Source organism: Erpetoichthys calabaricus, chromosome 15, assembly GCF_900747795.2.
Source record: "Erpetoichthys calabaricus chromosome 15, fErpCal1.3, whole genome shotgun sequence".
NCBI lineage: Eukaryota > Metazoa > Chordata > Cladistia > Polypteriformes > Polypteridae > Erpetoichthys > Erpetoichthys calabaricus.
In genome coordinates, this window is record NC_041408.2 from 72,681,513 (window position 1) to 72,820,521 (window position 139,009).

General features: G+C 38.8%; 1 protein-coding gene and 1 long non-coding RNA gene across 4 annotated transcripts in view; both read right to left on the reverse strand.

Moving 5' to 3' along the window:
• Positions 1-2,688: 2,688 nt before the first annotated feature.
• LOC114665782 (uncharacterized) lies at positions 2,689-82,522 on the reverse strand. 2 transcript variants are annotated; one of them, XR_007933600.1, is made up of 5 exons: positions 82,036-82,522; positions 32,808-32,865; positions 28,223-28,391; positions 9,825-9,886; positions 2,689-3,381 (listed from the first exon to the last, which is right to left on the reverse strand). It is a non-coding gene; the product is annotated as an uncharacterized LOC114665782 (long non-coding RNA). The 2 variants fall into 2 exon arrangements; XR_003718460.2 differs by lacking the exon at positions 2,689-3,381 and adding an exon at positions 4,738-4,911.
• A 33,197-nt stretch (positions 82,523-115,719) lies between these two features.
• Positions 115,720-139,009, reverse strand: part of asrgl1 (asparaginase and isoaspartyl peptidase 1) — a 142,095-nt gene continuing 118,805 nt past the window's right edge. For both annotated transcript variants that reach the window (XM_028820431.2, XM_028820432.2), the window contains exon 9: positions 115,720-117,893. The gene's annotated coding sequence lies outside the window, so the exon portion shown is untranslated. The remainder of the gene's footprint in view (positions 117,894-139,009) is intronic.

Genomic DNA, 139,009 nt, shown 5'->3' on the forward strand with positions numbered 1-139,009 from the left:
GTCCAGAAAGGTGTGGCAGTGGGTTTTGAGCCTGCAAGTACCACCAAACAAAGCCCGTTTTTTCACTATGTTTCTGAGTTTTCCATACAGACGTATCTGCATTGTTGTACAGATCTGAATAAATGAATTACCCAGGATCCTAAAATGGGAACAATTCATTGAATGTCATCTGTCTGCCACAAAGCAAGAAAAAAAATGCATGCCTAAAGATCTTTTCAGAACGCTTGCAAATATAATGATGCATGACCCTGCTGGGAAAGTAATTTATAACAAATATGTCTGCATGGTAAAGGAGGCAAACTAAGCTTACAGGGAGGAGAGTGTCCGATTAAGACTTCCCGTTTGAATCAGCTCAAAGTGCAAATAATTTTGGTCAAACAAACAGGGAGGCTTCACTTTGTCTTAATTAAAGGGGTTCTTCTTAAAGTATTCAAAACATAATCTTCTTGAGGACAGAGTTCACGGAGAGTCTGCAGTGCAAGGAATTTTACTTCCTCCAGCCTGCAACACTAGAACTGGAGTTTTTGATTTTAATTTTTCTTTTACATCAGTTAAAACAAAAATTAGCAAATGATTTCCTTAAAACCAAAACCAGAAATAATACTGTATTGCTTAAGGGTTTAAGTACATGAGGAAGATATTACAATACACAACATTTACAGGGATCACGAAAAAGTCAAAATAAGGTTAATGAGGACAAGCCAAGTTGTAAAAAATATCTGAACATTAGGAGAGACCAGGGGCGGCACGGTGGCGCAGTGGGTAGCGCTGCTGCCTCACAGTTAGGAGACCCAGGTTCTTTTCACGTGGAGTTTGCATGTTCTCCCTGTGTCTGTGTGGGTTTCCTCCCACAGTCCAAAGACATGCAGGTTAGGTGCATTGGCGATCCTAAATTGTCCTTAGTGTGTGCTTGGTGTGTGGGTGTGTGTGCCCTGTGGTGGGCTGGCACCCTGCCTGGGGTTTGTTTCCTGCCTTGTGCCCTGTGTTAGCTGGGACTGGCTCCAGCAGACCCCCGTGACCCTGTGGTTAGGATATAGCAGGTTGGATAATGGATAGATGGAGAGACCACAGCTTACGAAAATGGCAGGCCTCTTTGTTGTTTGAAATAAATAAATAAAAGACACTCCTATCAGTGAAAAAAGAAATCATGAACCATAAGAGCCAGTGTGAAGATGGATTTGGACCAAAAGGAAAGACTTTTGAGTTTCAATTCTAGATGGAAGAAGACACAAAACACTGTGGCCCAAAATTGTCCAAATACACAAGAACACTAATTAACTATCGGACACAATTTTGTTGTATTTCTCTTAAACATGAACTCTGAAAAATCTAACCCAAATTAGTTTCTGAGCTTAATTTTCAAACTGCAATCTTATGCAAAGCATTGTGAGAGATGTCTGTGAACTGTGCTGAACATTAGAAAGCACCCGTGTGAGGCCGCCTCACAATCTGTTAAGGCCCACACCAGACTTTATCTTCCTGTGTGCTCCTCAGGTCAAGCAGAGATTTCCACTCCAAATTATATCCAGAGGACCAAAGCAATCGTTATACACAGGTTAAAAATTTAATAAATTAATTCTTAGAAAACGTCACATTCACAGTTGACAAAATTAAACTTTGAACCAAAAATTATAAATAGCAAAAATATTCCAATGTTTACCTGATGTAAGAGCCAATCTTAGAAAGTTAAACCTTGACGTTAAACTCATACAAGTGTTTGCTTAAGTAGAATAGAATACAGTTTTCTTTCATAGTTACAGAATATGGTATAGTCTTCAGCCCTTCTAATATGAGAGAGAATGTTCTTAGCTACATCTGTAACACAGTGTGTTAATGAAGTCCGTGTGTGTTTGTCCCACTGCTAGCATGGACTGAAAGACCCTTTACAGTTTCTAAATAGACAGTTTTCTGACCGTTTAGAAATGGTTCTACTGTATGAGCAAACATAAAGAAACAAACAAGATATATAAGCTTTAAACAAAACTTTTCTTTGCTATATCGATTTTTTCTCTATTTTTGTGTGAACTATTTTACCTTGAATTTTTACTAAAGCTTTTAAAAACGAAGATATTTGGTCAGTGGAATCATTTCAATGCGTCAAGCTATTGCCAGACTCCCATGAAGCAAACTAAAGCTTGGTGATTTTGGGTACAACTAAAAAGCAGAAATACTTATTTTATTGTTTCAGTATGGTCCTTACTTTTTCTTTTTTTATATGCATATTGCTGCACCCCCGCTCACCTCGCAGGTCAACTGTTTATTGAACCCAACTGCATTTCGTATTGCATGCTGGGTGAAGAAGGACTGTGACTTCAAATTTTGTTATCTTACAATCCATCCAACACACAAATGTCTGTATTTACCTCACTCAGGACGATAAAGTTTTCGTATCAACCATCTACAAAAATAAAGATTTCCAGTTTCGAAATGATGAACATAATATGCCTTTATGCTAAATGCACTGCCAGCTTGACCATGCACAGAAGGAATACAGTCAGCAGCCATTTTATTTTTCTAAAACATTTCAGGCTTTATAATCTTTTATTTTGACATATTTAGGATTTAAAGACAGTTATAAAAGAACAATGTGAAATTGAACCCACAACTTCCTTATTTCCCTGACCGCTACCTAAGAAATTCTATTCCGGCTTAAAATCCACCTTTTCTTTACAGCAATAAAAAAATGTCTGCTAAGTAACAGAGCACTTTTTCCTTCCATTAAACACAGAGTACCATGTTATGAATTGCTTTGTAACGGTGATAAAAGAAATTAAAGCTGCAAAGAATAGAGGAAGATAACTGGATAAGGATGATACTATGTTTCTTCATTTACTACAATAATAAATGAAACTGTTAGCACTGGGCTTGAAGGCAGCAACATTCACTTAGTTTATTGCATAGTTTTATTTTTTGGCCACTATGAAGATCCTATTTTTAGTTTAGTTTAGTTAGTTAGTTAGTTAGTTAGTTAGTTAGTTAGTTAGTTAGTTAGTTAGTTAGTTAGTTAGTTAGTTAGTTAGTTAGTTAGTTAGTTAGTTAGTTAGTTAGTTAGTTAGATAGATAGATAGATAGATAGATAGATAGATAGATAGATAGATAGATAGATAGATAGATACTTTATTAATCCCAATGGGAAATAAAGTAATATTAAAAACTTGGGGGGGGGGGGACCCAAAGGGAGCTGCTTATCCAAGGGAGACAGCGCAAACACCCTGCTCCCAGCCTCTCCACTTTCCAAAGCTGAGAGTGTAGGATGTTTACACCACCTGCCGCTCAGAGTTTCAAACTCTTCGTTTCACTTCACCAGAACACATTTCCATTTAAATAAGTGGTCACCCAAAGAGGTTATCTGTAGCATGACATGCTGTCATGTGAATCCAGCTGCAAAGAGAGCACAATATTTTCATTAGGTTCTTAATGCACAGTCATTATTCAAACTCATACTGAATTTTAACTCATTAAAATATAACGCAGAAACCTCCTTTTGAAATATGAACATTAATAACTGTTACTGAACTCAAGTGAGAGTAGATTAACAAAACCTCTGGATATAAAATATTTTAGGAACTCCTATTAGACAAGCCCTATGGTGGCAGAGCTTTGCCGTGGCCTGCATGGTCTTCGTGCGTTCAGGTGACTTCCCTCAGGATCCCAGTGGTACACTGACTGACGTGTCAGTTAGCCACTCTAAAGTGACACTTGTGAATATGTGGCTGTGCCTTGTGATGAGATGGGCTCAATTGCAAGGCCAAGTGCTGCCTTGTGCAGGTTGTTGCCCAACTAGGCTCTACAGTAGGTCTTCCTGGCTATGTAGAGGGAAAGGGTGGGTTTGAAAAATCGAACATGGCAAAAAACAAAATGCAGAGTTTTATTAGTTATGACCATTTCTAGTCTATCACAGAAAATTAAAAAAAAAAAATACTACACCAGTATTAACAAGAAATGCTCACCGGCTTAAAAACGCAACTTTGTGCATTGCTTAGGTGTACCGGTTGTACACTGAAAATATGAAGGAATCAGTCAAAGCTGAATGAGAGCCTGCAAGGCCAGCATCCATACACCCTAAGTTAGCTGTAGTTCGCTGTACTCCGTAGAAGGGTATACAGGGTTTCTTTAGGTATTTCAAAAAATGTTTGTTAAGCTTATTATTTAAAACAATGTTTGTTAATAAAACTGTTTATATGACAGCTAAAATATAAAATATGCTTTCTGTCATTAAATAAAGATATATAATCTTCCTATAGGAAAGCAAAGAACAAAAAATACATTTATTAATTACATTAAGCCACCAAACCTGCTGATTAGAAATTTTACATGACCATTTTTAAATGAATGCTTATGATTATGATTTGTCCATTCAAGATAAGCTTTATTACAAATGTACCTTAAATTATGTGAACTAAGACAAAAGGGATTATGAATTCTAGTGCCAAAAGACATCAAGAGTTGAATTCCTAAAAATAAAAATACCATTTTCAGACCTGTACTTAAACCCCCTCAAGGTCAAAGGGGGCAGAAGAAATCTATTCTAGCAGCACTGGGTGCAAGTCTACAGCAGGACCCATATAAACAAACCCACTGAATCTAATGTCAGTGTACCCAAAGGACAGGACTGTGCCACTGTGCTGCCTAATAACAATTAACACAAAACTAAATTTAATGTTCATTAACTACTTTTATTATACATTGATTATATGCCAGGTAACTGAATAGTTGGAAGAAACCTCTTAGTGTTCGGATCATTGCTTTATTAAATTCTAAAATACTTAAAACTCAAATATTTTACTTACTGTATATGTTTAAGCGGTAACATGACAGGAGTCAAAGAAATGGAAACAAAGCTAAAAACCAACGTTTTGTCCTCCATCAGCATCATCCCTTAATGCCAAGCCAGAGGGGTACAAGATGGAACTAGAAAGAAAGTGGGCCATTTGTTAAAACAGCAATCATATCTTTACAATGTACAGTTTTTAAGTTAACATGATGTAATTTGAAGCAACTAACTGTGTTATCAGTATAAGATGGGTTGAAATCCAAAAAAAAAAAATCTAAGTAATCAATATAGACCTCAATGTTAATGTTTTTTTTTTGTTCTTTATTTCGCCTTATACAATTTCTTGTATAAGGAATTTGTTAGTTTTCGCATACCCCTTGGGGTCAGAGCGCAGGGTCAAGCATTGTACAGCGCCCCTGGAGCAATTACAGGTTAAGTGTCTTGCTCAAGGGCCCAGCAGAGTAGGATCTCTTTTGGCAGTGACGGGGATTCGAACCGGCAACCTTAGGAATACCAGCGCAGATCCTTAGCCTCAGAGCCACCACTCCGTTTGCAGTTCATCATGCAATGCTTGTGTCTCTGTTATATGCCATTTGGTAAGGGATTCACAAAAACAGTGTTAATGTTTGTGATGTGCCATCTGTTGGAATGGCGGAGACAAAGCAGCTGGACACACACACAGACAGACACTTATCCTCTTATTAAGGTGAATAAACAAAGTAAAGAAGAACTAGCATTAATACTTACATCTGTCAATTACAGAATTAAGAATTTAAATCTACCAGTTACTACACTCATGGATGCATTATATCTAAACAATACAAAAACATAACCAGGTAGGTTTGAACTGTGGCAGCAGTAGCACACCAGCTTGTAAAGACAAATAGGAATTGCATTCCTACCTACTGACATCCAAATGCCTCTGCATCTGTAATACGTGTTTGTGTAACAATTGTGAAGAATTTGCGGGTTAAATTCTTTACTTTGTTACATCTGACAAAGCAGACTTCCTTCTCAGCTTGTTTTACTACACAGCCAAGCCTGTAAGAAAAATGTTGACTGTGCTATGCAATGCATTAATGTTGACCCCTATAGATATATTAAATGTTGCATTAATAGATATACTGATTCCTTAGCAATTATGAATACTTATTTTTTTCATCATTAATAATATAAATCAGAGTACTTTAAAACTGTTAAAATAATTATGTTTCAACACTAGGGCCATCTTCAAAGTAATAAAATGTGACAGTAAGATTAACTGCTCTGTCTAACAGCCTGGTTTCTTTTCTGATTAATTAAACAGACCACCCACAAGTCAAAAATGTCACTTCTGACCTTATATTTCTTTCACAGAGTGCATTCCCCAATTGTTTTTGTTGGGCCACATTTTTCCTAATTCTCTTGATCTTAAAGCTACAGTATATTAAAATTTCCAAAGACATATTTACTTTACATCATAATCATTATCACACTCATGCTGACAAGTACAAAAATAAAAGGGGAAAATTACAGATGGCAAAAATTCTTGGATGTGGCATCAGAAGCAACATAAACCTGGAGGACCGAGATGCTTGCAGGATGAATTTTATTGATTGAAAGGAATCTGTTTTTGTGAAAAGCAAGGGAACAGTTAAATATAATAACTCTTTACTGTTACTTAAAAAAAAAACAATTAGGGAATCTTATTAAAACTTTTCTGCACAATAAATGACTTTACTGATTTCATAAATTAACTGGATTAAGGGTGAAACAGACATAGCCCCTGTAAGAGAGTCACTACTTGTAAACTTAGTTTGACACTCCATGCTTTGTATGCGTCAGTAATGTAAGCTAACAAAAACAATAACTTTCTGTACGTTTCATGCAGTATACCCACATTATTTAAAGATTTACATTTTAAATAAGGAATTAACTAACTGACAACATTATTAGTTCTTGACATTCTGAGCTCAAAACATTAATTTGTTAACGCAGTGTATGAATGTTCAAAGGACTACATCCGTCGTTCCATCTTCTCAACCCACTTATCTAGAGTAGGATGATGGGCAGCTGGAGGATATCCCAGCAGCAAACCATTCATTAACCTAAATTACAACAAACTGAAGAAGAAAAATAAATGATGAGAAATTTCAAATTCCCTGGTAATTTTAAATATTGTACTGTACATGCTATGCAGCACATAGCCTTTCATAATAAGTCTCAGGACAGTGAACTCAAACTTCCATTTGGCAATAGACACATGCATGTAATTTGTATTTCAGTAGGGCACAAAAATGTAGAAAGTCTTCTTGTATCTACTTTGGTCTGGAGTTCTCACAATGCTTCTATGTTTGAACTGCGCACGCAGTGTAAAAATGCAGCAACTGATGGCAGAAGTGTAAACATCATCAGTTGTGTGCCCAAGTCGTCTCTCGCTCTTGCCGTGAAAGCATCTCTTACGTTACGCTCATGTGTTTTCAATGCATTTTTTCTGCTTATTTTTAGTGTGTTTGGTTTTATATATATATATATATATATATATATATATATATATATATATATATATACACACACACACACATACACACATACACATACTGTGGCGAGCAGCCGGGACACCCAGAAGGACCGGAGGAGGGATTATGCCTCCTCCAGACCACAAGGGGGTGACCACCCTGGTGGCTATGGGGACCACGGGAAAGTAGCATGGATGCTCAACCCTATAGGGGCCTGTGGTCACCACCAGGGGGTGCCCTGATGCCTGAAGAGCCCTGGCCCTCAGCACTTCCACCACACCCGGAAGTGCTGGGGGGCCGAAGACCAGGGACACCCGGAGTGCTTCCGGGTGCACAGCCGGCACTTCTGCCACAGCAGGGAGTGCCGGCAGGCGAGGCACCTGGAGCATGTCCGGATGGATATCAAAGGGACTGCCTCCCTCCATTCAATGGCTGGAGTTGGGAGGAAGAGGATGAGGAGTTGGGAGGAGAGGAGAGGAGAGGAGGTGGGCCTGAGGAAAGGCATTGTTGTGAGAGGCCTGGACTTTGGGGGTGAAAGTGGGTTGTGTGCTGTGTCACTTTGATTATGTATAATAAACGTGTGTTGGGTTTTGTACCTACGGTGTCCGCCTGTCTGTGTCAGGGCTGTATCCCACAATATATACAGTATATATATATATAAACCTTATCTATTAACCATGGCATCAAAGAGAAGTGTTGAAGCAATGAAGCCGTAGAGGAAGGTTGTAGTATCGACGTTTGAGGTGAAAATGGAACTTACCACAAAGTATGGTTATTTGGCGTGTTTATGGAAGGTGACCCCCCCCCCCCCCCCCCCTTTCCAAACAGCAACCTTTCTCTTCCACTCCACCAGCCACGATTGGACATCACCACTCCTCACTAAGGAACAGCAAATAAAATTTTCATTTAATTATACAGTATTATATGTATTGTTTTCATGTTTTAATGTATTATTTATGACATTTATCTGTTATTTTACCTTTAATTATGTGTATTTGCTGTTTAAGTTTATCGAATTGGGTTTTGTTTAGAGTCTGGGAACTGATTAACTCGCGTTCCATTATTTCTAATGGGGAAAACAGATTTGGACTTCAAACAATTCAGAGTTCAAATGGCAGCTCCTGAAACAAATTAATTTCAAAGTATGAGGCACCACTGCATATTCATATCAGGTTTGATTTGCCCACTCTCAAGACAATTTTGTACTCCTTCAGAAATTATCTGCTGCCTAAACAGTATTTTTGGAGATACTGTACTGTATTGTTGCATGATATAGTACATAACCGGCTAATGAGTCTATGGAGATTTCTTTTAACACAGGCAGCCTAGATGTTTCTGTTCACTTCTGATGTCATTCTGCAATTTCAGTCAGTAGCTGAATTGAAGAAAAAAAATTAAATAAAATAAATAAGGACACAGAGCAGCTGTCCAAGTGGCCTAACGCCTAACCCTTCACAATTCCACTTTGTCTTTACTATGGTAGAGCTATGGCTTTGTTTCATTTGTTGCTAACATTTGATACCAGAAATAAATTTGCTCATCTCTGCATTTTTCAGTCAACTTCAATTTTTCCTTCCTAATTATATTTATATTGCATCATGTATGTTGTCAATGACTTTGTTGGCGGCTATTCTACAGTTCAGTTCTCTTTATCGTACAAGGTCACCGCCAATTGAGAAGCCTTTCTGTGTCCAGTTTCTGTGCTGTCTTTCCAGTCAAGTTTTTACTTTCTTTCAGTATTTATGCTGTGCTCCCTTTCATGAATAGATCTTTACACAATGGTTTGGGTCAAGATGGCTCGAGGCAAACGGCTCTAAAGACAAAGCAAAGGGAATTGCTGCATAACTAGCATACATATGAGGATGCTTAGAATTTCAGTACAACTAAAGTATCAATCTCTCAACAGAAACTCTTTTTGTTTATTTCTTGCAAAGACCATAAAGAAATTATTCAAGTTTGTAGAGTCTCATTTAGCTTTCAATTAATTCATCACAAATCTGTATTATTACCACAGTATATAGTAGCAATAGAAGATGCTTAGAGGTAAACATGGCCTGGCATGTTTTAAAGGCAGTTTAGATGTAAGGGTGATATGGTGGTGCAGTGGTAGTGCTCGTGCTGTGCAGTAAGGAGACCACAGTTCGTGTCCTGGGTCCTCCCTGTGTGGAGTTTGTTGTCCCAATGTCTGTGTGGGTTTCCTCCCACTGTCCAAAGACTTGCAAGTTAGGTGAACTGGCAACGCTAAATTGGACACCTGCAATGGACTTGCACCCTTGTCCAGGGTGTGTCCCTGCTTTGCACCCTCTGTTATCTGGGATATGCCCCCCGCCTCCCGCCCACGACCCTAGTCTGGATTAAGTAGGTTAGAAAATGTCATGACTTTTTAAATGCATAATGTGTATATGTGCATGCTCGGTCCACTTCACTCATTCCTTCTCTGTTATACTGTATATACTAAGAACATCCATCCATTTACAGATTCCACTTAACATGTTGAGGTTTAATTGCATATAAACACAAATAAAAGCATTTTACAACAAAATATTTCATACCATTGTTCAGCATAGCAGGGTATTCTTCAAGGAACTTTAATATTTCACTGGAAATGATTTGTCTGGAAAAGCAAAGTAAAAGAAGATATTTATAAAAATCTAATCTTTAGTACTTAGTTGCTAAATGTATATTATTAGAACAACATTTCTATTCATTTTAAGGATGGGCAGGGATAACTGTGTAACCAGACACCCATTTGTACAACAATATCCATATAAAAATAGAAAAGTATTCAAAGACCTACAACAATGTGTCAGTGGGAGAGCACTAGAACCGTAGTGAAACAAGGAATACTGAAAGTAACCGATACCATTTTTAGATAACATTGCAGAGATATAAAAAAATGGCAACCGACAGACATTCCAGTGCTATCTGTTTTTTCCATCAAAATTCAAACGGCACTCCCTACATTTCATCAGGCAGAAGGCTCTACCATCACCTTCTCCAACAGAAGCACAAGCTTTGCCAATTCATCTGCAAGATTCTTTTTGACAGTTTTGTGAAAGACAGTATAATACTCTGGCTAACAGCAACTTGATGGCTTTTGTGTCAGCAATAAAAAAAACAAACTTCTACAAGAACATTTATTATTTATTTAAATCATAGTGAAAACTATGGGACTGTTGGTAAGAGCAGAGTCAATCCTCTGTGGTACCACTGGAGCACAGATGGAATGTTTAAAGCCATCTTGCCACTGTACTAAGTGTAAGATGCAGACACACAATATTTTACATTTTACTGCCAATGTGCCTTAAGCAGCGTCTTCTCTTTTTGATAAACTTTTTCTTCAATCCCCAATATACGCAGCTGAAAGCGTATGACTGCAGCTAGCACCATGCTGCACACTAAAACAGTGTGACCCAAAGTCCCTGTGCTTTCCTAGCAAATTCCATGAGCATGTCATGTATAAAACCTGATGGGCAGAACACAAGCTGAGTGGAACAAGCATACTGGGATAGTCGTTACTCGGCTGCTTCTAAATTACAGCTGTTCTCTCTAATATATCTCCTTTACCAGCTTATTGAAATGCTAAATGATTTACATTTTTGCACATAAAGTGAACCTTTTCCTTTCACATTTGACAATGGTTTATTAATTGTGATAGTAAACATGAAAAGTCAAAAAATACATTGTGTGAATGGTTAAGTATGCAGAAGAGATTCTATATAAAAAAGCTTTCTTCTATCATGCTTTGAGGTGGTGCACAAAGAAACGCACAAAAAAAGTCACATGGGGCTGCCTTTCTGTTCTGCTATGTTGTATCACACAGGAAAGTCGCAGAATTAACTGTGTTATTATTTTGTTCTCATATAAGGGTAAACTAGACAAAAAAAATGATGGATAGATTAAAATATATTTTTCCTATTAGAGTGGCATGCAAAAATTTCAGCACCCTTGCTTAAAATGTCTGTTACCGTGAATAAGTTAAGTAAGCAGAAGATGAACTGATCACCAAAAGGCACAAAGTCAAAGGTGACACATTTCTTTTCAGCATTTTATGCAAGATTAATATGCCGTTTTTGGTTTGTACCACTGTAAAGTGAAAAAAGGAATGGAGCACCATGCAAACATTGGGTAACCCAAGATATCCGAGGTCTTAAATAACTTTTCCCAACGTCCCAGACCTCCATTAGCTCATCAGGACTATGGCTTGTCCACAGACATCATTTGGAAACCTCATGTGATGCAAGTGTTAAAGCTGTAGAAATTCTTGGACTCAAGCCTTGTCCCAACAAACAGCAGCCATGGGCTCCTCTAAGCAGCTGCCAGCATTCTGAAAAATAAAAGAATTGATGCTCACAAAGCAGGAGAAGGCTACAAGAAGATAGCAAAGCGTTTTCAGGTAGCTGTTTGCTCAGTTAGTAATCTATATTACTAAACGACAGTTTAATTTATGAACGGCGGACGCACCGAAGCACACGCGCACTGTGCCACGGCGCCCCAGAGTCAAACGCAGCGGCTTCCCAGAGTCAGTAGGTGGCGCCCAAACAACACAACCTGTAAACTAAACTTGCTATAATCCACTGTGCCAGCAGTCTGTGTGGCATGTTCAATTATGATTCCTAACAGTAAACGACGTCTACCTAACGACAGCCACAGAACAACAAAGATGAGACCGCATAGATAAAAACAATAAATGGAGGCTCCTACAACGCGCTTCAAAAACACCACACGCAAAGAAGTCACGGCTCCAGACAACAAAGACGAGACTGCATGGATAAAAACAATACACGGAGGCTCCTACAATGCGCTTCAGACACACCAGAAGCAAAGATGTCACGGCTCTACAATCAAAGAGCTCAACTAACGGAAATACAAAACAAGCCCGTATGGATAAACACAATGAACGAGCGCGCCCACAACGCGCTTCTGACACAGCAGAGGCAAAGGAGGCACGGCTCCTAATGGAAGGAGCTCAACGATTAGTAATACAAACACGAGCCCGTATGGCTACGACCTGTAAACGAGCCCGTATGGATAAAAACAATGAACGAAGGCTCCCACACAAAGAAACCGCTTTAGTACAAATAGGTTTATTTAATTAAATGAAAACTTACCATGGCTATGACCTGTGAACTAAACCTGAGGTAATGCGTGCACGCCAGGTTGTACAGCCGCCCGAATGCGACCGCCCACACCACCGCATATACCACGTTCGTTTACTAATGTGGCCCTCCATGCCCGGATCCGCCGCCATGGTCACTTCAATACGCGAATCCGCCGCCGTCAGCAAACGATTTCTCGCTGACGACACAGCCATAGAAAAACAAAAAAGAGACTGCATGAATAAAAACAATAAATGAAGGCGCCTACAACGCGCTTCTGAAACACCAAAACCATATGAGTCACAGCTCCAAAAAGAAACAGCTTTAGTACAAATATGTTTATTTAATTAAATGAACTTTCCCAGGACGCACCCACCCTCCATGATATTTCATCCCTCCAAATATCGGAGGGAACAGAAAGTGATTGCCATTCTTGGATTTGCGATTCTTTCGAGAATCGCGGGCTTGCTAGTGTTATTAAGAAATGGCAGTTAACAGGAATGGTGGAGGTCAAGCACTTTCTGAAAGAACTGCTCATTGGATTGCTAGAAAGGAAAATAAATCCCCCTGTTTGACTGCAAAAGACCTTCAGGAAGATTCAGCAGACTCTGGAGTGGTGGTGCACTGTTCTACTGTCACTGCAGCAAGACCTGAACCTTCATGGTAGAGTCAGCATCCTAGCCACAAAATTCAGCAGCTGAAGTTTGCAAATGAACATCTAAACAAGCCTGATGCATTTTGGAAAGAAGCCTTGTGGACTGATGAAGTCAAAATAGAACTTTTTGGCCACAACGTTCAAAGGTATGTTTAGAGAAAAATGACACTCAATTCCGGGAAAAGAACACGTTTCTAGCTACGAAGCACAGCGATGGATCGATTGAGCTTTGGAACATGTCATTGGTAGAGGGAAGAATGGATTCAAATAAATACGAGCAAATTCTGGAAGTAAACCACACAATCTGTAAAAAAGTTGAAGTTAACAAGAGGATGGGTCCTACAACAAGATACTGATCTCAAACACACCTCAAAATCTGCAAAAGAATACCTCAAGAGGCACAAACTGACGGTTTAGCCCTGGCCCTCACTGTCACCTGACCTAAACATCACTGAAAATCTGTGGATAGATCTCAAAAGAGCATTGCATGTAAGACGGCCCAAGAATCTTACAGAATTAGTCTTTTGCAAGGATGAAAGGTGAAAATACCCAAAGTAAGAAGTGAAAGACTAAGCTGGCTTGAAAAAATGTTTACAAGCTGTGATACTTGCCAAAGGGGGTCTAAGTACTGACCATGCTGGGTGCACAAACTTTTGTTGTGAATGATGGAAATGAAAATGTAATCTTGTTTAAAATATTACAGAAATGTGTCATCTTTAACCTTATGCCTCTTGGTGATCAGTTCATCTTCTGCTCACTTAACTATTCACGATAACTGACATTTTAAGCAAGGTGGCCCCAACTTTTGCATGTCACTACACTAAGAATAGTCTACAAAGAGGTACAGTATACTCGCCACCACCGTTTGCTGTGGCTGCAGTTAACAATTCTCACTAACATAAAGGTGGAAGAGAAACAGCAGTGAGGTGGACAAGATAGCCAGAGATACTCTCCTCCCTTAATAAATATCCGAAACCATTTTGCAACATAAAAGTGCCAACACTTAACCTTCTAGTTAAACATAACTGCATTATCCTCATTACCTCTTCTTGCTTGCATTTAATTTTACGCGCATAGGAAAAGCCAAACACCACCCGTTAACAATGGATTTGCCTCTTTATTTCACCTCAATCAGAGGCCATTAAAAATGTACACAATGTCAAATGCACATCCTTTAACAATATGTCCACTCATAAGGAAGATTGTGCAAATCATGAAAATGCAAGTCCATTAATATTTTAATTGAGGTATGGCCAGTTGATGTGAGAAGAAAACAAAAACATTCAGTTGTCAGCATTTCTTAAGAAAACAAACCTCTGGAGTATCCAGTCAGTCAGTCAGAACAGGCCAAATCACAGTGTGATGACCTAAGCCAACTGGCCGCCCACTCCTTCCCAGGCATTCCACAATATTACATATTTTTTCTAGGAAGTCTAATAAGAAAATTACAGTTTGTTCTTTCATCCTTGGATTGTATCACTCTCAAGATCTCTAATGTTACTTACTATGGGTAGGAGCAGGAGCTTGGAAATGTAGAAGTAGCAGCATCTGCCACAACAGGCTAACAAGAAGCAAAACAGAACAAACTCCACTTGATGTTGACGTGCTACAGACTCTGGACACATTTAAGAGCATTTTAAGATTTCTAAATAAAATTAATCTAAAGCACATTCTCCTGCAAATACACAGCAAATGCTTTTTGCTCAGATTTCAACAGTTTTCTTGTCATGTGTTACATTCTCATATTTAGAGTCACAACTGAACAAAGCTAGAACTGTCTTTTCTTGCAAAATTTAGTTCTCTTATTATATATCATCAAGCAGGAACTTTATAAATGGTACAACATATATATCTCACTTTTTGAATAATAAATGCAGTTAAAAAAGTGTGTATATTTTTTCATTGTATTCCTATTTAAGCCCCACTTATACTTTTTTTTTTTTTGTTCTTTATTTTGCCTTATACAATTTCTTGTATTAGGAATTTGGTAGTTTTCGCATACCCCTTGTGGTCAGAGCGCATTGTACAGCGCCCCTGGAGCAATTGAAGGTTAAGGGTCTTGCTCAAGGGCCCAGCAGAGTAGGATCTCTTTTGGAAGTGACGAGGATTTGAACTGGCAACCTTCGTGATACCAGTGCAGATCCTTAGCCTCAGAGCCACCACTATGCCCTTGAACTTTGTGCGTCTGCATAACTGCGAAGGTCTGTGTGAGGTGAATTTCTTCAGCAGTCACGTCATGCAGGCCAGTGCACCTGCAACCGCGTGCCTCCAGAATTTTGGTTCAGCGCAGTCCAGTGTGCATTGATTACACATGCATTGGACAACAAACTGTGGGCAAGTTTGTAGAGAAGCTGTCCGCAGGCGATCCTCAAACACAGTTGTACTCTAAACAGGACATGGTGTACATCCTCTGTCTGCAGCTTTCAGTATTTGCTTATAAACTTGCCTATATTAAAAGTATTTTTCCAGGTCTGGTGATACACTAGATTCTGGCCATATTATTAGAGAACAAGTAGAAGAAACAAATGGAATACCCCATGCAGAAGTAAAAACAAGCTCAGAGGTTATAGATTTTAAAAATTTGACAAAAGAGAAGTACCCGAGGCCTGGAAAGTTGCAAATGTAATTTTAATCCCCAAGAAGGGAGGCAAAATGCATCCTGGTAATTACATTCTAATAAATCTTACTTCTGTGCCATGCAAAACTATGGAAACTATAATAAAAAATAAATTAGCATTTAAAACATGCAGATACAACATGGTAGGGTAATACGTGAGATACTCCGCCACTGCAACTTGTTTTTTTTTTTTCTTTTGTTTTAAACTTAAGCTTGCCGCCTACTAGTTGAGAAACACTAACATATAACAGCACAAATATGATAAAAACCCTACTGGTACAGGTGATCCTGGTAGCAGTATAGATGGCATTTTAATTTGGTGTTATTATGGTCAATTGCACCTTTAAGGCCCATCATAAATTTCCAAATTCACTGAAATATCTAGAATTCTGTTTTAGGCACGGGCATGTGAAAAAGATGCAAAGTAAAATACACACAGAGGATATTTACATATGCGTTTCCGTGTGCTTTAATAACCTGGTTAGTCACAGACTTTCTAAAATGCCATGTACACCCTTATTCTGGATAGAGAAGCTGGGTTATTGGTCTCTGAGAAACTAGATAAACCAACATAGATTTCTCTGTGAATAACACAGTTATTAGGCCATGTAAACCCTTAACTGGGTTACAGTTAAGGATTTTGAAGTCTGTGCACGTCTGCTGCACTCTTTTTGCCTGCTTAGCTTTGGGCACTCTTTCAGAAGCCACAGGCTGAAGCATTCACAAGATAAATTTCCTGAGGAACACACACAGGCTGATCACATTATTCTTTCTGCTGTTTGAAATAATTTGTCTCAATATTTCAGAAACCGCTAAATTTATGTTGATGAGCTGAACATACAGTGGGAGCAGTGTAGTGGGGTTAACATGCTAAAAGTAATTTATGTTACTGTAGTCCAATTACTTTTTAAAGTAACAAGTAACCTAACGCAATGCTAGTTTTATTAAAGGAAAAATATTTCCATTATTATTATCCAAGCAGGGTATAAGGCAAGAAGCACACATACCAGAAAGTTGTTGCTCCTTTGCAGGGCTCAAACACACAGCCAAGCAGAAAAGAATGCGCTGCATGCAACCTGATGACAGAATCCATTAATAATGAGGCAGTTTAGTTTTAATTCATTTGTAATGACTCTTGACACTTGAATTCTCACCAACTGTCCTTGTGCACGGCGGCACGGTGGCGCAGTGGGTAGCGCTGCTGCCTCGCAGTTGGGAGATCTGGGGACCTGGGTTCGATTCCCGGGTCCTCCCTGCGTGGAGTTTGCATGTTCTCCCCGTGTCTGCGTGGGTTTCCTCCGGGCGCTCCAGTTTCCTCCCACAGTCCAAAGACATGCAGGTTAGGTGGATTGGCGATTCTAAATTGGCCCTAGTGTGTGCTTGGTGTGTGGGTGTGTTTGTGTGTGTCCTGCGGTGGGTTGGCACCCTGCCCGGGATTGGTTCCTGCCTTGTGCCCTGTGTTGGCTGGGATTGGCTCCGGCAGACCCCCGTGACCCTGTGTTCGGATTCAGCGGGTTGGAAAATGGATGGATGGATGGATGTCCTTGTGCACATTTTAGTGCACAAAGAGCAGCGCATTCACACTGAAAGCCAATGGCCAAACTGGTGTGGGTTTGTATTGCCTATTTGTAATCATTTTGTCTGATAGTACATTTTTGTACCATAGATCAAGCCAAAATTGATTACTGAAGTTTAATTAAATTGTAGGAGATGAAATTCACAAATGCATTATGTGTCAGTAGCTGACCTACTTTACTCAGTGAAACACTCAACCAAGCCAAATAACCAGTCAATAGTTCAACTGATAACTATGAGGAAATATTGGCAACTTTGATTTCACCAAAGAGTTTGCTTCCTGATAAGTTACAGTGGTGTGAAAAACTATTTGCCCCCTTCCTGATTTCTTATTCTTTTGCATGTTTGTCACACAAAATGTTTCTGATCATCAAACACATTTAACCATTAGTCAAATATAACACATGTAAACACAAAATGCAGTTTTTAAATGATGGTGTTTATTATTTAGGGAGAAAAAAAATCCAAACCTACATGGCCCTGTGTGAAAAAGTAATTGCCCCCTTGTTAAAAAATAACCTAACTGTGGTGTATCACACCTGAGTTCAATTTCCGTAGCCACCCCCAGGCCTGATTACTGCCACACCTGTTTCAATCAAGAAATCACTTAAATAGGAGCTGCCTGACACAGAGAAGTAGACCAAAAGCACCTCAAAAGCTAGACATCATGCCAAGATCCAAAGAAATTCAGGAACAAATGAGAACAGAAGTAATTGAGATCTATCAGTCTGGTAAAGGTTATAAAGCCATTTCTAAAGCTTTGGGACTCCAGCGAACCACAGTGAGAGCCATTATCCACAAATGGCAAAAACATGGAACAGTGGTGAACCTTCCCAGGAGTGGCCGGCCGACCAAAATTACCCCAAGAGCGCAGAGACGACTCATCCGAGAGGTCACAAAAGACCCCAGGACAACGTCTAAAAGAACTGCAGGCCTCACTTGCCTCAATTAAGGTCAGTGTTCACGACTCCACCATAAGAAAGAGACTGGGCAAAAACGGCCTGCATGGCAGATGTCCAAGACGCAAACCACTGTTAAGCAAAAAGAACATTAGGGCTTGTCTCAATTTTGCTAAGAAACATCTCAATGATTGCCAAGACTTTTGGGAAAATACCTTGTGGACTGATGAGTCAAAAGTTGAACTTTTTGGAAGGCAAATGTCCCGTTACATCTGGCGTAAAAGGAACACAGCATTTCAGAAAAAGAACATCATACCAACAGTAAAATATGGTGGTGGTAGTGTGATGGTCTGGGGTTGTTTTGCTGCTTCAGGACCTGGAAGGCTTGCTGTGATAGATGGAACCATGAATTCTACTGTCTACCAAAAAATCCTGAAGGAGAATGTCCGGCCATCTGTTCGTCAACTCAAGCTGAAGCGATCTTGGGTGCTGCAACAGGACAATGACCCAAAACACAGCAGCAAATCCACCTCTGAATGGCTGAAGAAAAACAAAATGAAGACTTTGGAGTGGCCTAGTCAAAGTCCTGACCTGAATCCAATTGAGATGCTATGGCATGACCTTAAAAAGGCGGTTCATGCTAGAAAACCCTCAAATAAAGCTGAATTACAACAATTTTGCAAAGATGAGTGGGCCAAAATTCCTCCAGAGCGCTGTAAAAGACTCATTGCAAGTTATCGCAAACGCTTGATTGCAGTTATTGCTGCTAAGGGTGGCCCAACCAGTTATTAGGTTCAGGGGGCAATTACTTTTTCACACAGGGCCATGTAGGTTTGGATTTTTTTTCTCCCTAAATAATAAAAACCACCATTTACAAACTGCATTTTGTGTTTACTTGTGTTATATTTGACTAATGGTTAAATGTGTTTGATGATCAGAAACATTTTGTGTGACAAACATGCAAAAGAATAAGAAATCAGGAAGGGGGCAAATAGTTTTTCACACCACTGTATGTGCGTTATAATCTTGATTTTGGGCTTCTGATCACAAAAAATATCTTTACAGCTTTCTATTACATACCATTTTATTGTGATTGTCTATTTTTGCAATTTCCTCTCAAATCATAATCACACATATACAGTACACCAACTATAACTGGAACATATGTGGTGACATAAAAGTAGTGGTACTGCTGCTATTAATGCAACTCAGATATCCCAAATCCTGTTGTTTCATTTGCGAATGGGACAGCCGTGCTAAAGAGTCCCATTGTGTTACAAAGAACTTGATGCATTTGGTTTCAGAGCAGAAAATTGTGGCACATAAACAACTTGTCAACACAACTCTTCACATAAAACTTGGAGTGATGGAAAATTTGGTGACGGCAATGAAGAAGTTAGGTGAAGGATTTTGATATTTGAGACAGATATTTATACAAATAACCAATGCCAAGATTAAGGAAGGCATTTTTGTTGGGCCACAAATCAGACACATCATGGATGACAAGCGGTTTAAAGATCTACTAGTAGGGCTGCAGGAAATTCCATGGAAGTCATTTAAGGATGATTTTGAAAATTTTCTTGACAACTACAGATCAGAGCACCAGTCTACAGTATATCCAGCTGGCTGACAACATCGAAAAACCATGAAGAGCAATATGTCACTAAAAATTCATTCTCTGCTTTCATACTTGGACTTCTTCCCTGCTAATCTTGGAGTAGTCAGTAACTAACATGGTGAAAGAGATCACCAGGATAGCACAATGATCAAAAATCAATATCGGGGCAAAAAAATCCATACCAGACTATTGTTGGACACTACAATTAGAAGCATCAGATGCTGAGTACAAATGAAAATCATCACCAAAACATTTTTAGCTCAGATAAACTACTGCAATGTGTCGGCATCATTAAGTGATTAAACACACTAAATTTAATACAAATGTATTTTATGTTTCTCCAAATTCCTATGTGATACCATTAATCTGAAATTAAATTTGTGCTCAGATTGAAGCTGTCTATCAGAATTAGCTAAACCTTTTAAGGAAGCAAACTGTTTTAAAATGTCTGTCCAGTGTTTTCAGTTTCCAACTGATAGTGTTCTACTTTTGTTGTGCTTCCATATACTATGAGATCTCTTCAATGTCATGATTAACAATATTTTTATTAATGAACTTTTGTGGCAAACGTCTTTCCATTTTGTGCAGTCATAACTGCCTTTTTTGTTGCAAGCTACTGTAGTGCTTTACTCTTGAGACCCGCATCATTGTTGTTGTCCCCCAGGAACAACTTAATTCTTTGCAGTGCTGGATGTAATTTTGAACATTCATAATCATGAATAAGATTCTTTACTAGGCTGATTAAGTATTTGAAAATGTTCCCTTTTATCCACTGCAGCATAAATCTGAATCTACACAGCAGTTAATCAAGACTCCGACAACAAAAGATGTTCCTGCCACACCCAAAGCTATAGCTAGATTAGTGTAAAACGGTGAGTTGAAGGAGGCAGAAGAAATGTGTGTCACAAAATGATAGGAAGGTTCTTAGAAAGTGCAACAATAACACAACAGAAAGAAAAATCAGTGTATGAAAGTTATTATCAGTTGTTCATGAATGGAAACAAGCTACTATTTGCTTGCTGCAATGGACAGTCAAAGTTTTAGAACAGAACATCCATAAGTTTGGTACCTCAAGTCTACGGCATTATTCATGGTGAATCTTTGGTCCAAGAACAAATCAAGCGGACATTCACAATAAACACAAAAGTGAGGAGGAATTTGAAAAATCAATCAGCCTAAAAAACAAGAATTTTATTCGGATATTTGACCATATTACACCGCGTCTGGTAAACTTGTATAAAGAATTTATGCAACACACTTCCACAGGAAAAGGCTTCAAATATGTTGTGGCACAGTACGGGACAGAACAAAAGAGTACGCAAAGCTGTTTTTGGGCTGCCTATAGTGATTCATATGTGTAATGCATTGAACTCTAGTTGACAAATTTATGAAATGACAGTAGAACTATTTTACAAAAAAAGAGATTATGAATATTGACCAATAGTACACTTTAAGAATTATGTTTATGGTATGCAGTAAAAATGCAAATTGCATTATTTTTAAAAGATACCCTGCAGACAAAAAAGAAGGATTCCAGTGGACCACTATTTAGGCAGTCCTTATTTAAAGCATAATATAATTTAGTAAAATAAGATGCAACTCAGATAAGGATTAAATGCATTATTAACATCATAGTGAACAACAATAAAAAAATTAAAAAAAAGATTTAAGATTCAAAAGTATCTAAGTATACTCTAAAAATTTTAATGAATTATTTCTCTTATAAAATAATTACTGAACATCAAATAGAACTTAATGTAGCACTCTTTAAAAAAAATTGCTAATCAAAAGCAGCAAAACTTAAGCAGAAAAGTGTCACACATGTAAGCGTGCTGCTGTACAGATTAATGGAGTTCAGCTACCATCACTTTACTGTCACACTCAGCAACCACCACACACACACACACACACACACACACACACACACACACACACACACACACACACACACACACACACCCCCTGGGACTTTCTGGTGCAGTATGTTAAAATTCAATGGCCTTTCCCATTCATCTGACACCTCCTTCCTCTCTAGGCAAGTGACATTTTTACTTGGGAATAATACGAGTAAACTTGAATGAGAGTATTCACCGCCCCGTTTCCTCTAGTGGAAGGGAGTCTCCTGCATAATCCCATGAACAAACAGAGACATGGAGTCAAGCCATACTCTGTTTACAGAGCAGCCACAAAGTTAATGGGATAGTCTGGGATAAGTGTCTCCTGATATTTGATATGAAAGAGATGACGCCAGAAGGAAAAAAAGCAAAAAAAAAAAAGCATGGCACTGGCAGAAAACTTCCTGCCAACACCCTAAACAAAAACTAAGAAAACAAACCAACTACCGAGTTTTACAGTAAGAGCATTTTGCATACCTTAAAAGATTTCTTCTTCTGCATATAACAATGGTGAATAATGCGAAGAAGTCCCAAAAGATGTTATATAAAAATACAAAAAGTACACTACTCAACACTGGTAAGCACTTATATTGATTTCAGGTCTAGTGTGCAGTGTAATGAAATATAACCATCTTAACTTTGTAACAGTACAAAAAGAAGAGTTTTAATTATCATTCTAAAGTAATAACAGATTAAATCAAGATAATACTGCCATTATTACAAGTTTAACAGTGTAGTTCTTCTGGTAAAGGTTCTTCTCTGCTTTTCTGACATCTACTCTGCATGTCTTACTGTCAATAAGCAACTGACTATGATGTACTGTGTTGTTTTCTGAAAGAATTTCAGGAAAGTGAAAGCTTGTTCTACAGCCTCTCTGGTTTTTCTTTAAAATTACAATCTGTGCCATTTCCTCCCCTGTACTGATACATTACTTCAACTCCCAACTACCACAACCTCAGTTAAAATCATGGAATTGGTTTTCAGGTACATATAATGCAAAAGCACCTACTGTTGTTTATATGTCCGTATGAAACAACTTTTTAATTTTGTCTCACTTCTTCTTCAACGAAATAAATCATTCCTTTCTGCAAAACTCTCCAAGCTCTATCAGAATGCAGGGGGATTGTGAGTGATCAGTCTTTTTCCAGCCACAAATCCTCAGATTCCTGAATTCTTAAATTGAGATCTGGACCCTGACTCAGTCACTTCAGCACATTAACATTGTTGTTTTTAAGCCATTCCTGTCTGGCTTTGACTTTATGCTTGAAGTTGTTGTCTTTCCGGAAAAGAAAGTTGGGGCAATGGGGTTGTGATCAATGTTCCCTCTAAGCTGAGCGCGTGAGCAATCGCTCAATACGAATTCAGAGCGTCGCTCATACTTCTCGCACAATCGCTCATTCCGACGGCGTCGCTCGTACTTATCGCACGATCATTCACTCCGACCGTCGGAGTTGGTGCTCATAAATTTTTGGCTTAAACAAAATGTCGCTCATAAACAATGTTTTTTGCTCACTATATGCTACTCCTTAGAGGGAACATTGGTTGTGATGCTGATCAGCTTTTGGCTTACGTCAAACATGGTATTTAGGCTAGTGGACATAATTGGTCACGAAACCATGGAACATTGTTCTGAAGGTTTCAGATTCTGAGTTTTAAACAGTGTCTTTGTCACACTCCCATAAAGCTGTGAATGGGGAAGCACCTGCACAAAAGTTGTAGCCAGTAAGTCCTTCAGAGTTCTCGTAGGTCTCTCAGTCTCACTAGTCTTCGTCTTACACAATCAACAGAGTTTTTGTGGAGAGCCTCCTCCAGGCAGATTTTCAGTTGTGCCATACTCTTTCTATTTCTTAACAGTTGATTTAACTGGATATTCATTGTCTTGGATATTTTCTTATCTCTATCCTCTGACTTGGTCTTTTCAATCACCTTTACATAGAGTTAACACGAGTGTCCTTTTGCCTTCATCGTGTAGTTTAGGCCACCATACTAATTCACAACAAGTTGGCCGTTGCAGACAAAGAGAATTTATACTACCATGAATTGAAACCCATTCACTGCAGACAGCTGATCTCCTTTTAACTAATTATATGACACCTAAAACCAAGTGGCTGCACCAGTGATGATTTAGGTGTGTCATTTGAAAACTTTTGCAATTACTTTGTTTTTATAATTATTATATAAATAATTTAGACTACTTTTCAGAAATCTGTTTTCACTTTGATAGTAAAGATTATTTTTCTGTTGATTAGTGTCAAAAACGGCAAATTAAATTCACCATGATTCAGCGTTGTATAAAATAAAATATGAGAACTTCCAAGTGTGAGATATGGCCGGCCATTCATCCCGGCCAATACCGCCAGGCCGCTAGATGGAGTCCTCCTTGCAGCATGGAGGTGCCCTGAATGCCAGCAGGGAATTATGGACAACAGAGTTTTTATGCACAGCCCTGCTGGCTACCATGGGGGCCACCAGAAGTTGCTGCAGGGAGTTACAAGGACATGTATTTCACCTATAACCCGGAAGTACGTCCCAGTCACATGGACAGAAGAAATGACGTACTTCCTACTTCCGGGATGAAGAAGGAGAGTTTTTATTTGACCCGGAAGTGCTGAATAATCACATGGACTGAGGGATCAGAAGCACTTCCGGGTCACAGACTAGATAGATAGATAGATACTTTATTAATCCCAAGGGGAAATTCACATTCTCCAGCAGCAGCATACTGATACAAAAAGCAATATTAAATTAAAGACTGATAATAATGCAGGTAAAAACAGACAATAACTTTGTATAATGTTAACGTTTACCCCCCCCCCCCAAGGGGGTGACTATAAAGGAATCTGGGAAATCCCAGACAAGCGATCTGAGTTGGTAGGCAGGGTGACTAAGCGTCTGGGAGTGGAGGATTGTGGTTTTTATTGGAGTACTGTGGAGTGGAGAGTGCTTGGTGCACATTATTATAATTACAAGTTAACATATTGGACTTTTATCTGGTGTTTGATCTGAGGGGTCAAGGGAGCGATAGCACCCCCCTATATGTCACACAAGGAAGTGAATACTTTTTATAGGCATATGGTATCTAAAAAGAAAACACTGAAATTCTTATTCATGCTTGTTACATCAGTAAGTAAATAAAAATAAAAAGTCAATACATAGTGCAATCACACAATGTACAGTATATACAAAAAAAAATAATAGTATGCAACCAATAGCAGTGTGCCCTGAAACTTCATTGCTATATAAAACTACATTTTTTAATAAAACTGAATACAGAGACATATTAGGTCCACAGCTTACCAGAAGAACATTAGTGTATGGCAGGATGCAGCCCTGGATGCTGGTGAAATGGTTCAAGATTTGAATCTACTTATTTTAAATATTTAAATATTCCATCTAGGTTAACAGATGCAACATGGAAGTCTAGCTAGCCAATTTCCTATTAAATATATTTTATCTGCATTTTTATCTGCAGTCACAGTTCTGTGATTACCCAGATTAGATTGAAGAGGACCCATTATGAACTTGTGTAGGAAAATCTTCCTTGGTTTTTATTCAAAAACAACATAGATTATAGTGGGCATGACACATCTATAATTAGCCACAGGATAACGTCAGTATGCGTCTCGGTTGTTGAAACACAAAAATATCCAGTGTGGATTTATGGTGTCTTCAGGGCTCACCAACTCATTAGTTCTTGCTAGCAAAAAAAAATGAATAGAATGAATGTTCTGTTCAGAATTTGCAAACATAAGGAAGAATAACCCAGGATTTGGTGAAATAAGGTAAAACAGTACTTCTGTTTTTTTATCAATGAAAGTGGTTACCTAATAGTGATAAAAGCAATGCCAATGACTTTACAAATACAGGTATGGTCTTTGGTATGTGTTATATTTGCCCTGGAAAACTATTAGGCAGGAGCATAAGCATAAACACCACCATTAGAGAGACAGAAAACTGCAGTGCATGCCCTGGCACACAACTCAGTAGTGGGAAGGGGTTAAGAGGGATTTGAGGATAACAAGAAAACTCCAGAGGTGGCAGGACTTCCTGGGCACTAGATGCCACACACTCCCAGATAGAAATGGAAGTGGACAAACTGAGGCCCCATGGTTGGAGTGTCACATAAAACTTAAATAAATTGTTTTTATTATGCAAACTAAAGTATAACATAACATTCTCTAACCTGGTTAGTTTCTGTCAGTTTCACAGGTTTCTGGAGCTTATCCGGACAACACTTAGCACAAAGCAGGAAGCAGCCCTGAACAATGCCCATATTTATCAAGCATCTCAGAATTACTCCTAGGAATTACACTAAAAGTCTGACTAAGATAGGAATTAGTTCTACCCCAGAGAAGGACATGAGAAGTAGTTATAAAGCATCCTATACCCACTCTCAGTAAGTAGTAGGAGTTGACATTTCAGAATAAATGATGTCACAACTTATTAGCACCCAAAGACTCAAAATGACATTTATGGCAGCATTTTGTAGTTTTCTGATATTAATGCTAAGGCTTCACCACAAAGATTATGATGATGATAATAATAATATTCAAAGTAGTAAGAAGAAGAAAAAGACAAAGACGAAGATAAAAAACATAAGGTCAGATATTGCTCTAAGCTGCATGTAATTGTTAACACTTTGCAACATCAATAATAATATTATAATGTGCACCGAGATAGAGAGACTGAAACACAAACACATGGAATGAAAGTAAATTCTGATATTTGGCAAGTTTATTTAAAGATGAATGATCCACAGCTGTATTTTCAGAGGACTCACCTTCTCGCTGTTATGGCAATGGGAAATGCCTTGTAAAGTAGCAGTTATTAAAAGTAGCCACGGCTGTTCGCTACTCCAGTGCTCCCAATCATCTTTCAGAGTCGTGTGCTGTGCCTCTCTCCATGCCCCAGTTTCTTCTATGAGGCCCTATTTATTCAATGCCCTTGTAAAGTATAAAGTGAATGTTTCAAGGGTATACAGAATGCAGAATTCTGTGTACCTGTGTGACATTTCGCTTCCAATCACCCATCCAGCCCTGACTATCTTCAGGGTGAAATGCTGGCTACTACAATACAGTTTGCATCCATGACCACCTGTGTGCAGATACTGTGATATCGCTTATAATTCACATATGCACACGCTCATCCACAATTGGAGCAATGATCTTTATGTGCATGCTGTCATTCTCAATAAGCAGTGATTTGCAGAATGCACCTTGCTTTAATATTAACTCACATGGAGTGCTGGGGAAATGTATTAATCTGTTTATTACCTCATTCTTTGAAAGGGAGTTCAAAGGCTGGTACAAAAGTCGAGAAATGACTGGAGTTAGGACAGCCCATGAGCTTTCCAAAATCCTGGCCAAGTTAAGAGTTGTTTTATTTATTAAGAAAATTGATAGAATACAATTACTACTACACCTAAGAGATTTTTCAGCCAGTTAGGATTGCTTTCTTACTCTGAGATGCTTGACTAAAAAACCTGGACATAGGTCAATGTTTAACTACCAACGCCAGTTTTGTCACTGCCATAGACCTGAAAATGGAAGGCAGGAAGAGTTCCATGGCAAGTGGCGATACCTGACTATACAGCTGCTATGTAAACAGCTGGAGCCTATCTGATTGTTCACCCCCACCCAAACACTTCATTCATTCTTTTCTCACATCAACTTATGCCAACAGAGGCCAGAAATGGCAATAGCCCCTGCCCTGGAAGCAGTGAGTGTAAAGTGGAAACTAATCCTAAATGGGGTCCCTAATCATCACAAGAAACATTTACTCACAAGGCAGAAACTCATTCTCACCTTTTTAGTTTAACCCTTTGCGGTCGTTAGGCCAGAAAACTGGCCTTAGTAAAAAGTGCGCTATAGGTCGTCAGGCCACCGCTGGTGGCCCTGCAAGTTTCTGACCGATTTGCACAGTTGCCTGGTCAAGAAAAGTGGCTTGTGTTATTCCTACGTGCTTGAAAAAAATAACTGCTGTAATTATTGCCGTTTTTTCAATAATTAATTACGACTAATGTAGCGTGACGTTGAAAATTAAATACGACTGCAAAGGGTTAAGGTAACCATTACTGCTATCCACACGCTTATAAACCTTCTGCATAGACGTCAGGTACCAGTAACAACACATCTCTTTTGTAACCTGTGTTGAGAAAGGTGCTATAGCCTTACAGTATAAGGAGTTTCATAGCATTGATACAAAGAACAATCGGTAATAGAGTTCCAGCAAATCATCGTTTTGACCTGTAATTAATGCAAAGAAAGAAGACACGATTGTGCAGAAGCAAGCAGCAGCAGACAGATGCAAACATCTGACTGAAAGCCCAATTTTTTGCAAGACAGCTTCCAGTCGAGGATGTTTACAATTGCCCAGGCCGCCAGGTTTTCTTCTTCTTTTTTATCCACCGGACACTTGTGCATTTTTCCATGTAGGTGATGCTTCAAATAAACAAGATTATTGTAAAAATTCAATTGCATAAATACACTGAAAAACTTTTTTTTCCTGAAATGGAGAGCATATTTATATTCATTATCTTCCGTTTCAACTGAAATAAAAAGATTCCTATGTCAAATATGAAAGGAACGGTCACCTGAATAATGCTGGAATTTCTGCTGCTTAGTGCTTGACGCACATCTGCAATTTTATCCTTCTGGTAACTGAGCAGCCCAGTGGTGCTCTCCAGTGGGGTTTAAATTCTACAATGGACTCCATTTAGCAGGCAAATAACTGTGCAGCCTCACCACATACAAACAAAGATTCTATAGGGAAAGAAAAAAAAAAAACCATGTAACTAGAAACAAAAAGCAAGTTGGTTGTTGGAAATATGAGCACAAGCAAATCTAATACTACTCTAATGGCGGAGGGCTACAAAAAGTCTTGAGATTTTACAAAGGGAGGCTTGTGGCATTGATAGCAGGCATTCACTGTCGGCAAAAATGTTCACCAAATAAAGTATTTACTTAATGAAAAAAGACAAAAATGCAAAGAATGTGCATTCAGTAGACGTTTATTACTCAACTGTTATAAACGCAGGACTTTATGATGCGTTTTTTTTGGTTGCTTATTTTTCCGCCACATGTCACAGAACTAAATGCAGGAAACTGGCTGCGTTAGACTTCAGGTATGTATGCTATTCTCTATAAAGATGTGAGGGGAGTCCATCCCATCCTGTCGCCTGAGAGGAAAACAAAATGTGCACATGCAAAGCCCAGTGGGATGGCATTCAACATTAAAGGCAAAATATAAAATAAGTGATTAACAGATAAAACATGGCATATAAAAATTGAGTCAGAATGAAAGCCATTATTTAAATAGACTCTGAAAAGAAATTATGAGTGTCTCTATTTTATGCATAGGAATCTCTCCACACAAGCATGTAACATATAACTTTTTTCATTTTCCAAACAGAACTGTATGTCAGAGTTCATAAAAATGATGTTGCTGTAAAGTTCAACATAGGAGTATTGATGGAGCATGAAACCAGCATAACCAGTTTTCCATTTTTACCAAACACAAGGAACAGGTAGTATCAGGCCATATCCATGTCGTTTATAGTGCTTCTCTGCAGTGTTCAAAAAGGAAGGATTACTCTTGTTGTTTCTCTACTAAAATCTTTAAAACGTAGAATTTTTTGTCTTTACAGACTGCTTAAGGTAAACATTGAAAAACAATATGGAGCTAATCCAGGCCCCATAATTCTAATGCAAATTTCTGGAAAAATTAACAGGTCAGAAAACAGTACAGCAAATGTACGGTGAGTACCCTTAGATATTATGTTTCAACGTTCTGATGTTGTTTATTTACTACAGCCCTGTCTTTAAAGCAGCTGTTCACTTCACGCTTTTACACAGTGTCAGATATGTGAGCTTAGGCAGTTCAATCAGTAACCTTACACTGGATTTCTTTACAGCTAAACCACAGGTGATAAACACAGACAACAAAATGTTATTCATGTACACTGAGCCCCATAATATACTGCTCCCTTAGCCCCAGACAGAACTCATTTATCACATGTGACTGCACACCAGTATACTGTATCAATGGCCTCATGAAATTTACTGGTGACATCACAAGAACTGTTCTGATTAACAACTGCCAAGACTGTATGCGTGAATGACATGGCTAAGATAACAAAGCGGTGTCATGACAGCTGCCTGGTTATGAACTTCAGCAAAACAAACTGACCTCACAGTGGTCTGTATGACACAGAGCAAAAGTCACACCCTTGGTCAGCATTGAGGAATGGTCAGCACTGAGCCTATTTATGTTTCTTCAAGGATTACACATCTAAAAGATCTAGAATGGAATCACAATACTAAAAGGGCACAAAATGATAACAAAACATTTACAGAGCATGATTTCCATTATCAACAGGGGGCACTTACCCTGTGGTCTGATCCTAATGCCCCAGTGCAGAGGCGAGGACGCTGTGCTGTAAAAATGGCACCGTCCTTCGGATGGGATGTAAAAACGAGGTCCTGACTCTCTGTAGTAATAAAAGATCCTTGGGCATCCTTCGTAAACAGTAGGGTGTATCCCGATGTCCTGGTTAAACCGCCCACCTCGGCCTAATCATCCCCTCTCTCTAAAGGGCTAACTATCTCTTACCACCTAATGTGTGGTGAGTGTACGCCGCAAAAAATGGCTGCCATCACGTTATCCAGGTGGTTGAAGTGACTTTCCACTTACTATGTAAAAGGTGCTTTTAGTAGTGAGAAAAATACAATGTAAATACAAAGAATTATTATTATCAAAAAAATCAAATGTGGAAATCCATACTATGAACATCAAGTCTGATAATAAAGGCAACTTCTGCATAAAAAAAAAAAAAGTTTGTTTCAGGTTATTTCAAATTGCAGGTCGAATTCCATTTTTTAAATTACAATAGGCATCTATCGGAGAGATAATCAAATAGTACATACTGTATTTCTACCAAATACCTTAGAACACAAGGCTAAAACCATATATTTTTGTGGGGTAAACAACAATTTATACATGCATCGGTTTTGACTTATGTTTGGGTGAAGACGAGAGGTTAGGCTTAATCTCACTATATACTGATCACTTTATCAATATGCACACTTTTAAACTGGACTTCCCTGTGCACTTCTTTCATGGTTCATCTTCCATTATCACAAACAATTTAGACTGGTTTAAATTAACATATTAAATGTTTAATGTAACAGCTTCAAACCTCCATTTCATTACAGCAAAATCTGCACTCAAAAGAAAGCCTCTCTAAAAATAGTTCACTTCTAACACAAGATAAAAACTGCCCTCATTGTCTAGCCGTTTAGACACTGGAATGTGAACCTCAAGAATACCAGCTTTAAGGTTTTTTGCGATGCCATTCACCATTGAAAAATGCTATGTATTAAACTTTGTTTTGTTAAATGTACAAGTCCTGAACTGAGACTTTCAAAGCTGCATGCTTTCTGTCAGAAACAAATTAGCAGTTACAACACTTCTAATGTAATCTGGTGAAATACAGGTAGGCATCCTTTTTCGTCCCACATAAAGAAAATGCACAATTTAATAAGAGTGTTTACATGTACAAGCATGTCATTATGCTATTAAATATAGCATGAATTAATGGGCAAGTACCCTAGAGAGCAAAAAATTTTCCTTAAGAGGAGATTTTTAATCTGCTAGAGGAATGTGAAAAAGTCAGTAAGATTTAAGATGAAATATAACTAAACTTTGAACTTTTTTAGAATTTGAAGTCTATTAAGGCCTAAAGCTATGAAACTCAAAATGATTTTCTGTTCCTTGGAGCTACTCATTTTTGGAAAAGTAAAGCTGACGCCTTCAAAACTGTATCAGTTCAAGCATTCCAGTGAATATAATTATAGTTGTGCTACGCACCTATTTAACAACCTTTTTTCTTTTTTTGAGACCACTTTACTGAGTTACTGATTTATTATGACATTATTATTAGTTAAAGACAAGCTATGAAAATAAAAAAAAAACCTTTAACACTAGTCTATACATTCAAACCTTCAACAAGAAGGAGACAAATATTTGAATTGTTCCCTAAGTATCCCACTATAAAAGATTCTGTTGCTACTCAGCTAAACAAAAGTGAAATAAATCCTTGAAAACAGCAGTGCAGAGTGCACTCGTTCACAAAAGTAATCAGCTAATTTACCACTGCTTGCTGTTCTTGTCCAAGTAGGTGGAATAATAAAAGGTCGGACAATATCTTGCAGTTTCCACGGTCACTCAACTGCACAAACAAGCCAAAGTATTAACCGTCTGGGCAACAGACTGACAAGCAGCTAAATGTCGCACTGAGCTTTTCCTTCATTGCATTCCTTTTTTTTTTTTCTTTTGAGAGAGACAAACACATTATGTTTTAAGCATCGTACTAAACAGAATCATCAAGGAACTAATGACCTGTGGACTTTTCCTTTTTACCTTTCGGAAATGCTTGGGGTCTGCTATGGAATTAACTTCCTGCACTTGAGTTTGACACAGTCTTGAACCCAAGTTAAGACAACAAGAAAAGTACCCTGCAGAGGGGACAGGAAATAAACCCTTTGCATAATTACTTTAATCACTTAGTAGCCTATAGATAATCAAGTACAAAGCAAGATTCATATACTGCCTTCAGAGCAAACTTTCAAAGGCTAGTGGAAAAAAAAAAACATCTTCAAGAATTTCACAATTCAAAATCATCAGGACAGTCTGTTTCCTCCTTTTTAATGATACTTACATGAATTTCCCCATACCAGGACTATGTTCACTGCCAGATTCGCACAAATGTAATTTGTGTTTTCATCTTGCTAGAGCATGCTTGATTGTTCTGTTAATAAAGCTGCCTTAATTGCATATAAGACAATACTTGAACAGGAACTAGCTGTATTTTTTAAAATCAATATCCTCCAGCCCCTGAACTGGATTAAGAAGGTTTAAGAATGTACAGTGTGTGTGTAAATATTTCCTCTTGTCCTCAAACACCATTGGTAACGAGTAGGTTCAAACCCACTGTCTGCCTCACAGCCCTTTGAACTGCTTAACCATACTAAGCAATCTAAACACTTGTTATATTAGTGCAATATTTAGAAGTATATACCTTTGACATCAGATATGGTTTATAGCATTTTATCCTGCAAATGCTATTAATAATTAGGCTATGACTCTGAAAAACAATCATATGAAAAATGTCAACCTACCTGAAGATAATCACTGTTAAAAGTAGAAGATCACTTCTTTATTCCACTGAGGCAAATCCTGAAATGGCAAAAAAAAAAAAAAAGTGTTTTTGCTCTGTATTTTTCCATTACATCTTTGTCAAATATACACTTTTATAAAGTGCTAGAAAGACTCTGAGTTCAAACTCTCTACAAAGTGTTATAATACTAATCCCTAAATGTATACATTATGCTATAAACACAATCCTGAATTTTGCTAACAACATTTCTTTGTCAAGATGATTCGCTTCTCTGAAGCTATTTTAATATCCAGCCATGCTAAGCAGCAGGTGAAAGGCAAATGGCACTATATTTTCATAAAAGTCTTGACTCTGCTATTATAATTACCCGAGACCCATATTTTCTCAGTGGGTTAAGTCACTGAGGGAACAAAGCAAACTTTATCAGAACAGTGCAATTCTGCATTCCAGGAATTCTTAACACTTGGCAACGGCACACTGCTTCTGTATAGCAGAAGGGGGAGGGATGCTTTTCTTAAAACAGAGGTGTAACACTAAAGACCTTATTAGAAATAAATGCTTTTGGAACTTTTTAAAGATTCTTCTCTTTTAAGATTAAAAGTGAACTTTTTTTCCCCCCCAAACTGTCAAAAGACTATTTACACTAATAATCATGAAACAATTTGGCATGCCCCAGCTTCCTATAATGTACTGGGACCCCATCTAAGGCTGGTTCCCGCCTTGCATACAGAGCTGAAGGAAACACTTCAGCCTCCATGACTCTCGACTAGATTTAGGGAATAATGGAAGGATGAATGTTTCAGTTACCCACTGGAAGTACTGGAAGTTTTACTTTGACACAAAAATTGCTGCTGATATAGAGTAAATGAGAATGAAAAGAACAGATTCTGTAGAGCAGGAAGTATGACACAATTTGGGATGCTTTAAGAACTGCACAATTATTCCACCACCCAATTATTATGTTGGAAAAACAGGGAAGCAATTCAGTAGAGCACTGACATTATCATCTGAGAAGGATCAGAGGCTTCATACCAAATTACCTCAATTGCTGGTTTATGTGTATTCACACTACTATCTTTAATGGATTAAATACTACTAATTAGTAACATGTGATCAACATACCCTTTGGAGTGTGAATTAATCATATTCATCAACCTCATAAATATTTAATTCAACTGTTCTTGCTAGGTCTGGGCACCTGTCTCTTGCCAATATTTTGCAATATTCTTACATATAGCTATGGCTAATTTCACTATTCCTTACGCTGCCTTGCACTTTGTATGCATATACTGTATTAACATTTGTTGTCTCATTCTTTATCTCAGTTGTGTACGTCTGTCATGTAACTATACTTGAAGAGTCATAATAGAAAACTGGAGGTAAATTCCTTGTCTGCAAGCATACTTGACCAATAAATGTGATTAGATTCTGATACATTAAAAGTAAGCAGAGCAGACAGAGTATTTTGGGATTTGGTTGAAGAGTTGTGAAACTTAATTCCTTGTATTAAACTTATTTAGCTGTCACTTTTAATCCAAAGTGACTTTCAAATCATTTATGATCTAAACAGTGAGAGGTTAAGCTGATGTCACATTACAAGACTTCTAGTTTTGGAGCATGTCAGATTTGCCGACTAAGGTTGCTGATCTGGTCTTGGACCATGCCAGTTTAAAAAACTGAAAATCACTGCCTATATCACACTTTCAAACTGAGTGCTGACCTTCTAGCACAATTGTGTTTGCCCTTTTATTTTTTCATAGCCATAAACATGCTACCTGATGGAGCTGGTGCTGTACGACGAGTTAAACGCTATAGCAAGTTCAGCTCTTTTTCCCCCCCAATTCTGTCACGGTATGTAAAACACAAGACATCAGACAAGCTAGCTTCTCTTCTGTTTGTGAGGTCCAGAACACCCATGTTCGCTACATTATATGCAGTGCACTTCCAGAAGAGCGCTTTTGTCGAATAAGTCATGGATTAGTTGGAGTGAGTCACTGGGGACGTCACATTAGGTGACTGGCGTCATGGGAGCACACCACCAACTGCTTCAGACTCACTAAGGTTATGCAAATGAAGGTCACGACTGAAAATCACTAGGAAAGTCCTATTCTTCTTCACAGTAGAAGCTGAGACTTGCTTTTTTTGACCATCGTTAAACTGTGCTTGAAGCACCAATCACACAAGCTGGTGACCCTGAGAAACTTGTCTTCTGATTGGGTTGTGACTTTGGATCTGCCAGATCTCTTACTATCAGAGTTTCTTCCAGTTTCTAGTTGCCTTTAGACTGTGTAGGACACCACTGGACCCTAAATGAAAGGCCTACACTTCTAAGGGTAATAATGGTCTATCTCATTTAATTTGTTAATTGCTTATTTCTTGTCATTATCACTGGAATGCATAACTTTCTACAGTCTAATATTGTCCAAGTAGTACTTCAGAGGGTGTAGTAACACAGTCTGTTCCAACTCTGCTTTAAGACAAACAGAGGGCTTTGAAGTAATCAACAGAAATTGGGACACTTGTGCAAATTGTTTGCTTCAGGTTACAAGGCTGAATTTACCTGAACTGATGCAGAACATTTGAAGGTTGCAACCTATTAGTTGCTCCCTGAAGAAGGTCCATTTGTAAAATTCTGATATTTCCTTTTTAAAATTTTTTTCTAACCTAAACTTTAAATGTAAAACTCTGGTAGGTTACTGTTTACATTTTCACCATTTTAGGTCATTCATTGCATTTAAATTGATTACATTTTGAAGAAAAACTGGAAACACTGGTGTGTTCTAAAACTTTTAACCAGTAGTGTGTGTGTCTCACACACACACACACACACACACACACACACACGCACACACACGCACACACACGCACACACACGCACACACACGCACACGCACACACAGATTATAAAAGCAATAGTATATATGTGTGTGTGTGTGTCACATATATACTATTGCTTTTAGTGTATGCCATTATATTTGTTGTCTGTTGTTAGGCTTTTCCTAATGTCACTAGTATGTGGGAGACACTCAAGGAAAAATCTTAATGAACTGTTTACAAATTGTAAAAATGTAGTGAAAATTAAATTTCACTAGCAGGAGAAAAACTCTATAAAGTCATTTATGAAAGAATACATTGTGCTACCCAATTCTGATAGGTCCTTTTGGTACTACTAGTGTTGTCAGCTGTTATCTGACCAACTTGAATAAGTAGTGTCAACTTTCTTCAGACCTTTGTACCAACCACAGGACTACTGTATAAATGTAATGAATTATTATTATTATTACTGTTGGCAAGAGGGTCTTTGGGTGGCGATACAATGTCATCTTTGAAAACCTACTGGTATGAATCCACTTACTGTATGTCACCTGTCTGGGGCTCACAACTAGGCTGAAATGCACAAAGTCCAATGATATCTGCCACGTGCTTGAAAGGGCATTTTCTGCACATATAATGCAATCACAGGCAGATTTTGTCTTGGCAACCAACCTCACACACACCTGACTTGCTTGTGCAGTGATAATTCTATAAAGTGCTCCTTGCATGTATTTGCATTTTTTAGTGCAATCAGCTTAGAATATATAGTAATCATGAGCCCAAAACGTATTTCTAGATTTTTGCATCCGTGGGGGTCCTAAGCCCCTTATCCCCACAAATCACAAGAGATAACTGTATGTAGAAATGGCTTATGGACTTATTAAAGGTATATTTTCCACTACATTGGTTTTGTTCCTCACACAAATGTTTCAGGAAGTAACAAATAAAATCAGATTCTAATTCATGCTGTGAAAACATTTATTTCTATACCATATTTTCATACACAGGAGGTAGCTCGAAGTGCTTTACAAGATGTCAAAGAAATAGTTAAATGAAAACAACAATAAATTAAAATTGGATAAGAATAATAATGAAAAGTAGAGGATTGATTTTGAAGTCTTTAAAGATGTGTCCAATGATAAGGTCAGATGGCCAGGAAAACAGAAGAAAACTAAAAATTCCAGCTAAGCTGGAGGAGAGAAAAAACTTTCCAGGGGTTCCAAGGCCAAAAGACACCACAGCCCCCACTTGGCATTCTTCCTACCATAAATGTCACTAGTATTTCTACATCAAATAAAATGCAGAAATTATTAGAAATACTAATATTCATGACCATCAATTTTTACTCCTTTTGGAACTGCTAAAAATCTTGTGTTCTTCATTATGCTTAGGGTGGCTGACGTTCCCGCCAAGGTCAAAATAAGACCATAAATTCTCTTCTTTAGGGTCACACTGGTAAGCAATATGAAAACTGAAATTATCTAGAATTAAGAACATGTAATAATTAGTTATTATTGTAGGTAGGAAGTCTGAGAATTCCTCAAAAAAAGATTCATTGCAAATGAGTTTGAAAGTATGTGTGGACCCTTTTATAGCTTCTGTAAAAACCAATTTGCAGAGCAGGCAGAGAGAAGCCAATAACTAATATGAGACATGGATGTGCAAAGAAGACCCAAGTGAGATACATACAGCAGATGTGTAGAAATGTGGCTTGTTTCTGTCCTTGGCGAGGCTGTTTCTAGGAACTGAAAATGTGTAAACTTAAAATGGACACACCCTTGAAAGGCATGCTAAACAGTACAAGTGAACGTTAATACAACAGCAAGACAGACTTTTTGTAAATGTTATCATTGTGTAATACTGTTTCTACTTGCTGTTCTACCCTCTTCAAAGGTGCTACCAGATTGCCAATTTGCAATTCTGTGCTAAATCTCCCCTTTCTCAGAAAGTCAATTATTTATAGCAGCTTTAATGCAATTCTTCTGCAGTCTCTGACAAGTCAAAACTGTTAAGAGCTGCAACTAAGATGCAACAAAATAAATGCTATACAATAAAATGTGTGAGAAGTAGTCAATACAGTACCTTCTAACAAGAAGGGACAGGATGGGACTGTGATAATAAAGGCAGTACACAAGCTGTACACCAAGGGCATATTCCTCTGCTTACAGCACAAGACAGGAATGAAACTAACCCCAAAACAAGAGTGAAAAATGCTCAGATAAAACTAAAACATAATAAAGACAACACCACAGCGATATTAGCCAGCAAGCACTTTAGTGACTTGGCTTTAGTTCTTCAAGGAATATGGAGGGCCTGGGTACAGCTAAAGAAGCATGGTGAAAGTAAACAACTTCAAACAAATAGAGTACTGTGATCTCATCAAAAGCAAGTTCTTCAGCTTCAAACTTGTTACATGACAGTATATCAGAGCCAAAAGAGTGCTTACAGCTGTTAGATGGCAACCCCTCACTATTTTAATATTAGATGGAGAAGGCCAGATAAAAGCACCATAAATCTAGTAAACACAATCCTTCTTTTCTTTGAACAAGACTCACCTAAATACAAGTAGTGTGGTTACAGCTGTCGGTGTCTGTTTAAACAGAAAAGGGGTCAGGCTGAAAAAGAGGGTAGAGGAGCAAAAGTGTACTTATAACCTTCACCTTCCTTCCTTTAGATTATTACTACTTTAATGTCATTGTAGTTTGACAATTCGTTACTTACAACAGCAAGATCACTCACTCAACATGTCCATTTCTACAGTGTGGATAAATGTGTACTGCAAATACCCTAAGAAAGAAGTTTCACAAAGATGAGGACTTTTATCTAAACTAAATTCCACCTAACTTTCTATAATCACTAGTGACTCAATTACCTTAGCATATAGAACAAGACTGTTTGGACTGATGGAGGGTAAAGAGGAACATGCATGGTGGAGTAGCCACTTTATAAGATACAGAACATGAAATTAATATTTTTCAAGCACCACTAGATTCAAAGCCTCAGTTTCACTGTGTCTCTCCACTTTGTTAGGTGTACCTAACAGTGGTATGATCCACCAGTGTCCTCTAAACATCCTGAATTTGTAGGAACATGTCCTCAACAAGGTATGGAGTAGCCAACAAACCTAACATACATCCTCTGGATGTGGAAGAAAATCAGAATATTCAGATAAAGCATGGAGTAAGAGAAGATTGCTAATCAGTATTCAAACGTCCCGAAAGTGCTTCCTTTTACGGCAACGCTTGGTACCTTTTTCTGTTTTTGTACTGTGTGTATCATTGTGCCACAAGTCCTTCTAGCTGAAGAAGTCATTTTAAAATAACAGTTGAAAAAAGCATATTAGTCCTCTTTAGAATTATAACCATTTCAATCATGTCACCTTTTAATCTTCAGTTTCTTAAACTGAAAACAGTCGACTCCAATCTTTCTTCTTAGCTCATTGTGTATCACAGTAATGTAATCTAGTGTAGTATCTTGTCTCCGGATTTCCTCTAGTTATTTGAACTTTTCTGTAACAGAGTCCAAAACTGCACACAATATTCCTGATGAGCCCTCACAAGTGGTTAGTACATCTTTACCGTAGCTTCACCTGATTTACACTCAACAAAGCATGTTATGCAACCCAACATTCTTTTAGTCCTCCTAATTACCTCTGTGTATTGTGTGGCTACGGTAAGTCTTGCATTGACAATGAACCTCAAGTCCTTTTTATAATGTATATTTTCAAGTGTCAACCCCGCCCCCCCCATTAATTTTGTTATTGACTATACTGTTATGTTATTGTTAGAATTTACATTTACTAACATTTAACTTTAAGTGCTATCTGCCTTGTACTGTAAAAGGTTTTACAGGTTTTATTTTATCCAAAAATAACTTTTTAAATGTCATCAGTAAATTTAACCAGCTTGTATAAGGGACTCCACTTTAAATATCAACTAATTTGGCAAATGTTTCCCTCACCTAAATGTCCTGTGTTTAATGCAATGTTTCATATACATAAATTTGATCACTAGCCTATGAATCAGAATCACATTTATTGGCCAAGTATGCATGCATACAAGGGATTGGACTCCGGTTCTGATGACTGTCTAAGTATAAGTTACACAGTCGACATGCACACTAGGGATGCACCGATACCGAAACGGGTATCTGGTATCGGCCTCGATACCACATTTTCTAAAGTACTCGTACTCGTTAAAAGTCCCCCGATACCGGGGACCGATACCACGGTCTGAGAAATGTCTATGTTTGAGCGGCGTGTAAGGGGTTAATCACAGGCGCCGAGTGCCCGCCCCCAGGCCCCGGCTGCAGCTCAGAGCGGGGAGAAGGCAAGGTGAGGCGAGACATGTCAGCCGTGTGGAACTATTTCAAAGTGAATGAAGACGACAAAACAAAGGCGGACTGCAAATTGTGCTCAGCGAAATTATCCAGAGGAGGCTCAAAAGGTAGCGCATTTAACACAAGTAATTTAATCAAGCACCTAAAATCCCAACACGACAACGAGTACAAAGAGTTTACCCACGCTTCGAAACCAACACAACCCACGCTGCAGCAAACTCTTGCAAGACGAGAGAAAATGTCCAGAGACAATCCACGTGCTGTGAAAATAACACAGGCAATTATCGAGTACATTGCATTGAGTGACCAGCCACTCTCAGAGGTAGAAAATGTGGGATTCCTGCGTCTCCTCCATGTTCTGGAGCCCAGATATGATATCCCAAGCCGCCGCTACATGACTGACACGGAGCTGCCTAAACTACACGACTCCGTGAAAAAACATATCCACAGCCTACTGCAAGCCTCCTCTGCATTTAGTTTCACCACGGATATTTGGACAAGCAGTGTTAGCCCCGTGTCGCTAATTAGCCTAACCTCCCAGTGGATAGACGAGAGTTTCTTGTTTTTTTTGTTAAATTATATGACTAAAGCTGTTACCTGTAAATTTAAATCATGTTTTTATTAAGTACTCGGTATCGGCAAGTACTCGGTATCGGCGAGTACTGAAATGCAAGTACTCATACTCGTACTCGTTTTCCAAAAAAGTGGTATCGGTGCATCCCTAATGCACACAACTGTTAATCACACACCTGAAATAAAATTTAAAAAAAAGAAGAGAGAGGGAGAGAATGCAAATATTTTATATATACAGTATGCATGCATACAAAGTGCAGAGTGCAAATCGGTGCAAGAAATGCTGAAACAAACACTCAAAAACAAGTATTAACAATATGTAAACAGTACTGCAGGACCCTGGGAGGCCAGGGTGCCCAGCCTGATTAAGCTAAATTAATCATTTGTGAGTCTGATAGCCTGTGGGAAAAAACTGTTCTTGTATCTGCGTGTTTTGGTGTATATTTATCTATAAAGTCTGGCTGATGGAAGAAGTTCAAAAAGGCTGCAGCCTGGATGCGAGGGGTCTGTGATGATTTTCCTTTCCTATTTCATGACTCTGGATAGTACAGGTTCTGTAAGGCGGGCAGACAGGTGCCAATGATATTTTTGGCAGACCTGACTATTCGTTGTAGCCTGTTTTTCTATGTTTAGTCACTGATCCAAACCACACTGTTATAGATGATTTGAGAACAGACTCAATGACTGCTGTGCCTTTTTTGTGATGGACCCTACATTGATCTTCCATTTCAAGTCCCACAGACTTTGGATCCCAGCAACGTGAAGGTTTCCACAACTGTCACAGCACTATTAAGTATGTAGAGGAGAGAGAATATAATATCGTGGGACATCTCCTAAAGTCCACTGTCATCTGCACAGTTTTGAGAGTGTTCAGCTCCAAATTGTTCTGACCATACCAAAGGGCCAGCTGCTCAACCTCCCTTCTGTATGCAGACTCTTTACCACTTCTTATAAGCCCAATGATTACTATGTCATCCAAATATTTGATAAGTTTAACAGAGGGGTCCTTAGTGGTGCAGTCATTAGTGTACCTTATGAAAAGCTTTATGTACACGTCTGATCAAATGTTTTTGTTGCTTCTACATATACAGGTGCTGGTCATAAAATTAGAATATCATGACAAAGTTGATTTATTTCAGTAATTCCATTCAAAAAGTGAAACTTGTATATTAGATTCATTCATTACACACAGACTGATGTATTTCAAATGTTTATTTCTTTTAATTTTGATGATTATAACTGACAACTAATGAAAGTCCCAAATTCAGTATCTCGGAAAATTAGAATATTGTGAAAAGGTTCAATATTGAAGACACCTGGTGCCACACTCTAATCAGCTAATTAACTCAAAACACCTGCAAAAGCCTTTAAATGGTCTCTCGGTCTAGTTCTGTAGGCTACACAATCATGGAGAAGACTGCTGACTTGACAGTTGTCCAAAAGACGACCATTGACACCTTGCACAAGGAGGGCAAGACACAAAAGGTCATTGCTAAAGAGGCTGGCTGTTCACAGAGCTCTGTGTCCAAGCACATTAATAGAGAGGCGAAGGGAAGGACAAGATGTGGTAGAAAAAAGTGTACAAGCAATAGGGATAACCGCACCCTGGAGAGGATTGTGAAACAAAACCCATTTAAAAATGTGGGGGAGATTCACAAAGAGTGGACTGCAGCTGGAGTCAGTGCTTCAAGAACCACCACGCACAGACGTATGCAAGACATGGGTTTCAGCTGTCGCATTCCTTGTGTCAAGCCACTCTTGAACAAGAGACAGCGTCAGAAGCGTCTCACCTTTGGACTGCTGCGGAGTGGTCCAAAGTTATGTTCTCTGATGAAAGTAAATTTTGCATTTTCTTTGGAAATCAAGGTCCCAGAGTCTGGAGGAAGAGAGGAGAGGCACAGAATCCACGTTGCTTGAGGTCCAGTGTAAAGTTTCCACAGTCAGTGATGGTTTAGGGTGCCATGTCATCTGCTGGTGTTGGTCCATTGTGTTTTCTGAGGTCCAAGGTCAATGCAGCCGTCTACCAGGAAGTTTTAGAGCACTTCATGCTTCCTGCTGCTGACGAACTTTATGGAGATGCAGATTTCATTTTCCAACAGGACCTGGCACTTGCACACAGTGCCAAAGCTACCAGTACCTGGTTTAAGGACCATGGTATCCCTGTTCTTGATTGGCCAGCAAACTCGCCTGACCTTTTCCCCATAGAAAATCTATGGGGTATTATGAAGAGGAAGATGCAATACGGCAGACCCAACAATTCAGAAGAGCTGAAGGCCACTATCAGAGCAACTTGGGCTCTCATAATACCTGAGCAGTGCCACAGACTGATCGACTCCATGCCATGCCACATTGCTGCAGTAATCCAGGCCAAAGGAGCCCCAACTAAATATTGAGTGCTGTACATGCTCATACTTTTCATGTTCATACCTTTCAGTTGGCCAACATTTCTAAAAATCCTTTTTTTGCATTGGTCTTAATTGATATTCTAATTTTTCGAGATACTGAATTTGGGACTTTCATTAGTTGTCAGTTATAATCATCAAAATTAAAAGAAATAAACATTTGAAATACATCAGTCTGTGTGTAATGAATGAATCTAATATACAAGTTTCACTTTTTGAATGGAATTACTGAAACAAATCAACTTTGTCATGATATTCTAATTTTATGACCAGCACCTGTAATTCTAAAAAATTTGCAAAATGCAGTCTTCCCCCCTCTTAACCAAGTTGTCTGTTTATGAATATGCTCAATTGTACCTGTAATAATTGTTCATGGTTACTCACATAAATGTGTTTGTATATATAAAGAGGTTAAAAATGTGTGTACTATATATACTCTTTAAGAGTATAATGCATTCCTGAAAAACCCTTCATAAGGTCAACTCAAACAAGCAGCCATCATTAAATTCCATGGAAAAAAGTATGCATGAGTCTAAAAATTGACACCTGGTTCTTCTAAAATAAGATCACATTCATTAAAATGAACATAATAACATGAGTAGTTGGTAATTATAATATTGCACTCAGTCACATTTTCTCTTTATTAACAACTTAATAATAGGAATACATTTTATTTATATAGCACCTTTCCTATGCTCAAAGTGCTTAAATATTAAAGCTGTTTATTGTCTTCCATGAAGCTTATTCACATGCACTGTGGTAGACAGTGAACATTTGTTTATGTGCACAGTATTGGTAGTTTAATTTAAACAAAGCAGAAACAAAGAAGTAACTGTTCAGTACAGGAGAAGAAATAAATAACAAAAAAAAAAGGCATCAATATCACACTCACCAAACAACTTGGGAGCAGACGATGGGGGGGTTGTGTAGGGGGGCTGCAGCAGCATTGCTGTGGCCTGGCTTGTGATTGCACTGTTGAATGGGTGATGGAGAATGCAAAGATAAAAAGAAAGATCCACTAAGTTCTTCAAATTCCTGCACGGAGTCGTCCACATCTTCTCTCTCTGAGTGCATATGCATAGCACCCTCCATTATATGTCATATAGTGCCTTTCATTATCTATCTATGTTCATGTAGTTATATTTTATTACACACTTTACTATGAATTTCATTATGAATTGCTTTTATATAAGTTAACATACTTTTATACTTTCGACACACCAGTCAGTTTTTTGTTATGGAGTGGGATGATAACCAAGCAACAAACTGTTGTCGTCATATAAGGAACTTGCCAGTATAAAAGGAGTAACAATGAAAGCATAACTCGTGTGCATACCTAATTCTTCTCTGCAGCACTGCAAAGGTTAAGGTTTTTTGTTTAAATACAAGGAAAAAATGTGAAAGAATAAAGGTCTCATTAACAAATCCATTGTGAAAACCTCAAGTCAGAATTTTTCCGTGACAACACACTGTAAATACTCAAACGGCAATGGTGTCGTGTTGCACCCTACATAAAATCCCATACAAAAAATGCCACGCTAATTCTTGCAAATGCAAATACATTCAAGACAGTTGTTGAGTATTGATCCACATCTTGCAATTGTAAACACATTATAAAACAGTTTATACATGTAATTTTTGTACAAAAAATATCAATATTATAAAATTCAGCCATTTTAAAGGAAGACAAGCTATGCGCGACACCTCAGTTCTTAGTCTTCCTGTGCAATAACCTTTCATCGCCCTGGATTTCCTCTCAAAAGACTAAATCACAGTAAACATTTACTTCCCTAATTATGTGAGAATTCATACAGTCAAATAAAAAAATGTATACTTACCATGAAGAATAATAGTACCAGGAACATGACATAAAATTATTATTTTAAGATTCCTTTTGTTGTCACAAATATGCATCGGAAACATGGAAGTCTTACTTTCAAATATCGAAACTGTTGCCTCTTCATCACTAAGTTTTTAAGCTTTTGTTTTCCAGCAGTGTTCCATGCCCCATTAGCCTCCATTTTAAAGGACAAGTGCGGGCAAATTTAAATTTATAGAAAAACGCTTAACTTTACTACACAATTTCATGTGGCAAATGCATATGTACCATGTTTGTGAAGAAGTAACTGACTTGAAAAATACCAATCATTTCTTTTAAGAAGACAACTGATTCTAATGAATTCTGGGGACTGGCCACCACTAAATGATCCATCACCTCTTCACAAGATAAAATGTCAGTTCACCAGCCTGATAGATGGGTTGAACTTTTTACCAGTGAGTAGGAAACAATTAGTGTTTGTGCCACAGTTGTAGAAAGACTTTTTGGACCTTTAACATAATTGGGTTTTTATCTCAAAGTTCTGTTCTGGAAAAATTGAACTATTTGTGGCTTATGTTTTAGAGTTTTCAAAGTTTAATACCAAATAAAATTACATAAGAAGCCATCTTTTTAATCTGACATCAACAGGAAAGCCGTGATTCCCAAGGGTGCTTTTATGAAAGTAGAGCACCAACTCTAAAGAACAGATGATGTTAGATGAAAAATGCATTAAAAAATAAGGATGCATAGTATGTAAACATTCTGATGGATGTTAACTATGTCCTTGAATAATTTCAAGTAGTTTTGTGGATTTTAAGTGCTTTACCGTAACTGAAGTGAGAGCTTTACATAAGTTATCAACCCATTTGACACTACATTTACAATATTTTATATTATTATATATATATATATAAACTATTTTCATTAGCAGCAACACCCAAATCTGCAATGTAAAATGAAAAAGGAACCCTCCTTTTATAAGCAGTTCAGGAAATGGCATGTTAAAGGAAAAATGATAAGAAAATAAACCATAACAGCTCCCACCAGTGCCAGCAAAATTAATGCCTTTTCTCCTAATGATTTCCCCCTTCATGTATGAACGTAAACTGCTGCCCAATGAAGTACTGCATTTCCCACTGGTACTGCAAGAAGGATAACCCATTAGTGTATACCGTGGTCCGTCCTTTCCTAATGATCTGACATGGAATGGAGTCACTTTATTTGCCTTGGTTCTTGCTTACATAAACACAGTAAATACATACACATAACACAGTCACTGTGTTCTTAAGAAATGTTAGTTTCTTACAATCTAGAAACTATAATAGATATTATTTTATATGTTGCATAATAGATACACACACATTACTTTTATTAATATGGTTTAAACTTCATGGCTCTGGTCAGCTTGATAGAAAGTTTTTTGAAACCATCCTGTGATCTCACAGATGCTGCATTCACATGCGATGGCGATTTTTGAAGTTGCCATTTGTGATATTTCGTCTTCCCACTTTGTTCTGTTCATGCATAACTCTGGCCTGAGCTTTAGGACAAACACGAGTTTACTGCTGATTTGCTGCTCAATCTTAACCTTGATTTTTTCATGAAAATAAAAAGAAACATAATCAAACAAAATAAAATTTTTTGTATCACCAAACACGGTTGCAGCTCAGAGTAATATCGGCGATTCGAGTCAACAACGTTTTCTCCAGATTGACACACTGAGAGCTTACACCTATCAAGAAAACAAGACACCCCCTAAGACAGCTGGGCCTAAGAACCATTCTGAGTTTGAAATGGACTGGCCATACTTAAGGCCTAAAAGAAGGAAGGGAATGAAGGGCACAAGTTATTAGAAGGTTTAAAGAAACCTCTGCCAGGCCAGATCATTGACTTATTTCTGACAGATGGCTTAGACAAGGTGTGTAAAACCACAATGGTAATGTTCCTCTTTTGTGGTCTACATTCTTCTGAATTGTACTAAGTAACATTTCTGCTTCAGAGATATCATGTTCCCATACTTGCTCTGTTACGTAATGATATTTTTACTGTAAATTTTGTTAGTAGCAAAAGACATGTACACAGACAAGATGAATGCTTCATTGTTTTTAATTGTCAGGGCTATATTATTTGACTATACTGTACGTCATTTATTTTCACACCCAGCTTTTAAATTTAAAGTGGTATAAAAAAAAAACTTGTTTAAATCTTTAAAAGATACAGAACAGGTACATCCAGATAAAGGACTATGCCAGCATACAAACTGATAAAGGCTCTGCACCTTGTCTTCCAGTTCACCAGAAATCACAGGAAGTACAGCTAAACAATGCAACTGGCAGTTGGGTAAAATAAAAATAAACTTTTTCAAATATCCAGAGATACCATTTACAGGAATGGTTAAATTAAAGTATATACAAATAATGCACTAACATAAGCAACATTTCTAAGGCTCCCTCTTAGATTTGCTTTATTTACCATCTAGACTCTTAGACAGGGAGGCCACCGTACTTCAACCACATATACCCTGCTTTTCAGATCAACCTTCTTTACTTGTTACACATCCCGATGTTTAACTATGGTATCTGCGTGAACAAGTTGACGCACGCCTTTATACATTTGCACAGGGCAAATGACTGAATCTCAAAGAAGGTGGAATGTTTCTGCCTTCCTTTCTTTGAATTTTGTTAAAAAGAGAAGCAAGTTAAACAGCAAAGGGAAAAGAATTCCACTTTTCTTTGTACGAGTTAGCTGTGGCTCAAACATTTTTTTTTTTTTATCAAGTTTTCTAAAACTATTTGCAATTTCAATTGAATTGTGAACTTCTACACTTTTGTAGTCTGTTAATATAATCAGAGTCCATGCCAACATGATAACAATCTGTCCTCTGACAGCCATGACACCTTTCAAATCTGTTGTCAGGAAGGAAGGCAAAAATTACCCACACACAAGTAGAGTTGCAGTATTCAAGAGCATTACAAAATGCGATCAAGTAAAATGAACAAAACGCATCTTCCCTGGGAAGACTCGACGGCCCAGAATCACAAGCCCCACTACCACATCCCTGACTTTCTATAATATCTAACTTCATTTTCTTTACTAGTATTATACATGAACTCTACTATTTTATTAACCATTTTTTTTTATAATGCTCCGCTTTCACTGATGGTCATATCACTTGAATGTGTTATGTGTTCCGTGAGGAAGGATGCTCTGCTTTAAACGGAGCTTGTTATTGTGCAATCCCATTCTGTGTTGTTTTCACTTTTTTTACTTAAAAAAAATACTGCTCCATTGTTTGCTTTCTAAATGTTAACTATTGAGAAATGTATAAAAGAAAACTTTCCTATTTATGTACTGTACCTAAACTCCTCCCTACAAACTACAAATGTATTTTTTAGCCAAAGTCCCTGAAGTTCAATCTAGAAACTTTGTGTCAAATAAAAAACAGTAGTCTAGCAACTAGAGCCCAATCCTGACCTACTGAATGCTCTAACTGTTGAAAAAACACATCTCAGATGTGTAAAATAAACAGTTCATTACCAGTATAACACACTAAATGCCATGTGAAATCAAATACAAAAAGCAAAAGATTACACCAAACCCTGTACTATAACTGGATGCCCCAGTCAGCACTAGACCACAATGACCATTCCACATGTTGAATCGATACTAAAATTTTGACTTCAATACCAATACCAACCTTTATACCTCAATATTGGTATAGAAATTATTCCAGATCAAATAATGGCTCACAACTGCTTTGTCCCCCCTCGGCCCACATATACATATGCCACCAGGCAAGGCCGCACTCTGCTCACCGGGGTTCAGAAATAAACCAACTGCCACACAATCCCCCTTTCCCACTATGGTTCATCTGCGGCTCATAATTTATTAATTGATCTTTCCCTGTCTGAGGTTCAAGCATGTGGACATACGCATCTTATAACAAGAAGTGGGCTCTCTCAGTCCCCCTTGGAGTTTCAAGCATGTTAATATACAAAAAAAAATGCTTCAAACAGCAGTTTATGAGCCCTGTATACCACGCAGGGAATTCAATGTTTCACCCGATGTACTTGTTAAGTTTATCTTTATTAAATGATTGATTGGATGTATTATCTGTCCTGGGAGCCTGTATCCTTGTTTTTTTTATGTTTCTGCTGTTATATACATTTGAATTCCTCCATGGGATTAATAAACTTAACCTAAAACTAGCCAGCTCTAGAAGATGATTAACATTTTTGCAAAATGAATTTTACCAGTGCACATAGAATCAAAATGATGAGCTAACCTCTCACCAGTATGGAAGTAATCAAAATACAATGGACGTCTGCAACTCTTCACCTTACTATGCTACTTTGACAGAAGGAATAGAGGAAAATGAACCAAGAAATGCAACTATTACATTGTTTAATCAAACTAAATTTGGTCATTTAAACAAAGGAAATTCAATTTTCAATATTAAACAACCCAAGCTGAACTGTAAAGCAGGAGAGCACGACTTTATATCAGAAAAAATACTTGCTATAGTGAATTTGGTAACAATCCAATAACAACATGTATCTACATATTTAACAAAATTACTTTTTAACTCAGCTACAGTTTCACAATACTAATTCATAGTAATCCTGATTTGCAGTTAACATATATCAATGCTGTTTACAATCATTAGAGAAGGAGACAATTCTTTTAAAAACTGCTGTGCTTGGAAACCTGTACTTTAAACTGATTACTATTTGCTGTTCTACGTCTCTCCAGAAAGTCTTAGAGACATTCTCCAGCCCCTTACCCCCCATTAAAATAATAATTCTGTTCCAAAACAGTTACAATGAAGTCTGCTGAACATACAAGTAAATACCACTAAACAAAACATTACGCAAAACTATGATTAATGGCCCAGGTCTTTCCTTTACGGATTAGTTTGTTAATTCTTTTTGTCCAGACAGCTCATTTTGTGGAAGAAAAAATTGATTCAAAGAGTGATATAAACACACTGACATTACTTCATTTTTGAAAAATATCTATATTTTATTGATTCAATTTTTAATTGGTATATTTACTTATGTTAGAACTCGCAACATTATCAGATCCTTTTCAGAAAGCATTAACAGACAAATACCATGAACTGGCTGGTTTCTACTTATGTGGCTCACAAATAAGTAAATTATTACAAGACAGACACGCAAATTATTGAAAGAGTATTCACAGACATATCTTAAAAAAAATAAAGTCATTAGAGGCTACACACTAAGTATGTATTTCAGGCCAGCTCTTATTCTTTATTCATCACTTCTTAGATATTTTATTTTACAAAGATTATCTAAATGCCGTCAAGGCCGACCACATAAAAATAACTGTGAAATACAGGTAAAGCTTATGTTTTAGGTTCCAAAAGAATGCTGGATACTTCAGCAATTAAACATAAAAAAATATTGTGATAAGAAAACACAATTTAGCCCAAAGTTTTTCATCAATCTCTAAATACACCAGGTAAAGATTTCAAGAGACAAAATCTAACATCATTTACTGCACAGCATTTTAAAAACATTACATTAATTAACATTAAATAGATTATTATTTTCTATGTGAAGAAAAAATCTAGAAACTGACTAACACCCTACAAGCAATGAATGAGTCACTAATTTGATTTTAAATTATTCATATTAAGCTGTACTTGGAAGTGTATAATAAAAGAAAAATTATAATTTTTACCTAATTTGATCAAGCTCGAGATTAAAAATGAATGTAGGTATCTGTAAGGAATATTATGGCAAGTTTCAATGTGGAAAGTTTTTACATATCTTATATATAAACATCTATGCGTGGAACTGTCTGTCTGTCTGCCTGCCTGCCTGCCTGCCTGCCTGCCTGCCTGCCTGCCTAGCCGGGAAGTGTGAGGCTACAGCATGAAGCTGAAAGAAAGAGACTCCATCGCCAAAGTGAAACTGCCAACAAAAGACAAACTCGCCGCTAATACACAAGCGAGGCGAGCACATCGGCAAAACGAAACCTCCGAGGAGAGAGAAACTCGCTTCACCACCAACAAACAAGGGTGGCGAGCACATCCACAAAACAAAACCGCCAACTCTGCATTTCATTTTTTTTCTGATGATTTCAATAGTTTCTAGGAGCCCGGGCTTTTAATAGCACAGGCTTACGCAGCTAATATATATTTTTATACTGTGTATATATGTGTGTATATATATATGTGTGTGTGTGTATATATATATATTGTCACGCATGCCCATCTGAGGGTGACTTTCCAGGATTATCAGATGTAAGCACTATCACTCCAGGACACAAGGAGGTGCTGTCACTAATGGTATTCTCTCTTCTTTCACCCACAGCCCAGAAAAACCATTCAATAAGGGCAACTGACCTCATCCCTTCTACTCGAGTGATTATAAAGCCACTCCTGGTGGGGGCCATCTTATTCCAGAAAAAGCAGCCCCAGAATGGAGCTCCTACCTGATAAAGTGACCACACTACAGAGACTTAAAGCAATCCTCAGCTCTACCTGACTATATTACATTTGTATTGTTCTAATTACTCGCACCACTGAGAGCCTATTTATTTTCGGGACACAGCATTTATTAAAAGGGAAGACCCAGCTGGTGCCCCAAAATTTGTTTGGTGGACTGTGTGTTCCCTCAGTCGACGATGATATAAACGGGGTGGGCAAAAGTAGGTTTGCAGTTGTGAGTATGCAGGGCTGTTTCTGGGCATAGGCTGTCCAGGCATGGGCCTAAAGTGCACTCTAGTCAGGGGGCATTACTGCAGCCCTCCGTAGAGATTCGTATCTTTTATTTTGTTTAGAAAAATTTGTCCAGTCCGGAGCAGAGCATAAAGAAATATTTATTTTGTGAGCCTCAGCAGCACCTGCACTGTCTGCACTATGCACAGCAGAATCCGTATGCTGTCGCATGTAATAGTGCAGGCAGTGTGGTAGTCATCTTGTGCGACCTCCTTGGTACCAGTACACCGCACGGCACGTGGCAGTGAGGGAGAGCTGTTTCAACTTCAGCAGTTAGTTGCTGCCAGGACCAAGAGTCAGGACTCACCCACAGCCTTCCCACGTGACATGCTGTGTACCAGATGGACACACAGCTGGGTCTCAGTCCCATCCTCCTGTTCAAATGCAGTTTGCCAGGGTGAGTGACAGCAGACACAGGTGCAGTCCAGACTCCAGTGAGTGACTGAGTTCAGGCAGCTTCTTCCTGTCATCGCCGCCCGCTTGGCTTGTTCCTTGGGTCATGAGGTACTAAGGTGAGAGAGTGAGCCTGAGGAGAGGTCTACTCCCTTAACTGTAGCTTCTGCAGAGAGAAACATCTCAAAACTGAAGCTTGTACAAAATTACTTGAGGTCTACAATGTCACAAGACTGTCTCAATGGCCTTGCAATGATGAGCATTAAACAGAGACCTGTCTAGGAATTTATCATATGTTGATGTTAGAAATGAATTTGTTGCAAGAAAGTCAAGGTGTGTCCGATTTTAAAAACACTTTTTTTGCAATGTTAAGTCCCTCCATTTACCAGAGATGTGTTTCTAATATTATTTATTAGTTGTACTTCCTTTTTCTATATAAGGTTTGTGCAGTCTGTTATACAAGTTATTTACATGCAAAGTGGTTATAATTAGTTATTATATTGTGCTATATAAGTTTTGTATGTTTTGGTGCATAGATAATAAATATGCAAAAGAGTTCCATTGTTTAATTATTTTATTATTCTATTTACATGTTTTTATTTTAAATAAATACGTGAGTAACCTGTATTAGTAGCATATTGTGTGCATGTATCTGTGTATGGTTTTGTGAAAGGGTATGAGGGACAGACTTTCTTGCCTGGGATGCCATATGGGTCAGAATTGTCCCTGTGAGTACGCAAGGCCAGCAATTTGAGCACTTACTCGAGATTGTACCTAAGTGCACTGCACCACTCTGACATTCTTTTGAGTTAATAAAGCTATTGTAATAATCATAACCTGCATGTCTTTTTCCATATGAATAACTGTAAACCTACTTTTGCCCACCCCTGTAAGTAAATATTATATTATATATATATATATATATATATATATATATATATATATATATATATATATATACACACACACACACACACACACACACACACACACACACACACACACACGACAACCTAATTTTCACAAGGCACAAACAGATATCATATCTGCATATATAATCCTTACATCTAAATTTTCTAAATTTCTACATCTTACATTTAGATACTGTGAAGAACATGTGTGTAGTCTAGTTTATGCAAGCTTCATATGCAAAGTGAAAGTGTGTCCAAATACCATATACCCACTTAGTAACCCCAAAGGTTCACCAACAGTTCCAACGATTGTTCATACAAATAATTCAAGACAAGTGAAGACAGTTAATACATATAATTCATTTTGTATTAATTTTAGCAAAACAAAGCATTCCATTATATTATATAGAATAAATAAGAAATCTAATATTGTCACTGCCTATTCCCCGCTAAATAAAATTTTCAAAATTGACACCCTGTATTCTCAAAACATTAAGTGAACACCAAAGCCATGCATACACTAACACTTCGCCTATTATGCCTGTATATTTTAAAACCCTACCAACTGCCCAGTGGCTCTCACCCTTGCAGTCATAAAGTACATAGAAAGGCTAATAATGGCTCATATCAACAGCTCCAGGACAAGTTTCCCAAACACACTTCATTTTGTGAATTTCCCCTTGGGATTAATAAAGTATCTATCTATCTATTTTAATAGTTCAGTCACCATTGTGGTCACTTGCATTGTTCTTGAGGACCTTGACAAACATGGGTTCTTTGCCAAGATGTGAACAGGACACAACTGTCCCCTGTAAGCTTGCCTTGAAACTTAGAGATTTGGGCCTGTGTAACTACATCTGAAGAAGAAGAAAGGATTTTCCTACTAGACGATAATTGCTGGTAAAGAGAAGACAATAAAACCTCACCAATTCAGGTTTAAAAGACTGGGGTCTGTTAACACTGCCGCCTCCATCACAAGCCTCACATGCTCATAATTCATGACCGTACAACCAAGCAGAACTACAACCATACCAGATCTGGTGATGGTCAGTAATGGAACTGTTCAGCAACAATGATAAAGGTACACACAGGAATGAGGCGACAGACCTGACAAAGTGGTGTGAAGCCAAAATGCTAGCCCCGAAAGTCACGGAGACAAAAGAATCAACTGTATGTCAGGAAATACAAGAATGTGTCTTATTTAAATCATCCTAAATGGAATAACAAAGGAATCTGCCAGTTCTTCCTTATTCCTAAGGACTGATACTCAATAGCTTGGGATAAAGGTATAAAACAGAGGCTGTTACTTATAAAAATTAAAATAAAAAAAATATAAAATAGGGCCGAAGTGTCTCTACTTTTGGAGGAACTTTTAGTTGCACCACAAATGCTGTGGCACACGTCATCTGACTGCTATTATTTAATACAGCAACTGTCAAATGTCATACTTCTTCATACTACTTTTTTTTTAAAATTACTAAATATTTTGTTGATTTCTCATACTTCTGTTTATTTTTTGTATTGACTTTTTTTTTTTTTTTTTTTTAACGTCTCTTGTATCATTACTAAAAGAACAAACGTAAAAATAATTCTAAAATACTTGTTGCACATGACAAACAAAACTTCAGTTTAAGATTTAGAAGCTCAGTACAAATAGGAAAGCCTTCTATGGACTCGATGTTGCACTGTTAAATAAAAACTACAAAGCAGGACTGTGACAACTCTGTTAATTATACATCAGTTAAATTAACTTGCACAACAGGATAAACTCATGTAAATGACATTAAAGACAAGGCAGACACGACACACCAGCAGCTGTCCGATGCAGGCATGCTAAAAAGCACTTGGTGTGCGTTTAGAAAGGACAGATCCAGTTTCAGTAATATGCTAGAGTTTTATAATAATAATAATTCTTTACATTTATATAGCACTTTTCTCACTACTCAAAGTGCTCTCCACATAGGGAGGACCCGGGAAGCAAACCCACAATCTCCTTACTGCAAAGAAGCAGCACTACCACTGGGCCACCTGTGAGGATGTTTATAAGGAACTTACAAAAAAGACTTGATAACTACACAGCATATAATATCATCTACCACAGCTTTCAAAAAGCTAGTCACACTCCATGAGAAACTAGCCATCAAAGCACAAAGAGTACGAATTCAGGGTGTGGAGTGCAGAACTGCCTTAAACACAAACACACAAATCATATGCAGTAGATGAAGTTTAAGGTTAAATTTCATATACAATAAAGTTTAAAAATGTATAAAGAAATGCATGAATCCTTGGTGATAACCAAAATCCAAACTGACCAAACTTTAAGAGAAAAATGCTAAATTAAAGAAGCACCTTAAGTAAGCAAGACTTCAATACACAGCGACAGTAAAAGAAAACTAAAGCCTATCAGGTCGTCTGAAATGGAGGACAAGGTTACCTGAATGGAAACCTACTTGTCAGATGTGTGCTATATAAACATCATAAAGTTTGTTTGATATAACAGCAAACAAACCATTGCACAGTGAGTCACAGCTATGGCATGTAAAAAGAGTCAATAAACAGGAACAAAACAAGAGTTGCCATAGTGGCCTGATCCATACCACTGACCTCTTTGCTCAGTACCAGAGTTCCCACAGACCAGAAGAAAAGATGAGTTAGTCCAGTTGTGCACTAAAAATAAATCGCAAAAACTTTTTTTTTTTTTTTTTAATTTCTCATAATACCATTATCACAAGCAAACCTAATATCCATAATCAGTGGATCAGAAGTACACTATGTACAATACAAACATTGTCAGTCCAGGAGACGAAGACCAGAGCAATCTAAACCTATTTATCTCCTAACTATGCAAATCTAGAGGGAAGAAGGCAGGAAGAAAACATGCTTTTAAAGGGGAGAAAAACTATAAAATAAAAAACATTAAGGGCACCTCAAATACACTGTAATGGCTCCTTAGCGTGCACCAACAAACCAAAAGTCACAGCTCATTCACACTTTCTAATTTGCCACATATCAATATTCCATTTCACTTTTTTATTATTTTTTTTACATACTTTCATTTTTTGTAGAAAAATAGACATAACCCCTTTCTTTAAGACTTTTGATAAGAGTTTAGTGAGTGCCCAAAAGGAGTTCGTAAGCTTTAGCTATACCTGAATTGAGAGCACCCAATGGGGGGGGGGGGAACAAAACAGTTTTATCTATTTTCAGTATAATTCCAAAGAATAGTTCTCAAAAATTCATTCCTAAACACCATACAATACATTATATTTATTGCTTCACGCATTTTTCTCTTTCTATTGTCTTGTGGTCTGATTCTACTGCTGAGAGAGTTTTCTGGCCATCTACCATTATCATTTTCACTTTATATATAAAATATTTCACAAGCTAAAGATAACAGTAGGTCTCTTGACTGCCTGTCATCTGTGGTGACATGCAGCAGCAAAGCAAGGCTGGCAGCTGTCACTAAAGAGGCCCAACCTCAGCAGGACCATGCTGGCAGGAAGCTGTTACAAAAAGGCATAATGACTCAACATATACTGTACAATGCAAGATTTGAAAGCATTTAATGTTGGGTTTTTCCATTTTTTTTTAAACCTGCATTCAAATCAGAGAGGTCCAAATTGATAACATGTTCTTAAAATCAAGACAAGACGACCTAAAATGTTTGCATACTTCAGATGCACTGAAGTGTTTGGGGAGAACATCTGAAAATTGGGGATTAAAAGAAGTATATGTACTGCTCAAGAGGCAATACAGGCTTTTCCATTACTGTAACAAAGATGCAGCTGACTATGATTTTCTGAGGTTCATGGGCTACATAACGCATACAACGGAAAAAATAAAATAAAACTATTACAGATACTGTTAGCTTTTCAGACTTTTACATAAAAAAACACAATAAAATGGGCAACCTCACAAATTACACATTATCTAAAATGCCATGGTAAAAAGTTTTAGTTGCAGATCCTCTATACCCCATAACTTGATTAACTGTATTTCAAGTAGATAACCAGCACTTTTACACAAAGTCATCTGCAGCTGACATGTACTCACTGGACTTTTCTCCTTAGCACCTGGAACACTTTAGGTTGAAATGGCCTGCTAAGGGTCACAACTACAAAGACCGCAAGCTTGTACTTATGATATTGTTGAATGTCCAGGAGGGGAAAGTTCGCCAGTTAGCCTAAAGTCATTAAAACTATGAATTTTTGTGTTAGTATCGACCCACATGGCTTCAAGGATTATTTCCTCTGGTAATGTGATTGAATGGAGTTTTTGCTTTCCTCTCCTCTTAGTCAATTGGCCATATTATCAATTATAATGTTAATGGAACTTTATAGTGTAGTGATTTATGCTAATCACCGAGTCTTCTTTTTTACAGTGTTTTTTACGTAATTTTTGTGGTTCTGTACATAAATGTTAAGTTTAAAGGAAAAATTCAATTCATTATATTTGTGAATATGTGTAAATGCTCTGCAGTATAGACTCTGTATTCATTAAAGAGTGCTATATAAAAAATTAACTGATAACTGAACTGAACTCAATGGACATGTCAAAGTAAGTCCTCCTTGTCTCACTCGCTAAATCATTCAGCAATACCTTCCATCAGCATTTGCAAAAGATAATCCAAGAAACAGAAAAATGCAAGTCCATAAACTGAAGATACTCTTTCTGTTCCCCCCACCTACTTCAGGCCAACACTATCTGGGCACAGGCCACCTTGCCAGTATAATATCACAGATCTTACACTCTTAACATGCCCTTGTTTTATAAAAGGAACATCAGGATAAGCCAATTGGTGACAATACTATTACCATTTAATTTAGCGTGAAACAACTTTTACTAAGACAGTAAGAGGTTAAAAAGAGTGGAAAACACTATTGTGAAGGGCTCTATGCATCATTTTGGCAACCAAAACAAACAAATGTTCCACTTAAGAGAATCTAATGTGAGTATATTAAGTGTTCTCTGCACATCCTAAAAATCATTCCTATTTAGAGACTAATGGTTCATCTAGTATGACCCAGTGTGTGTGGGGCTTATGATGGTCTAGCACCACATACAGAGATAGTTCAAGCCCTGAAACAAAGTAGGCTCTGCCTCCCATCCACCATAAAAACTGGATTAAATGAGTTCAGTGAATGAATATCTGGACAACACAAGAACAACTGCTACTGCCCATCAAAGTTATATCATGCACAAAGGTCACAGACAAAGTGATTCAGAATAAATTGACAGAAGGATTTTTTAATATAGTTTCTATAGAATAGAAACTGATGCACAAGTATTGCTTCATGTCACTTTCAGCCTGCTTATCTTAGAGAGACTATGTTGGCGATATGCCAAGCTTGTCCACCCTATTTGCAGCAACTTCTAAGAATTTCCCAGAAATATTTGGAAATTATGACTAGTATTGAGTTGAGATATAAAACCTTGTGCATATCCTGGAGCCAGGCCCTTGAACTAATCCTAGTGGACCACACCTAGTACAACCACCATGGGAATTAATTGTAATTAATACTTCCCATTAAAGATTTTAATTAGTGGGTAGAATCGGGTGCTGATGGGATCTGGGAGGGGACCTTAAAAACTGGTATATACTTGATGTATCTGCATTGGGCGCATGGGCCGGGCAGGAGAAATGACGTCAGGCACAGAAGCACGCTCCCACCTGCAGCGCACAGAATTTGTTTTTTCTACTAATTACGCAGCGATGCGGACATGGCAAAGTGGTGAATCTTGAAGAGGGGCTGGTTACATGAGTGTCACAATGATGAATGAAGGGTTGAAAAGGACACAACAGGTCATCGATTCGCAAGACAGACATGCAAAAATATCTGTAGGTCACCCGCTACTTTTGGACACTCCACTTTCTCCTTTTTCTCTCTTAAAGACAGTAACAGCAAGCATAACTCTTGTTCCATCAGCAAAGATTCAATTCCTCTGCCTTAACATTACTAGCTGTGTGACACTGACCAAACACTGTCACATACTGACTAGAAGAACATCAATGCACCAATCAAAGGGGTCGCCACAAGTATGAAAGTGTTTTCGTTGCAGTCTTACACCAGCTTCCCACAGTAAGTAGAAAGAAGGCCTTAAACAGAGCAGAGTGCATGTCCTATGTGTGTAACCCTGTCTGCACAAACAGGCCTTAAAGATGTCATGTCGATAAATAAAAAGTGCAAAGAACAAATAATGCAAAGAATATCTTTTTTCTACAGCCATACACACCTATTTTTTTTTTTCAATTATTATTACTAATCTTTAATAATTTTTTTTATTTACATCAACTTTGTAACAGCCGACCCCTTTTACCCAGCCGGCAGCTACACTCCCAAGACCTGTGGCTTGGATAATTGACTGAGAAATAATCTTACTATCAAGCCGTACTTCTTACCAATTGAACTTTTCCCCCACAATCGACGGTGAAAAATATAAGCACACAAAAACAGGATGTAAAATTTAAATGGGTTATATGTATTAAGTAAAATAAGACATGCAAAAAATAGAAACATATATAAATATAAATATCCCTTCACCCCAGCAATAACAAGACACCACCAAATATATATATATACACACACAACAAAAACCCTCCCTTGTCCCTGTAACAAATAAACACACAACACGAATAACAATGAATGATAAACTGAAAATGAATGAGAACGTGAGTCCGGTAATAAAGAAACTGTCCTGAAAGCGGATGACTGAATTAGTGATATTGCGTTGTTTGATTCTCCCCGGAAAAAATGGAACAGCCTCACCGTGAATCCTCGTGTGTGTGGTGGATGATTAAGTCCTACCCCGGGGTCTCTCGTGGTGAGGTCCTTGAAGTAAATCCGGCAGATGGAAAAACAAACTGGATGGCTAAGCGCGATATGGAAAAGAACAGGTACAGTGTGGTCGTGATGGTGAAAAAAAATCTCCTTCTCTCCTCCCTCTTCCTTCTCCTCCTGATGGCTTAAATAATCCTGTGACGGCTGTGATTGATTGATTGTAAACAGGTGTTTTCCAGGTTTGTGGCTGTGGTCTCCTTCCATCATCTGTCCCCTTTTACAGGGACGGCATTAACTGATGCACAAACAGTAAACGGGACAATGAAACGAGACGCACTCAGAACTGACATTTAAACACTATGTGGCCCCGCTACAACTTCACTAAAGACACAACCACTAAAAGGCATACACATTTTACTTGTTACAATGTGGAAGAAGGGCAGAACAGTGTTGTTTGCTTTGCATTAAAAGTTAAATTATTGAAAGCATGAGAAAGCTGCAGGAATGTATTTGCTTTAGATATGAGGAGGGGGATCACATTACTGCCCAGTGTCAGATTTACATCTCAAAACAACTCGCAATGTCTTTGTACTCAAAAGGTATTATCAGATCTGAAGACCGCAGCTGCCAAAATCTCAAAACTGCTCAGTCATTGGAGCTGTCACAGCAAGTGAATCACTGGCTAAATACAAGACTGCTTTAGACTTTTCAAAATGATACCAAAACTCACAATGTAGGTAAGGGAGACTTTGGCAGCTATTCGATGTAAAGAAAGTCAGAATACGTGTGTGAAAGTAAATAAACCAAGACTATAGACAGCATAGTGGCAGCACTGCCCTTTCGAATATAAATGAATTCAATTTGCTTCAACACTGGATGCCACAGTGCACTTACCCCCCATGCACTGGGGGTGGCAGATTGGCTCTGGATTACTAGGCAGCCCAAGCAGTAGTTTCAGTGTTAAGAGAAGCTCGTCTGTCTGCTGTCTCGTGTTTTGTTTTTTCCATTCTGTCACGTGGTATGTAAAAGAGCTGAACTTGCTGTAGCTGTTCTACCCATTCCCACATCATCGGCTCCATTAGGCAGCTCGATATTGACTCTCAGAAAAATGGGGCAAGCATGACTAGGCTGGAAGGTTGGCACTCAGTTGGTAAATATAACATCGGCAGCAATTTTCAGTCATTTAAAAGGACATGGTCAGGCAATGAGATCAACAATTAGGTCAGCATATCTGATATATCCCACAACCAGAGGTTGAGTAATGTGACATCAGCCCTAGGATGTATTTTAAAGACTGGAAAGTGTGAATGAGTATACTAGAGATGTTATGAGCTTACCAAAGTCAATACCTTCAAATAAAGCAGTTAGAAAAAAAAATCAAACACTTACTAGCTACATATTCATGACTGCCACAGGGTCAGCATTTCAGGGTGTGTGTTCTTTCTTCATGCAAACAAACACTACTCAAGTCAAACCTGCAAGAAACAATGTTCAGTTCATTCTGTAAATTGCTGTCCTAAATAAAATGCTTTAGGAAAAACTGATGTTTTTAATCACTATATTTGTGCAACTGAGAGAAAAAAATAGTTAAGAACTAGGCCTCAACATATACACTATGATTAAAAAAAACAAAAAACACACCTTCCTAAAATTCCAAAAATAAAAAAGGAATCAATTCAGGAGAGAACTATACGACCACCAACTGTTGGGATGACCTCCTTGCTACCTGAAGGGAAGAACCAGTGGTCCTCGCATTTCCCTCCAGTCTTGGGAATCTCCAGTTTTAAATGGTACTCCCTTAAAGGATAAGTTCTGTATTTTTCAAGGTGAAGTTATTTCTTCACAAACATGCTATATATGCATTTCCCTTTTGAAATTGTGCTAAAAAATTTGACACATTCGATAATTAAAAAAAATATACAGTGGAACCTCGGGTCACGACCGTAATTCATTCCAAAACTCTGGTCGCAACCCGATTTGGTCATGACCCGAAGTAATTTCCCCCACAGGATTGTATGTAAATACAATTAATCCGTTCCAGACCGTACAAGCTGTATGTAAATATATATATATTTTTTTTTAAAAAGATTTTTAACCACAAAAATAGTTAATTATACCATAGAATGCACAGTGTAATAGTAAACTAAATGTTTACTTACTTCTTCTGGAATGTTTACTTCTTCTGTTTGGGTTGTCTCTCTCTCTCTCTCTCGCGCTCTCTCCTTCGCGTTCTCGCACTCTTTCCTTCGCGTTCTCGCACTCTTTCCTTCGCGTTCTCGCACTCTCTCCTTCGCGTTCTCGCACTCTCTCTCTCGCTACACAGGGAGGAACTGAACATATGCGGAAATCATTGGCACGTACAAGCCGGAAGGGAAACTGGCTTGTTCGTCACCCAAGTGTGTAGTCGTTAACAGATGCAAAAAAGTTTGGCGAACTTTTTGGTCGTAACCCGATTTGTACGTGGTATGAGATGTTCGTGACCTGAGGTTCCACTGTATCTTGCCAGCAGGGCAGTTTGCATGTTCTCCCCGTGTCTGCGTGGGTTTCCTCCAGGTGCTCCGGTTTCCTCCCACAGTCCAAAGACATGCAGGTTAAGTGCATCAGCGATCCTAAATTGTTCCGTGTGTGTGTGTGTGTGTGTGTGTGTGTGTGCACTGCAGTAGGCTGGCGCCGTGCCCTGGGTTTGTTTCCTGCCTTGCGCCCTGTGTTAGCTGGTATTGGCTCCAACAGACCCCCGTGACCCTGTAGTTAGGATATAGCGGGTTGGATAATGGATGGATGGATGGATATCTTGCCAGCACTGGCATGGGGCACAGAGGAAAAGCTTGAAAACTTACAGAATACATCTGTTTTTCAAGCCAAGACTGATGCAGAGTATTGATTCATGTCTTCTGTGTTTCCCAAGCATGTTTGTGACAACAAAAGGGATCTGAAAATACTAATTTTATCTCATATTCCAATTTTTATTGTGGTAAAGATACATTTTCCATTTACTTGTTTGAGTTCTCACATAAATACGGAAGTAAATCGAAACAAAGCCAACTACATGGCACACAAAGTTTACTATGATTTGATCTTTTGAGGTATGAAAGGTTGTTGCACAGAGAAAGACTAAATGCTGAGCTATCACATACAGATAGTCTTCTTTTAAAATGGATGAATCCGATAATATTGGTGTTTTGTTTTCCAGGAAGTGTCACGTAGAACCTATCTTATAAAGTGTGAATAATCTCAAGACGACGATCAATACCTGACAACTGTCTTGCCTTGAAAAATGGACATACTTGGTAAGTTTTTAAGCTTGTCCTCCATGCACTATAGACTACAGTGTAAAAAGCACCAGTGCGGGCAAGATTTCTTTTCTAATTTATAGAAAGTGCTGAAGTCCAGAACACAATTTCATGTGGCAAATGCATATATAGAACGTTTGTATAGAAATTACTTTCACTTGAAAAATAAACTTATCCTTTAAAAGAGCTACTGATTTATTTTACCTGATTTATTGCTCATTTGCATGACTCTAAGTTGGATTATACAGGTTTGCAAATTTGTGGAAGAATGAATAAAATTGAAAATACACCCACAAAGTGTGATGGCATTACTGTCATAACTCCCCAGTCCTAATTAGTGTGGACTACTTGTGTGTTAGAAACCCTAATAGCAACTCCGATAAATCTTTGAGCTCAAGTGTTCACCTCTTCAGTCAAAATTCAAACCAACATTAAAGTGAGTTGGCATTAGTTATCTCCTGCACATCTAGAGCACTGAATAGATTTCTTTCTTTCAAACATTCATTTTCTGAGCAATTTTATGAAATTCCTTGTCTTTGGGAGCTACAGTGAAGCCCAACTACAAAGACTGCAAGGCAGTAAAATGTCTTTTTCAGTAAAACTTTCATTTTAATTTCACATGAGCTATACCCTGAACAGAGGTGCAAGTGAGGCCTGAAAAAAAAGCAGAACAATGAATAGATGTCCTCAATGAAAATACCAAGGTAAGGACACTCAACAATCATTAATCATTAAAAGACAAAGCATAGTGTTCAAGTAGCTACAAGGGAAAACTAATCTTCCACTAGCCTCTCATTGTTCTTGTCTTATATTCATTGACTATGGAATGGTTTTTGGCACACTGTCATGCCATAACGAGAAAGGATGCTTCATACAATGACGTTTACCTCAAAAATGCAATGGAAAGAAAGATTAACTAACAAGCGACCATTGAGAAAAAAAAAAAAAAAAACCCAGAAGGTCTATAGTAATACAAAAATTAGACATACAGTGAACACAAGGAAAATATGGCATGCAGTAATGTTTTATTTACATTTGTGGAATGATAAAGATACAGTTATATGAAAAAGTTTGGGAACCCTTCTCAGCCTGCATAATAATTTACTCTCCTTTCAACAAAAATGATAACAGTGGTATGCCTTTCGTTTCCTAGGAACATCTGAGTAATGGGGTGTTTTCCGAACAAAGATTTTTAGTGAAGCAGTATTTAGTTGTATGAAATTAAATCAAATGTGAAAAACTGGCTGTGGAAAAATGTGGGTCCCCTTGTAATTTTGCTGATTTGAATGCATGTAACTGCTCAATACTGATTACTTGCAACACCAGATTGGTTGGATTAGTTCGTTAAGCCTTACACTTCATAGACAGGTATGTCCAATCATGAGAAAAGGTATTTAAGGTGGTCAATTGCAAGTTGTGCTTCCTTCCCTTTGATTCTCCTCTGAAGAGTGACAGCATGGGATCCTCAAAGCAACTCTCCAAAGATCTGAAAACAAAGATTGTTCAGTCTCCTGGTTTAGGGGAAGGCTACAAAAAGCTATCTCAGAGGTTTAAACTGTCAGTTTCAACTGTAAGGAATGTAATCAGGAAATGGAAGGCCACAGACACAGTTGCTGTTAAACCCAGGTCTGGCAGGCCAAGAAAAATACAGGAGCGGCATATGTGCAGAATTGTGAGAATGGTTACAGACAACCCACAGATCACCTCCAAAGACCTGCAAGAACATCTTGCTGCAGATGCTGTATCTGTACATCATTCTACAATTCAGCGCAATTTTCACAAAGAACATCTGTATGACAGGGTGATGAGAAAGAAGCCCTTTCTGCACTCACGCCACAAACAGAGTCGCTTGTTGTCTGCAAATGCTCATTTAGACAAGCCAGATTCATTTTGGAACAAAGTGTTTTGGGCTGATGAGACAAAAATTGTGTTATTTGGTCAGAACAAAAAGTGCTTTGCATGGCGGAAGGAGAACACCACATTCCAAGAAAAACACCTGCTACCTACTGTCAAATTTGGTGGAGGTTCCATCATGCTGTGGGGCTGTGTGGCTAGTTCAGGGACTGTTACCCTTGTCAAGGGCCGGATGAATTCAACCCAATATCGAAAGCTTGCATATTGTAATCTTTTTAGTTAGCCAATAAAAGGTGTCATTTTGTTCAACTTTTCTCTACATTCATAATGGCTAACACACAGTACAACACCCTAGTACTACAACCCAATATCAACAAATTCTTCAGGATAATATTTAAGCATCAGTCACAAAGTTAAAGTTAAGCAGGGGTTGGATATTCCAACAAGACAATGACGCAAAACATAGTTTGAAATCTACAAAGGCATTCATGCAGAGGGAGAAGTACAATGTTCTGGAATGGCCGTCACAGTCCCCTGGCTTGAATATTATCGAATATCTATGGGATGATTTGAAGCAGGCTGTCCATGCTCGGCAGCCATCAAATTTAACTGAACTGGAGAGATTTTGTGTGGAAGAATGGTCAGAAACACCTCCATCCAGAGTCCAGACACTCCTCAAAAGCTATAGGAGGACAGCATCTAGAGGCTGTTAGATCTGCAAAAGGAGGCTCAACTAAGTATTGATGTAATATCTCTGTTGGGTGCCCAAATTTATGCACCTGTCAAATTTTGTTATGATGCATATTGCATATTTTCTGTTAATCCAATAAACTTAATGTCACTGCTGAAATACTACTGTTTCCATAAGGCATGTCATATATTAAAAGGAAGTTGTTACTTTGAAAGCTCAGCCAATGATAAACAAAAATCCAAAGAATTAAGTGGGGTTCCCAAACTTTTTCATATGACTGTAAAATATACACAAAAATAAGTACAGAAATTACTAAAAAAAAAAATGTTCTCTATATTAAAATCAGCATTTCAATTTTTTCCTTTAAAAGCTCTACCACCAGTAGGCTCAACTCCCCTACAATGTCCTTTGAAAATGGATAAAAAAAAAAAAAATTCAATTATCAATCAAGTTTTTTTTTTTATTTTCAGATCATTTTCAGAATAAAATGATGATTTATTAACATTGGCTCCGGCCAAATCAGTGTCAGCTCATAAAAAGGAATCCTGCCAATGCGTTAAATTAACCAAGACTGGGATTTTCCATTTTAAGTCTAAAAATATTTTGGCTGGCATAGAAGCTAATAAATTTAATCTCTTTAAAAAGGAAAAAAATCAAAGTCGTCTCCTAGGAGAAGGTAGCAAGGGGTGAAGGAATTGTAATCTGCAACAGGTTAGATAGGGGGAGAGAGAGAGAGAGAGAGAAAATGTGCCAGAAAGAACAAACCAGGGGGCATTACCAGAAGACGACAGAATGCGGAGAGGCCTTTTCCCATTATCATACTGAACCATATGTGTTTTGAAAGTTTGATTCAAAGCCTTCTCAATGCAGACAATACTGTGAGAAAGAAAAAAAAAATAGCCTTCCTGGCCCACAATGTACCTGGGGTCAGCCCAATTAAAGCAAGTTAAAAGCAAACATTTCTGTTGTGTAGTTACACATGATAACACATCTGGCGCTATCTAACCACCTCATGAACTTTTTGTACGGGTTTTCACCACTTCATTTTTAGGCATTAGGGGCAGCAATGCAAAACTGGCCTAGGTATGGAAACTCACAGATGAGTTACACTCAGCTAAATGATACGGATAAGCTTTGATGTAATCAAGTCCATGGCATCCTCTATTTCAGGGGTGGGCAATGTCAGTCCTGGAGGGCCGCAGTGGCTGCAGGGTTTCATTCCAACCCAATTGCTTAATTAGAAACCAATCCTTGCCAATCTCCGACCTTATTTAATTTAATGGCTTGTTAGTCGGCAATGTCAAGTTCTAATATTGTAGATTTTGTTCCTTTCCAAGGATATCATCCAAATGATTTGAAGCCTAAAACGGATAATTTTCAGTCTGTCACATTTATTCTATTAATTGTTTTATTAAATCAAACCGTGCATGGTGAACACACATAGGTGTAAATGGAAACAAGCCAGATGGAGAACTGCTGGCTGCTTGGGTTATTTACATCTTATTGCTAATAAGGAGCCATTAAAACAGCGAATGCAGCTGCTTTAAGACTGAAACCAGCACTTAAGGGTGGGGAACCTTAACAAGCGAGACCACTAAAATGAAGCATCAAAATGCCACTTAAGCAATAAGTGCTTCATCAGCCAAAATTGGCTTCTTATTAAGAAACAGGGTTGGCACAAAAACCTGCAGGCACTGCGGCCCTCCAGGACTGACATTGCCCACCCCTGCTCTATATCAATCCACAAAGCTCACGTTGTCTTACAAACTTTACCAGTAAACTAATGCATAGCGCAGGACCAAGTGGACTTATCACCACTCAAGTGACACTACAGTAAGTGATATCTGACACACACAAATGAGCAAAATTTCAAATGGATACTATCTACACCCGACAGCAAAGTATTTGAGAAAACTCTCAGATTCATAAATTAATATCATTTTATTCATATAAATAATACATGAAAAAGCGATCTTCAAATAAAGCCACAGTCTTTATTCTGGGATCTCTTTTTTTGAACATTATTTACTTCTCATCTCAAAATGGACAATCTATTTGAATTGTTCTGCTCAATCAGCATGACATGTCAGGTGATTTAAAAACACTAAACCATTTACAGTGGCAGGGGTTTCATTTTTAAAGGTGCAAGTAACACTCGGACTTCCAGTCCTCGAAGAAGCGGTGTTCACAAAACAAAAGCACCCAAAGTCACTTCACAGAGGTTGCTGCAATGTCTTTTACTGCCAACCAATGTCACTTTTTTTTTTTTCCTGAAGGACATGCCATGTGCTTGTGTGTCCACTGTTTTCTTGGCAGCCACGTCATCCCCGCTTGTCATGTGAAGGACTTGGAAGCCCAATAAAATGGCGAATGAAGCCCAAATCTACAGTTCTTTGGTCATGTATGGCTTTCTGTTGCACTCAGAGTGAATGACTGGAGTTTACAGCCTGGGCAATGTGCTTCACTGTAAGCAGTTCTGTTCCTTTCAGCAATGCCTTGAGTTCATGCAGCTACGATTGTTTTATGTAATTCTAGTTTTACAAAATAAAGAATTCTAAAACTTCCCAGGTTTCTGATCCACGCAACAAAATTGCTCAGACCATATCTGCTTTATAGATAAGAAACCTGGACAGTGCATGAAATGAAACATGATGCTACTGAAATGGGGATGTTGAGATGGATGTGTGGAGTAACAAAGCTTGATATGATCAGGAATCAGAGAATCAGAGGAACAGTTAAAGTTGGTGAAATATATAAGAAATAACAGAAAAGAAAGCTAAAGTGGTATGGGCATGCCATACGAAGAGAGGTAAGCAAAGAGAGGAGATGAATCATAGATGTGGAATTGTTAGGATGGAGGAGAAGAGAACAACGTGGATGGACTGTGTTATGGAGAAGAGTACAATAGACGAGAGTAAGGGAGGCTGGTCGGAAACAAGAAAGTCAGAAAAGCTTTACAAGATGAAGAAAATAAAAACTAAATAATGGAAGTTCATGCTAAAGAAATAATAAAAAGGCCACTGATAGAACAAGTAGAAGTTTACTTAATGAGCACAACATGCACAGGAAATATGAGCAAAAAATTTCATCTGGCCTCTGTCCTAATGCAGTAACTGACTGCTGCACTCCCCATTAGTTACAAGGGGCTGCCAGCACTGGATGTGCCCTCACATCCCCACCCAATAACCAATAAGCACATTGTTTGCTCCCAACTGTCAGATTTTACTATTATAAATGATCATTTTTAAATTAATTTTATATACAGAAAACCACAATTTGTTTTTTTACTTATTCTAAGGACATGCAGCATTACATTCACACCACATTTCTGAGCCCTCCAACTAATACTAAAGGTCAATGGGCACCAATCTCAAGAACATCGGGAACAAAGCTGAAACCAACCTCGGCCAAGGCACCAGTCCACTGCAGCCACGTTTACTCACAATGGGCGAATTTAAAAATCACAGACAGATATAACATGCATGTCTTTGGGATGTGGGAAGGTTATTTATATTTTTTTTTTTTTGAGGTAACATTCCCAAGTTATGCATATTCTCAGGCTCACACTCTTCACTTACTAAAAATAAAATGAAGGGAAGTACGTCTTTGGAACCAAGGGTCACATGCTTCAGATAAAGTTAGAATTATTCCAAGTATTCCGACAGCTTTACAAGTTATAGATCATTTCCTTTCTGCTTTGGAAACAATGGTGCAATGGTATGCACTCTATACTGGAAATGGCAAGTTTGCTCAGCTCTATGCATTTGCGTTGAAACTGAACACCAGCATTTCTCATTTGCCTTCATTGTCAAAATATGCAAGTTTTACATCAGTGACAGTAGTAAGGCTTGTGGTTGCCTGCACCAGTAATACTACCCCTCATTTACAATGACTGCTCAAACAAAATATGATAGCTTGGCAATAAAACTGGCCAGACGATGCACGTTACCAATATACTCACTCCAAAGCAAACTGTGAAGCACTAAAGGAGTGCAACTTTCACATGTGAATCTCTGGAAAGCACTGCTCTCTGTGGATGGAGCTACATTTGTCACTGTTAGGTTAAATTAGAGAAAATATACTTTAGTAATCCCACAAGGGGAAAAAAATGCCACAAAACAACAATCATAAAAACATAAAATACACTGATATCAACTCAAAGTACACCGATACTTAGTATTTAGTACTTAGTATAAGCCGATAGAATAAAAACAATAAATATGCTGTCGCAGTTGTGGCCTTTGTCCACCTCTTGAACCCTCAGGTACCACTCCAGACACGTTGTAAAAGCACAATAACTATTTATTTTGTTATAACGTGCACAAAGCACCCTCCACTCCACACTATTCATATACAATAAATCACCAATACTACAAAACTCTTTCCTCCTCGCCCAGACACTTCGCCACCCTACCTCCCAGCTCAGCTCAGTGTCTGGGCTTTCCCACAGTCCTTTTATATCCCCTGACCCGGAAGTGGTTCCTAGACAAACCCACAAGTCCTTATTCCCTCCGGGTCAGGGTAAACAGTCCTTTCTTCAGCCCGGGAGCACGTCGTTCCTTCCTGTCACGTGATGATGACGCACTCCCGGGTTATAGGGCACATAAGAGCCCACTAGCCCTCCTACAGTGACTCCCGGTGGCCCCCAAGGTATCCAGCAGGGCTGTGTATACAAACTACAAAGTCCATGAGGCCCTGCTGGAACTCGGGGCAACATCATGCTGTCCGGAGGGCTCCTCCTAGCGGCCTGGGGGTGGCGACCGGAGTCTGTAGCCGGTCGTCCATCACAATGCTAAAAAACAACTGTAGCAAATTGAAGTCTTCACTATTTTCCTATAGGTTTTGGCTGGACTGAAGGAAGAGACAATCAGGAGACAGCACTCAACTGCCTAATGGCAGCAGAGAGGAGAGATCCCCAGGGGCACTTCTTTTTAAACCATGAAGGGCTAAATGTACTTCAGCGCCCCCCACCCAGGAGGGGATGGGCAGAATTGTTCATGATGGATTCCAATTGTGCCACAAGCGCATCTCCAGAGTCAGTCCTGTGATGGTGCTGGCTTTTCTGCTAAGTTGGTTTAGTAAGTTCGTTTTGTATGATCGGACCTCAAGTTGCTTCCCCAAGAAACAACACACTGGGTACAACGGACTGGTAAAGCATTTCCAGCAGCTTGCTGCACATATCAAAAAAAAAAAAAAAAAACCAAGACTCCTCATAAAGTACAGTCTTCTCTGGCCCTTCTTATACAGTGCCACTGTGTTATCAGAGCAGTTCAGTTTGCTCTTTATATGGACCCCCAAGTACATGGACCTCTGCACCACCTGCACTTCTTCCCCCTGAATGGTGAATGGCCTTAGGGGCTCCTTAACAGACTGGAAGTCGATGATCATATTACGACCATATTAACTGTGTGTTTGGAAAACACCATACTCCAAAGCAGTTCCTAAGATAAACAAAGAAACTGTAATATTTACATAAAAGACTCCTAGGATTTGTACAGTATAAATGTAACATCATATAACATTATCACACCTGATTCACCCAATTCAGGGTCTCATAGCTAAAGCAGCCCCGGCCAGGCCACCAGTCCACAGCAGGGCTCACTCACACAATGCCAAGTTAGAATCATCGATCACCTTCATCAGCATGTCTCTGGGGAAAGCAGCAGCAAACCAGAATACCTAGAGACTGTGCAAACACCATACAGGCAAGTCCTGGGCAACACTAAACCTGCGAGGTGGCAGTGCTATGCAAGTGAAAAACCACACGCAAAAACTCCAAAGAAAAAATAGAATATTGCAGTGAGTGGTAACTGAGCGCTCAAATGGAACATAAGGCTTTGGCACCTTTAGCTCTGAGTGAACCATTTATTCATTTGCTGAATCTGCATTTTCCAATACCCTACACTGGCTGAATGGTTAGTGTTGCTGCTTCATAATTCCAGAGTTGTGGGTTTGAATCTTAGTCCTAGCATTGGCCACATTCTCTATAAACCCTGTGTCCGCTTGGATTTTTCTTCCACATTTAAAACATCCTCATCTCCATATATACTGTACTGTACTGTACACTAGTGTATTAGATGACTGCCAGCACAAGCAGGTGTGTGTTCCTGACAGACTCCTGCAGTGAACTGACAACCCATCCAGGCCTGGTTCCAACCTCTTGCCCAAAGCTGCTGGGTTGCACTTAACTTCCTTCACAAAGATAAAGCTGATTCAATAGTTGATGGAAAAGTGTAAGTGAAGTTCCAGGGTGGGTTTCTGTCTTGTGTCTAGTGTTGCCAAGGTAAGCTCAGGCTCCACACACCTGTGAGTAGGATAAAACAGATCTAAGAATCATTTTTATATGATTTCAATAGTTTCTTTCTAGGAATCTGGGCAGCCCGGGGTCCTAGAAACTATTGAAATCATCAGAACAAAAAAAAAATTTAAATGTACAGTTGTCAGGTAATTGAAATGAACTATTCTGGGCGTCTCTCTCCTAGGAGGATTCGTTTTGCCGACGTGCTTGCATCGCTTGTACATTAGCGGCTGGTGGAAAATTAAAACGATTTTGTCTTTCTTCTGAGGTTTCGTTTTGCTGACGTGCTGGCCCCCCGCTTGTGTTATTAGCGGCTAAACAAGCTGTTTCTTTGGAGGTGGAGCCCTTACCCCGACTCCACCTCTCACTTCCGGGCCGGACAGACACACACACTTCCACGCGTAGACATTTATATTTATATATATTTATATTGTCATAGAAGAGAAGGATTGGCTTGCATTCCAACCAGGATGGATGGATGCCTTTATAATGGAAGGATAGAAGGAGACCACCTGCCAGAGCCACGTGCTCCCCTAGTCCAACAGGTGGCAGCAGCTCTCCGGTGGGTCTACTATATACACTCAAGCAGGGCTTCATGAGAACTGCTGTTCCATTAGGCAGCCCTGCAGGGTCTCATAGGAGCCACCAGAGGGAGCTGTGGGGAGGAGGTTTTCTCCTTTTAGGGAGGTTCCGGAAGTTCATGGAAGTTCCTCCTGGATGAAACCTGGCAGCACCGGAAGAACTCCCAGGTCTGGTATAAAGGAAGCCACTCCTGCTCCCTTTAGTTCAGTCAGAGTCAGGTGGATAAGGACAAAGCTCACTGAAGAGGAGTGGAAGAGACAGAGAGAAGGAAGAAGACTTTCTGTAATTGTATTTTTGCAATGTTCAGAAAAGCCTATGAGAGGTATTTGAACACAATCAATCACTTGTTTACACCCGGGACCTGCAAAGTTGTGGTTCTGTTTGGGTTGCTGCAACGCCCCCTACTGGTCACAATATATAAAATGCTAAGTTAACCCACTCACTCACCAAACAGAAAAAAACACTATTTCCCCTTTAGGTAAAAAGCTGAAATACGGCAAGATGTCAAAGACTGTAGGTATCCACTAAGAAAGGGCATTTTGATATATCAGTATTTTGGGATAAACCCCCCAACCCACGTGTGCACACACACACACACACACACACAAACAGAAAAAAATAAATACCCCAGTTAATAACATCACCAAATTAAAGAAAGAAAAAGAAAGTTAGCTGCCCTGTGTTTTTTTTATTTGTCAGTATGTGTCGGTAGTAATGCTGCATTGAGGAGGGCATTCTTAGGCATGTCCTTTTTTTTGCCTCAGCAGAGGAATGGGGCTTGCATACACAGTACAGTACTCCTTATTCTGTCCTCACAATGCAGTATAAAATACATTCAAATTCCAGCCAGACTGGATTGTTGAGAACTCTTATATACATAAACTTTAAAGAACATTTTTTTTTTGGGGGGGGGGGGCCTTGGTGTTAAAATACATGCAATATTGCAGAGAACTGGGGGTGTCCTATTCAAGATGAGACCCTGATATGCCACTATGCTCCGGTTCGAAAAGCAGACACAGGAAAGTGCTGCTCTGTTGTTCCAGTCCACTTGAGCCAGGAGTGATGACATGCCTTGGTCAGTTTAAAAGCTTGCATGGACAGTACATAATACAGGTGGACACTGTACATAGTTCACAATACTATTTCTTTTCTGTTCAGTGCTTAAAACTTTTCATTTATTACTTAGGCCATGTAAATGACCCTGCAGGTCAGCTCTACCATCTATGCAGGACCTATTTACACCAGAAGATGCAGGAACAAAACTCTCAGGATTATCAAAGACTCCTCTCATCCCAGCAATAGCCTGTTTCATCTGTTAAAATCAGGCAAAAGGTTTTGTAGCATCCCGGCCAGGACAGAGAGACTCAGAAAGAGTTTCTACCCTCAAGCCATAAGACTGTTACATCAGAACATGCCATCTTATCCATGACCCACCACATACTTAGACTGGACTGTAAGTTGTACTATGCCGTCTAACCTTACCTTGTTTTGGAATTGGTCTGTCATTTAACTATGCACCAGTCTAACTTTGGTTTTGCACAATAATCACTGCACTATTGCACCTTAACACTTAATTCTACTTTATTCACTTAATTTTACTTATTTATTATGTTCTGTTATACCGTTATCTTTCAATCTAGGACTTTTTTGTTTAATCTCACAGATTCTTCTAACTTTGCACAGTTTTGATAAGCGGATCAGGATGCATTTCACTGCGTGTGGTCCTGTATAACTATGCATGTGACAAATAAAGAATAAAGAATCTTGTTTAAATGTTCAGTCAATGCGGTTTGTAAAAAGTTAAAGTAAACCACAATTCAGTATATTCTGCTTTTGATCTAATTCTCCAAAACTTTGAAACAGTACAAGATTTAGGATAAATGCGCTCCATTCAAATCTGATTGATACTGTCATTCTTACAATAAGTGCTACAGGGCGAAACTATATTTATACCCAAAATTTCCATTATTCCTACTAATTAATTACCTGTTTGAATTCAAAAGAATACAGTTTCCTCTAAAGTTTGTTTTGCAATGAACATCAACAAAAGCCAAGTCACTAGGAAAAGCAAGAATTGATTAACAGCATGGTGGCGCAATGGTAGCACTGCTGCCTTGCAGTAAGGAGCCCTGGGTTTGCTTGCCAGGTCCACCCTGTGTGGAGTTTGTATGTTCTCCCCGTTTCCTCCCACAGTCCAAAGACATGCAGGTTAGATGCACTGGCAATCCTAAATTGTCCCTGGTGTGTGCTTGGTGTGTGGCGCTCTGCCCAGGGTTTGTTTCCTGCCTCGCGCCCTGTGTTGGCTGGGATTGGCTCCAGCAGACCCCCGTGACCCTGTCTTAGCATATAGCAGGTTGGACAATGACTGACTGAGTGACTGACAACAGGAATGTTTTACTTGAGTGTAATTCTATGTAGCATGTTCAAGACTAAGGAGCTCCCTTGGTATTAGCTTCATTTGGGGGGGAAAGAAACAAAAAGTACCGAGTTACTTACATAGAATTTCTGACACATCCAATTAACCCTTGGCACTGTAACAGAGGACCATTTTCCCAGGTGAAGCTTGGTAACACAGCAAGTGTTTTAGCACATTTGAAAGTCCACAGCCTGATAATACTGTAGATAGATTTTCTGAATTTATCACCAAGGGCTGGAATCGTCCTAAGTGAGCACACATCTCATTATGCATTTCCACTTTTGTAGCCACATAAACCTCAAACGGATTGTTTTCCGGTCAGGAGAGGAACACCTTTTACCAGCAGTGAGCTCATGGCAGGAACAGGCCTGACACACACAGCACATGTACACACAAGTCTGTATCACCATACCTGTAGGGCCTGCCCTTTCAGTCCTATCTTATTTTCATATACGGCACATTAACCAAAGTAAGGAACAGGAAACAACAAGTCAATCCCAAAAAATAAACAGACATTTCACTTCCTGTATTATGTTTTAAAATAGTTAATATGCCGACCTTCAGGTTATTAAATGACTCTGCTAGCAGAAGTGGAGACAGAACCGGTTACAGAGTGTCTAATAACCTTCAAACCTCTACCAACGTCCTTTATGGATTCAGTTTAAACAAAAAAAGGGTTTGCTGTATTTCCATTCTTTATCTGATAGTTATCCGGGAGTGGCTTTAAGTTGTGGAAGGAAAGCATTTCTATTCAAATCTCCTTGCAACCAGGAGCTCCCCTGGGGCACAAATTAGAGTACAGAAGACCTTTCAACCTTATCTAAAGACAAAGCGCTGTGGTCATGCAGGTTTTGAATTAAACCTCTACAAAAATAAGCTGATGAGGACCTTTAAGTAATACCACACGACTAGTGAACCATACCTTCAGATCACTGATTAACCAAATGCTCTCCCGAGAGGTCAAGTAAACGTCTTACTGTATTTCTGACCAAACACAACACACGAGCATTCAACAAATGAGTTCAAAACTAGTAAACGTCCGAGTGTGTGTGTGTGTGGGGGGGGGGGGGGGGGGGCTGTGGGTATGGTGTTTAAATAATAATAATACATTTTATTTATATAGCGCCTTTCCCATGCTCAAGGCGCTTCACAGAGTCTTAGAAAAAAAAAAAAACAGCAGGGTATGTGTAAAATTGTCCAGTTCTTCTTAAAGGCCATCACAAATCAGGTGTGCAAAGCATGGAAATCATTTCTCCTCCCTTTATAAAATGTTCCCAGAAGCCTTAAGTACACTTGCTGCGGGACACCAACACAAAACCAAATTTTACTGGCGCTAACTCAGCAGGGCAGCATTCTTACCTCACAGCAATTTGATTCTAGAAAGGTACTGCTGTAAGCTTTGCTTGAGTGAATTTCCTCCCACACCCAAGGACATGCCACAGGCAGACCAGCGACATTAAAATGGTGCCAGGGTAATTGTGGATGTGTGTTCTTTGGGATGCCTTGGTGCTCTGCCCAGAGTTGATCCCTGCCTTGCATTTCATGCTACTTGAATGGGTGGCAACTCTCTAGGAATTTATACTGAAAGGATAGAACATTCTCATATCCAGTTAGTCCAATTCAGAGTCAAGAGGTCAACAGCACTGGATGCAAGGCAGAAGACACCCGGAACAGGGAGCCAGCCTATTCACACACACACACTTCTATGTCTTGACATTCAGTTGGGGTTATCTGAAATTACCAGTTAATCTAAACTGTATGTCAATTTGTACTTAGAAGATACTCAGGCAGAGATCCATGCTGGTATGAGGAGAGTGTGTAAACGCCACACACATGGATGCAGGATTTGAACCAAGAGCAGTAGATTCAAGGAGCAGTGCTAGCCACTGTGCCATCTGTACTAGAAGGGAGCGTGTGATGATATCGTGTTGCCGCACCCACCACACGACGAACCCCCTGGATTGAGACCCGAGTGCAGCGGGTGACACCTCAGCACCACACTGGAGCAGCATGAAGTGTTTTGTTTGTTTTTTGTGCCAATCCTGCCACCAACCCCCACGTTTTCCCTGTTAAATTGGAGGACCTCCTTGCAGGGCTGGAAGCAGATGAAGCTGACCAGAAAAGAGATGGGATGCATCAGTATACGTACAAGTGAAACAATCGATACAAGCAAACAGGGAAGTCTGGTAAAAGCAGAAAGTGACTTGTGATTAATAAAGTAAACGAAAAGCTGCAAGGCTAAAATTGAGAAGGAAAACGATAACCCTATTTGAATTTGAGTTTTCACACAAGTTAAATGCAAACACAACATTTAGAAACCCGCTTCAGGCTTTTTATCAGATTACACAATTTTTGCAGTGATTTTCAGCCGCAGACTTCATTTATATAATCTTAGCGAGACAGAGGCGCTCGCGTGACCTTCAGGCATGCAGTCAGACGTACCCGGCACCTCAGTCCAACCAGTCTGCAACTCACACCAACTAAAACAAACAGGTTTGATTTTGTCCTTAAGTTGTAGGGCTGGGCTCTGTGTGCGCAGGAGCTGAGAATCAATGTGCATTCGGCCAGAAGTACAAAGCATATAAAATGCAGCTATGAAGAATAAGGAAGAGAACCTTGGTAACAGAAGACAAGCTTGTTGATCTAATGTCTCAACATACCACAATAGAATGGGAAAACAGCCCGAGATTGCTATCCTGGAAAGCATTTGTGCAGCACCAGCTCTGTCAGGCAGCATAGTATTAGCTGTCACAAATGGGGACAAGTCACGCTACTTTGGAAATGTGAAACTGTGCTGGAAAGTCATAATGGAGTTGTGCAACCTGCCATGCAGTCTGACATCCTCAGGCAACCAGGCAGTCACCAAGTCTGTCATCCCCACCAACTAGAACAGGGGTCGCCAACTCCGGTCCCGGAGGACCATCGTGGCTGCAGGTTTTCATTCTAACCCTTTTCTTAATGAGCGACTTGTTTTTGCTGCTAATTAATTTCTTTTGAATTCATTTTAATTGATTTGTTCTTGAAGACTCTGACCCTTTAATTGTTTCTTCTTCCTTAATTAGCAGTTATACAATCATGAGATACAAAATGCGCCAAAACAACTGGTGTCCATCATACATTATCTGAAAATAAAGAACGATGAAGGACTCAGGAATGTCGGTCTGCTCAGGTCCCCAAAACATATGACCAGTGTTCTTAGAAAAGAGGAAATCCACAATTTCGGGAAATGTCTGCTATTGCATAATGAGAGCAGCAACAAGCCATGGAATTAAAGAACGGGTTTAATTAACTCTTTGAGGGCTGAATATTTTTTCCAAAAAATAGTTTCTGAAAAGCAATGGTTTCATACAGAAATTAACACAAAACATCTGTTGCTGCATGCTGCGGCTGCCAGTTTGCCAAGAATGTGCGGCAGGCTTGCTGCCAGGCTGTCTTCACATGGCATGCGCAATCACGGTTGCAGTGCATTGCAATGTGGTTTCTACCTCTTATCACTGTTAAGTGGCAGTTCCACCTGGTGAACATTGTCAGTATCACGATTAGCTGGGGACCAATCAGCTGAAGCTGGAACCACACTTGTATCAAAATCGGAGTCCAACAAGTCACAGTCCAGTGCAGAGATAATAGGCAAAATGTCGTCTGTGGAGTATTTTGCTTTATGCATTTGCTTTGATCTCTTGCCAGATGTCAGTCCCGTTTTGCCATTGTTTGCACCTTGCTACTCACGGGAGCGCCGGAAATCTCGGTCAAACCAATGAATCTAACTTTCCGTCAGGCAACGAGAGTCCAACTGAAACATAACAATTGGTTTTGTCACAGTTTACAGTTGATTACCATCGTCAACTCCTCCTTCTGATAAAAGTCGACATCAGCCCTGAAAGTGTTAACAAGACTCGGCGCCTCATTAAGCAACTGGTTGGAGTGAAACTGGTTGGAGTTTGAGGCCCTGACTTAGTTGGTCTTCTGCTGGCTCCCTCACTTCACATTTCATTTCTGTTTGGGTGCCATTTAAGGAAAGAAATGAAGCAATTATGAGGAACGATGAAATTCAGGGGAACAAATCTTAAAAAAAGCAATTCAATTAAAATGAATTCACAAGAAATTACTTAGCAGCACAAACAGGGCACTCGTTAAAAAAAAAAAAAAAAGGTTAGAATGAAAACCTGCAGCCACGGTGGTCCTCCAGGACCGGACTTGGCGACCCCTGAACTAGAATTCCTGTAATTTGATACTGGCTTTAATGGGGTCACTGGAAGCGAGTCCGGGACAGGACACCAGCCCACTCGCACACACACACACACACACACACACACACACACACAATTATGTGATGTAATGCCATCACATTGTATGCAGCTATTATCAAAGGGGGCACATGCCAAAGGAAAATGAAAAATGAAATTGTAATCACAAGCTTCAGAAAAGGGTTGTGTCAGTATAGGCGACCAGGTACACCCATCTTGAAGTTTTGCCAAGTGTGATGTTACCGGTTAGAAGCCCGACTTCAAAACGACTTTGAGAATTATCAACTTTTATTAACAATGCTGACGAAGCACTGCAGTGAATAATAGGGAGGGAAAAAAAAAAGCAGCAGTGTTAGATGACAGTCTTTAAAAGGCAAGCTGCCATCCATACCTTTCACATCAAGATAATAAGATAACAAAAGCAAGTTAATGGAAGACAAGCAGAGCTGGAAGTGCCTGAGACATGACAGAATTTGGCCAGTCGCAGCAGGGACAACTCTTGCCTTGTTATGGTACTAAGGTGCCAAACAAGAGGAGGAAAACTAATAGTAGGGCACATTCCCTCAACAACCCAAGATCTTTAAAAGAAAGAAAAAAAAAACACCTCTAAGAAAGACAAGCAGCACGGAGACAGACGTGTTGCTTTTACCAAAAACCAAAGAAACACAAGACAGGAACAATTACAGAGTGCAAAAAAAAAAAATAACTAACTCAAAGAACAAAAGGAAAAAAAACTAAACAGAGTGGACTCACTGAGACAATCTGTAGAAGGTGTGCCAAGAACTGAACATGGGAGGGACTCATCTGTTCCCTAAATGCACAGGACAATCCCTCCTCCTCCTCCGCTAGCAATCTCTGCCATATTAACTCCCTTGAGTGGGCCTGCAGTCAGCTCTCCTACTGATTATGAACCTCTTCAGGACAAGCAGGGGCCTGCCATTCAGACCCACCTTCGAAATACGCTTGTGGTCGGGTGACACGGCAGGGTCTCAAACTATGTTCGTGTGCCACTGCAGAGCTTCTCATTCCAACAAGTGTTCAACTAAAAGCTGGTTACTGTAGCCAATGGAACTTGCCAGTGGAATACTGTAAATGGCTTCTTCTAGTTTTCCCATCGGTCACATCAAGATATCAGCTTAGAAAAATCAGCAAAATATTTTGAGGACTTGACTGGATTCGCCACACTCGTGTCTTCCACTTTTTTCTTTCATTTCTTCATAAAGCTTCCTTCATGCAGAACCAAAGAAAAGGTAACTGCCCTCCTGTTTGCTGACATTTTATTTTATCTTCATCTAACAGGCCAACTCAGTGAAGAAAAATGATTTGATATATTTTATTAATCCCCGAGGGGAAATTGTCTTTTTCATTTGACCTTTGCAGTTAAGGTGATCAGAATATTAGCAAATAAGTGAGTGGAAGGGAAAAAAAATAAAAAGAATTGAGGTTACATAAATGCATGTGCACTAAAGGTTATGACTGCAAAAAGTACCTTTCTCAGACTCATAGAGAAGTAAAACTTGCTCTGTTAGTAACTTCTGAAACTGAAGAGAAAAAGCAGGAACAGGCAATCGGAACAATTGATATGACAAATTTAGACAGAGTGTTACACTTATAAAACATTTTTCTAGACACTCAATACACATTAAACAGTAGGGAAGCCACTTCAACCCTCACCAATCTGTAACAGGGCTGGTGAAGGGGCGAGCCAATAAGGGACAGAGGACCAGAATTGACAAGGTCATAGTGGCCAATATAGACAGCACACTGGGGATACGGCCTACTTTTTTGAAAGACTGCAATGGATCTTCTATGGCCACAGAGAGTCAGGACCTCAGTTTTATAGTATCTCATCCCAAGGACGGCGCCATTTTTACAACACAGCGTCCCCGTCACTGCACTGGAGAATTGGGATCCACACAGCGCCCCCTGCTGGCCTCACCAACACCAACCCAAACACTACCTAGCCAATCTCCCATCCAAATACAGGCTGGGTCCCAAATATACTCAGCTTCTGGTGGATTATCTGTTCTGAAGTGCAGGAGGCATTCAGTTCTGCCTGAGCAAACAGCTGGAACAGAAATCCACAGCCCTGCAAGTTCTGTCTAAACTCCAAGTTCAGATGACTCTTGGGTGTCCTTGCACCCTTAGCACTAAGAGGACCTGTGCTCACCTGTCATCCAATCTAGTACTGGTCTCTGCCATGTGCCCACTACCAACAAATAAAGGCACTTGCAGGATTGAACAAATTCAGAGTTTCACTATCAGAAACGAACGAAAATCATACGTGTTCAAAAACATCTCAAATAAAAGCAACAAATGTTGTCTACATAAAGTGGCTGGAGCAAAAAAAACAACAGTCACACAGCAACCCGAGCCTGAAAATATCAGATATTGAAAATGGTTAGATTTTACTGTCATTATTTATGATAATAACTTATACAGCACATGTTTAGTCAACTATTAAAACACTGTCTGAGATGGACTGAAGCCCCAGATCTAATCTTGCAATGTTTACACGATGAAGAATCTCAAAAATGTATTGCTGGGAAGAGACAGGATGGCAGAAAAATGTTCATCCTGTTAATAAGGAAACCCAGTAAAACGGTTTACTGAATTATCTGAAAACGTTGACAACGATTACCAGTTTTGTTAATATATACGAGACAAACTTAATGAAATATTAATTTAGCCGCTTCGATGAACGGGCATCCCGTCCAGGTTTGGGCAATTTGTGACATTACAGACCCCGGCTCACCTCGATCTTGCACTGGGGAAGATGTAAGAATGGACGGACGACAGAATTAGCAAAATTATAGTAAAAACAATGCAAACGTTTTGATGGGAAAAAAGCTGGGGCAATAACACATAATATCCCTCCTGTTGATTTTGACAAGTTTTCTGCTTGCCCTAGCACTCACCGAGCTCACAGTTAACATAATCATTGGGGTACCAAAATGAAGCTTTTTACGTTGTCATCAGGATGCACTTGTATTTAAAAAAAATTATAAAACTAAAAAGAAGCTACTGTATTCTAGAGGTCTGTCCGCACTAAATATGTGTTTTACAGAATCACTTACCGGTCAAGACAACATTGTGTGACCTCTCCAGCCGGCGGGCGCAACGTCGTTTCCCTCTAAAGTTGACTTGTCAGGCGATGAGCGGAATGGACAGATGATTGAAAACCGCAAACGAGAGGGAGCGCTGCCCGCTAACTCTCGCCATGTTCTTTGTCTTTTTCGCCCTCTTTGGCCGGTTTCCCTTTCCTTTTGCCTGGCGACTGAGGGCCCCGCGCAGCTTAGCCTCCTTTCGGCGAGCACCGGATCGGACTTGCACTGCGGAGGTGCACACTTCAAGAAACTCGTGCAGAAGCAACAAAAAAAATACATAAAAAAAGCAACGACAAAACAAGTAACTCAATGCAGTAATCTTCATGTCGAGTTACGCGAATTGATTCAAAAAATAAGTACACACGAACAGAGGATGCAGCTTCGCCTAAAAAACGACCGTACACCCACTTTGGAAGTTTTCCTTTTTTTCTCAAAAAATGTTCTTTGAATTGGACCAGCCCCCCCCCCCCCCGTCACGGGTACTGTGTAGCAACGACCAATGGCCAGCTGTCCTTGACGCATCAATGGGAGGCGGGGAATTCCACCTACTATCACCAATCATGGCAACCCTAAAGATGTCAATCAGGCTTCAGGAGGCGGTTTTAAGATAGCGCAATAACCAATCACAGTTCTTCTAATCACATTGGAACATCACTAACCCCACCTCAAACGTTTACCACTTGACTGAAGGAAGAGCAAGAACCAAGGAAGGCAAGGATCGCTGCAGAGGTGTTCAAAATTGTACTTACTTGTAGATTAGATTAGATTAGATTGTTATTGTCTTGAAAAGTCAAGTAGAATGACACCTTTTACTGCCTACCTAAAAAGATTACAATATGTAAGCTTTCAAGGCAACTCAGGCCCCTTCTTCAGGGAAGACACTGCGAGAGAATAGTTAAGTTCTTGTGCCGGTGTTGCGGGTTGTTAGGCATAGAAAAGAATGCGAGCAATAAGACAGTATGATGATGTATAAATAAAAACAATATATAAGAGTAGCAAAAGAATTGCTTAATGTACATCGTACAAAACTGAACTGTTCAGACATAAACTGTAGATTTATCAAACAGCCATATCACATGCACTTCAGAATAGGTCATCCACCTGAAGCTAAGCGTGTTTGGTCCTGGCCAGTACTTGGATGGGAGACCAGCTAGGAAAAGCTTGAGTTGCTGCAGGAAGAGGTGTTTTGGCAAGGCGCTTACCCTATGGTCTGAATGTGGATCCCAATGCCCCAGTATAGTGATGAGAACACCGTGATTTTAAAAGGTATGCTTAATGTATGGTGAGCATATTGGTAAAAAAAATGGCTGCCGTTGCATCATCCAGGTAGATGCTACACATTACCAGTGGTTGAAGTGGCTCCCCACTCACTATGTAAAGCCCTTTGAGTAGTGAGAAAGGCTCTACATTAATGTAAAAAATTATCTATTAACAGTAGTGGGAGAAAATGCAGATGACAGTACACATGAAAAGTACAGTTCAATTAGACATAAACCAGCAGGTGGATTAAGTACAGGCTGGGTAAGATCAGGGTACCAAAAACCCAGTGACCTTATGGCCTGGGAAAGAAGCTGTCCCTGAAGCAGGTGGAGTGTGTAGTGTGACTCCAGTACCATTTACCAGAAGGCAGAAGTGAAAACGGGGAATGAGTGGATGAGCAAACTTCTGGTGGGATAGATGATATGAAGGTGTGGTAGGTCAGTCTAAATGATTTTAGAAGCAGTACCAAGAGTCCTTTGGAGTAGTTTGTGATCCTGGCAAGTCAGGTTACCAAATCATACCATGACCATGATGCACCAGTCAGTCAGGATTCTTTCAATAGTGCAGCAGCAGAACCAGTACTTTTGGTTTCTACACCAAATGCTCTTTAGCCTCCTCGGGAAAAAAAAGAGCCTTTGCTGTGCCTTTATGAGGATGCAGGTGGTGTTAAAAGACCACAAAAAACAGTCAGTAATCTGGAAACCTAGGAACCCGAAGCTGCTAATTGTCTTGACGGGGGAGCCATTGACGTGGAGTGGAGTCGGACTGCTTTTGCTCTTCCTGAAGTCGACAATGGCCTACTCTGTTTTGTCAACGTTCAGGGAGAAGTTGTTGTTGTCAGGTCTTTTACCTCCTTCCTGTAGGTAGCCTCATCATTGTCACTGATGAGGTCAATCCCAGTGGTGTCATCCACAAACTTGATAATGCTGTTACCCTCATGCTCTGTAATACAGTCACAGGTGAACCGACTGTACTATACAGCAGTGGGCTGAGGCTGTAGCCTTGCAGAACACACGTGTTGGTGAACCGTGTGGAGGAGATTTTTGTTGCCAATACTCATTGACTGGAGCCCATTTGTAAGGAAGTCAAACAACCAGCCACAGATGGAGCTGCTCAGACCAGTACTGAGGAAACATTTCAAATATATGTAGACATACACAGTCCAGCATTGAAGTCCATTTATTTTTAAAATTATAAACCACTTCATGCAAGTTTTAAAGTAGCAGAGAGATGGAACTTATCCAGGTGGTTCAGGGCACAACACATAAATTAACTCTGGACAGGACACCAGTACACCGCAATCACCCACACCTACTCATGCTGACCAGTTCAGAATGCAAGCTTATATTTTATAGCAAATATCATCCAAAGGTACTTACAAATATATGCCTGGAGACAATAAGGCAGTTACCGAAACTGAAACTAAATCTAGTTCTGATATTAATTCACAAATTAAATAACAGCTGAAAAAATAACAAGAAATAAATAAGGAATAAACTTTACCGTGAAGGATGATATTGTATTTAAATAAATACACTTAGCACTCCTACATAACAGCCTCAACACCAGGCTTGGACACTGTCAGTCCCGAGTTTGGCAATTTGGCTCAACTAGATAAGCAGGGTCAGAAAGTGGAGGAATGGATAGGATTTTCTAATATTTTCATTTTTGCAGAATTTTAATCTCTTCACAAAGTTTCATCATTATCATCAGTCCCTTAACCATTAGGTCATTGGGGCATTACAGATGTCTTGACAAGTTTCCGTCATTCCTGTCTCTGTCTTGTGGTGCCTTCTGAAGCTGCTGAAAGACAGTCCAGTCCACTCTTGGATGTTGCTGTCCCGACTCTTTCCCTGCCTGCCTCTGTTCTGTTCTCCTGGCCCTGTAAGATGGGTTCTGTGAGGCTGGATGATCTAGTGATGTGCCCATGCCACTTGAGCTTCTTCTTCTTTACAATTATCAGTCCAATTATCAGTAAGTTGGTCTTACTTTGTCAGTCCAACAGTCAATGTCATTAGCAATTTGAAGGTTATTGACGGTCCTGTCTGCAATGTTGACTGTTCCAAGATGGAAGATGATGAAGAGGGTGGAAAAGTGCAAGCAGCCCTCTCTGAGTCCAAAGAATCACAAAGTGATTTGATTTCATCAAATTACTAAGTACTAGGGTGTTGTACCGTGTTAGCCATTATGGATGCAGTGAGAAGTCAAGCAAAATGACACCTTTTATTGGCTAACTAAAATGATTACAATATGCAACCTTTTACATCTGATTACATCTTGCGAGCCTGAGTTGCCTTGAAAGCTTGCATAATGTAATATTTCTAGTTAGCCAATAAAAGGTGTAATTTTGCTTGACTTCTCACTACGTCAAATTACTAAGAGAAGCAAGTCACATTCTGCAGGATCAGTTCCAAATGAGGAAACTGGGTAAACAAAATGTCAGTCTTAACTCAGGCATGAATTTAGACAGCATCAGGAAATGGCCCCAGATTAAGGCAGGCATTTGAAGACCCAGCATGACAAGGTGCAAGCTAGCCATTTCCTGACAAACTCAGGTTTACAAGCTTGACACTTTCTGAAGTTGCCCTAGTCATTGTTCCTAACAAACTGCATGCTACTTTGTACTCATGAATAAATGATTTACAGAGTGGAGCTCGAGTTGGACGGTTGGGAGACAAAATCAGAGAGTCGAGATTGCGTTGGTTTGGACATGTGTAGAGTAGAGATGCTGGGTATATTGGGAAAAGGATGCTAAGGATAGAGCTGCCAGGGAGAGGAAAAGAGGAAGGCCTAAGAGAAGGTCTATGGATGTGGTGAGAGAGGACATTCTGGTTTTGGGTGTAACAGAACAAGATGTAGAGGACAGGAAGATATGGAAACACTTGATCCGCTGTGGCGACCCTTAACGGGAGCAGCCGAAAGAAGAAGAAGAACAATGTGGACACCACAGATGTTGTTGATTTATGTAGTCTGATTATGATGCTTGCTCTAAATGGTAGCATATATTTATAACAATGGATTGGGAGACCAATTAATCTGTTACATTTAAAGGTCCAAAGCCAACCAGAGTGTCAACAGTTATGGGGTGTGCTCCATGGTGGCATATGTTGTGTGGAACAGACTATTGTTGGAGTTCAGCACATGTTCTGTCAAAGTCTTGTGACTCAGTTTTCCAGGGAAAAGATGTTAAATATCAAGTAGTTATTCCTGGGAAATGGCAGTCAGGTGTGGTAAGGCATTTTACTGTTGAAAAAGGAAAATGGAAGCAGGCCAACCTGATGTGTGTGCCAGAATGTCTTTGATGTATCACTGGGTGATCAAGTAATTATAGAAGTTACTGCTCCCAACCAAAATTCCATTTCCTAATCTCATCTAGATTGCAGTATTGCACTATTGTCAGGGTTGTGCCAATGTGAATCTGGTGGTTACATTGGGTGAAGAGGGACTTATCGTTGAAGGGGACCTAATGCCTGTGTGTCGCAGCACAGGCTACTCAAGGACATTGTAGTGTTAGCAGATGTCATGATGGATACCAACCTCTCTACATCTTCAGCAGATGGTTGCTGGAGTTATTCACTGACCCCGTGGGTGGAAGGTGTTGACATAAATGCTGCCTTGGCCTGTCACCCAATCCATGATTCATCCTACGGTGTTGCTCCTTTGTGACTCCCAGATTCTTGAAGATGGGTGTTATAAGCTTTTTGTAACCATCTTAGCTCACTGCCATATCCATGCATCCAACATGAGTCATGGTATTTGTGGGATGATCAACCATTCATTATGACCAATTATTTATCCCCTATCAAACTGTCAGATTTTTCTATATCTGACAAATGTGTAATCATTTCCTAGTGTGTTGTGGTCTCTATGATCGGACCCTCCCCAATTATGGCCTTTTCAGTGTAAGCCTAATGTGTGGCCTACTAGTAGCACTCATAAAGGTTTTTCTTCACACAGAAAACTACAGACAAGTGGTGTGGCAGAGAGTAGGACTTCAGAGACCTTCAAAACTCAATTTGATGTTATTTTGGAATAATTAGGTGGATAGGATAACTGGCCATTGTGATCTTCCACTCTAATTTGCATGCAAATTGTGTTATTGCTTGTTGAGCACGAATGCGCCAAGCGAATTGGAGCTCCATCTTGGGGTTGGTCCTTGATTTGAACCCAGTAGTCCAGGGACACCAATCTGGCTTACTGCCATCTGGAGGCTGGATTGTTTAGGTTGGACAATTAATTAGGGGATGTTAAAGGATATTGGAAGTGGATAATAAGGAGGAAATAAATGTATTTGAATGTATCTCTGGTGGGATGGCTGTGGCCTCCATGGACCCTTACAAACTTAATAAACAGATTTACAACATTCACCTTTTTTTTGGAACCCACTGATTGCACAAAGAAAAGACTGACTCAGTACAAGGTGCCAGTCCATCAAATCAGGGTCACACTGAATCATTCTGGGCCAACAATATCCTAACCTACATTGTAATCAATCCCTGGGCCATGGGAGTGTGACAAACAGTCTATCTGTTAAACGTGTTAACTCCATCGTTTGGTCATGAGGAGACAAAGTCTGTCCTAGGTAGCTACAGTACAGTGCAGGGCAGGAACCACCCTTAGGTGGGACGTCAGTTCATCTCATGCACTAATTCTCACAATCACTCAATCATTTATGTGCCCTGTCTAGGAATTAAACCTTTGTCTAGGGGGTTGTGCCACACAGTCCACCCATCAAGCACTCTTATTCCCTTATAGGTTTATGAGAAGGACAATTCTATCCCAGAAACTGTGAGCACAGGGCAGGAACCAACACTGCATGCGACGCCAGTTCATCACAAGGCACACTTGTTCACACTGGGGTGATGCTGAGTTGTCTGCATGTCTTTGTTCCAAGATGGGCTTAATTTGGTAAATCTAAAATGCAAATAAGCACATTACAGAGATAACCCTCAAGTGCATTTTAAATGCTAGCTGCTGTAGATTCCATATTATGTTTGTACAGTAGGGGAGCAATCTTATGGGCACATTAGTGTTTTATGTTATTAATATGTAAACGAGCAAATTCTTTCCAGATTAGATAAAGGCTGTCGTTTTTAGCCAAGTTAAAGATTAACTTTGAACTGCACTGGTTCAGGTCAGCTGTAGCACAAACCCACCATAAAATGTGTTAATCTTTAACACTAATTATTATAACTTGTTCTATTCTGAAGTTTCTCTCTCTCTCTCATTTCCTTTCTTGCTATTTGCATTTTTTCCACATATTTTGCTCTCATGTATCCATCTTCCATAAACGGTAGCAGCCCACTTGGACAGTCAGTTATGTTGCCACCTCATCATGTTTGGACGGTGGTGCAATTCCATGCCAAAATGCCTTTCCTTGTGCAGTCTGCATGTTCTCTCTGTGTTCACTTTATTTTGCACCATGTTTTCTCAGTAGTTCAAAGTAATGAAGTTGGTAAAATTACTAGTGGTGTGTGCATCAGTGTGCCCTGTGATGGACTGGCATGAGTTTTTGCTTTATAGTTAATGCTGCTCAAGATCTGCACTAGATTAACAGATTAAGAAAACATGTCAAAGCCCAACTGCATAAGCAGTAAATGAAAACAAATGGAAGAATGGATAGAGTAGTGATTCATATTCAGAAGAAATGAGACTTGGCAAAAAGGGGCAGACCAGCCACATGAGTGAGACTGGGCATGTGTCTGACTGTGCCCTGCATCTCATACCAGCCTTGCTAATAAAGATCACAATTTTAGTGACATGGCATCCATTCATCTACACTCACTGAACAAATTATTATGACCACCTATACATCTGCTTACCGATACAGTTATCTAATCAGCCAGTCATGCAGAAGCAGTGCCATGCATACAATCATACAAATGTTCACAGCAAACACCAAAATGGGGAAAAATGTGATCTCAGTCATTTCAACCGTGGCATTATTGTTGGCACAATTTTCACTTAGACATTTCAAAATGGTGCTGCTCTCTTTTCACTTCACAGGCCTCTCTGAATTATTCTCTCCTATATGCGTTTTAGCTTGTCGGTCATCGCAATTAAATTGTTTCATAGATTGTGAGATGACTGACTGTGTTGTGGGGAATATTTATTATATCCTCTTGCCAAAGAAACAATCAAATGTGTTGTTTATAGATACAGTAATAAGTTGGCAAGAATTCAGTCTCGCTTGAGAGAAAATTTGCTCTTGAATGAACTAAACTGGGCAGCACAGTGGCACCGTGGGTAGCGCTGCTACCTCGCAGTAAGGAGACCCGGGTTCGCTTCCCGGGTCCTCCCTGCGTGGAGTTTGCATGTTCTCCCCGTGTCTGCATGGGTTTCCTCAGGGTACTCTGGTTTCCTCCCACATTCCAAAGACATGCAGGTTAGGTGGACTGGCGATTCTAGATTGTCCCTAGTGTGTGCTTGGTGTGTGTGCGTGTGCCCTGTGGTGGGCTGGCGCCCTGCCCGGAGTTTGTTCCCTGCCTTGCGCCCTGTGTTGGCTCCAGCAGACCCCCGTGACCCTGTAGTTAGGATATAGCGGGTTGGATAATGAATGGATGGATGAACTAAACTGGGTTTACTACACAGTAAACCCTAACCTAACCAATAGTTTAAGAAACACTCTAAAGAATTGATGTTAAGTTAATGGACAACATTGTATGATGTTTTACTGTGAAGTAATTGTTTCCATATCTGAGGCTTTTATATGTTACAAATGACTTTACATGGCATCACAATTAACATCTTCTACTTTGTAATTGATTTTGAAGTAGTAGACAATTTTTTTTGAGATACCCCTACATGGTGAATACTAATATAAATCAAAGCAACGTCTAAGGAGGTACTCTGAATATTTAACTGGCTAGTTTGGTTGACAAAATTTAGACAAAATAAAATATTCATTTCACATAGGTCATAGACCATCTTTCTTAAAAAGTCCAGGCTGTTCCTAAAAGTCTTTCCAGTTATTCATGGAGTGTAGCTTATCAGATGCAGGCCAGGTCTCTGACTAGCATTTGAATGAATGCACATTTTGGATGTTGCAAGGTTTTTATTTTATTTCATGATTAATTCTGTATTTACTGCTTTTTGCAAGTTTCTTTGGGTTAGGAAATGTGCTGAATCTAAATACGTCTTTTTTACGTTCAACTTCTTTTTGAAAGTGTTAAAATTTCTTAAAATTATATTTTTATTGTCCTTAATCCATCACTTTGTTATTCATGGGTACCTCCATTGTTTGGCTTTGTTGCCATAATGTACAGACCCCTTAGTAGTGGGCGTGGGCGTAGAAGTTGTGGCCTGTGATGTCACATGAGTGACAGTATCAGGGTGAGTATCTCCAACCTCTCACTGTCCAAGATTGTGGATAAGTTCCAGAGTGTATAGCAAGTGCCTTCTTTAGTTCCTGAATATTAAAATGTGATATTTTGCAATATTTTGTTTTATTTGGAATTGGGTTTTTAATATTTGCAATGGTTAATGACCTTTGAGTTTGTCTAGTGATAAGGATTTACAGTAGTGGCAGATCTTCTGTCTTCCCAGTTAGTCAGTCAGACTCTTTGGTTTCTGCTTTGTGTTCATCTCATGGGCCTGACCTTATTAAACTACCTCCTGATTAGAACAGCACCCTAGAACATGCTGGATCTCCTCCTTGTAATCTTGGTGAGGAGCAAGATATACAGAAGAGCAAACACAATATATAATAATTTCACACCTATTTAAGATGGCTGCACATGGTTTCAGGCATCCAAGCTTTTGGATTCAATTCTGAACAACAGTCAGAGTGAGGGCTGAGGATTTTGGGCTTCAGTTTGTCCTTTTGCAATGTATAGTGCAGCGGTTCTCAAACTGTGGGGAGAGAATGTTGCCATATGTGGCGTAATTTCGCTATTCGTAGGGAAATTTTAAACTTGTAGCGGTGTATCAGCAGGAATAAATTTTATTAGGGTTTCAAAAAAACATTAGGGGGGCGCGATTAAAACTATTATGAGAACTCGGGTCACAAATACTTAAAGGTTGAGAAACGCTGATATAGTGCATTTTAAGTATGACTTTGAGTTTGCATTTCTAGCTCTGACATTCAGTCCTGCTTGGGTCTCCTTCTTGTTAACCAGAATCTGGTTTAAGATTCGCACCTACTCCTATCAGCCATACATATGTCAGTCATGAACCATGAATCAGTCAGGCTTTCTTTTTGCCTCATAGTTTGATTTGTCATAACGTTTCCGCTTTGTGGTAGGCTTTTCTTTGGCTGTCCCTTCTTAACCCTGACCTGTCTTATTTGGCTCAGCAGAACTAAAATACCTGCGTAAATCCATCTATTTTTACACACACACACACACACACACACACACACACACACACACACACACACACACACACATAACAGTCAGCGATTTTTTAAATTCTCTGCGCAATCAACCTCTATCACATGTTTAAGCTTGCTGCGGGAGATTTCACTTGTCACGTTTGAATAGTAAGCTAATGAGTGATAAGACGATGTCAGAGGAATTGGTGCGCAATTAATCCGTCACTGACCAATCAGTACTGCCGCTCTCTATACACAGTTCGCGCGATCGCAAAGTGAAAGTGAAAGTAAAAAACAAGCGCGAATTCAAACACGATTTCAATGTTTCACATATTGACAGTGGCTCATCGATGCCCGAAAATGACATAATTACCCAGCTACATTTGCGAAAGAAAGCAAAAGCATTGACATATATTTTTCCTTCCTATGATAGCCCGACAGGCAGGGCTGAGATAGATTTTGGTAGCCCGACTGGAAGACACAATAGCCCTGGGACGTCGGGCTAGCGATTTTGCGAGCCCTGCCATCAACAGACACTTGGACATAAATCCAGCATATGCAAACTTAAGAAGAACATATTCATAATAAACAAGACTTTACACCCAATACCCCCCCCCCCCCCCCGACCACACTGACTTAGCCACCTCCCCCATATATATATATATATATATATATATATATATATATATATATATATATATATATATATTGTGAGAGATGGCCAGCAGTTTATCCAGGCCAGCACCCCCAGGCCGCTAGATGGAGTCCTCCCTGCAACAAGGAGGTGCCACGGATTCCCAAAGGGCATCATGTAAAATGGAGTTCGGCTTCACAGCCCTGCTGGATACTGTGGGTGCCGCTAGGGGACACTGCAGGGAGGCACAGGGATTGCTATTTTTCCTATTGCCTGGAAGTACTTTCTAGTCACGGGGACGGAAGAACTGAAGTACTTCCGGGCTAAAGAAAAATAAGAGTTTCCATCTGACCCGGATGTGCTATGGAATCACATGGACTGAAGGACAGAAGCACTTCCAGGTCACGGACGATATAAAGAACTGGTTGAGACCCAGCAAAGAGAGCCGGAGCTGGGAGGAAGAGTGACAGAGCTGCTGGGTGGAGAGGAGGATTATTGTTGATTATTATTGTATTTTTATTGTGTATTGTGGAGGTGGAGGTGCTTTGTGCACATTATTGTAATAATTAAAAATATTACTGGGACTTTTACCTGGTGTTTGGACCTGTTGTCTGTGGGTTTTACGGGGCAACAGTGACCTCTAATGTCACTATATATATATATATATATATATATATATATATATATATATATATATATATATTTTAAATCTGCTTTTCTTTTCTTCTCACATGCACAGCTAACACAAAGCCAGATTTAGTACAGGAGCCCAGCATTTAGAACTGCTAGGCAAATCATTTTACGACAAGACAAGTTAAGGACAACTGCGAAATGGGCAACATGCAATATTTCCGTGTGTCAAACTCACCATGAAATTGTATCCTGTCTTTGCCTTGTTTGGAATTGTATTATTCACCAAAGTGGGGGCCTACACATGAAGAAAGGGTATACAGCCTTGGAACATTGCCTGGCACGCCTTTGAAGCTGACGGATGGAGGGAGATAACATCATCCGATCCAGAAAATCCTTAAAATGCAGCGACGAAAAATGGCAGACTGTATACATCGGGCCCCCACTTTGGTGACGGTCTTGTCATGGCTTCCTCGTTTGTTATGCAGCATAAACCGTCATTAAAGAAAGCTAAGTTATTTTTCCTATTTCTTATCGCCGTATCACTAAGGGAGGTGTATCACCTTTTTGTATTATATCTACAGTATACAGTTTTGGGTTATGTAACATGCTGCAATTACAAAAGAACTTATTCCAACAAGGGAGCTAGCGCCCCCTGCTGGATACACTGCTTCCCCCAAAACTCTAGACGGCAGCTCCCTTGCAGTGTGGCAGTGCCCCGGAATCCCGCAGGGCATCCTGGGACTTGGAGTTCGGTTTCTCAGCCCTGTTGGGTGCCACCAGGGGGAGCTGTCGAAGAACTTGGGGACTCATACTTTCCTTTTAGCCCGGAAGTATGAGGTAGTCACGAACACGGAAGCCCTGAAGTACTTCTGGGCTGCAGAAAAAGTCAGTTCTTCATTAGACCGGGAAATGCCAGTCAGTCACATGGTCATAAGGACAGAAGCACTTCTGGGTCAAGGACTATTTAAAGGACTGATGGGAACCCAGCAAGCCAGTCGGAGTTGGGCGTTAGAGAACAGAGCTTGCTGGGAGGTTTGGAGGAGAGAATTAATGATTATTATGTTTATTTTATTTATTTACTAGCAAAATACCCGCGCTTCGCAGCGGAGAAGTAGTGTGTTAAAGAGGTTATGAAAAAAAAAAAAGGAAACATTTTAAAAATAACGTAACATGATTGTCAATGTAATTGTGTTGTCATTGTTATGAGTGTTGCTGTCTTTTATATATATAATATACACACACACATAAACATATATATACATATCTACATATACACATATCTACATATACATACGTATATACACATATACACATCCACATAAACATATATATACATATACAAATTTACATATCTACATATATATATATATAGACATACATATATACATACATACATTCACATGTATATATATATATATATATATATATATATATACTGTATATATACATATGTACTTATTGGCTCCTGTATTTAGGATATAGCAGGTTGGATAATGGACGGATGGACATCTGTATGCATAGCCCCATTTGCCCGTTTTCGTTTTTTTTCTTTCTTCAGTAATATTTCAGTAAACCCGGAGCTTGTCAGTTCAAATCGTGGTACTGACACCACTGTGTGACCCTGAGGAAGTCACTTCACCTGCCTGTGCTGCAAAAAACAAAAGTAATGTAACAAATTGTACCTCAGATGTTGTAAGTTGGTGGAATAAAGGCATAAGTCAAATAGATAAATATGTATTATACACATAGGAACTATTCATTTATTTTCAGTTAAGTCATCTGCAGCAAACTTTTATAAATGAGGGTTTCTGATTTTTAGATAGTGCAAACTGTTTCTTCTTCATTGACGTTTCATTGAAAATGAAAGCAGCAGCTGCCAAAATATGTAGCTTTCTTATTAATTTTTCAACATTGTGTAAAATAAATGTATAAAGTAACATAAAAGGTTTAAATACTGGTTATCTTTTACACTAAAATATTACTAAAGAGATACAAAAAAAGTAAAATGGATATGTTCTTTTTCTTTAAGGAGATTAAATATTACTGAAGAAAGAAAAAAAAAAATTAAACAGCCAAATGGGGCTATGCATACGAACTTAAAAGGTTTAAATAAAACAGAAATATATATTTTATTTTTACTTGCTTAACTTGTGGAGGGTGTATCCTGTAGCAAAGCCCTAACTTTTTTCGTGAAAGCCCGTTTCAGTAAATAAGTGTTAAAAACAGGTGTAAAGATATTGACAATAAGCTACGCAAACCCACCAAGACATGGAATCGTTTAAATCAAGTATCATTACATCTTCCTTTCTTAAAGAGAAATAAACCAGTACTTATAAGCTTACATATTTATATATAGACATACATATATATATATATATATATATATATATATATATATATATATATATATATATATATATATATATCTGAAGCCGTGCAAGCACACTCTTGAGAATGCAACGTATAGTTGTACAGAAGAAAAGCAATCTTGCCTCAAATGAATGGCAACCTTTTGTAGGTCTATGAAGTTAATTTAAACTTTAGGTTTACATGGTGCTTTCTTTCCAAAGTACCTGCACTCATGAATATGTCTGTATGTGTCAGTCGGTCAAATCCACGCGCTTCGCACCGGCGAAGTACCGCTTTTAAATTTTTATTAAGAAGAAAATAAAACGTTTTTAAATTGAGGGAAAATATACTAATAACAGTTTGTTAAGGATGTTTTTTTGTGAAGCTGCCTTTACTCGAGTGATCACTTCGACCTGACTTGGTGGCCAAGTATAAGCGTTACCTGGTAGGTAACCACCCATACAATCAGATTGTGAATCAGACTACGAATGCCGTGAATGTAATTACACACTCACTGCACTTGCTTACGGTAATCGAACCTCGGACGTCAGCGCTAGAGGGGCTTAGCAGCGGTGAAGTATTGCTTTTAAATTTTAATTAAGAACAAAAGAAAACCTCAGAGGTTCGATTCCCGTAAGGGAGTGAAGTGAGTGTCCGGTTACCTACCAGGTAACGCTTATGGTTGGACAGCAAGTGACGTAACATCAGCCACGGTGCCTTCAGTTGTCAGAAGCAGATCATAGAATGATTGAAAATAGTTTTGCATTTACCTTTTTAGTAAAAGGCGAGCTTTTAAGCCTGAGAAATCACCCCGTAAATGCACACGTTTAATTGCACATGTTAATATGTATGCTTACACAGTATTAAAAGACACTCAAAAATTAACGTCATTTACCATCAGCCACGGTGCCTTCAGTTGTGAGAAGCAGATCATAGAATGATTGAAAATAGTTTTGCATTTACCTTTTTAGTAAAAGGCGAGCTTTTAAGCCTGAGAAATCACCCCGTAAATGCACACGTTTAATTGCACATGTGTTAATATGTATGGTTACACAGTATTAAAAGACAGTGAACAACGTCAGTTACCTTTGTTCCCGCGTTTGATAAAAGGCGAGCTTTTAAGCCTGAGAAATCACCCCGTAAATGCACACGTTTAATTGCACATGTGTTAATATGTATGCTTACACAGTATTAAAAGACAGTCAAAAATTAACGTCATTTACCTTCGTTCCCGCGTTTGACTCGTGCTGTAAATCTCTTCCTTGTTTTTAGTTCACGTGATTACGTAGGAGGCGTGATGACGCGATACGTGACTCCGCCTCCTCCATTAGAGTATATGGACAAAAAATATGTTCCAGTTATGACCATTACGCGTAGAATTTCGAAATGAAACCTGCCTAACTTTTGTAAGTAAGCTGTAAGGAATGAGCCTGCCAAATTTCAGCCTTCCACCTACATGGGAAGTTCGAGAATTAGTGATGAGTGAGTGAGTCAGTCAGTCAGTCAGTGAGTCAGTGAGTCAGTGAGGGCTTTGCCTTTTATTAATATGTATAGATTAAAAATAATCTTTTTTTATTCGGGCTACTTAGATTTATTTTGGGCTACCAAAAACTGAAGAGTGCCTGCCCGTAGGGCTACCAGGGATTTTGAAATTTTGTGAGCCCTGGATGACTCTCTGGCACATTTAGTACTGGCCTTGAATTTTACTTGTACATTGTCCCAGTTAAATGTATGTCCTATTGATTTAGTATACGTATAGATCAATGATAGTGAGTCCTTTCTTCTGACGGCGTTGCGATGTTCCTGTACAGTCATGGCCGAAATTATCGGCACCCCTGGAATTTTCCCAGAAAATGCTCCATTTCTCCCAGAAAATTGTTGCAATTACAAATGTTTTGGTATACACGTTTACTTCTTTTATGTGCGTTGGAACAACACAAAAAAACAGAGAAAAAAAGCCAAATCTGACATCGTTTCACACAAAACTCAAAAACCGCTGGCCACTTCAGAACTCTCCAGCGCTTTGTCTTGAACCATTTCTGGGTGCTTTTAGAGGTATGTTTGGGGTCATTGTCCTGCTGGAACACCCATGACCTCTGACACAGACCCAGTTTTCTGACACTGGATCCTACATTGTGCCCCAATATCTTTTGGTAGTCTTCAGATTTCATGATGCCTTGCAAACAGTCAAGCCATCCAGTGCCAGAGGCAGCAAAACATCCCCAAAACATCTTAGAACCTCCACCATGTTTGACTGTAGGTACTGTGTTCTTTTCTTTGTAGGCCTCATTCCGTTTTCTGTAAACAGTAGAAAGATGAGCTTTTCCAAAAAGCTCTACCTTGGTCTCATCTGTCCACAAGATGTTCACCCAGAAGGATTTTGGCTTCCTCAAGTACATTTTGGCAAACTCCAGTCTGACTTTTTTATGTTTCTGTGTCAGCAGTGGGGTCCTCCTGGCTCTCCTGCCATAGCGTTTCATTTCGTTCAGATGTCGACGGATAGTTCGAGCTGACACTGTTGCACCCTGAGTCTGCAGAACAGCTTGAATATGTTTTGAAGTTGATTTGGGTTGTTTAACCACCATTCGGACTATCCTTCGTTGCAGTCTTTTATCAGTTTTTCTCTTCTGTCCATGTCCAGGGAGATTAGCTACAGTGCCATGTGTTGTGAACTTCTTGATTATTTTGCGCACAGTGGACAAAGGAACATGAAGATCTGTGGAGATGGACTTGTAGCCTTGAGATTGTTATTTTTCCACAATTTTTGTTCTCAAGTCCTCAGACAATTCTCTGCTCTTCTTTCTGTTCTCCATGCTTAGTGTGGCACACTCAGACACACAACAGAAAGGTTGAGACAACTTTTCTCCATTTTAACTGGCTTCAGGTGTGATTGCTATATTGCCAGCACTTGTTTCTTGCCACAGGCGAGTTCAAACGAGCATCATATGCTTGAAATAAAACGATTTACCCACAATTTTGAAAAGGTGCCAATAATTTTGTCCAGCCCATTTTTGGAGTTCTGTGTGACATGATATCAGATTTGGCTTTTTTTCTCTTTTTTTGTGTTGTTCCAATGCACATAAAAGAAGTAGACATGTCTATACCAAAACATTTGTAATTGCAATAATTTTCTGGGAGAAATGGTGCATTTTCTGGGAAAATTCCTGGGGTGCTGATAATTTCGGCCATGACTGTATACGTGTTGCGATTCTTTTTGAAGTTTGTCTTATGCATACCGCTGGGTAAGAACTGCATGGAATGCTATAAACTGTGTTTCTTGTTTCTGCTGTCGATTTCTTGTTTTTTGCATTAAAGAGGACAGTGCACAAATATTCTGATTTCAAGCAGTGTCAGCAAGTAGGTGCTTTCCCCCATCCTTCCATTCCAGGGGCGTCCCGGCCATGTTGAGCTGCTGGCCGTCCATCACAGGAGCCAACTTCAACCACTACTAATGTGCAGCATCCACTTGGATGAAGTCACGGCAGCCATTTTTTGACCAGTATGCTCACCACACATTACCTGTTAGGTGGTGAGAGACAGTTAGCCAATTAGAGAAAGGCGATGATTAGGGGGCCAGAATGACTAGGCCATGGTGGGCAATTTAGTCAGGACATCGTGACACAGTCTGCTCTTTACGAAGGATACCCAGGGATCTATAATGACCACACAGAGTCAGGACCACAGTTTAACATCTCATCCAAAGGACGCCGCCATGTTTACAGCACAGTGCCCCCATCACTGCACTGGGTTATTGAGATACACATTCAGAACACTGGATAGGCACCACCCCTGCCGGCCCCACCCAGCAGCAACCCAAGCTTTTCCTGTTTGGTCTCCCATCCAAGTTGTATTCGGGTTTCCCAAACATGCTTAGCTTCAGCTGGATGACATCTTCTGAAGTGCAGGTGCTATGGCTGCCTTTAGGGTTCAAACCAGAATAAGCAACCAGTGTGGCTACCTAGTGGCTAAGTAGTTGGACTGTAAACCACCATGCTGCTGGTTCAGATTCCACTTCTGAGTCTCTGGGTGATCCTGAACACATCACCTATCTTTCCAGTGTTCCAGCTGTAGGAATATTAAAGGAATTATTCTGTACACTAGAGTTTCATAAATCGTTTTGGATTAAAACATAAGCCAAGAGGTAAATGTGAGCATAACATTACTTTAAGAGCAGTGAGGATATTGAGATAATGGAGAGAAGTCAACAAGAAACTGTTAGCAGCTTACTTAATGTAAAGATAAAAAGGTCCATGGAACTGTAGGTAATGCCGAACTGCATCAGTGCTAAAGCTAACTGACAGGTTGTTATTGAAATAGACAGACAATCATCTACTTGTCCTGATAAAGCTTCTCTACCTAAATTAAGAATTAGAAGAAGGCTGTACAAACACCTGAAAGAGATAAGGTCAGGCCAGGTATAGCTCGATGCTCAGTTGCTTAAGACCTGGCACGTATCACGGAACTAACCAGCTCCAGGTCGGTTCTAACGTGTTTCCTTTCCTGTGTTTATTAAAAGTAATAAGTCACAGCCTGGCGGTGTGGGTGGTGCACATTTTGTGCTGACTGGTGCTTTTAAAAACTTAAAAGCATACCAGAGTTAGAAGGAATATTCAGGATACATCCATCCACCCACAGAAGCCTGACTCATGGGAAGCAGCAGTAGGACCCACAAAGCATTGGAAGGCACACTTCAGGCCTATGTGTGCCTCATTGCAAATTTTCAAACATGGAAAGAACATTCAAACTCCAAACAGAAGGCCCCAGCGGAACAGAACTAAATCTGGTTAGCATCATGAACCATGACTCGGACACATCTGAAGGTTCTGAGATCATTATGGTAGGCTGCACCTGGAGAGCCATTGTTTGATCTGGAAGTGTGGCCTGTAGTTTAAGGCACGGGTGTCGAACTCCGGTCCTGGAGTCATTCTAACCATCTTCTTAATTAGTGACCAGTTTTCTGCTGCTAATTAACTTCTTTTGCCTTAATTTTAATTAACTCAGGCTCCTTTGTTGTTTATTTTTCCTTAATTAGCAGCCAAACAATAATGAGACACAAAAAAAGCCGCCCACACGACCAGCTCACCTGTGCCCATCACACAATATCTGAAAATAAAGAAAAGTGATGGTCTCATTAAGGCTGATCTCTCAGGTTACCAAAACATTGTGATGGTGTTCTTAGAAAAAACAGAAAATCAACAACTTTGGAGATGAGAGAAGCAACAAGCCATGGAATTAAAGAACGGATTTAATATCACTGGTCAACAAGCATTTTGCTACTGGGGTTCTTTCATCTGTACTTTAACAAATTTCACTTGCTGACTCCAAATCTGAAAACCGTTTTCGTCCAGCACGTCCCATTTTTTAGTTATGATGTTTCAGGTCTTGGACAACTAGGGTGACTGGACAGTAAAGGCGATGCGTTTCAGCATTTAAGAAATAAGTTTGGTCTCGAGAAGAGTGAAGCCAAAATTAAAGAAGGTGTTTTTGTTGGCCCTGAAACACGTGAACTGATGCTTGACGAGGAGTTCAAAAGGAAACTGAAGCCCACTGAATCAGCACCCTCATTCGTGCAGGTTGTCCAGAATTTTCTTGACAGTCACAGAGCAGAGAATTCTGCTGAACTTATGGAGAATATGCTGAAAGTATATTAGCTTACGGGAGCCAGAATGTCACTGAAGACGCATTTTTTAAATTCTCATCTTGACTTTTTTCCACCAAATCTAAGCGATGTCAGAGATGAGCATGGGGAAAGATTTCATCAAGATATAAAGGTGATGGAAAACTGATATCGGGGAAAATTTACACCAAGCATGATAGGTGACTACTGTTGGTTCTTACAAAGAGACACGGATGTGCAGTACAAGCGCAAAAAGCGAGTGCCTCCAACATTTTTGGGCACGCTGACCTCACTTTTATATTGAGGTCAACTGACATAAATGTACTTTAACGTGTCTCTGGTATCGACTTCTGGTTTGTTTTCAGTCAAAACAATTTTGGTTGGACATAGTCCAAACTCCAGATATCGTGTTGATGTGTATTTCAAAAGCCTGACGTGCTGGCCTAATTCCAATTTCATATATGGCATCAGTGTAAAAAACTTAATAAAGAGCTGCTCTGAGGTTCCCAGTAGCAAACAAAAAATATTTTTTTGTAGACCAGTGTTAACAGCAAGAATCGGCTTCTCATTAAGAAACTGGTTGGAGTGAAATTAGTTGGAGTTTGAAGCCCCAATGTAGCTGGTCATCTGTTGGCTTGTTTCACATCTCATTTCTGTTTGGCAGCCATTTCATGAAGAAAAGAATCAATTCGGAGCACTGAATCCTTAAAAACAAGGCTTTTAAAATTAAGGGAAAAAGAATTTAATTAGCCATGAAAACTGGTCACTGATTAGGATAAGGGTTAGAATGAAACACTACGGCCCTCCAGGCCCAGAATTCAACACCCCTGGTTTAAGGCATTGGTCTGTAAATCCTAAGGATGCCAGTTACTTCACTAAATGACACCTGCCAGGACTACCACTGCAGAGACACAGAGACAAGTATTCTGTAGAGCACATTGGCATGGTGCTCACTACAGGAAGGGCATATACAGGTACGAAGAAAAGCTGGTTGTTGACAGGGAGTCCAAATGGCAAATGTTAATAGGCCAGTTTGAAAAGTTAAAAGGGAGGGGGCACTGGGCGTCTAACTGGTGACAGCCTACTTGAGAGGCAAGACGGCAGTTGTGTCAGAGTCGGGATGCCAGGAATGGAACTCTTGATGAAGAAAGTTTGCTGAGATATGTAGGGAAGTTGGGCAGGTGGGTTTTACAAAACGTTTGGCCCAGTTAAGGGAATGAGACTGAAGGATCAGATAATGTAAGTTAGTCCAGACCTATTTAAATGGTATTATGCATTTTGTTTTTACAAAATAAAGAATATTTATGCATTTTTCTAAAACATTCTTTGCCACAGTGACCTGTCTTGGGCTGTTTTCTGTTTCCTTATGCCCAGTGATACCAGGATAGACACCAATGCCCAGCCACTCTGATTTGGATTAAACCTGTTTGATCGTGTTATGTGATGTGAGTTTCTTTAAAAATATATTATGAGTACGGTAAAGCAACACAGCCGGCAGCCGGAGCAGGCAGGTAGAGGGTGGCATGGTGGCACCTTACAGCTCCAGTTACTGTAAGTGCCATATCGACATTTGCCATTGTTGTAGCAGCAGTATTGAAACTCAATGAAATTCCTACTTGAATGAGTGTAGGTGTGAGTGTGAATGTGCCCTGTGAAGGACTGGCATCCTAACCAGGGTTGCATCCTGGCTTGCACCCAGTACTACTGGTATAGATTCCATCAGCCCCCATGACCCCAAATTGGAATTAGCAGCTTCAACAATGATAATACTGTTTTATCTTGTAAAGTCCAATGGTGACCCTATTTTCCCCCTTTATGTAGACCTTAATAAAATGTCTAAAATCCCATTCACCTACCACTCTGTGATCTGGTACGTTAGCACTTCCTCCCTCCTTCCTTGCTACATCTGTAAGCTCAGGCGATAAGTCAGAGTAAAGAAACAGGCAGGAGTTAAGTGACACATTTAATTATGTATGACTAATAAAAATGCCCAAAAATATTAAGGAAGTAGAATACTATGAGTATATTGGCAAACCATAACCCTACAGCCTAAGCAGAAGTGCATCTTGGGTCCATAGGCAGCTCTTGGCTTATCATCAGTCTAGCTTGCTTTGTTACCACATGGCTTTTGAATGGAGTATTGAAATCACCCAACATGCCTGTCTCAATATGGCTTCCAAGATAGAGTTGTCTTCATCATGCTCTTCTCTTCATGGGCAGATGGTGAGAGTGAGAAGGCAAGGTGGCCAACTTCATACCATTCTTAAACCAATGTAGTAGTACAGAATGGCAGCCACACTTCACACCATTAGAATTAATTTACCCGTCCCTTCCTAACCAGTTGCCAATGGAAGTGCTCAGGTACAACTCATCCCCCAGTTGCTTTTTTTAGTCAGTGGTGGATGGCTTATAGTGCCTAGCCAAGCTGCTCTGATGCCTCACCATAAATTTCACATCCCCAGTGACCAGGGGTCGCCAACTCCGGTCTTGGAGGGCCTCAGTGGCTGCAGGTTTTTATTCTAACCCTTTTCTTAATGAGTGACCTGTTTCTGCTGCTAATGAACTTCTTTTGAACTAATTTTATTTGACCTGCTCTTGAAGACTCGGGCCCTTTAATTGTTTTTTTCCTTAATTAGCAGCCAAACAATAATGAGATACAAAATGCACCAAAACAACTGGTGTCTATCACACAATATCTGAAAATAAAGAAAGGTGAAGGTCTCAGGAATATCGATGTGTTCAGCTCCACAAAACATTTTAACTGTGCTCTTAGAAAAGAGAAAATCAACAGTTTTGTAAATGTCTGCTAATACACAATGAGAGCAGCAACAAGTCACAGAATTAAAGAACAAGTTTAATTAACAACAAGAATCAGCACCTCATTAAGCAGCTGGCTGGAGTGAAATTGATTGGAGTTTGAGGCCCTGACTTAGTTGGTCTTCTGTTGGCTCCCTCACTTAACATTTCTTTTCTGTTTGGGTGCCATTTAAGGAAAGAAATGAAGCAATTCAGAGGAATGATAAAGAAATTCAGGGGAACAAATCTTAAAGAAGCAATTCAATTAAAACAAATTCACAGGAAATTAATTAGCAGCACGAAAAGGGCACTCATTTAAAAAAAGGGTCAGAATGAAAACCTGCAGCCACTACGGCCCTCCAGGACTGGAGTTGGCGACCCCTGCTGTAGACTATGGGGGTTTAGTTAGGTAAACATCGAAACATCAGTCAAGTCAAACACGCCTCCTGAAACACTATCTAATACTACATTTGTTTTGTCTAGTTTACAAATAAAGACATACAAATTATTTATCACATACAGTTAGGTCCATAAATATTTGGACAGAGACAACTTTTTTTCTAATTTTGGTTCTGTACATTACCACAATGAATTTTAAATGAAACAACTCAGATGCAGCTGAAGTGCAGACTTTCAGCTTTAATTCAGTGGGGTGAACAAAACGATTGCATAAAAATGTGAGGCAACTAAAGCATTTTTTTAACACAATCACTTCATTTCAGGGGCTCAAAAGTAATTGGACAAATGAAATAACTGGAAATCAAATGTTCATTTCTAATACTTGGTTGAAAACCCTTTGCTGGCAATGACAGCCTGAAGTCTTGAACTCATGGACATCACCAGATGTTGGGTTTCCTCCTTTTTAATGCTCTGCCAGGCCTTTACTGCAGTGGCTTTCAGTTGCAGTTTGTTTGTGGGCCTTTCTGTCTGAAGTTTAGTCTTCAACAAGTGAAATGCCTGCTCAATTGGGTTAAGATCAGGTGACTGACTTGGCCGTTCAAGAATTTTCCACTTCTTTGCTTTAATAAACTCCTGGGTTGCTTTGGCTGTATGTTTTGGGTCATTGTCCATCTGTATCATGAAACGCCACCCAATCAGTTTGACTGCATTTAGCTGGATTTGAGCAGACAGTATGTCTCTGAACACCTCAGAATTCATTCGGCTGCTTCTGTCCTGTGTCACATCATCAATAAACACTAGTGTCCCAGTGCCACTGGCAGCCATGCACGCCCAAGCCATCACACTGCCTCCACCGTGTTTTACAGATGATGTGGTATGCTTTGGATAATGAGCTGTTCCACGCCTTCTCCATACTTTTTTCTTGCCATCATTCTGGTAGAGGTTGATCTTGGTTTCATCTGTCCAAAGAATGTTTTTCCAGAACTGTGCTGGCTTTTTTAGATGTTCTTTAGCAAAGTCCAATCTAGCCTTTCTATTCTTGAGGCTTATGAGTGGCTTGCACCTTGCAGTGCACCCCCTGTATTTACTTTCATGCAGTCTTCTCTTTATGGTAGACTTGGATATCGATACGCCTACCCCCTGGAGAGTGTTGTTCACTTGGTTGGCTGTTGTGAAGGGGTTTCTCTTCACCATGGAAATGATTCTGCGATCATCCACCACTGTTGTTTTCCGTGGACGTCCAGGTCTTTTTGCGTTGCTGAGTTCACCAGTGCTTGCTTTCTTTCTCAGGATGTACCAAACTATAGATTTTGCCACTCGTAATATTGTAGCAATTTCTTGGGTTTTTTCTGTTTTCTCAGCTTAAGGATGGCTTCTTTCACCTGCATGGAGAACTCCTTTGACCGCATGTTGTCTGTTCACAACAAAATCTTCCACATGCAAGCACCATCCCTCAAATCAACTCCAAGCCTTTTATCTGCTTAATTGATAATGACATAACGACGGACTTGTCCACACCTGCCCATGAAATAGCCTTTGAGTCAATTGTCCGATTACTTTTGAGCCCCTGAAATGAAGAGATTGTGTTAATAAAATGCTTTAGTTGCCTCACATTTTTATGCAATCGTTTTGTTCACCCCACTGAATTAAAGCTGAAAGTCTGCACTTCAACTGCATCTGAGTTGTTTCATTTAAAATTCATTGTGGTAATGTACAGAACCAAAATTAGAAAAAACTTGTCTCTGTCCAAATATTTATGGACCTAACTGTATGAACATACAGAGTATGTGCTAGAACTCTCTCCACCACAAATGTAAAAAAAATCAATATTTTCAAGACCTCTTCACCCAATTTTAGCATAAAAGGGGCGGCTGTAGCCGATCCCATCAGTATCAGGATGGGGTGCCATTCCACTGCAAGGCACTGTCACACACACTCACACTTTAATAAAGCAAATATTTGAATTGCCACTTAACATGTGTGTCTTTGGGATGTGGAAGGAAAATCGGAGTACCTGGAGAAAAACCTACAAAAACACAGGAGGAACACACAAATTCAAACATGTTGTGAGTATGGCAGCAGCAATGCCCTTGGCACCGCAAGATAATTTAAAACCGCATATAATAATGTAATGTAAAGGACACCACCACTTTGCTCTGTGCAGCCAACACATTGAAGTGATCTGAGCACCTGAAAAATGAGCACAAATCAGCAGCAGCAATGATGTCACAAACCTCGTCTCTGCCATCTTTATAAGGCTGTGGGTCCCACCTTGCTGTTGGCACAGCATAAATCAATTCCAACCGATTTGTATTATCACTGGTCTCAAAGTAGCGCCAAATGAAATTTCAAAATCAGCCAAAGAGAAGGCATTTAAACTTGCATGCAAAAATAAATTGTAATAACTTGATCATCAAAGCATCCTTCATCTCTCAGGCACTTCACTTTCACAGCTTTTTTCACAGTACTTCATGGCACTCTGCCATGCAGAGTTTGATGGTTTAAAAATAGAGCCCCTCCGCTGATTTAGCAGGGTTGTGTTTTTTGACTCTGGTCCTGAGAACATTACCACCTTCACATCAGTGACCTTTGTGTCACCTAGCTGTAAATACAGAGGGAGTCTTTGAGCAACAACATTGTGTGTGCGCTAGGAAAGTGCAAGTGTTGTGAGGAAACACACAGAAAAGGAAATTAATAATCACTGGTGGCACAGCAGTTAGAAAAGACATGACGTGGAGTCTTCAGCCTTGACCTAAATCTTACAATTGATGGAGACGAATGTGTTGGTACCCTTCTACGAAAAAAAGAAGAATCCACAATTGTTTCTGAAATAACTTGAAACTGACAGAAGTAATTGGCACCCACCCTTGTTTCTTCCGTATTTAAGAAAAGTCCAACTTTGCTTTAGAGTTTTGATTCAACAGAATATTTCACGTAATAACAAAACTGGCAATGACTTGGACCCTCAACCTCATATTTTTTTGCTCAACCTTTAGAGGCCATCACTGTAAACCAGCCATTCCTGGAGCTCTCCATGAGACTTGTGCACCTGTCCACAGGCAGTTTGGCCCACTCAGTCTTGGCAAACTGCTCCAGCTGTGTCAGGCTTATTGGGGGTTTTCTCCAGACTGCGGGTTTCAACTCCTCCACTGATATTCCATAGGATTCAAATCACAGCTCATATAAGGCCACTTAAGTGTATTCCAATGTTTTATTCTTAGCCATTCTTGGGGGCTTCTCACTGTGTGCTTTGGCTCCTCATCCTGTGACTGAGCTTCCTGACACTGGGCAGTGCGTTTCGCTCCAGAATGTCTCGACTGTCTTGAGATTTGATTGTTCCCTGCACAGACTCGAGGCACCCTGTGCCAGACACAGCAAACATGACCGGGCCTCCTCCATGTTTCATAGTAGCTACGGTGTTCTCTTCTTTGAAAGCTTCATGTTCCTGTCTGCAGACGTGGAGCTGATGTGACTTGCCGAGAAGCTCCAGTTTGGTCTCATCTGCCCAAAGGATATTCTCCCAGAAGCAGTGTGGTTGGTCAATGTGCATTTTAGCCAATCCCAGTATGGATTTATGTCCATCTTCCAATTGTAGAGTCCTCCTGGATTTTTTTCCATCAAGCCCACTGTCACTCAGAAATAAATGGATGGTGTGATGTGATGTTGATAAACCTTGGAGTTCAGCTTGTATATTTTTGGAAGTTGTCCTTGGCCTTTTGTCTACCATTCTCACTATCCTTCTGCTCATTCTGGGGTCGATTTTCCTTTTGCGACTGCATCCAGGGAGGTTGCCTACAGTCACATGGACCTTAAACGTCCTAATAATATTTGCAACTGTTGTCACAGGAACATCAAGCTGCTTGGAGATGCTCTTCTAGTCTTTGGCTTTAACATGCTTATCTGGAATTTTCTTTCTAACCTGCTGAGACAACTCTCCTTTGCTTTCTCTGCTCCATGTTCAGGGTAAGCCACACGACGACTTCTCTCCATTTAAATTGGCAGATTGACTGATTGCACGATTGGAGAGGTGTGTCACACAAATTAAAGAAAACAACTAGTCTGAAAAAATCCCTCAAATTCAATTATTTAGGGTCTCTTCTGGGGGTACCAACAATCGTGTCCAGGCCATTTTAGAATATCCTTGTAGAATAAGCAATACTTGATCTCTTTTCACACTTGCTTTGCTTTCCTTAAAGATTTATCAACAACATGCAGGGACCCACGGGACAACTGCTTTTCATTTTTCCAGTGATCTATAAGGGTTCCAACAAATTTGTTCACATCTGTCAGTTATTTTGAATATTTCATGTGATTGTTTAAATACCGTCAGGTGCTAAATTCAAAAATGAAAACCATTTTTCTCCATCATGTAAAATCTTTCCCCCAAATTAGCATCCATACCACAAGCACCTCAGAAGAGGTCATCCACCTGAAGCTAAGCCAGTTCAGGCCTGCCAGTACTTGGATGGGAGACCACCTAGGAAAAGCTTGAGTTGCTGCAAGAAGAGGTGTTGGCAAGGCCGGCAGGTGGCACCTACCCTGTGGTCTGAATGTGGATCCCAATGCCCCAGTCCAGTAATGTGGACACTGTGGTGTAAAAATGGTGTCATCCTTTGGATGAGATGTAAAATCCTAGGTCCTGACTCTCTCTGGTCTTCCAAGATCCCTGGACATCCTTCATAAAGAGTAGGGTGCATCCAGATGACCAGGCTAAATTGTCCACCACAGCCTAGTCATTTTGGACCCCTAATTATGCTCCATCTCTAACTGTATCTCTCTCTCTCTCTCTCACCACTTCACCATGTAATGGCTAATGTGTGGTTAGCATACTGGTGCAAAATGGCTGCCGTCACATCATCCAGGTGGGTGCTGCACATTAGTGATGGCTGAAGTGGCTCCCCAATCACTATAATGCAATGAATTATTACTATTATTATTACAAAATTCACTTTGTAGCTGTCAGTTTTTTTTTTATTGTTTTCACTCTATAATTAAAACATTTTTTATTTTAATGATAATTTGTTTAAATTTAACATTTTATAGAAGTGAAATCTACGTTTAAAGCTAATCTAGCTGTAATTGAATACGGTAATGAGTCATAGCAGCAGGTAGCAGCACGTGAAGCCATTAGAGGCCCACGTTTCCTCTGTGAATGGGACATTGGAGTCAGAAGGAATGGCAAGCTAGAAAAAAAGCTACTGCTTGGTGCCAAAAACATCATTATACATAACTTGGTGGTTCCAGATCAAGTGCTGCTACCACCGCTTCATATTACATTTGCAGTTTGACAAAGACCTGTGAAGAGATGAAGCCTGTTTGACGTGTTTGTGCCTGAAGTTTCCAGATTTGTCCGAGGATAAATTCAAAGAGGATATTTTTTTTTTTGCTGGACCTGATATTAGAAAAATTATTTCTGATGCAAAATCTGATGTTTTTTAGGTAACAATCTTCTTCTTCTTTTGGCTGCTCCCGTTAGGGGTTGCCATAGCGGATCATCTTCTTCTATATCATCCTGTCTTCTGCATCTTGTTCTGTTACACCCATCACGTACATGTCCTCTCTCACCACATCCATAAACCTCCTCTTAGGCCGCCTTCTTTTCCTCTTACCTGGCAGCTCTATCCTTAACATCTTTCCTCTACACATGTCCAAACCAAAGCAATGCAATCTCGCCTATCTGTCTCCCAACCTTCCAACCTGAGCCGACCCTCTAATGTACTCATTTCTAATCCTGTCCATCCTCATCACACCCAGATCCAAATGATAAAGAAATGGTGAAAAATATGTTAAGTTGGTAACGCTTTATTTTAGGCACTGCTAAAATGTATCTATTACTCATTTACTGTTATGTAACAAGACCTTAATAAACCCCTCCTTGGGTCTTGCTAACACTTACAGAGCATCATTGAAGTGCTTCTTCTTCTCTGCAATGTGACCGACTAACAAAACTTCACTTTGGAGGGTACTGAGGTGGCTTAACTGAGACGCATTTCTCTCGACATTACATAATTAGTATGTATACGCCGTACAGCACAGAGATGAATAACCCGGCCACTGATGCTTTATAAGAATTATGAGGACCAAAAGAGGCCTTTGCTAAGGTCTTCTTACATAAGAGTAAATGAGGAACAGCTGCATTTTTGCAGTAGCTGAACTAAAATGTTACCATTAAGTTTGAGGAAATGGGTTTGCTCACTAGTCTCAAAGCTCACTTTTTGGATTCACATTTGGAACTTTTCACTAAAAATCTTGGGAGTGGTGAGTGAAGGCCAGGGAGAAAGACTCTTTTGGGATACTGTCACAGGCATGCACCTAGGGCACCGTTTAAGGGCTCAGGTGACAGTAATTCTCCTAACCACTCCAGGGGATGGCGTTCTATAACACTTTTTCTTTTCTTCTCTTCTCTATGCCGACCAGGAAATTGATGGCTTTTCCACCAGTGATGTCACTTCCGGTGTCCGTCCGCCTTGACCCACCTCTTCCTGCTGGAAAACCTCATAGCCAAAAGAAGCGCCATCGAAACCAGACTCCAGTCTGAAAAGACATCTCTTAACTGTGTATCTCTTTTTTGAGATTCCTATTATATGGGGTTTGCCAACAGGTGACCCAACACTTCCTGTGGTTTCTGCTTGTTTATTACAATACCAAGGATATGGAAAGAAGGTAGCAGGGATGAGGGGATGCCAGTCTGCTGCAGGATGATTCATGGAAACGCACCAGGAAAAGTGGACCACCAAATGTAAAAACTAAGAAGTGATGAAAACTAGGTAAGTTACATGCATGCCAAAACATATTTATTGTTTTCTTTACATATTAGTTTAAAACTACTAGACTGACTAAATTTCCATCCATTATCCAACCTGCTATATCCTATCTACAGGGTCACGGGGGTTTGCTGGAGCTAATCCCAGCCAACACAGGGTGCAAGGCAGGAAACAAACCCTGGGCAGGGCGCTAGCCCACCACAGGGTGCACTCAACCACACACCAAGCACACACTACGGACAATTTAGGACCGCCAATGCACCTAACCTGCATGTCTTTGGACTGTGGGAGGAAACCAGAGCACCCAGAGGAAACCCCTGCAGACACGGGGAGAACATGCAAACTACACGCAGGGAGGACCCGGGAAGTGAACCCGGGTCTCCTTACTGCGAGGCAGCAGCGCTACCACTGCGCCACCATGCCGCCCTTACTAAATATTTTCACGTTAAATTGATTTTTAAGAATACTGCATTACTTGAAAAAAATGTGACATGATGGGGATATTCTAATCAGATTTTTTTTGTGTTTATGAATGCAAATAAAATTAACTATTCACAATTAAAACAATTTTTATGAGTTTAATTAAAGACCTGTATTATGTGACATAGGGAAAGAGTTCCACTGAGTAGGAGACACCAAACTCAACTGTGCAAAGACACTTTGGGACAACGAGATGGCCTGCTCTCGATGTCGGAATCATTAAAAATATACAAATGTTTAATGGACAGAGCAGTTAGCACTGCTGGCCCACTGCACCTCATTCCAGGGTTAGCTCCTGTCTCGAGTTTGATGCTGCCTCAAACCTGCAGCCCTGGTTGGGATTATCTATCAAACATGGGTGCTGCCAGGAGATGCTCTGGCCCCCTGAATTGGCTTAAATAGAGGTGGACAGGTTTATTTTGTATAAAACAGGTCCTTTCCATAATTTGGGGCTCCTTGTCCATACTGTTAGCTTGCATCGAGATCTCAGCATGCGAAAGATACTGTATTTATATGTTCATTTGTTTATTTAGCTGACCTTTTTATCCAAAGCAATTTACAAAAGACGTCAATATAATTGAATTGCATCAGTCTGGGCAACTGTTTGGGAACAAGTGTTACAGGACAAGGTAACAACATTGGTCACCACAAGTGAAGAGCTCTCAACAAAATATGTGCAAGTTACACTTTCTGGTATACAAGACCAAACATCAGTTCAACAGAAATTTACCAAATAAGAGTCTTCAGACGCTTCTTAAACACAAACAGGAATCAAAACTTCAATCAAAACTGGCAGGGAGCAGTTTGTTCAACCAGCCAGGAGCTAAACATGAAGAGAGTCTGGACTGAGATTTAATACCATGTAGAAGTGACATCCTCAGAGGCTATTTACTAGCAGACCTGTGTGGTCGAGAAGGAGCACATATACATAGATACACACACACACACATATATATATATATGAATATATATACTAGCTGTACCCCGTGGCTGCACCCACATAGTAATGAAACAGGACAAACTTTAAAAAATCAATAGAAGTTGGCACTACTGTGTGTCTGATTGTGTTCAGCTCTGACGGGAGAAAAAGAACATGGCCGTGATGTCTCTGGCAATCAGCAGCTACCCACTATAACACACGGAGCTCTGATCTCTCTCTCTCTCAAAAACATCAAACGTTACTCCTTAATCTGTAGATGATAATGTCTGTTGAACAAACAGGTATCGCTAGCTAAGTGGAGGCAAGGTGCACTCCAACACGTGGTGAGACGTAGAGCAACTCAAACAGAGGCTGGCAAGTGAATAAGGAAGGCCCCGCCCCCTGCTCTCGGCCCACAGCCACTCTTGGATTTGCATAAATACATCGGTACCGCAAGCGAACTGTGGTACTTAGCGCGATGAGAGAAGTCGCAAAATCAACCGGAAAGTTCAAGCAAATTATTGAAAACAACCACATCTAAATCCATTAAGTAATTCTCTCATGAAAAGCGGACAGACATACAGACAGAACACAATTGGACCACGAAATTTTTAAAACCGTTTCTTAGTGAGCACCTGTGGGCCAAGGGTAACCTATCTTCCAAATTTCAAGTCCTCATGGTTCAGGAGATTTCGTGATGAGCGAGTCAGTGGTATTAGGCTATGTATATTATATTATATATACATACACACACACACACACTAGTTGATTACCCAGTGGCTTCGCTCACTGAGTGCAAAGGAAAAAAATAAAATGTAGTCTAAGTTATTAAACAGTAAAACATTAACATTTAAGAAGATATATTGAGCACTACTGGAGTGGTTTGGGGTAAACTACATTTTAAAGGTGCTATAGCACAACAGGTAAGTAGTACTAACAGCAGCTAAAATGTATTTGGATTATCTCTCGGTAGTAGATCCCTTGTGAAAGGTGCTACATGACCGCTGTGGTATAGAAATTACATTTTCTATGTGATTGTCTAAATTTCTGCCTGACAACCTTGCACTACATGCCTGCGATTTAGTTCTTAAAATAATTCATCACAAAAGGAACTTTGAATGTTGCAGGGTTTTAGTGACCCGAACTCACTTTAAGGGACAGTAAGTAGTAGTGCAGGGCAATTTACAAACAGAGTCCTGCTTCAATGGTGCAGATTACACTCATTCGCAAAGATTTCCACTCTCCCAGAAGCCGACGGGGCACTTGAAGTGTCACAAACAGTGCAAGAAGAGAGGACGCTGCCCAAAACTGCGAAGTTCTCGACCCCGCGGAGCAGCCCGACATTCCGCGCCTCCCAGTGTCCACTTTGTTCTCACACACATTGTTTAGAGCTCGCCGCAGTTAAAAAGTAGAAAAACGCAAAGCTGTTTTCCTCATCTCTTCTATTATCAAGTACTGCCAACTGAAAAAAGTTACAATGTGGCAGTTTCCGCGACAGTCACATGGACGAATAAATAAAACTTCTCTGGTAGAACGCGCCTGGTGGCGGACGGGTCAGCACTGTAGTCCAGAGAGGAGGGCTGGGAGAGGACGACGCGGGGTGTACTTCTATGGGAGAGATCAGCGGGTTTGTGTTTACTTCTTTTCAATATCAGTAAAATAACTCTCACACAAATAACAATTTGTAAAGACGATATAAAAATGGCATCCACAAACGAAGTAATTAGTTCCTGTATTATATGTTCTGTGGTCATACGTAATTTCCGTATCGTGTGGTCATGCGTAATTTCCGTTTCAAACGCGAAAAGAATTTTATATATTATAGATATACAGGGGCTGACCCACTGACTACTCTGCAGGCAAGCATCAAGGATTTGAACTTAGTATGTGATGTTGGAGGGAGCCAATGTAGTGATCTGAAGAGAGCAGTGGCATGTGCCTGCCTGCCTCAGACGGTCATACACCAGCCGTACTACTGCATTTTAAATAAAGGAAACTTATCTTAATAATCTGCCTATCCTTACTTATAACATGCATTTCAATTTTACAGTAAGTGTCCGAAGTAAAATTCACACAGGGGGACTTTACATCTGGACAAACCAGAAGTTATATGTGATTTGTTTCCAAACAAATGTATACATATAGCAATCCATGGCTATATGTTGGCTACACAGTTTCTTCCATAAAGAAGACCCTCTTCCAACATAAAAACTAACATTACCTCAAGGCAAAGTGACCCTTTTTACTTCTGTCTATATTGAGGTTAAACTTTTCAGCACATATTTGGTTCACACCTTGATACATGAGCTATACTGACTACTATTCATTTGGCAAGTGCCTCTACTGCAAGCCACTTACGTGTGAGGAAACCAACAGAAGAAAATAACTTTAAAAAGCAAATAACCAGCCTCAGATTGTGCTATAAGGCTCAGATTCCATTAGGTGACCACATACAAATCCACCACTGTTGATACGAGTTAAACCCAGAAATACTAAAGAATGAGATGATCTGTTTCAGGTGTGTTAGACTACTGTATAATCCATGTCAATGAGTACTATCACAAGAGTCCTCAGGAATCTGCACTAGAATTAATGAACAACACAGAATTAAAGGCAATGAACGAGATAAGACAATCAAGCGACACACAGTAACTTAAAATATTTCCGTGCTTTTTTTTTTTTTTTAAAAAACACAGTTTAACAGACTTCCTAAGTAAGTAAAACAGCCAAATAACACTAAAAAAATGCCCTGTACTGCTCTAGGACCCTAACATGACAAATTGCAAACAAGAAGAGACCATTCAGTTCATCAAACTCATCAGGCTAGCTAACAGCTCAGGTGCCCCACCACATCTATCTACAGCCTTCTTCAAGTTGTCACTACTATGTAACTTGGTAGTTTGCTTCTGATTTCCACACACCCGTGTATGAAGAAATGCTTTCCGGATTCCTCTTACTTTATGCTGGGTGTCCTGAAGTGTGTGGACTCACTGGTCACATGACAGAATTCTGGTGGATGAGGTCTCCACATGTCCTCTCTGGAGTTTTAATTCCATTAGCCTGTCAGGATTTCTGACCTGGAGGCCAACTGATTGTTTGTTGGCCAAACACACCACGGGAGTGTGCCAGGAAGGGCACAAGACCAAAGTGAATGTGATTAAAAGGACTTGTCATGTTACACAAGTGCCACATTCTACTGATAAAGAACATTCCAAATGGCTCTACCAGAGCGACTAACGTACCCCCCCATCAACCCCCTGCTCACTCTGATTCCTCTTTTACATGAGATTTCTGGGCCTTTAATTCTTTTTAAATGTAAAGTGTACAAAAGCATTAGCAAAATGAATAACTATCACACTCTTAGAAGTATATTTAACACCAAATCCACAACAGGTGTACCAAACGAATTTCAAAAAAATCGATACAACTGATTAAAAAAATGAATCCATCATTATGCAATTAAAAAATCATGTTTACTTAATGAGACAGATGAACCTCTTTTCCATGTTTTACAGCTTTACTCCAACCAGGCTCAATTTTCAGAAATTTATTAAACGTAATCATTAAGATAAATGGGGAGGGTTACATCTAGAAAGGCATCCAGTGTAAAATTTGCCAGATCTATATGCGGACAACAATACAGATTTCCATACCAGATCGGTCGAGGTCCACATTAACAACGGACTCCACCAGTACTGTTAGCCAACAGGGTGCGGAGGGAAATTTGGCTACTATTGGCCGAATGGAGAAGAGGGGGGTGCCTCCCAAAAGGAGTCAGCAGGAAGGTTAAGAGAGTGGAAGTGAGGGTAGAAACTTTCAATGTTGGAAGTATGACTAGTAAGGGGAGAGAGTTCGCCGATATGATGGCGAAAAGGAAGGTTGATATATTGTGTGTACAACAGACCAGGATGGAGGGGGAGTAAGGCCAAGTGTATCGGAGGTGGGTTCAAATTGTTCTACCATAGTGTGGATGGGAGGAGAAATGGGACAGGGCTTATCCTGAAGGAACAGTATGTCAGGAGTGTTTTGGTTGTGGAATGATTGTCGATTATGAAGTTGGAATCTGAATGTGTGATGATGAATGTTATTAGTGCATACACCCGGCAACTTGGGTGTGTGATGGATGAAAGAATATTTCTGGAGTGAGTTGGATGAAGTGATGGAGAGTGTACCCAAGGGAGAGAGAGAATGGTGACTAGAGCGGATTTCAATGGGCTTGGTGGTGAATGGAGGGGATGAGGAGGTGATGGGAAGGCATGATGTCAAGGAGTGGAATGAAGACGGTCAGATGGTAGTGGATTTTGCGAAAAGGATGGACATGGCTGTGGTGAAAACATATTTTAAGAAGATTGAGGAACACAAGGTGACATGCAAGAATGGAGGAAGATGCACACAGGTAGATTTTATCATATGCATGAGCATCAGTCTAAAGGAGATTGGAGAATGCAATTAGGCAGCATAGGATGGTGGTCTGTAGAATGATGCTGGATCAAATTGTGGAAGCTGAAAAGGGAAGACTGTTAAGGTGGAGTTTAGGGAGGAGGTAAAACAGGCACTAGGTGGCAGTGAAGAATTACCAGATAGCTGGGCAATTACAGCAGAAGTGGTAAGGGAGATAGTTAGAAGGGTGCTTGGTATGACATTTGGACAGACGAAGAAGGACAAAGAAACCTGGTGTGGGAATGGGGAAGTACAGCAAAGTATACAGAGAAAGAGTGTGGCAAAGAAGTGAGATAATCACAGAAATGAAGAGTACAAGGATATAAGGCGTAAGGTGAAGAGAGAGGTGGCGAAGGCTAAAGAAAAGGCGTATGATGAGTCGTATGAGAGGTTGGACACTAAAGAGGGATAAAAGGACCTGTACCGATTAGCTAGACAGAGGGACCGAGCTGGGAAAGGTGAGCAGCAGGTTAGGGCGATAATGGCAAGAGGAAAAGAGGAAGGCCTAAGAGGAGGTTTATGGATGTGGTGAGAGAGGACATTCAGATTCAGGTAGTACGTGTGACAGAGCAAGATGCAGAGGACAGGAAGATATGGAAACAGATGATCCGCTGTGACGACTTGAAACAGGAGCAGCCGAAAGAAAAACAAGATTAAACAATCATTAAGTTGCTTGCAACAGTTAAAAAAATAAATAAATAAACATTGATTAAACAGGAGTAATGATTGGTAGGAAATGTTCTCTAGTATCTTCACCTGTTTCCCATATTTTATAATCAAGTTGTGACTGCACTGCACATTTGTTTTCTCACCAGTTATCAGTCGCAGTAATTTCTTTAAAATTCCTTAATTCCCCAGAGACCCTCAAAATTCATCCAGTTAATGAAGTTACAGTGGTGCACGGTGTGACCCTCACTGGCTTGAAACAACCACAAGTAGCAGCAGTTGTGCTGCATTTTTTCTCAAAATTATAACATTAATTATACATTTAAATAAAGATTTGCATTTTATAAAGTGTTTATTACCTACATCTGGCTCCAAAAATCAATTACTGAACTCACAAATGGTGAAATTAGAGAAATTTGCGATGATTATTATTAAACGTGAACATAACTGATGAAATACGATGGATTGGAGCAGCATATTAAAGGCATTAACAGTGCAGTCAGGCAGTCTTCATAATCTTCATTTTTAAGACGACTACAGGCACAAGCAAAACTTGGGATCTGGAAAGAGAAAAAAAAAAAAAGTAGAAAAGCCATCCTTACATGTCATGCTCATATCATTCTTGTTAATTTACAGCATCACATTCTCACCGTAGGCTCAAAAGCACCTCCTGGGTCAGGTTTGCATGTCCCCTTCCGTTCACACTCTGCCATTTGCCTATTGATACAATTGTAACTTGTACTCTCTTGAGAGAAGTGATCAACAGAAGCCCAACTTTCTAACTCTCTTTCAGTTGAGGTTTGAAAATGAACTGTGCTGTCTGTCGTCTTACGTGGTATCTTGTGAGGTGAGGACTGTTCCAGTTTTGATGCACTGCCTGTTTTTCTCCCAGCCCGAGTGTCTTTGGCTTTTGCCTGCTTTTATTCAGTTCACTCAGTCAGGCTGGTAATTTAAAAGCTTGCACATGCCCTCTAGTGGTGAAAGTACACCATTCATACCGCAGCTTCCTCAGTTCTGCATCAATCACTTTAACAGAATTACCTGCAGCAAACTCCATTTGTAACTCCAAACGTAATGGGACTTTGACATCTGGCTATTAGGTATGCATAAGGATTTTACTAATAAACTAATAGTTTTAGCTCTGTGGATTGTGCCACGTTTGTGGCAATAAGTGTGAACCTGAAATGGAATTACCATACTGCTCAGAGGTGACTTGTGCTCAAGTTCCTCACAATCCACAGGTTAATAGGGTGGTTTGGCCTTGTGACATGCTGACCTGGGAGATCCTGTGACTCCCAATGTCCCTAAAATTACATTAGGCCAGCTCACGAAAAGTATGGCAGGAATGTATGGATAAAAGGGATATGAAGACGGGTCCTGAAAACTCATAAATTGCAGCGCATTTCAGTAAGAAAGTTGGAATAAAATGTTTAAAAAACACCTGCATCAGATTGTACCTTAAAACTTACACATTGATCTCAGGTAAAAATGGGATTGAAGGAACTCTTTATGCTTTGTGTTCTTGTTACATTTCTTTGACTTATATTATAGTTGTACAGAATACTGTGCATTTAATTAGAACTTTAATTAAATATCAGGTGACAAAGCTCACTGACACTAAATAAGACTAAAATCTTTCTCGGCCATATTTGACCACCCTGCTTCACTCAGGTGCCCAGATCAGAACCCACAGTCTCAAGAAATGTGGGACCAATATAATGTAATAAAGAGGATGTCCAAGCTTGATTGAAACCTGGCTGTCACATAAACCGTTTTCTCAATGTGCAACCCTTAAATGCACACGGCCCTTCAGAATTCAGTATTCAAAGGTGAACCTGCAGAAGCCGTCTTATTCATTTAAGGGGTCTTCTGGAAAATGAGTCCCTGCTGTTCTACAATAATAATAATAATGTTACATTTATTGCGCTTTTCACAAACCCAAGGTCGCTTTAAAAAATTTCACATATGACAAAAGTTTGTAGAAGAGGAAAGTTTTCAGTTGAGATTTAAAAGTGCAGAAACAGGAGTAATCTCAAAGAGACTGAGGAAGAGAGTTCCAGAGTTGAGGGGCTATAGCACTGAAGGACCTGCTCCCAGGGTGGAGAGTCTGGTGCGTGGGACAGTAAGGAGATGACTGCTCGAGGACCTGAGAGAGCAACAAGGAGTGTAAGGAGCTAGTAGCTGAATGAGGCAGAGGGAGGCAAGGTTATGTAGGGCTTTGAAGGTGAGAAGCAGAATCTTGAATTTCATACTTGATGGAACGGGTAAACAGTGAAGCTGGAAGAGAACAGGGGAGATGTGAGCAAAATGCTGTGTGTGGGTGAGGACTCTAGCTGCGGCGTTCTGAATATACTGTAGTTTCTGTATAGATTTTGCAGGGAGGCCAATGAAGAGGGAATTACAGTAATCAATACGAGACAATATGAAACAATGAACCAGAGTTTGAGCATCAGATAAGGACAGAAATGGACGGAGGCGGGCAATGTTACAGAGATGATAAAATTAAATTTTGGAAAGAGACCTAATGTGTAGCTCAAAGTTAAGTGATGAATCAAACAAAACACCAAGATTTCTGACAACAGGAGCAGGTTTGACGAGTGTACCATCAACAAAAACAGAGAACTTGGATGCCTTAAAAAGTTGGGATTTTGGACGTACCAGTAACACTTCAGTTTTATTGGCATTAAGTTTGAGAAAGTTATTTTCCATCCATAGCTTAAGATCAGTGATGCATTCCGTGAGTGTGCTGGGAAGTGAATCTGTAGGGGAGTCTGCACTAAGATATAACTGTATATCGTCTGCATAACAGTGAAAGTTAAGGCCATGTCTGCGAATAATCTGACCCAAAGGAAGGATAGAAAGTAGAAAAAGTAATGGCCCAAGGACTGAACCCTGAGGGACACCATGCAACACAGGTGAGGTGGAGGATTTATATCAGCCGAGTGTGACAAACTGTTGCCTATTAGAAAGATATGATGTGAGCCATTGAAGGGCTAAGCCAGAGATGCCTACAGCAGAGAGACGTGACAGGAGGATTTCATGGTTAACAGTGTCAAATGCTGCACTTAAGTCAAGAAGAAGGAGAATATTAAGGGAACCGCAATCTGCAGACAGGAGAATATCATTGACCACATGGAGAAGAGCTGTCTCAGTGCTGTGCTGTGTACGAAAGCCAGACTGAAAAGGCTCATAGAGTGTATTATCTAGAAGAAAAGCATGGATTTGTGTAGCAACCACGTGTTCCATCACCTTAGCCAAAAAGGGAGATTAGAGATAGGCCTGTAACGGTAGTGAGACCAGCTATGTTATATGGGTTGGAGACGGTGGCACTGACCAGAAAGTAGGAGACAGAGCTGGAGGTAGCAGAGTTAAAGATCTAAGATCTGCACTGGGGGTGACGAGGATGGATAGGATTAGAAAGGAGGACATTAGAGGGTCTGCTCAAGTTGGAGGTTGGGAGACAAAGTCAGAGAGGCGAGATTGCATTGGTTTGGACAAATGCAGAGGAGAGATGCTGGGTATATTGGGAGAAGGATGCTAAGGATAGAACTGCCAGGAAAGAGGAAAAGAGGAAGGCCTAAGCAAAGGTTTATAGATGTGGTGAGAGAGGACATGCAGGTGATGGGTATAACAGAACAAGATGCAGAGGACAGAAAGATATGGAAGAAGATGACCCGCTGTGGCAACCACTAACAGGAGCAGCCGAAAGAAGAAGAAGAGATAGGCCTGTAACTGGAGAGAAAGGAAGGATCCAGGTCAGGTTTTTTAAGGATTGGGGTAACTGCAGCAGTTTTGAGGGCAGTAGGGACAGAACCTGAAATGAAACATGCATTTACCAATGAGGCAATAGGAATACTAATTATGGATGTGCATATCTTAAGCAGAGAAGTGGGGGCAGGATCAAGCAGACAGGAGGAGGAGGAGGAAGCATTAGACTTATTAATGAGTTCAGAGATGGCAAGAGAGTCAACAGGCGAGAAACAAGCGAGTCTTGATGATGGAGATGGCAGATCAGAATGACTGAGTGACTGTGGTGTGGAGGTTAAACTGTGATAGATTTTATCAATTTTGGTATTAATGAAATGTAAGAAAGCCTAAAACCTTTATTACATCTATTCTGCATGAAAACATGACATTAAAAATTCTTCTCGGCCATCACTACAAACTACATGAGGTAAGTAACATATAAAACAATTTTTGGTGGAGTACATTATATGGCTGAAGCAAGCAGCAAATTGCCTGCAGTCATCCGTTTTTATTGTTAGATCAGTCTCCTGAGCCATTAGGTCCCACTGTCAGTCAAATCATGGTCATTTCACCGCATCACTTAATTAATGGATTCCATATAGTAATGACGCTCAAAAAGGCAGCTGTGTCACTTGAATGATGGCCTGCTACATCAAGCGCTAACTTGCGAGAGACACAAGCACACAGATAGCTTTACTGATCCTAAGTGGAAGCTGCAGATGTTTACAGAAACCTACACATATCAACAGCAGTTAGATGTACACAAAAACAGCAATACAGTAAAATAAATACTTTGTTTTTAATTTACTTAACATACAGTATTACAATAAGATGACTTGCAATTAGAAAAAGGTGTGCCAATGTAATATGAGAACAATTTGAATACATAATCTTCAGTTATCTTCCTTTCTTTAATTTTGGCATTCAGTTCCACCAACAGGTAGAGCAGCATACACTCAACTACATTAAAATAAAAAAATAAAGAGGTTAAAATAAAGTAACCCATTACCTCACGAGTGTCCTGCAGTATTTGCTAAAGGCCTGGTGTTGTGTTCTCCATGCTGAGATCCATAGTGTAAAATGCCATCCTTCACCGTGGCCCACGCCATTCGCCTGTTGGTAAATTTTGCTGCCCATTCTCCAGATTTGCTTATCACTATGATGCCCCCTTTGCCTTTCACCCGTGTTTTCATGTATTCCAGTGCTGTGTCAGCTGCCTGGCTGGGAGACATTCCTAGGAAAACAAAACAGGATTCCTTTTGTGAGTTTCTGGAAAAGGCTCATCCAGGATCTCAAACTTGTTTTCTGGTTGCCCACTTTGGAATGGTAGAGACCACTGGGGTAAGTGTTGAGTCTCCTTTACAGATTTTGATATGAAAGTAGTGTTTTTGTCTAATTTCTTTTATTGAAAATAAATGATTAACACTTCCATTTTTGAAAGCATTCTTTGTTTACAGCATTTTTTCACACCTGCCTAAAACTTTTGCACAGTACTGTTTATATATATATATATATTTATATATATCTCAATTATTGTGCAAAAAGTTCTAATCTTTGGAGCACACATTGCCCATGCCAGGATGAGGTGGTGTGGGAGCGGCTCGTTCCATTATTTGAAGTTGTGGCTCCAGGCGCAGCTGGGACATCTTTTTTGTTTCCACTGTACCTATGCAGATGCTTTCCAGTTTATCTTTCATCAAGAAGACTGAAATGCTATGTAAATAGCAGTATTTATCATTATTATTATTATCTCACCAGGTCTTGTTCTGACTCATGGACAGAAGGGGCTCCTTCAACCTCCTTGGTGTTTACCTCAAGTGTCTCTCGAGCGCGGAATTCTACGTAAATACGGTTATGGCCGAGTGAGTGTCTTTCGGTTAAGCTGTTTTGTTCACATGTACAGTGTTAAGCCCAAATAGCACTCGGTGTTCCTTTTCACACCTGCCCCCATGTCCTTTTCTGGGGGGAGGGGGGGTCTTAGCATTAATAGAATGTTAATGCAGCCATTAAGCAATGGCTTGCTTAAAAAAGCTGATTTTTTTTCTTTAAGTTACTGTTAATTCTTAAAAGTCAATGTACAAACAATTATCAACATATTAAATATTAATCTCCATCATAACAAAAACTACGGACTACAGTTCACATAAATGTGTAGATACTAAAAATGCAGATTGATGGTCAAATTGTGTTTTAGATTTAATATAAGGTAACCTGAAGGGTTCAGCTACATGTCAGATAAAGCCAAGGCCCCCTTACATGGAACAGGACACACATACATCAAACTCAGGACCGCACTAAGAAGAGCTGAACAAAGTCTCACAGTCTGAGCAGGGCTACCTCAAAATGCACAGTTCATCCACAAGGTTGAGTAAATCTTCATTCATACATCCCAACTGTGTCAATGGAGGAATCAAACCTTCATATACTGATCTGAAGTGCAAAGTCTGTGTTTTGGTTGATTGTCTTGTATGCTTTCATTTTTTGTCATGTTATAAATAAATTGCTTTCTCTTCTTAGCTTTAATATTTAAAAACTGAGTCTCGGTTTGGCTGGCTACCATTCTCTCCTAGGCCAGGGGTAGGCAACGTCGGTCCTGGAGTGCCACAGTATGTGCAGGTTTTTGTTCCAACCCAGTTCCTTAACGAGAACTCAATTATTGCTGATGAAGCACATTTTGCTTAAGTGACATTTTAATGCTTCATTTTAGTGGTCTCGCTTGTTAAGGTTCTCCAACCTTAATCGCTTATTTCAATCTTAAACTGCTGCATTCAGTGTTTTAATTGCTCCTTATTAGCAATAAGATGCAAAACAGGGGTAGGCAATGTCGGTCCTGGTGAGCCGCAGTGGCTACAGGTTTTCATTCAACCCAATTGCTTAATTAGAAACCAAACATTGCCAATCTCAGACCTTATTTAATTTTATGGCTTGTTAGTCTGTGCAATGTAAGGCTTTTATATCGGAGATTTTTTTCCTTTCCAAGGATATCATCCAAATGATTTGAAGCCTAAAACTGATAATTTTCAGTCTGTCACATTTTTCTATTAAGTGTTTTATTAAATCAAACCGTGCATGATGAACACACACAGATGTAATTGGAAAAAAGCTAGCTGGAGAACTGCTGGCTGCTTTGTCTTTTACATCTTATTGCTAATAAGGAGCAATTAAAACACTGAATGCAGCAGTTTAAGATTGAAATAAGCAATTAAGGTTGGAGAACCTTAACAAGCGAGACCACTAAAATGAAGCATTAAAATGTCACTTAAGCAATATGTGCTTCATCAGCAATAATTGAGTTCTCGTTAAGGAACTGGGTTGGAACAAAAACCTGCACCTGCACATACTGTGCATACTATGCATCAAATGAGGGGTTTTGGGACTCAAGGATTTTGAATTTAGATTAATTTTTGCATGTAAAGTATATTGGCAAAGTTACATTTTTAGTGTTTTCCACAATGCCATCTTGTTTTTATTAGGGTGCCGCCATTTCTTTACAACAGAGTGTAATTACAGCCCACAATACCTATGAAGTCAGTCATGTAATGCCCCTAAACATCATGAAACACTCACAATGTTGGTCACAAATTGGCCATTGCATGCCTGGTTATACTACGGTTAAGATTAGGGTTGTGCGAGGGTTATCTGACTCAAAGGGCATTTTGTGACCGATGTTGTAGGCATTACGTGACCTGTGGTCTTAGGTACTGCTGGCTGCAGTTAGACCTAACTCTTTACAGCAATGTCCATAGTGATATTACCCAGAATACCACAGAATGCACAATGCCTTTGACGTCATCTCAGCGATGGTGTAAATGTCAGCCCATGCATTTACGATGTATAAGAGTTTGTGCTTAAAAACTTTGTGTTTTCTTGAAAAATATATTTTGCTATTGATCTCCCAATTAACAAAATTTTGCTCTTGTGCTCGATTTCTGAAGTTGAATTAACATTTTGGTCCCAACAATTGATCTTCTTGACTTATGGTTTTGACATCAACTTGTAATCACTTGGGGGGACCAGCCATTAATCCATACACTCTATTTATTTACATATACAGAGAGCAAAATCACCACAGAGGCCTTATGCTCCATTAATAGTATTTTTATAACAAAAAGAAGCAACACCAAAGTACAATTATAAGACTTTCACCTCCAATACATACTACTAATCAAAAGCTTTGAGGTCACTCAGAAATGTTCGTGTTTCTTATAGAAATTGGCACCGTTTTAATCAATATCCCTTTAAATTGATTTTAAAATTATAGCCAAGAAATTATTAGTGTTTATATTGGCTATTACTCCTTGGAATGACCAACTTTTAATTTGTTGCTCACAAATGGCTGCAATCAGCAGCCATTCCTTCAGTGTCCTAGTGCTAAACCCCCTTCCTTAGCTTATCCTTAATTAGTAATGTTTAAATGCTGATGGGTAATTACAGGAACCTTTGTAATTGCATTAGTATAGCTGAAACCTGATATTCTGATCACTTGGGTTACAAGTACTGGCATTCCTAAAGTTCAGTTCTGGATTCAAAAATGGCCAATATGAAGCAGTTTTATCAAGAAACATGTCAGTCTGTTGTTTTCACGTTTTGTTCAATCTTCTGCTTAATAATTCCTTCCATTAATTTACCTGGAATGCATGTAAAGCTTATTGGCATACAGTTGCTTGGATCAGCCTGATCACCATTTTCACATAGCGGAGTAATATTTGCTATTTTCCAGTCCTCAGCAATTTTCATAGTGCACAGAGAATTCCCAAAGATATGTGCGAAGGGTTTCTATCTGCACTCGCTAACCTCTTTAACCTCTCGAGGATAACTGTTACCTGGTCCTGGTGATTTGTTACATTTCAGCCTATTTAATCTAAGCAGCACATCTCTCTCCACAATCCTCACCTTCACACAGCATATCAAACATATTTAAACATGTATCATGTCTTTTAACTGGAAGGGTGCCCAAACTTTTACAGATGCATTTTATGTTTACATATAATCTGTAAAATTTAGCAAGTAAATAGTAAACAGATTCAGGTTTTGTTTTTTTTTCTGTAAAGGTTGTGTTAACTTCAACAAAGCATGTAATTTGACCAGAATGTCCAAACTTGTGCACACACTGTGCAAGTGGGCACGTCCGGGGTACTGTGAGGGAGAATGTGGCATCAGGCAGGGACTCTCTGTACACAAAGAAAAACTCAACAGTTACTATTGAATCTGACAGGTAAATGTGATGGAGCAACCACTCCTGAAAGATGCTACACAAAATACTGCCAGACTGATGGAAGAAAAGACTAAAACGAACAATGGAGGGTAAAACAGAAGGGGATCACAAAATACAAAGAATAGAACAAAGATACTGTAAATACTGCTGCTTTCTGTGCTTTGTATCACAGGTGGCTGCCCCTTCCTAGGTGGTGGGATGGCTCGCATCTTCTCAATTATTAACTGTCTTTTGACTTCGGGTCTCCTATTATTACCTGTGAGCCTGCTCCCACATCACAGCTCAGTTGGTTCTCTATCACAAGGCAAGCTTTGAACTCCATACTGGGATTATTTTCAGGTCAAGGAAGACCCATCTTTGGCTACAGAGACCAGCTAGGATTCCCCATAGCAGCCCTGTGTCCTGTGTAGACCTTATAGAAGTCCACCATGTACCTCCCTCTTAAAGCAAGGTGAGACAAACAGTCCTTGTCTTGCTCTTAAGTGGGCATCCTGGATACATCTTTGCTATCTGGGGACATTACAGATCCATCTATCAACCAGGGGGTCTTGTAGCCATTTGCCAACCCTCCACAACTCCCTCTTCTCTCTCATATGACTGATATTTAGGGATACCTTGCTTCTTGTATTATGGGGGGGGGCAAAGAATATTTCCATCCAGGCTGCCACTCTACGTTTCCTACTCTGGTGCCTCTACATATAAGGGGTACTCTGGTGTTGGCCTCATCCCTGACATCCTCCTTCTAACAGGTCACCCCCTTCCTGGTGGGATTCTGACTTCCAGACACCATCAGCTCTGACAAAGTACAGGGTCATGGCACGCTGCCACCAGCCACTGAATATGTTTAAGGCTGGTTTCAGTTAATGAAATGTTTATTCCAGGGACTTAGAGGATGTAAACATAAAAATACACTGTAATTGTGGCAACTTAAATACAGTCATTTAGTAATCTGATAAAGCAGATATTTAACATTTGCATTTAAAGAGACCACAGCTTGATAATAAAGACATGAACACTATTATTAAGTCTTCAACACACGAGTAGCATGTTGGGTGGGTGCTGCGTAAGTTAAAAGGCATTTCACAATTGAATATACTTTTTAAAAACTCAACAATTAGGACTGAAGCTGCTGTGCCTCAGTAGGCTTCCGAGTTTCTATGGTCAGGTAGACAAGGAACATCTGATCACCACAGAATCTCATTTTATGAAATATTATGGTCATCCATTTTTTGAACCCATTATTTCCAGTTTGGGGTCACAGGAAAATGCAGCCCATGCAGGCGGCAACAGATGGAACCAACCTGGGATGACATGACAGTCTGTCATTGAGTACACTCATAGACATCGACAAATACTCACACCAGGCCAGATTGCAGAAGACACTTAAACCTCAATGCACTACGGCTTCTCATGTTGTAAACCAAAAAGCATTGCTGCGTGTTTATTTACTAACACAAATAAGCAAACATACTTTTTAATAATCTCTTTTTTCTTAGTTTTCGCTAAGCAGTAAAATGACTGTATCACTTACACCAGTGGGTGTCAAGTTCAGGTCTGGGTACCCCCGTGGCTGCAGGTTTTTTTTGACTGACCTCACTGTTTAATTAGCCATTCTTTTGATTTCTTATTTTGCATTTAGAAAAGTGAATTAGAGTTACATTTACATGATTTTGTATGTTTTACCATATCATTAGATTCTTAACTATGTCACTTTCTTTCAAATTTGCATTTTCTGTGGTGTTTGCTCACGTAGCCACCTTAGCATTTTTTACCCTTAGAAAAATAAGTAAAAAAAATTTTGAATTTTTTTCAACAATAAAAAATGTTATATGCTATAGAAACATATATATACCAAAATGTCACATATAGTAGGAAAGGTAAGTCGAGTGTCCACTGCTGTACTGATGCAGATTTAGTACACGTTCTTCAAGTGACGTGTTTTTTTATATCACTTTTCCTTATATCATTTATTTCCTTCTTCATATCATTTATTTCTTTCTTTATATCTTTCTTGAGCTCCTTTATGTAGGTTGCCATTGCGGCAATCATTACCTTCAGCTCAGACAGATCGTTTCAGTCTTTGTGCTCCGCAGGTGAAGTGGCAAGCCCAGTTAAAACAGATGCTCCCAGCTCGAGAGGAGTACATGACAATGCAGAAGGCAAGGCCATTTTCAGTTTCAATGAATCTTCTGGAAATCGACGAGCTATCGTGACTTGAATCACCTGCATATTCGCTCCACTTTCACTCTCGGCTGGAGACGATGATGCAGCAGCACTAGGCCCTGGGAAATCGGTGCTTTCGCCTATCTGTTTCAGGTCAGTCTCTGAAAGGCCTACCTTGAGTTTGGACTTGATGCCTGTCTAGGCTTGGATGAAGCTTTAGCTTCCTTTTCCATTTCTTTCCGAGCCCCTTTCCTGCTGCTCATGTTTATATATGCTTGCATATACTGTAATAGAACCTCCTCGTGTTGGGTAAATACAGGATACCTTGCGATGATAAAAAAAAAAAAAAAAAAAAAAAGAGGAAAAAAAAAATAACATTGCTGCTAATGGAGTTCTGCTTCAGACGTCCATCTCCCGTAATGGACGAGACTAACTCCTGAGTGACGTGTTTTGAAACAGCCACCAAACAGTCTCATGTTGTAACTGCGACATTAGAAGCACATTTCTCTGTGCCCTTTTCATATAATATTCTTCTGTTTCTTGAGCATGCGAGGGTAGAATGTTAGGGCCTGAACCTCATGATCAATGCACCCTTGTGTTATTGTAAGCTTCTACAGCACAAGGCTTAGCGACTCCCACAGTTCCCCTGACAAGAACATTTACAGTTACTGCATTGTGAACAGTACATTGGGGGTTAGCATCTTTCTTGTCTTTTTACTTGATCAAAGTAATTTTGTCTTTTAGCCACGCACCTTTTTGCACCATGGTGAAGCTTTACGCAACTGAAGTCACCAGGCATATCGCAGCAGTTCAGTCATACAGTATCATATGCATCAGTTTCACTATCCGTGTCAACGTCAAGAGGACCAATTCACATTTTTTTTTTCATTTTTGATTCAATATATTTTATTAATCCCCGAGGTGAAATTGTCTTTTTGCATGACCTTTGGAGGGCACAGTGCAAGTTCAGCCATTGCACAGCACTTTCATGTTAAGGGCCCAACGGAGGATGGATGGATGGAGAAGGCACTGATAGATAGATAGATATAGATAGATAGATAGATATGAGAGGCACTATATGATAAGATAGATAGATAGATAGATAGATAGATAGATAGATAGATAGATAGATAGATAGATAGATAGATAGATATAAAAGGTGCTATATGATAGATAGATAGATAGATAGATAGATAGATAGATAGATAGATAGATAGATAGATAGATAGATAGATAGATAGATAGATAGATAGATAGATAGATAGATATGAGAGGCACTATATGATAGATAGATAGAGATAGATAGATAGATAGATAGATAGATAGATAGATATGAGAGGCACTATATGATAGATAGATAGATAGATAGATAGATATGAGAGGCACTATATGATAGATAGATAGATAGATAGATAGATAGATAGATAGATAGATAGATAGATAGATAGATAGATAGATAGATAGATAGATAGATAGATAGATAGATAGATAGATAGATAGATAGATAGATAGATAGATAGATAGATAGATAGATAGATAGATAGATAGATAGATAGATAGATAGATAGATAGATAGATAGATAGATAGATAGATAGATAGATAGATAGATAGATAGATAGATAGATAGATAGATAGATAGATAGATAGATAGATAGATAGATAGATAGATAGATAGATAGATAGATAGATAGATAGATAGATAGATAGATAGATAGATAGATAGATAGATAGATAGATAGATAGATAGATAGATAGATAGATAGATAGATAGATAGATAGATATGAGAGGCACTATATGATAGATAGATAGATAGATAGATAGATAGATAGATAGATATGAGAGGCACTATATGATAGATAGATAGATAGATAGATAGATAGATAGATAGATAGATAGATAGATATGAGAGGCACTATATGATAGATAGATAGATAGATAGATATGAGAGGCACTATATGATAGATAGATAGATAGATAGATATGAGAGGCACTATATGATAGATAGATAGATAGATAGATAGATAGATAGATAGATAGATAGATAGATATGAGAGGCACTATATGATAGATAGATAGATAGATAGATAGATATGAGAGGCACTATATGATAGATAGATAGATAGATAGATAGATAGATAGATATGAGAGGCACTATATGATAGATAGATAGATAGATAGATAGATAGATAGATAGATAGATAGATAGATATGAGAGGCACTATATGATAGATAGATAGATAGATAGATAGATAGATAGATAGATATGAGAGGCACTATATGATAGATAGATAGATAGATAGATAGATAGATAGATAGATAGATAGATAGATAGATAGATATGAGAGGCACTATATGATAGATAGATAGATAGATAGATAGATATGAGAGGCACTATATGATAGATAGATAGATAGATAGATAGATAGATAGATAGATATGAGAGGCACTATATGATAGATAGATAGATAGATAGATAGATAGATAGATAGATAGATATGAGAGGCACTATATGATAGATAGATAGATAGATAGATAGATAGATAGATAGATATGAGAGGCACTATATGATAGATAGATAGAGATAGATAGATAGATAGATAGATAGATAGATATGAGAGGCACTATATGATAGATAGATAGATAGATAGATAGATATGAGAGGCACTATATGATAGATAGATAGATAGATAGATAGATAGATAGATAGATAGATAGATAGATAGATAGATATGAGAGGCACTATATGATAGATAGATAGATAGATAGATATGAGAGGCACTATATGATAGATAGATAGATAGATAGATATGAGAGGCACTATATGATAGATAGATAGATAGATAGATAGATAGATAGATAGATAGATAGATAGATAGATAGATAGATAGATAGATAGATAGATAGATAGATAGATAGATAGATAGATAGATAGATAGATAGATAGATAGATAGATAGATAGATATGAGAGGCACTATATGATAGATAGATAGATAGATAGATAGATAGATAGATATGAGAGGCACTATATGATAGATAGATAGATAGATAGATAGATAGATAGATAGATAGATAGATAGATAGATAGATAGATATGAGAGGCACTATATGATAGATAGATAGATAGATAGATAGATATGAGAGGCACTATATGATAGATAGATAGATAGATAGATAGATAGATAGATAGATAGATAGATATGAGAGGCACTATATGATAGATAGATAGATAGATAGATAGATAGATAGATAGATATGAGAGGCACTATATGATAGATAGATAGAGATAGATAGATAGATAGATAGATAGATAGATAGATATGAGAGGCACTATATGATAGATAGATAGATAGATAGATAGATAGATATGAGAGGCACTATATGATAGATAGATAGATAGATAGATAGATAGATAGATAGATAGATAGATAGATAGATATGAGAGGCACTATATGATAGATAGATAGATAGATAGATAGATAGATAGATAGATATGAGAGGCACTATATGATAGATAGATAGATAGATAGATAGATAGATAGATAGATAGATAGATATGAGAGGCACTATATGATAGATAGATAGAGATAGATAGATAGATAGATAGATAGATAGATAGATAGATAGATAGATAGATAGATAGATAGATAGATATGAGAGGCACTATATGATAGATAGATAGATAGATAGATAGATAGATAGATAGATAGATAGATAGATAGATAGATAGATAGATAGATAGATAGATAGATAGATAGAGAAGGCACTATTAGATAGATAGATAGATAGATAGATAGATATGAGAGGCACTATATGATAGATAGATAGATAGATAGATAGATAGATAGATAGATAGATAGATATGAGAGGCACTATATGATAGATAGATAGATAGATAGATAGATAGATAGATAGATAGATAGATAGATAGATAGATAGATAGATAGATAGATATGAGAGGCACTATATGATAGATAGATAGATAGATAGATAGATATGAGAGGCACTATATGATAGATAGATAGATAGATAGATATGAGAGGCACTATATGATAGATAGATAGATAGATAGATAGATAGATAGATAGATAGATAGATAGATAGATAGATAGATAGATATGAGAGGCACTATATGATAGATAGATAGATAGATAGATAGATAGATAGATAGATAGATATGAGAGGCACTATATGATAGATAGATAGATAGATAGATAGATAGATAGATAGATAGATATGAGAGGCACTATATGATAGATAGATAGAGATAGATAGATAGATAGATAGATAGATAGATAGATAGATAGATATGAGAGGCACTATATGATAGATAGATAGATAGATAGATAGATAGATAGATAGATAGATAGATAGATAGATAGATAGATAGATAGATAGATAGATATGAGAGGCACTATATGATAGATAGATAGATAGATAGATAGATAGATAGATAGATAGATATGAGAGGCACTATATGATAGATAGATAGATATGAGAGGCACTATATGATAGATAGATAGATAGATAGATAGATATGAGAGGCACTATATGATAGATATATAGATAGATAGATAGATAGATATGAGAGGCACTATATGATAGATAGATAGATAGATAGATAGATAGATAGATAGATAGATAGATAGATAGATAGATAGATAGATAGATAGATAGATAGATAGATAGATAGATAGATAGATAGATATGAGAGGCACTATATGATAGATAGATAGATAGATAGATAGATAGATATGAGAGGCACTATATGATAGATAGATAGATAGATAGATAGATAGATAGATAGATAGATAGATAGATAGATAGATATGAGAGGCACTATATGATAGATAGATAGATAGATAGATAGATAGATAGATAGATAGATAGATATGAGAGGCACTATATGATAGATAGATAGATAGATAGATAGATATGAGAGGCACTATATGATAGATAGATAGATAGATAGATAGATAGATAGATAGATAGATAGATAGATAGATAGATAGATATGAGAGGCACTATATGATAGATAGATAGATAGATAGATAGATAGATAGATAGATAGATAGATAGATAGATAGATAGATAGATATGAGAGGCACTATATGATAGATAGAGATAGATAGATAGATAGATAGATAGATATGAGAGGCACTATATGATAGATAGATAGATAGATAGATAGATATGAGAGGCACTATATGATAGATAGATAGATAGATAGATAGATAGATAGATAGATAGATATGAGAGGCACTATATGATAGATAGATAGATAGATAGATATGAGAGGCACTATATGATAGATAGATAGATAGATAGATAGATAGATAGATAGATAGATAGATAGATAGATAGATAGATAGGAGAGGCACTATATGATAGATAGATAGATAGATAGATAGATAGATAGATAGATAGATAGATAGATAGATATGAGAGGCACTATATGATAGATAGATAGATAGATAGATAGATATGAGAGGCACTATATGATAGATAGATAGATAGATAGATAGATAGATAGATAGATAGATAGATAGATAGATAGATAGATAGATAGATAGATAGATAGATAGATATGAGAGGCACTATATGATAGATAGATAGAGATAGATAGATAGATAGATAGATAGATATGAGAGGCACTATATGATAGATAGATAGAGATAGATAGATAGATAGATAGATAGATAGATAGATAGATAGATATGAGAGGCACTATATGATAGATAGATAGATAGATAGATAGATAGATAGATAGATAGATAGATAGATAGATAGATAGATAGATAGATAGATAGATAGATAGATAGATAGATAGATAGATATGAGAGGCACTATATGATAGATAGATAGATAGATAGATAGATAGATAGATAGATAGATAGATAGATAGATAGATAGATATGAGAGGCACTATATGATAGATAGATAGATAGATAGATAGAGATAGATAGATAGATAGATAGATAGATAGATAGATAGATATGAGAGGCACTATATGATAGATAGATAGATAGATAGATAGATAGATATGAGAGGCACTATATGATAGATAGATAGATAGATAGATATGAGAGGCACTATATGATAGATAGATAGATAGATAGATAGATAGATAGATAGATAGATAGATAGATATGAGAGGCACTATATGATAGATAGATAGATAGATAGATAGATATGAGAGGCACTATATGATAGATAGATAGATAGATAGATAGATAGATAGATAGATAGATAGATAGATAGATATGAGAGGCACTATATGATAGATAGATAGAGATAGATAGATAGATAGATAGATAGATAGATATGAGAGGCACTATATGATAGATAGATAGAGATAGATAGATAGATAGATAGATAGATAGATAGATATGAGAGGCACTATATGATAGATAGATAGAGATAGATAGATAGATAGATAGATAGATAGATATGAGAGGCACTATATGATAGATAGATAGATAGATAGATAGATATGAGAGGCACTATATGATAGATAGATAGATAGATAGATAGATAGATATGAGAGGCACTATATGATAGATAGATAGATAGATAGATAGATAGATAGATAGATAGATAGATAGATAGATAGATAGATAGATATGAGAGGCACTATATGATAGATAGATAGATAGATAGATAGATAGATAGATATGAGAGGCACTATATGATAGATAGATAGATAGATAGATAGATATGAGAGGCACTATATGATAGATAGATAGATAGATAGATAGATAGATATGAGAGGCACTATATGATAGATAGATAGATAGATAGATAGATAGATAGATATGAGAGGCACTATATGATAGATAGATAGATAGATAGATAGATAGATAGATAGATAGATAGATAGATAGATAGATATGAGAGGCACTATATGATAGATAGATAGATAGATAGATAGATATGAGAGGCACTATATGATAGATAGATAGATAGATAGATAGATAGATATGAGAGGCACTATATGATAGATAGATAGATAGATAGATAGATAGATAGATAGATAGATAGATAGATAGATAGATAGATATGAGAGGCACTATATGATAGATAGATAGATAGATAGATAGATAGATAGATATGAGAGGCACTATATGATAGATAGATAGATAGATAGATAGATAGATAGATATGAGAGGCACTATATGATAGATAGATAGATAGATAGATAGATAGATAGATAGATAGATAGATAGATAGATAGATAGATAGATAGATATGAGAGGCACTATATGATAGATAGATAGATAGATAGATATGAGAGGCACTATATGATAGATAGATAGATAGATAGATATGAGAGGCACTATATGATAGATAGATAGATAGATAGATAGATAGATAGATAGATAGATAGATAGATAGATAGATAGATAGATAGATAGATAGATAGATATGAGAGGCACTATATGATAGATAGATAGATAGATAGATAGATATGAGAGGCACTATATGATAGATAGATAGATAGATAGATAGATAGATATGAGAGGCACTATATGATAGATAGATAGATAGATAGATAGATAGATAGATAGATATGAGAGGCACTATATGATAGATAGATAGATAGATAGATATGAGAGGCACTATATGATAGATAGATAGATAGATAGATAGATAGATAGATAGATAGATAGATAGATAGATAGATATGAGAGGCACTATATGATAGATAGATAGAGATAGATAGATAGATAGATAGATAGATAGATAGATATGAGAGGCACTATATGATAGATAGATAGATAGATAGATAGATAGATAGATAGATAGATATGAGAGGCACTATATGATAGATAGATAGATAGATAGATAGATAGATAGATATGAGAGGCACTATATGATAGATAGATAGATAGATAGATAGATAGATAGATATGAGAGGCACTATATGATAGATAGATAGATAGATAGATAGATATGAGAGGCACTATATGATAGATAGATAGATAGATAGATAGATATGAGAGGCACTATATGATAGATAGATAGATAGATAGATAGATATGAGAGGCACTATATGATAGATAGATAGATAGATAGATAGATAGATAGATAGATAGATAGATAGATAGATAGATAGATAGATAGATAGATAGATAGATAGATAGATAGATAGATAGATAGATAGATAGATAGATAGATAGATAGATAGATAGATAGATAGATAGATAGATAGATAGATAGATAGATAGATAGATAGATAGATATGAGAGGCACTATATGATAGATAGATAGATAGATAGATAGATAGATAGATAGATATGAGAGGCACTATATGATAGATAGATAGATAGATAGATAGATATGAGAGGCACTATATGATAGATAGATAGATAGATAGATAGATAGATAGATAGATAGATAGATAGATAGATAGATATGAGAGGCACTATATGATAGATAGATAGATAGATAGATAGATAGATAGATAGATATGAGAGGCACTATATGATAGATAGATAGATAGATAGATATGAGAGGCACTATATGATAGATAGATAGATAGATAGATAGATAGATAGATAGATAGATAGATAGATAGATATGAGAGGCACTATATGATAGATAGATAGAGATAGATAGATAGATAGATAGATAGATAGATAGATATGAGAGGCACTATATGATAGATAGATAGATAGATAGATAGATATGAGAGGCACTATATGATAGATAGATAGATAGATAGATATGAGAGGCACTATATGATAGATAGATAGATAGATAGATAGATAGATAGATAGATAGATATGAGAGGCACTATATGATAGATAGATAGATAGATAGATAGATAGATAGATATGAGAGGCACTATATGATAGATAGATAGATATGAGAGGCACTATATGATAGATAGATAGATAGATAGATAGATAGATATGAGAGGCACTATATGATAGATAGATAGATAGATAGATAGATAGATAGATAGATAGATAGATAGATAGATAGATATGAGAGGCACTATATGATAGATAGATAGATAGATAGATAGATATGAGAGGCACTATATGATAGATAGATAGATAGATAGATATGAGAGGCACTATATGATAGATAGATAGATAGATAGATATGAGAGGCACTATATGATAGATAGATAGATAGATAGATAGATAGATAGATAGATATGAGAGGCACTATATGATAGATAGATAGATAGATAGATAGATAGATAGATAGATAGATAGATAGAGAAGGCACTATTAGATAGATAGATAGATAGATAGATATGAGAGGCACTATATGATAGATAGATAGATAGATAGATATGAGAGGCACTATATGATAGATAGATAGATAGATAGATAGATAGATAGATATGAGAGGCACTATATGATAGATAGATAGATAGATAGATAGATAGATAGATAGATAGATAGATATGAGAGGCACTATATGATAGATAGATAGATATAGATAGATAGATAGATAGATAGATAGATATGAGAGGCACTATATGATAGATAGATAGATAGATAGATAGATAGATAGATAGATAGATAGATAGATAGATAGATAGATAGATATGAGAGGCACTATATGATAGATAGATAGATATGAGAGGCACTATATGATAGATAGATAGATAGATAGATAGATAGATAGATATGAGAGGCACTATATGATAGATAGATATGAGAGGCACTATATGATAGATAGATAGATAGATAGATAGATATGAGAGGCACTATATGATAGATAGATAGATAGATAGATAGATATGAGAGGCACTATATGATAGATAGATAGATAGATAGATAGATAGATAGATAGATAGATAGATAGATAGATAGATAGATATGAGAGGCACTATATGATAGATAGATAGATAGATAGATATGAGAGGCACTATATGATAGATAGATAGATAGATAGATAGATAGATAGATAGATAGATAGATAGATAGATAGATAGATAGATAGATAGATAGATAGATAGATAGATAGATAGATAGATAGATAGATAGATAGATAGATAGATAGATAGATAGATAGATAGATAGATAGATAGATATGAGAGGCACTATATGATAGATAGATAGATAGATAGATATGAGAGGCACTATATGATAGATAGATAGATAGATAGATATGAGAGGCACTATATGATAGATAGATAGATAGATAGATAGATAGATAGATAGATAGATAGATAGATAGATAGATAGATAGATAGATAGATATGAGAGGCACTATATGATAGATAGATAGATAGATAGATAGATAGATAGATAGATAGATAGATAGATAGATAGATAGATAGATAGATATGAGAGGCACTATATGATAGATAGATAGATAGATAGATAGATAGATAGATAGATATGAGAGGCACTATATGATAGATAGATAGATATGAGAGGCACTATATGATAGATAGATAGATAGATAGATAGATAGATATGAGAGGCACTATATGATAGATAGATAGATAGATAGATAGATAGATAGATAGATAGATAGATAGATATGAGAGGCACTATATGATAGATAGATAGATAGATAGATAGA